Source organism: Mustela nigripes, chromosome 3 (genome assembly GCF_022355385.1).
Source record: "Mustela nigripes isolate SB6536 chromosome 3, MUSNIG.SB6536, whole genome shotgun sequence".
Taxonomy (NCBI): Eukaryota; Metazoa; Chordata; class Mammalia; order Carnivora; family Mustelidae; genus Mustela; species Mustela nigripes.
The window spans coordinates 54,159,962-54,304,140 of NC_081559.1; the positions used below are offsets into that span (position 1 = coordinate 54,159,962).

Sequence of the window (144,179 nt, forward strand, 5' to 3'; positions counted from 1 at the left end):
GTCTGGTTAAAGTCCAAACATTGCCCCCTGCAAACAAGGAGGAACTCTGGGGAGGACTGACCTGTGGAAAGAGCAGCCAAAACACAGCAGCAGAGGGTACACAGAGTATAGCAGAAACACTTCCTGAAGAACCAGGCCCTGAACAGTGTAGGACACCTTGTTAATATAGTATTACTCTCAAGAGCAGGAAACATAACATGTTTTCATGATATGCAAAAGATAAAAACCTAGGGTAAATGACAGGATTGATGAATTCTCCCAAAAGAAAAGCCAAGAAGAAATCACAGCCAGGTATAAGCAATATATCTGAACAAGAAGTTGAAATAACAGACATAAGAATACTAGCTGGGTTTGAAAGAACCATAGAAGACACCAGAGAAACCTGGCTGGAGAGATTTAAAAAGAACAAAAACAAAACAAAACAAAACCAATACAAACAAACAAACAAAAACAAATAAAAAACAACCTAAAGATTCATTAGACAAAAAAATGCTATAACTTAGATGCACAACTGATTGGATGTAATCATGATGAGGATGGAAGAAGCAGAAGATTGAATAGGTTATATAGAAGATAAAATTATGGAAAATAATGAAGCTGAAAATAAGAGAGGAAAAAAGCTATTAGATCAGAAATATAGAATTAGGGAACTCAGTGATTCCACAAAGTGCAGTTATATCTGTATCGTTGAAGACCCCGAAAAAGAGTGGGAAAAGGGGGCAGAAGTTTTATTTGAACAAATAGCTGAGACGTTACCTAATCTGGGGAAGGAAACAGGCATTTAAGTCCAAGAGGCCCAGAGAATTCCCCTCACATTCAACAGAACAGGTCAACACCAAGACATATCATAGTGAAACTTGAAAAATACAAAGATAAAGAGAGAATTCTGACAGCAGTTAGGGACAAAAAGTCCTTAACCTACAAGGGTAGACACATAAGGTTATAAGTAGACCAGTCCACAAAAACTTGACAGGCCAGAAAACAGTGACATGATATACTCAACAGGCTAAATGGGAAAACTATGCAGCCAAGAATATTTTTTCCAGCAGACTGTCATTCAGAATAGAAGGAGAGATAGTTCCATGACAAGCAAAAACTAAAGGAATTCATGAACACCAAACCAGCTCTGAAAGAAATACTAACTGGGACACTCTAAGCAGGAAAGAGAGACCAAAAGCAACAAAGACTGAAAAGGAACAGAGACAATCAACAAGAATAATGACTCTGGGGGAGGAGCAAGATGGTGGAGGAATAGATCTAAGTATCATTGGGTACCAAGAGTTCAGCTAGATAGTTATCAAACAATTCTGAACACCTACAAACTCAATAAGAGATAGAAGAGAAGAAGAGCAGCAATTCTAGGAACAGAAAAATGACACTTTCTGGAAGTTAGTGCAGAGAAGTGAATCCAAGGCGATATAGGGGAAAACAGACTGCAGAGGGAGGGGCTGGCTCCCAGCAAGAAAGAGTAGTGGAGTGCAAAATCAGAACTTTTAGAAGTCTGCTCCACTGAGGGATGTCACTTTGGAGTCCAAGTGGAGGGGTGGAGCCCTTGTGGGGACAGTGTGGTCTCAGGACCCATAGGGTTACAAAAAGACCAGGGGTGTCTTGAGTGTGGCAGAGCTCCCAGACACTGGAGCGGGGAAGCCGGATACAGAGATGGAGCTGAGGTGAGGGCTCTCAGCTCAGAGTTACCTTAAATCATGGTCCAAAGCACAGTGCTCTTTGAGCAGGGACCCCACAAGCAGCAGATCTGGGGAAACACCATCCTTCCTTATCCAGAAGGAGTGGCACAGGAGTGTGTTGCAGGAATCTGCTGGGTTTAGAGACTCCAAACAGGGCTGTGCACCAGAGATAGAAATGCTTGGTCACAGGCTGGGTGAGCACAGAATGTGGTAGGAAACCAGGGACACGGGAGGGATTGACTGCTTTTCTTTGAGGGTGCACTGAGGAGTGGAGGCCCCGAGCGCTCCGCTCCTCCAGGCCAGAGACTGAGAGGCTGTCATTTTCATTCCTGTCCTCCAAGGTTCTACAAAAAGCATTCAGGAAACAAAAGCTACTGAGAGCAAAACTAAGCAGATTGCTTAGCCCGGCCCCTGGCAAGAGTTGTGCAGTTATGCCAGGGGCAAAAACATTTACGAATCACAGCAACAGGCCCCTCCCCCAGAAGATTAGCAAGAACATCCAGCCAAGACCACGTTTATCAATCAATGAGAACTGCAGAACTCCAGAACTAGGAGAATGCAACACATACATAGAATTCATGGCATTTTCCCCGTGATTCTTTAGTCTTTCAATGTTAAATATTTTCAATTTTATTTTTTTCTTATTCTATTTTAAAATTTTTTTCTGCTTTCTTACTTTAACATTTTTCAACTATTTTAACATATTGATGCCTTTTTAAAAATATTTTTAAATTTTCATTGTTATATTCTATCCCTTCATTGTATATAACCTTATTTTTTGTATACATATAGGTTTTTCTTTCTTTGAAATTTAGGGATACAATTTCTTATAACAGATCAAAGTATACCCTAAATCTAGCATATGGCTCTGTTCTAGTCTCCAGCCTGATCACATTCTTTCCTCTTTTTTTTTCTTTTTCTTCAACCAACTTCTTATCTTATCAATTCCTTTTTTAGAATCTTTTTAAAATTTTCATCTTTACAGTCATATTCCTTACCTTTATTGTGTTTACTCTTATTTTTGTATAGGTATAAGTTTTCCTTTCTTTAAAATATTTGGAGACTGCTTCTTCTAACAGACCAAAATAGACCCAAAATCAAGAGTGTGGCTCTGTTCTATTCTCCCCCTGGTTTGGGGTCTCTTCCAATTTGGTTATTTTTCTGGAGTTGTTGCTACCCTTTTAGCATTTTGTTCTCTCATTCATCTATTCTTATCTGGAAAAATTAAAAGGCTGAAAACCTCACCTCAAAAAAAAAATTAAATTAAATAACAAGAGGCAGTACTAATGGCTAGGGACCTAATCAATATGGACATTAGTAAGATGTCAGAACTAGAGTTCAGAATGATGATTATCAAGGTGTTAATTGGACTCAAAAAAAGCTTGGAAGATACTAGAGAATCCCTTTCTGGAGAAATAAAAGAACTAAAATCTAACCGAGTTGTAATCTAAAAGATATTAATAAGGTATAATAAAAAATGGAGGCTCTTACTGCTAGGATAAATGAGGCAGAAGAGAGAATTAGTGATATAAAAGACCAAATGATAGAGAATAAAAAAGCTGAGAAAAAGAAAGATAAACAACTACTGGACCACAAGGTGAGAATTTGAGAGATAAGAGATACCATATGATGAAACAATAGAACAATTGGGATTCCAGAAGAAGAAGAAAGAGAGAGAGGGACAGAAGGTATATTGGATTTAACTATAGCAGATAATTTCCCTAATTTGGTGAAGGGAACAAACATCAAACTCCAGGAGCATAGTGAACCCCCCTCAAAATCAATAAAAATAGGTCCACACCCCATCATCTAAGAGTAAAACTTGCAAGTCTCAGTGACAAAGAGAAAATCCTGAAAGCAGCTTGGGACAAGAAGTATGTAACATACAATGGTAGACATATTAAATTGGCAGCAGACCTATCCACAGAGACCTGACAGGCCAGAAAGGACTGGCATTATATATTCAGAGTACTAAATGAGAAAAATATGAAGAATACTATATCCAGGTAGTCTATAATTGAAAATAGAAGGAGAGATAAAAAGCTTCGAGGACAAACAAAAACTAAAAGAATTTGCAAACACCAAACCAGCCCTACAGTAAATATTGAAAAGGGTCCTCTATGCAAAGAGAGAGCCTAAAAGGAACAGACCAGAAAGTAACAAAAACAATATAAAGTAACAGTCGTCTTACAGGCAATACAATGGCACTAAATTCATATCTTTTAATAGTTACCCTGAATGTAAATGGGCTAAATGCCCCAATCAAAAGACAGAGGGTATAAGAATGGATAAAAAAACAAGACCCATCAATATTCTGTCAAGAAACTCATTTTAGACCCAAAGACACTTCCAGATTTAAAGTGAGGGGGTGGATAACAATTTGCCATGCTAATGGACAGCAAAAGAAAGCTGGGGTGGCAATCCTTATATCAGATCAATTAGATTTTAAGCCAAATACTGTAATAAGAGATGAGGAAGGACACTATATCATACTCAAAGTGTCTGTCCAACAAGAAGATATAACAATATTAAATATCTATGCCCCTAACTTGGGAGCAACCAATTATATAAACCAATTAATAACAAAATCAAAGAAACACATCAATAATAATAGTAGGGGACTTTAACAATCCCCCTCACTGAAATGGACAGATCATCTAAGAAAAGATCAACAAGAGAATAAAGGTTTAAAATGACACACTGGACCAGATGGACAGATATATTCAGAACATTCCATCCCAAAACAACAGAATGCACATTCTTCTCTAGTGCAACAGCACCATTCTCCAGAATAGATCACATCCTGGGTGACAAATTAGGTCTTAATGAATACCAAAAGATTGGGATCATCCCCTGCATATTTTCAAACTACAATGCTTTGAAACTAGAACCCAACCACAAGAGGAAAGATAGAAAGAACTCAAATACATGGAGGCTGAAGAGCATCCTACTAAAGAATGAATGGGTCAACCAGGAAATTAAAGAATAATTTTAAAAACTCATGGAAATACATGAAAATTAAAACAGAACTGTTCAAAATCTTTGGGACACAGCAAAGGCAGTCCTGAGAGGAAAATATATAGCAATATGAGATTTTCTCAAGAAACAAGAAAGGTCTCAAGTACACCTAAAGCAGCTGGAGAAAGAACAGCAAAGAAAACATAAACCCAGCAGAAGAAGAAAGATAATGAAGAGCAGAGCAGAAATCAATGAAATAGAAACCAAAAGAACAGTAGAGCAAGTCAACAAAACTAGGAGCTGCTTCTCTGAAAGAATTAATAAGACTCATAAACCCTGGGCTAGACTTATCAAAAAGAAAAGAGAAAGGACCCAAATAAATAAAATCATGAATGAAAGAGGAGAGAGCACAACCAACACCAAAGAAATACAAGCAATTATAAGAACATACTATGAGCAACTGTACACCAGCAAATTTGACAAACTGGAAGAAATGGATGCATTCCTAGAGACATATAAACTACCTAAACTGAACTAGAAAGAAACAAAAAACCTGAACAGACCCATAATCAGTAAGAAGACTGAAGCAGTCATCAAAAACCTCCCAAAAAATAAGAGCCCAGGGCCAGACAGCTTCTCAGGGGAATTCTATCAACATTTTTAAAAAAGATTTTATTTATTTATTTAACAGGGAGAGAGAGAGAGAGATATCACAAGTAGGCAGAGAGGCAGGCAGAGAGAGGGGGAAGTAGGCTTCCCGCTGAGCAGAGAGCCTGATTTGGGGCTCGATCCCAGGACCCTGAGATCATGACCTGAGCTGAAGGCAGAGGCTTAACTCACTGAGCTACCCAGGCACCCCTCTCCCAAACATTTATAGAAGAATTAATACCTAGTATTAACTATCCCAAAAATTAGAAATGGAAGGAAAACTTCCAAACTCATTTTATGAGGCTAGCATTACCTTGATTCCAAAACCAGACAAAGAGCCCATCAAATGAAGAATTACAGACCTATATCCTTGATGAACATGGATGCAAAAATTCTCACCAAAACACTCGCCTGTAGTATCCAATAGTACATTAAAAGGATTATTCACCACAACCAAGTAAGATTCATTCCTGGACTGCAAAGTTGGTTTAACATCTGCAAATCAATCAATGTGATATAATACATTAATAAAAGAGAAACAAGAACCATATGATGCTCTCAATAGATGCTAAAAAAGCATTTAATAAAGTACAGTATGCTTTCTTGATCAAAACTCTTCATAGTGTAGGGATAGAGGGTACGTACCTCAATATCATAAAGCCATCTATGAAAATCCACAGCAAATATTGTTCTCAATGGGGAAAAACTGAAAGCTTTTCCCCTAAGGTCAGGGACACTATCAGGTCAGGGCTGTTCACTATCACCACTGCTATTCAACATAGTACTAAAAGTTCTAACCTCAGCAATCAAACAACAAAAAGAAATAAAAGTCATCTGAATCAGCAAAAAAGAAGTCAAATTCTAACTCCTTGCAGATGATATGATCTTTTATGTGGAAAACCCTAAAGACTCCACTTCAAAACTGCTAGAACTCATACAGGAATTCAGTAAAGTGTCAGGATATAAAACCAATGCACAAAAATCTGTTGCATTTATATACACCAACAGTAAGACAGAAGAAAGAGAAATTAAGGAGTCAATCCCACTTATGATTGTACCCAAAACCATAAGATACCTAGGAATAAACCTAACCAAAGAAGCAAAGAATCTGTACTCAGAAAACTATAAAGTACTCATGAAAAAAATTGAGGAAGATACTAAAAAATGGAAAAACATTCCATGCTCATGGATTAGAAGAACAAATACTGTGAACATGTCTATGTTACTTAAAGCAATCTACACATTTAATGCAATCCCTATCAAAATACCATCTATTTTTTTCAAAGAAATGGAACAAATAATCCCAAAATTTGTATGGTACCAGAAAAGGCCCTGGATATTGAAATGAAGTGTTGAAAAAGAAAACCAAAGTTGGCAGCACCATTACTGTGATATAGAGCAGAAGAATTCCACGTTCATGGATTGGAAGAACAAATATTGTTAAAATGTCTATACTACCCAGAGCAATCTACACATACAAATTTTTTTTTAAGATTTTATTTATTTATTTGACAGACAGAGATTACAAGTAGGCAGAGAGGCAGGCAGAGAGAGAAGGGGAAGCAGGCTCCCCACTGAGCAGAGATCCCAATGTGGGGCTCCATCCCAGGACCCTGGGATCATGACCTGAGCCGAAGGCAGAGGCTTTAACCCATTGAGCCACCCAGGCACCCCATATACAACCAATTTAATCCTGATCAAAATAACACCAGCATTTTTCACAGAACTAGAACAAACAATACTCACTAGCCCTAGGATTAGGCTACTCTAGACCCTACCCTAACAAATATTAAAACAACTAGACTAGACAGAATAAAACTATTATAAATGACTTTTAAGTCAAACTTCAAATCTCCAGGGAAAAAATGAAAATAAAATCCCGACACTCAATAATGCAACCTATACAATGTCCAGCATCTAATAAAAAAAATACTAGACATACAAATAAGGAAAATATTATCCATAAACAAGAGAAAAGGCAATTCAAAAAAGAAAAGAAAAGGCCTAGAGGAAGACAAAGACAAGACTTTATAACAGTATTATAGTACTTAAGGACTAACAGTTGCATGAAAATAATGAGAAGAGATATGATATAACAACGATCTAAATGATGCTTCTAGAGGTGAAAAATATAATATTTGAAATGAAAATTTCGCAAGGATGGTGTATCAGGAGATTGGAAAATGCAAAGAAAAGGAGTAATGACCTTGAAGTCACAAGCAATCAAAACAAATCAAGCTGAAAAACAGAGAGATAGAAAGCAGCAGAAAAAAAAAAAAATAGAAACTCAGTTACCAACAGAGCAATGCCAAGATATCTAATATGCATGTATTTGAAGCTCTCTGTAAAAAAGAAGTCAGTTTGTGGGGTAGGAAACTTCCAAAGAAACTATGGGAGTCAGAAATTTTCCAGATTCAGTGAAAATTGTACACATATAGATCCAAGAAATTCACTGAAACAAAAATAGAATAAAAATAAAGAACTACACCAAAGCCCATCATAATTTGATTGGCAGAGACCTGTGAAAAGAGAAAATCTTAGGACAGCAGTAAAAGGCCACAACACAAAGGGAGAAAAGAATTAGTGCTGACTTTCTTATCAGGAACCATGCAAACAGGGAGATAACAAAACAATGACTTTAAAGCACTGACAAAAAAGACTCAAACAATAAAAGAAATTCTGTTAATTTAGAATTCTATGTCCAGTGAAAATACTCTTCAACAATAAAATGTATTTACGGTTTAACAAAAGCTGAGGAAATCTGATTCCTCCATGTATAAGAAATGTTAAAGGAAAATCTTCTGACTGAAAAACACAATATCAAATTAAAACTCAAATCTAGGAGTACCTGGGTGGCTCAGTCGGTTAAGCAGCTAACTGTAGGTTTCTGCTCAGGTCATGACCTCAGATTTGTGAGATCAAGCCCCAGGCCCAGCTCCGTGTTCAGTGGGGAGTCTACTTCTCCCTTTCCCTCCCTCTGGGCCCCTCCACCCCCCCCAAAATAAATAAATAAAATCTTATAAAACAAAAAAATAAAGTTTATATTTTAATTTATTTAAATTATAATTCACAGTTTGAAGAAAAAAATAATTCAATATATTGTGAAATTATAACATAGAAAAAAATAAGTTCTACAACAACAAAAGCACAAAGGACAAGAGAGAGAAAATGAAAATGTGTTTTGTAAAATTCTTACTTGATATGTATCATGACATGACAGTATTCAAGGTAGATTATGATAAATTAATGATGCCCTAAGCTATATAACGTCGTTGGTGAGCATAGAGAAGGCAGATAGAAGAGTAATGAGAGCAAAAGTTGCACTGCAGTGGATGAAGGAAGTGAAAGGGCAGAAAGGAAATGAGATCATTTCTACTTCTACAAAAGTGTGTTTCAGGAAAGAAAGAAGAAACAAAGAAATAGTCACGTCTATGTTTCCGAATGTCATTTTCCTACCTGAATGTAAATTGGGGGTATTTACTAAGTACTTTGTAGCAAATAGATTCTCAGTAAGAAGTTCATGATGTCACCCATGTATTTCTGGGAAAGGAAAAGCTGACTTAGAGAAAAGTACATTTCATGAACTAGTTCATGTATTATATAAAAGCAAAGATCTTGATTGCGGTATAGAATTGAAATGTGTTTTGCAGTCTTGTTTTTGCTCTGTGCATAACTTGGCTCTATTTCCTGGTTCTGGTTCACTTATATCTCTGTGTCACCTTGTGTTTTACTGTTAAAAAAAAGAAAGAAAGAAAAAGAAAAGAAAAGTCCAACTCAGCAGTTCCTTTTTCTTAAACTGCTTCAGTAACCAGCAGTTGCCACATTAAAAGCTGTAGCTGGAAGATTATAAAAATAGCTTAATGCTTCCTAGCAGGTAACTACTTTTGAACCAGTTCTCCTTTTAGGGATGTAGTGAGGTCAAATCAAACAGCCAAAGAAGGACAGGCTATGAGAGAGAAGAAAACCGGTTGACATTCAAAGGGCAAAAGTGCATTGTGTTTGGAATGTTTTGTGTAAATGTTAAACAGTGCCCACATTTAACCACCTGCTTCTTGTTTAGAAGAGTTCAAACGAACAATTTCAAGCACAATTGAGTAACACTCAAAAGAAAATCAAGTGTAATTTCCTAAGTTGCTGAAGCAAGGGTTCTTCTATGAAATCACCATTAGTATTTCTAAACCCAATTTGATTATATTTGAAATGTACTGCACACAGTTCAGTGGCACCTGGAAATTTTTCATGCGGAGATGGAATTATGAGGAAGAACTTTTCAAATGATTTATTGTGTGTGTGTGTGTGTGTGAGAGAGAGAGAGAGAGAGAGAGATAAAATTCATAGTTGCAATAAAACGAAGTTTATAAGAATGAAATCTTTCATTTCTTTTTTATCTTTCTTGTGAATATAGCCTGATTTTAAGACACATGAAAGAGGAGAAAAAAGCACCATATAAAGACACCTACATCATACCAACTGTACAGCTCATCTTAAAATTCTTCACCTGAGCGCCTGGGTGACTCAGTGGGTTAAGCGACTACCTTCGGCTCAGGTCATGATGCCAGAGTCCTGGGATCAAGTCCCACATTGGGCTCCCAGCTCCATGGGGAGTCCGCTTTTCCCTCTGACCTTCTCCCCTCTCATGCTCTCTTTCACTCTCTCTCTCAAATAAACAAGTAAAATCCTTAGGGGGAAAAAATCTTCATCCATCTGCTATGTCTAAACATCCACCAATTAGGGAGGAAAGGTAATGGAGGAATCTTCAAGTCTCTTTGCTATATTTCCTAAGAAGGTAACTTTTTAAATTCCTTTATTAAATGTAAGTACACCTTTGTTTTATTGTGCTTCACTTTATTGCACTTCTCAGATATTGTGCTTTTTAAAAACTGAAGGTTTGTGGCAACCCTGTGTTAACTGAGTCTATTGGTGCCAGTTCCCTGACAGCATTTGCTCACTTTGTGCTTCTGCGCCATATTTTGATAATTCTTTCAATATCTGAGAGTTCTTCACTATTATTATATGTATTACGGTGATCTGCAGTCATAAACTAGGACTTGCAGAAAGCTCAGATGATGGTTAGCATTTTTTAGCAATAAATTATTTTTCAATTAAGATATTTACATTGTATTTTTTAAGACATAATATTAGTGCACACTCAAAAGCCTCCAGGATAGTGTAAATAAAACTTTCATTTGTACTAGGAAACCAAAAAATTTCTTTGTCTCATTTTATTATGGTATTTGCTTTATTGCAGTGGTCTGAAATCGAACCCGCAGTATTTTGAAGTATGCCTGTCCTAACTTTCCACTACCATTGCAGCTTTAAAATCTCAGTCTCCCTCAAAGGCAAGATCAAGTTTAAATGCTATAATCTAAACCTTATAAAAACCCTCCATTCTACTCCTCTAACTTACTCACTGCCTTGATCATCCCTGTCGTTTTTTCAGACATTTTTCCTACCAGGGACTTCTCTGTTCCACTTACAAAAATCTTTCCCATCCTACAGTATCAACTCCTTAATTTTCTTGAATATTCCAATGTAACTCATACCTCATTTCTATGCCTTTGTGATCACTTCATGTCTGTAACCACACTCAGCCTTCGTAACTTTTTTCCTTATGACATCTTTTCTGTTACTAGCTTCTGAGGTTAGATAGGCTATTTGTGTGCCTGCCTTGTGTTCCTTAAACCAATTATCTTCTGAAATGCAGGAGCATTTCATATTTTTTTCTTAAGAGCACCTACATCAACTGCAATGATACTATGTGCTTGGCAGCAATGTTGGATAAAGATTTGTTGAATAACTTTTGAGAGGGAAAGAATTTGAACCTATCTTAACTATAGGAGTGATTGATGGTAATTACAACTTTGTTACATATAGCATTAACAAAAAGAAAAAAAAAACTTCTCCATAGAAGAGTTTTTCTCATTAAACAGATTTTAAAGAAACTATTCAAAGTTCAAATACTCTATTTAACCACAGCATATGCCCAAAGTCATTGAACATTTCCTTAAAATTGCACCTGCAGAACACCCCGTAAAACAGCCTAGATTTAGTTATCCCCCAAACTCAAAGAATCTATCCTAAGGGAATAAAAGTTGACTATCCACTTTTAAGTTCACTCATTAGGTAAATTATTTCATCATTGTGAATGTTAATCAACTTTTGCTCACATTACTGTTAAAAAATAAAAATGCTGAGCGTTTTTACAAAGTTACAACCAAAAAAACCAACTACTACCAGGCCTGCTGAAACAAAAGTATTTGTCTTATTTCAGGCATGGGTTTCACAATCCAGATTGACAAAGATAATATTTTTGCTTTTCTCTACAACTCCAAGAAAAATCTAATCATGAAGCCAAATGAGAGCCTGATTTAATGATTGTTGGGAAAGAATATTTGAGTGTGAATCTGGTTAGTACCTATTTAATGCAAAGAGGACACATGAATAAGATTGCCCTCAACGTAGAAAAAGAAAACGAAGTGGAAGAACAGAAGAGCTGATACCAAAAGTAAAACCAATGCAGTGTTTTGCCTCTCTACACTAATGCCCGGAAAAAATCCACCTTTGTAGGATTGAATGTATAAACCTCAAAACTAATTTTTTCATGTCTTTCTGCAACAGCCACTATGAATTTGGATAAACTATTCTTGATTGAGTTTATAAGTGTCCTTTAAGGTTTATTAGACATGGGGGAGGAAATGGGTAAATAATGACTGCCACAGAGTGCTTCTTACTGTGCACAATATATAATTCTTAACGTTTTAAAACTAAATCCTCAAGGGGCACTTGGGTGGCTCAGTGGGTTAAGCCTCTGACTTCAGCTTAGGTCATGATCTTAGGGTCCTGGGATCAAGCCCCACATCGGGCTGTCTGCCTGCTTCCTCTCTGCCTGCCTGCCTGCCTACTTGTGATCTCTCTGTCTGCCAAATAAATCCATAAAATCTTTTTTAAAAAATGTTTAAAACTACATTTTCAAACTTAAGTGCAAGGATCCCTAATATCAGAGATCAAGGTATGTGATATAATGCCAGTTAATGTAAAGTACTATAAAGAAAAAGAAAACAGGCTAAATGGACAGTGAGTGATAAAGGGTGCAACTCTAGAAAGCATGGCAAAAAAAAAAAAGCCCATTTGGTGTGATGGTATACTAACAGAGACCTATACTTACAACTATCTGTAGGAAGGACAGTCCAGCCAGAGGGAATAGAATGAATCCCCTGGGACAGGCAGGTATATTGCAAGTTCAAGGAACATCAAGGAGCAGAAGACTGTAGAGCAGTCTGGAGGTGGGGAGATACCAGAAATGAAGGCAGAGAAGTTGTCCGGTTCCATAACCTGAAGGTGCTTATAGACCACATGAGTGTTCAGGATTTTATCTAAATGTAAGGAAGCTATGTTCTGTTTGAGAGTAGGCCTACCCAAAAGTCTTTCAATAAATGCCTAAATAAGTACAAGGAATTGTTACTCTACAGGAAAAATAAGCCAAAAACTATTGTGCTAACTTTCACATAGAGAAATGATTATTGAAGAAGTTATAATGGTTATAAGAAGAAGCAAGTTCCTCTTCCAGGAAGGAAGGAGGGAAGGAAGGAAGGAAGGGAGGAAGAAAAAGTCCATTTGCAAAAAACATTTAAATTTCCAAAACCCCTCCATTTACTGCAGGCAAATATAAAGACAATTTTAAAGTAACAGAACATAGAAACCAAAATATGACACATTTTCTTTTTATTTAAAATAGAGCTCTATATGCTTCAAGAAACAAGTGCAAGGAGTGATTGATTTATTAACTTTGCCACTTTACAAAACAATACATTTCCAGAAATGCATACATAAAAATATAACATTTAGGCAGATAAGTATTTACATTGGAGGCAGCTGAAAGTTATGCAATAATATTTAAAAAGCTTTAAAATAAATACTTTATGACTTACTGTTAGTAAATTTAAACATTTTGGTATGAAGGCTATCACTGAGTTCTTACTAAATTCTAAAATACTATTTGTCTAAAGAAAATAAGTATACATATTACTACAAAATGCATATTTCCATAAACTAGAAGCTAATGAAACATCTGAATATCATTCATTTCTCTTTGGAATTTAGAATTCTCTTCAGCTTCAACAATTAAAATTATAAATACTAAAATCACCATCTGCATTTTTTATACAATTTATTGCCCAATTCTCATTTTAAAACCTAATTTATTTCTTCATATTCCTTATATACATTCATTTGGGCCTGTCTGTTGAAGGGTATTATCTTTTTACATACCTATGAATATCAGCCAGCTTACAATAAGTCTTTACAACAGTGATTCTTTTCACAGTAGTTCAAGAGTTCAAGGCATGTTTTGCAATGTCAAAATGCAATGGTTTTGACATTTGTAATATGTTCTTAGGTATAAGAAAAGTCACACTACCAAAAGAAAAGTATAATTAGTATTAGTACTTTGAAAGTCAATCCAAAAATCTCTTTTTTTTTTTTTTTTGAGATATGAATCTAATTTTCTGTATTTAGGACATTTTAAAGCCTCAAACACAGATCAAGTTTGAATAATATTCACCAGCCTAGGTTCAGAAGAGTACAAGAGCTTGACACTAGTGATTGTGGAAACAAACTAGAATTTAATATTTTGGGTCAAACACACCTTATATAAATAGGAAAAAAAGAGTTGGAATCTGGAAAATATTTAATTACTTGTCTTTAGCCTACTGAAGGAAATGGAGATACTGGTAAATTTCATTTTATACCTGCCTTAGTTACACAGAATTTAGGCATGTAGTTACCTCTTCACAAGCAAAGTCAATGAACAAGTTTGCACACGGAAATAAAACTCAACAGAGATATTAAATGAGGGCCCACATGTCTTGCTTCAGATTATCTGGGTTGAAAAATTAAATCGACAGATTGAACACACAGTCTCTTTCACTCTTTTAGAAATACTAGGATGAAAATCTACAGATTTTTTTCCCCTAGGTTCTGTAGTCAATTTGCAGATGTCAAGAAGCATTTTGGAATATTTAATGATCATTCTCTGAGGTTGTAGAAGCGGGACCCTTTTTCTGAAGATACACAGCATGTAAGATATTTTTCTGAAAAATATAAAAATATTTGAGTTGAGGAGCCAACTGCGGGTTAGATTTTAGCTCCAATCTTTCCTCAAAGGAGAGGACTCATGCAGGACACTACATAGCCTGCTCAATCTGGCCACACTCAGTAGAAGGCCCATTTCCTAATACATTCAGATTCTCAGTGGTACTGTTGACATTCAGGTTCATGTAGCCCATGTACAAATCTTGCAGTTAAAACTGTTAGATCTGCAGAGAAAACTTTCTTGCACAATAACAGGGACCAGCGATAAGAAAATACAGTCATATCAGAATATATTAAAGTCTAAGATGAGACAGTGTGCCTATCCTCCCAAATGTTGTGTTAATCTATATCTGAATTAAGAAGGACAGGAAGCTTTTAATCAAGGGAGTTTAAAATGGGGATGATTAATTTCCATACAATCTTATGTTACAAACCATATGCCATAACAGCTTAATTTAAAAGATGGCCAAAGCAAAACAAAGCGATTGTATGAAGCAGCAGAAATAAATTTAGCAATTCCATTAGGAGACAAAAATTTCACGTTCTCTGTCCAAAGTCATCATCTTTGAAGCGGAATTGGGCATTAAGGCAAAAGTAGACATTCCTTGTATGTTAGCTAAAAGCTAGAATGTAACTTGACTGGTAGTCTTTTTAAACTGTGAAAGAAAATTTTCTCTGCCATTAACAAGTCCTCTCTTCATTGTGCCAAATGAAAAACCACTGGAAAAGGCACAAGACAAAACCTCTCATACGTGGTTATGGCAAATTACAATCTTGCCAGGAAGTTCAATGTGGAGCAAATGTGAACATGGGCTAGAAGAACAGAAATTACAGAGTGACTGGAACTGATGATATCCGGCAAAGATTTTTTAATGTATCTAAAGAAAATGAATAAAGAAAAAGTAATGAGAAACTGAAAAGAGAGAAGATAATATGCTACTAGCCATGGTCTGAGATTGAAAGGCTAATCGTCTCCCGCTCCCATTGCCAGGCATAAAAAGAACAATTGTTACCGAAAAGGGAGAAACAGAGGCATGAAGTGTCTCATCGTTACTTGCTACTTGTGCAAAGAAATACTACGTTCTCCCAATTCCTAAATTTTATTCAGTACTTCAGTGGTTGCCTACCTAGCTTGACAATTACTTTACAACTTTTCCCTGGCCTATTTTAGCTTTTAGCTCTTCTCATTGACCCCACTAGGAGTGAGCAAAATATTTTAGCAGGGGAAAAAAAAGAGAGAGAGAGAGAGAAAATTGAGATTTGATCAACACAATTAAATGATGCATTCTATCAGTGTACATTCAAGGTAGGTTTAGAGGCATGTTAATAATTTTTTAATTAGCAAATGTTGACTGTGGTAGGGTCCTGGTGTGGGAGTCACCACTGAGTTTGCCTATCAATTCTGCTAATAACAAGCAGTCACGTAATCTTTGATCCTTGGTGTCTCTATCTATAAAATATGGAAATTAAATTGTAAAACCTCTTATATTCTTTATAATTTCCAAGTTCTGGTTTTTGTGTTTTTGTCTGTGACACATCTGAAATAACTTAGACCACCAAAGGATTCCCTTTCATGAGAAGGCTAAATATTAGAGTGATTAAGCTAAATGATGTCTAGTTGCTTTTTAAATTAGGGACTAAATATAATTTTGGAAAACAGTAGGGAATATTTTAAAAGGAGGTGAGAAAAATAACAAAACATAAAAGCAAAGCTAGGAGAAAACAAGAGTGTCAAATATTGGAAAATTTGCATTGACATACTTTGAAAAACTGCCTATTATGGAAATTCTATTTAATATTAACATTTTTAATGAAACTTTTGTATTCCAACCAACATCTTTTCTTCTGTTTAGAAGAAGCTGTCAGAAGCAAAGGGATGACTGTCATCACTAAATCGTACCTAAAGTCCCTGTAGGTATTACCTTATGGAGGGAGCTAATACAGAGCAGTGCCAAACACAGCAGAAGCATGTTTCATGAAAGAAGGTATTTAGAATATCTTCAAAAACCATAATGACACCATTTTAAGAAATGAATTCTTAAATATTTTCAAGTGACCTAAAATGCTATATTTGTAAATTTACTTAAAGTGATGCTTATTGAAATAATCACACACCATGAACTTGACTCACTTGTTACTGTTACTTTCTCAATTTCCTGATGGGACATAAAATGTCCATACTTTAAATAAATTTATTGAAACAAAAAACATCTCCCTGGGTGGCTCAGATGGTTAAGCATCTGCCCTTGGCCCAGGTCATGATCTCAAGGTCCTGGGATGGATCCCCCACATTGAGCTCCCTGCTCAGCAAGGAGTCTGATTCTCCCTCTGCCTCTCCCCTCAGCTAGTGCTTTCTCTCTCTCTCAAATGAATAAAATATAAAAAAACAAAAACAAAAACAAAAAACCCTCTATATATATTTTAAATAAGTAATCAAAAAATATTCCCTGCTAAGAAATTTTAAGTTGAATTTGATACAATGGCAAACGTGGGCTTCCTGCTTTCAGATGATGATTTCTCAGTAGGTTCCCTGGTATTTTTGCGTAAACTCTAAGACAGCCCTGAGTTTTCTCTGCCCCAGTAAGTCACATGGTGGCAAATTTCAGCACAGTTAGTAGTTCTGTTTAATAATTCTACTAAAGTAGAAGTATTAAGAATAATAAATTCTTATGGAACTTGTAACCCAATGAATCTATTGTAGATATTCATTTTAAAATAAAAGCTGATTTTGAAGTCTTCAGACACTGCAACCAGGTTACTATTTTCATACAATCATGGAAATTTAAAATGCAAAGTTAATTGAAAGTATAAAGATGAAAAGCAAGTGCTATGCCTAAAATAGTGCACGACACAGTCATGTTTCACTTTCAAGTCAGAACATAAATTAAGAATTCTAGATGTGACATGCCAAATATTTTAGACAGAGAAGAAAGCACACAACATAATTCATACCAATTACACACTTAAACGTGTAGCTTGAAGGCAACAAGTTCATGCTGTAATATTGACAACACATAATGTTTCCCTTATTTTAAAAAGTGATGCTGCATAGAAACCCCATCACCACTTTATACAGTACTGGCATTTCATAAATAGCAATTTCCCAAGCTTTATATTATACCCAAAGTCAAAATATTTGAAAGGAGCAAAGAACACTGACACATTGAGTCTAAGAATATTTTTTGCTTATCACACAATTCAAAAGAAATAAATATTACACAATGACACTCCATCAAAAACAAATAATATGAAGTTTAACAGGAAAGGTATATACAATAAATTTATGCTCTAAACTTTATCCTGTTCTTGTGAGCATTTTCTATTTATAATCATGTTGAGAGTTAAGAAAAATTAGAACTTTCATCTTTTTTTAATCATTTTTGTTAACCTAACTCTTTTCTTAAGAAGTGTGTTTGGTAATTAAGATGTAAGACCAGTCAGTTAGAAATTACAGTAAACTAACATGAAAACAAGAAAAACATCTCAAAATGTACAAATTTCTCTAGAGTAAAAGTTGAACCAATAAGAATATGGAGTTCTATTTGGGCACACCCAAATAAATTATAAAACATAATGTAGAGGAAAATTGAAATGTTAAAACATTCTCTAAACACTGAAATAAGTATATTCACCCAACATAAGTGAATAAAACAAGAAATATTATTCTTATTTATTTGAACAACCATTTAACTATAATACAACCATAGTAAATAAATAATTTCATTTTCATATATTCAAATACAACCTATAAGAAGTCAGATCACCCCTTCCCATAAGCTCTTTTTAAAATCCCTTCCCATATGCATTTTAAAAAACTGATTATATAATTAGATTGTCTGCACTGGCCCAATAAATATAACTTGTAAATGTTTTGCAAATTGAAAATAACTTCCAGAACCCACTGTCGTATGGAACTCAAGACTTCCTACATTGTCAATTTATTTCCTTCCCACAAACCAATACCTACATTGTTGTTCCCATTTCCAAATGAGTCTCTAAAATCCCTGAGGGCAGAACCTATGATGCATCTGTTCTCTACTGAACCCAATATTATGGCAATGAAGATAAGGGGTCCCCTATCTTATTTAATGAATGGATGACCACAGCTGTCAGATATTGGCCCTTGATTATCTCATTCCAATCAAATGAAGGTGGGTTCAGTAACATATTTCCATAGTGAAATGAACTATAATCACTAGATTGTGCTCTGCACGAAAATACATCGCTATATCCTTTTGAACACTGTTACCTAAGCTATGTTTTGTAGAACACTAAAATGTGGGACAGTAAAAAGGTTTTCCCTCCTCTTAACAAAAGGATTCCATGATCAAATAATTTGGGAAATCTAATTAAAAGTAGCTCCCACAACATTTCTTTATTGCTAGATTCCTCAAAGTACAAGATATACTAATGTATCCTATCACTTTTTAAGAATCTATCAAAGAATGCTTTTGGTCTTGGAACGTCTCAACAGAAGAACGTTCTAAGGATCAAAGCTTAGGAATCAGTGCTGTAGAACAACAAAAGATACCATGTTAAATCTCCTTTACCCAAGCAGAATTACAGATTTGAAGGAAAGATTCAGTGTTGCAAGTATTATTCAGAATTCATCACTTCTGTCTCCACAGGAAGTAGAATAAAAGCAAAAGTACCATGAGCCTTCTTTTGCATTTACTTGCTCATTTTGAAAAGGTAGGGAAATAGCTATTTACAGTTACTGAAGAGTTCTCTCATCTTTTCTCAAAATATTTTCTACTTCCTCCTCCCTCTACTTCTGATACATTCTTTCTAAGTGTGTATTCCAAAAGCAGTGGGAACCTCTGAAATAAATCTTAAAGACCCCTCCTAACAATGCATCTTTATACATGATTAATCTCTGGAAGTTTTCAGAAAACGTTAATATTTATCTCACAAATAGTCAGACTATGAAATCTCTATGAGGAAAACGTCAAGGGATATTGTCCTCAGAGTTCATGCAGGCCCATTATGATTGGGCAGAATGACCCACGTGGTCTTCTGTTTAACTAAACCATGAATACCACCATGAAAGCTGTTGTTTCTGCCTAAGGAGAAAAGTACTATATGGGAATTAATGGGAAAGCAGGAAGTTAGCTAAGTCTACAACTGTGAGTTATCACAAGATTTGGACCTAGTGCCAGCTCCACCACTGGTTATGTGACTTTCAGGAAGTCTCAATGTTCAAGCTGTCCGATGTCTCATTTGTAAATGGGAGGAAGTAGCAATCGTAGTGGCTTTCATACTGCTTTGGGGGCTGCTGTGGTGGCGGGTTATGAAGAACAGGATAGCAGGTAGAAAGGACGCCAAGCCAGTGGCCACTGGGACCTCAGTTCTATCTTCCAACTGAGCGGCTCCCCTTTTAAGTGTTTTAGACACTGAAGTTCAGGGCAATATGTAATCTTTTTCAAAGACCCTTCTTAATTTAAAAACAAAAAAAAAAAAAAAAAGAAAAAGAGAAAAAAGAAAAGAAAACCGCAGATTATATAATCTAAGCTTCTGCTGAGACAGAACGTGCTCTAGTTCACACGTTTCATGAAGGTGTTTTCATCTCAGGAAAAAAAAAGCTTTTACATTTCCTTTTCTTCATCCATGTGTTTTTGATTCAAGTAAAATAAAATCTTAATGACTTGTATTAGTTTTATATAGCTTATTTTATATTCTTGCAATATCTCTCTTATTAAATAAAAAGATGAACTGATGTGGTGCGTTTCAAAAGAAAAGTAAAGACAACACAGAGAAGGGATGAAGTCAATTCCTGCCCATGCCTGACTTCAGTTATTTATCTGTACTGCATTATCGTTGAGGTAGAACGACAACCAAAAAAGGCAGAAACATTCACATAAAGAGGGAAAATGAGGGAAAAAAAAAAAGCTGTAAGAGATTTCTTTTTAACAGAATCATCATCATTAGGCTTTGCAGTCTTCTTTGCCACAAAGTTGAGAGATAGTCTTCTTAATACGAAGGGCTGTTAGGCGGGCTGCCCCATTGGCATACCAACATTCCCGCATTATTCTCCCCATGACTCGGAGGGCCTTTAAGAGAGAAAAATATCAAACACTTTAGCTAGTCACACAAACACAGTCCAAGAGAAGCATAACCACAAACCCAGGAATTGATGCTAAGCTCTGACGAAGAAATCGTAAATTTAAAACGATATCAGAAGATCAGGACCAAACGTCTTTAAAAATCCGGTCAACACACACACATTAACCTTATGGAGACTAGCTTTTAATTGAAAATTCAATCACTGATTTCTGGGAATATGGTAGAGTAGCTCTCTTTTAAAATCTTCTGAGAAGGGACATGAAAGACAAAAAGGCATACAGGATGAGTTGCACATTCCTTGATCTGGATGTTAAGTACATACACGCATACTCTTTTTGTTACTCATTGAGCTATAAGCTATAAGACAATCAACAGAGAGCTATTAAGATTTGTGCATTTGAACATTTAATTTATGCCATAATAAAATAATGACCTGGGTGTAAATATCAAAAATTTGAATAAAAAAATAGTATAAGTGAGCTGCTAAATAAATAAGATAAATACTCAGAGTGGAAAACAATCAGAGAACACAGGAATCTGGAGATGGAAGAAATCACTGAAGCAGCGTCCACCCTGGTAACATCTGCTGATCTCACAGTCTAGACTTTCAGAATTGATGAACAACATGGGAAAGACAGGAAACGCCATCAAAACACCCAGGAAGTATCAGGTCAAGATGTTTCCAAAGTCCTGGATATACAGGAGAATCAGTCTTATAAGGAATTTTGTAAAGAATATTATCTAAATCTTGATTCTTGGTAAGAAGAAAAATCAAGCCCAGGCCTTAAAATTTTACAGTAAGCCTAAGCTCAAAACAAAAAGTCACAAGACAGCAGAAAATAAAGTATCATAAGCAAGAATCAATTGAAACAACGAACAGTAAAATCAAATCCATCAAAACATTAGATGCTAGAATTAATGCCCTAGAAGAATTAATGTCCTGGAATGACACATGAAGAGATGCTCAACATCACTACTCATCACTTCTAGGTCCTTCTAAAAAATCAATTTAAATAAAATACATTTAAAGAATGCACATTAAGAAATCAGAAAATGATCTTAGAAGGAAGCTCTAAGGGGCACCTGGGTGGCTCAGTGAGTTAAGCCTCTGCCTTTGGCTCAGGTCATGATCCCACGGTCCAGGGATCGAGCCCCGCTTCGGGCTCTCTGCTCAGTGGGGAGCCTGCTTCCTCCTCTCTCTCTGCCTGCCTCTCCACCTCCTTGTGATCTGTCTGTCAAATAAAAAATTAAATCTTAAAAAAAAAAAAAAGGAGGAAGCTCTGAGAGGCAAAAAGGAACATTGAACAAAGAAAATGATAAATATCTTCTTAAGTTTAAATAAGTAATAGTGGTATAAAATTGCACTATATCTAATACATAGGATTAATACAGAATAAAATAGAACTAAAATATTGGATTAAAATGGACAAAAATTGCTTTTATCAGCAATGTACAAAATTGATCACATAAAAAATGACTATGTTAGTTCTATTCTAGGAATGTATGATTGGTTTAAGAGTGGAAAATTTATAAACGCAATTTATCACATTAAGAGACAAAACTAGAAAGGCTATATCATTACCTCATAGGTAGGAAAAAAGCTTTTATCAAACAAAGTCAGTTTTTATTTAATGTGATTAAAGTTTTGACAAACAAAACCTACAACGAACAGCATGCTCAAAGGAGAAATGTACAAAATTTTAAGTAGTAAAACATGGATATCCATTACCAATTTTTAAGCAACACTATACTGGAAGTCCTAGAAACTCAAGAAGAAGTAAAGAAAAGGCTTAAGAATTTGTTCCAGAACTCTCATTATTTGGAGATATGATCATCTATGTGGACACCCCAAAAGAATCTACAGTTTTATACTCTAAGAAATTTCCCCCCCCACATATGCATATATATATATACACATATATATATAATGTGTATATATATTATAATGTATAATGTATGTGTATATATATACACACATATATGTATATATATCAACATTGTTTAAAAAATATTGAAATCACACATAAGACAATCAACAATAAGAACCCATATAATGGACTACTGCACTGATATGAGCATGAACAGATTATAGCTACATATATAAATCAAAGTGAATAGAAATTAAGAAGACTATCTACAGGTAGTTTCAATAATATGTTTCACAGGGCACCTGAGTGCTCAGTTGGTTAAGTGACTGCCTTTGGCTCAAGTCATGATCTTGGAGTCCTGGGATCAAGTCCTGCATCAGGCTCCCTGTTCAGCAGGGAGTCTGCTTCTCCCTCTGACCTTCCTCCTTCTCATGCTCTCTCTGTCTCTCTCTCTCATTCTCTTTCTCTTTCTCAAATAAATAAATTTTTTTAAAAATCTAAAAAAAATAATGTTTCACAATTACAAAAAAAGTAAACAACATATTTTTAACATGAGTATATATATATTTATATATACATATTTATACATTATATATATATTTTTTCTCCTAAAGAAAAGCAAGGCAATAATAAATAATCACTATTGTAATCTCTCAGAGCAGTATGGGATCTTTGTTCTATTTTTTAAACTTAGTAGTGAATTCACTGACTGCCACTTTATTATTATGCTTAAATTTTATATATGTTACATATTCTTTCATATACATAAAATTATTAACAATAGAAATAATTTAATTTAATTTCAATTTGGTTATAAATATTTCAAATTCTGCTTCTAAAATAAGTATGTAGGTAAGATATCTATACAAAATAGAAACATCAAGACATAATTCCTCCCTTAAATAGAAAAAGAATTGAATGAAACATGAAGGGGAGGGGAAATGAGGAGAAAAACTATTGTATGAAATAACCCTTATGATGAAGTCCAGCTAAAAGATGTCACTATAAAAAGACCTGAAAATTACAATTATGTATGGTAGAATATAACAGTAATAATGGGGTTGAGGGAGAGGAAAGCCATAAAACAGTTGTGGAATTAGTCAGATGGTTTGCAACCTTTCCCTCTTCTTCCCCTCCTTCTCCCTGTGGGAACTAGAAAAGTCTTTCGCTTCACGTAAGGCAGAACAAGCACTGGGATAACCACAATCTATGCCTATGACACGATGCTTACTGGATGCATTGTTGGTGATGAGAGAACAGTGGCCTCTGCCATGAGGAAGCTTTTCTGATTTAAAAACAGAAGCTCAAACTTTGGCAAATGTACGGGCTGCAAAGATGATCGAAAAATTGCAATACTCCTCCTTGCATGGACACTGACGACCAAACCTGTCTGTGCTCCTACAGTTACCAGACTCCTTGCAGGCAGATCGGGCCGTGTGACTGACTCTGGTCTGTGCATCATGAGCGGAAGTGAGGTGAGTCACCTGAAGCCAAAGCATTAAAAGCCATGGGTGACCCTCCAGCTCCTCTCTTTTCCTGACCTAGACACGTCCTGACCTAGACACTGTGTTGAGATAGCAGCATCCCAAGATCAAAGTTACCTGGATCATTGAATCACCACAGAGAGACACTTGCCTGACCCATAGGGGACTGTCCATAGCAAGAAATAGTCTTGTGTAAAGTCACTGGGATGCTTGTTGCTGCCACTTATCTTGGCGTTCTGTGTACATATGGCTGAAGGGAATAAAATCTTTTTGAAGACTGAAACAAGGACATATACTTATACATGTGGAATGAACTGGATGCCTAGATGAAGACAGTAGAACTGTATGGTCTCTGAAAATCTTCCCCGATACTTACCTCAAAATTATAACAGATAAAACATATGTAAGAACATAGCCTGGGGCACCTGGGGTGCAAGGTGGCTCAGTTAAGTGTCCGACTCTTGATTTTGACTCAGGTCATGATCTCAGGGTCAAGACATCAAACCTTGCACTGGGCTCCACAGTGGGCATGGAGCCTGCTTGAGATTCTCTCTGTCCCTCTCCCTCTGCCCCTTTCCTGAAACCCTGCCCCACTCCATTCCCAGCCAAAGAGGAAAACAGACTTACTTCACAGCTTTGCCACTGGTTTGGGATACTTGGCCGAAACTTCTGGTCACAAACAACCTTCCTCATTTCCTCTATTGAAGGATCTGAAGGCACCATGTCATAATAAGGCAACTGGTACTCCTCAACAATTCCTATAAGAAATTTGCATAATAAATTTCCCAGTATGAATAATAAACAAAGATGCTTATTTCAAAAAGAATACCAATTAAGTCCTCTAGGCACAAGTGGCATTCTGAGAAACTGGAAAGTCAGGTTTATGATAATTCTATATCACTATAAAACTAAGGATATAAATAAAGCACTCAGATGAATAATTATTACATATGTTCTAAAATACATATTATGAAAGTTTACATAATCTTGGAAATTATATAAATTTTATATAAAACATAAAATTATATCCATTTTACAAAAATATAATTTATGCAATTACATAAAATCTTACAATTTTGTATAAACAAATTGCATGTATATAATTTTAATAATTATATAAAATATAATTGTATATTATAAAAATTATGTGAATACTGATTTATGTAAAATACCATTGTACAATTCAAAAGTAATGCCTAACTGCAAAATTTACAGCATGGTCCCATTTGGGAATGAAATATGTTTCTCCATTAAATAACCCTTTCAAAACAGGATAGTTTTCGCTTTTTGAAAATTGATAGGCAATCTTTTAAAAGTTGAGTTTCTTACATTTGGATTTTGGAAGTACTGTACCAGAGAATGTGCCAAAGAAGCAGCAAAGGTACTGAAGATGGACAGTTCAACACGAAGGTTCATATTAAAAGAGTTCATATTAAAGAGTCTCAAAAAGAAATATCTGAATTTAATTATCAGAATATTACCTGGACTTGAGAATGTCTTCATAAAATTGTTTAAATTAACAGTCCTTTCAATTTAAAATATTTAATTTTAATTAAATTAATTAAAATACTTAAATTAAACTAATATTATGTTAACTATTTCAACAGTTAAAGAAAATTTAAGGACAATGAACAAAAAGCAGATCGAGAAGAATATTAATATGAAATTTAAAAAGTTTATTACAAACATGTTTCAATCTTGCTATTCACCATGCACTGTCTTAAACTCTTTACATGTTTTAATTATTCCTCAAAAAACACTGACTAAAAGAGGTAGCATATTATCCCTACTTTACAGAATGAGGAAACTGAGGCACAAAGAGTCATCAGTTTGCTCAAGGTCAAAGAGCTAGTAAGTGGCAGATCTGGAACTCGATCCCAGGCTCGAGGATTCCACTACAACTTTATTGCTGCTATAAACCGCTTCATTTTCCTGAATGGTTTACTAACTTATTTGTGAATAAAAAGGGGAAAAGTATGTTTCCTCATTCAAAAGAATTTTACCCTTGTAAGTTTAAAAACATTTTTAACCCATTTTTTTTAAATGAAATTGGTATAAGGGAAAATTATATCAATGAAAAATACAAAAACTGACAGTTGTCTGATAATGACAGCTCTTTTAGTGAACATTTACCCTGTCCTATGCTCTGTACTAATTAATTAATCAAATGAATCTGTTAAATCCTCAAAACCCAAGGGATCAGTTTTATTACTCATTTTACAGATGAGGGAAATGAGACCAGGTAACTTGCCTAAAGTCAGACATTCAGGAATTTGCTAAACCACAGCTTAGTGTTATGTCGGTCTCACTGGAAAGTGAAAACCCTAATCAGTTTTCTACCAGGAGGTAACTTTTCTCCACAGATGCCACAACTTCATAAACTGCATTTGTAGGGTTTCATCCTTTCAAAATCTCCCTCCTCTCATTATTAATCTCTAAACAACTAGGAACAGTAGAGTCAGGAAGTTAGTCTTCCTCTCCACCTCTGCCCTCCACTTTCTCCCTTCCACATTCATTATCATAAGGAAAAAGCAACAACAGTAACAAAAAGCATACAAACAGGGCGCCTGGGTGGCTCAGTGGGTTAAGCCTGCCTTCGCCTCAGGTCATGATCTCAGGGTCCTGGGATTGAGCCCCGCATCGGGCTCTCTGCTCTGCAAGGAGCCTGCTTCCTCCTCTCTCCTCTCTCTCTCTCTCTCTGCTTGCCTCTCTGCCTACTTGTGATCCCTGACAGATAAATAAATAAAATCTTAAAAAGAAAAAAAAAGCATAGAAACAAAAACTGGAAAAACCTGAAAAATAGAAGACATCAAGTCCTGTGGCTTTTGGTAAATCATTTAACATCTTTGGGTTCAATTTCTGGTAGAAAGTAGGGATACAGCTAACTGCATACAAACTCAAGAAAATTTTCAAGTGCTTTGCAAAGTATCATTAAGAAAATCAGAATTATCAGAACTGTCACCCCCACCTGAGCAGTAATCATAATACAAAATCATCATCATATGTAGGGTGCTCCACTCTTGCCACGGGAAAGATAACACCAAAGGGCAGTCTCTTAAATATTAAAAAAATGATTCAATATAATGCTTAGAAAAAATACATAGAAAAAAATATCTTGTATTCACAGCATTGAGAAAAGACAGATACAAAGAGTATCTCCAACATCTTACCTCCAACTGAACACCTTCGGGCTATTTCCCAATAAACCAGACCAAGAGAATAGATGTCAGCTCGTTTGAAAGACTCAAAGATATTCACATTCATTGTATCATCCAGCATTTCAGGAGCCATATACCTTAAAAAAACATGCACATTCCAGATCCTCTGTATGACTTTATAGCAATCCAATAAAATACAACCTTAATAAATCCCCACATAAAATATAAATTAATAGCTTACATCAAATTTAAAAGTAGATTCAAGCCACTGTAATAAATTAAATTTATGTAATATAGCTATTGACTGAACTATAATTTTAAAAACATTTTAAATAAAACTAGAGGTCATCCTACTCAGGGTATCAAAGCAAGGTGCCAGGAGCCAAGTACTTGCAAAGGACAAGCTAGAGGGAAATGCAGTAAGCAAAGCATTCAATAGGAGAGATGGAACTCAACCTCCACCAACAAACATTGCCATGGAAAATTCCTTAGGGCAAAGAGCATTTCTTAATCATCATGGTGGGCCCAGGACTCTAAAACAGTGCTTAGCAGCATTCCATAAACACCTTCTCTGAATGAACAATTCTACTATAAATTGGCTTCCAGAAATATATACACCTTATATAGTGGCTACAAGAAAATGACAGCCTTGTTCAAATAAGACTAAACCAAAGAAATCTACAGCCTATGGGACCTGATGGAGTCTAGCTGTCCTAGGGGAATTCTACAATTTCCCAGAGTATTAAGATGAGGATGCAAAACCCTCCCAAACTCTTAAAAGTTTTAGAACCTCTGAAGGAGTCTAGCATCCAAGGCTTCCTGGGGGGTTGGGAGTGAGGGGTGTCTGTGATGGGCATACATTCCGATGGGCAAGCTGAAGTTTACTTTTTATAGGGGAAAGAAGAGAAGTCCCATAGGGTTGCCCAGCTTGAATAAACTGCCCTGAAGTGTTCCTGGGGTGTCATTAAATTGTCCTAGGGAACCAAGGGAAGGACTCAGAGGTTTGGGCTTGGAATCTTAAACATGGCTTGGAGGTCAACTATACCAGAAATCCCTTATTCCAAAGAGCCTTTGACAACTCCAGGAAAATGTTTTCATGTTTTCTGTCTTCAAGGTCAAGAACCCAGGAATTAATGTCAAAGTAGCATGAGCTTGATATTCGAATAAAAGGAAATGGAAGTACTCTGGCCATATGACCACAGGCTGGCCAGAACAAGAATCCGCCAGAAATCCCATTACTAATGGGCCTGTGGTAATATATATGTCATATGTTCTGTTTCTCTCATATTTGTTCTGAGCCCTCAAAAATTCTGTTCCTTGAATGTGGAACTTGTGTCCAAACTCCTACTATCTCAATATACATCAATTTGGGAGACTTAAGAATAAGCACAATTATAGTAAATACAAAAACTGTTACATATTCTTAAATACAAAGGGAGTACAGTAGCACATGTATGTATTTATGTAGAGTCCCTCACTTAGCTTGCTCAACACATTGACTGTATCTATTGTTTAGAACATTGAACAAATAGAACTAGCCCTGAGTTTCAGTTCCCTTATGAGTATAAAGGCTTTGGGGGAGCTATATACTGATGACATGTTTTTCCCCTCCTAGCCATGGGAAAATGTATTTCCGGAAACTGGCCCACTCAAAATAATGTATCTTCCACCATCCATCTCTATTGGATTCCCCACCCAGATAGCTACTGTCTGTATGACTAAAATGCCAACTGTCCTCGCTTTATAACCATTCTGTTACTGACTTCTCAATGACCCAGAGAAGACTCTTTGCTTTCCTCGGCCTAATGATTTTCCATTTGGACTCCCACCTTCACCCTCAAAACACCCACACACTCATCCCAGGATTTCATGTTTATGGCGTGGTCATTTGTCTGAGTGTGCCACCAGAGTTAGTGATCTTACCTTTTGGTTCCCACTTTAGGATTCTGAGGTATGTCAATTGTGTTCAGTACTGAATCATGCTTCACAGCCAGCCCTAAGTCTGCTATGGCACATGTTTCGCATTTTTTCACTAAGATATTCTTTGATTTTATATCTCGATGAGCAATAGCAGGTTTACCTATGAAGCATAAGAAAAGAATACACATTTTTTTTTCTTTTTTGTTGTTATTGTTGTTACCGAAGGCTGACTCTCCCTAAAAGGAATCACATTGAACACCTGGCTCAAAAGTCACCTCCAAAAACAGGTCTTCCCTGACCACACAGTCCACATCCCCTGTCAGTCTCCACAGAGTACGCCATTTTGCCTTCTTCATAACCCTTATTACTCCCTAAACTATACTGTTCATTCACATGTGTGTTTGATTATCTGTCTCTCCCAGCTAGACTGTAAGCTCCCTAAGGGCAGTGCCTGTGTGTTATTCATCAGCCTTCAGCATGTCATTGATGCTTAGTACACTAGGTGGCACTTAGTAGCCACTAGTACATATTTGTTGAATGAAAAGGGAAAGAATTAGCATTGCTACATCCACATAAGAACACAGCAAATATTCTCTTACAAAAAAGTCTCAAACTTCTACTACCTTAGACTAGCAGTTCTCAGAAGTAACCCCCAAATCCCTGGGAGTGTTTGATACTCTTTTCCAAATACACAGCTGTGGGATATTAACTTTTCTGCACATATTTCAATCAAAACATAAAGGAACAACTGAATGAAGAGCATGCATGAAAATCTATGCATTAAGTCAGACATTAAAGAGATTTGCAAAAATGTAAAAACAAAATCATATTTTCACTATATTGGTTTTGTATTATTAAAAAAATTTTTTTGAAACTTGTTTAATAATTATTAAGTAAATTAATAAATACTTTAACATTTTTTTTCAATTTTAGTTTTTAAAAGAGTAAATATTAACAGATAAAATGAAAATACACCAAAACCTCTGGGGTCCTCAATAATTTTTAAGAGTTTAAGGGATCATAAATGCAAATTTGGTAACCACTGCCCTGACTAACTAATGACTTTCTAGAGCAAATTCACTATTAGCTCAATAAATAGAAAAGACAGTGGGAATCATTTGATCTTTAAGTACTTTACATGTAAATTTTTTTTCAAGATAATATTACCATCTCCAATTATTTTAGCTATCAGAAGTAAACATTTTAAATTAGTTATATTCTCTGAACATAGAGCATTTGCCACCAAAGCATGATCTCCCAGGTGTATGTGCTAAATGACAAAGTTGGAGCCACTAAGTATAAAAATATTACTATGGCTAATATGCAAAAAGTGTGTAGATGAGAGTTGGCTATATTATAATATCCTCAGCTTTATAAAGTATCTTAGTGTTTCTTTACATTTGATAATTGTTTTTAATAAACTAAAATGCAATTAAACACTAAAACACAACTTGGTGTTTCTATCCTCATAAATAAGCAGGAAAAACTTAGAAAGAAAACACGTACCTTGTGTGCCAACGATCTCCATATGTAGGTGGGCCAGGCCACTAGCTATTGAAAGGGCCAGTTTGATCATGCCAGCCACGGTCACTATGTTTCTATTCAAATAGTCATATAAGGAACCCAGTTCATGATATTCGGAGACAAGCCAAAGTTGAGTCCAAGTACCATTATCTAAATGTGAAAAAGTCATTTTATTGCTATAAATATATGTTGAGAAAGAAACCAAAAGCTTTTACCAAATGTCAGTATTTAAAGTAAAGCTGTACGGTTCACAAAGCAAAGTTAATTCCTTTAGTGACGACGCTGATGGTCCAAATGAGCAAAGTAAAATTTCTCACTGTATCTCTGAAAATACTGATATGCTAGAACCTGTTGCATGTATCCACCAGAGCTACAGGAAGCTGTGAGAGTGATTCTGATTAAGTGAACAACTCCTTTCTTACTCTCTTTTTAATACTGATAGCACCACATTATAGGAGAAGCTACTGACAGATGTACTTGGGCTCAGTGTCGTGCTAAAATTACTCTGAGCTTTCAAGAAAGATTGTTCCAGTACAAACCAGAAATGCAACAAATTTACACAAAGTGTTATTAATGTAATAAAGACTCTAAAATTCTAAGAACGTTCAATGTTCTTCACCTTTCAAAATATGAAGTTGATGATTTTCCCCAAAAGTTAAGGTTAAGAGCTAAATACAGTTACTAGACATTTTCAAGTAATTTACTTCATTAACAAAAGCTAATCCAGCTTATAAAATATTTTTAGCAGAACAGAAATTAGCCTATAACTTCTTCAGGTATTAGAGTCCCTGGAGTTAGCTTTAGCTTTTGGAATAATATCTACAGCAGCTCTGAACAGTCCTGATCTGTTCCAACACTCAGAGAAAGGAAGCTATAATGAACATTTGCTATGGACTTTTTCTATTAAATGCTTTATGTACAAGAGCTACTCCTAATCCAAATATTTACTTTTCAAATCCAGTAGTGATAAAATTTCCCTGGAATACAAAAATCAACATAACATGATAAAGTTCAGTAATAAACTAACCATGTATTAAACTAATCCTTATTCTGACTCTGTCCCTGCTCAACACCAGTGGCTATCTTGTCCTCTTATAGCAATGTCTCTGTCAGACTGTTGACTAACCAGTGGAACTATAAATACCACAAAAGATTTAGAAAAGAGGATGAAAGCAATGTTGGAGATCATTTGAAACCATGCACAAAGCCAGATAAGCCAGCGACAGAGGTAGACCAGTTAAACTGAAGGAGAGACAATCAAGGATGATCTCCCTTGGGCCTATTGCTTTATAATCAAATAAACATCATGATGAAATTAGCCTCATCAAGATGATCCTTGTAACTAAAGTCATTACTGCTTTGACAACAATGCTAATTAATCTGATAAGTAGGTACAGCTCAATCTTAGGAAGGAAAAGGAAAAGTTCTTAGTTTACTAAGAAAGGTCTCATTTTCAGTAGTCTGGATATTTTTTCAAAGTACACAGAGTTAAGAATTTGGAAAGAACCTTTTTTGTTTATAGCTCATCTTTATCCACTTTATACCTGGGAAATCAGAAAACACATACCATCTGCAAACATAATTATGGCCAAAATGTACAATAATTCTAAGCCTCTCTTTTGTCATCTAGTTAGTAATAATCAAGCTTATAATAGATAAAAATAACCACAGATTTTCATTTCCATGGGCAATGGTGTATCTCTGATATCCACAGATAATTTTTTTTTTTTTTTTGGTAATTTGTTTTTTAGATAGAGGTTACAGTCTCTACCTCACCAAAGTTCTTCATGAGTATTACTGATTCGAATTTTAAAAAATTGACTGGGTCATGTTTTGCTCGTCATTGTGCCCTGTTTCCCTTTGTTATGGGAACTAATGCACAATTAAGTAAGTAAAAGCCATGCAAAAAGAAGAAAGAACGTGTAAGTAATCCGCAAATTATACCCAGTCCCTGATTACTCAGGGATTTATACAATATTTTATGAAAATTGATTTCAATACCAAAACATTGAAGCTCTGTCTTGCTCCACAAATCTCAAAAAGTCATACTATTTGAGGTTGTTGACGTTCAGTCTCAATATAATTTATACTCAAAGTACATTAATAGAAAATTTCATTGAAATTGATTTGCCTGCTGCCATTCTGGTAATGCTCATAGAGAATTTGAGTCTTGGAATTGAAGCCTATTTATACAGATGAGAAGTACAGTCTTAGCAAAGGTAAATATTCAACTAGCAGTCACTGGTATGCCTGTCCCAGTTAAAATATTGAAATATTTCTGTCCTCATTGGTTAACAGCTGCTATTCAAAATTCCAATGTCATCCCTTTGCCCTAGACACCCAAAGCAACCTCCCCCACCTCCCACTCCACCCCCTGACAAGATGCCTCTCCAACTCTTCACGAACCAGCAAGTAAGCGCTAAAAACTAGCACGGCACGCACGGTTCCCCCAGGACTCTGGACCAGCTGAAGCTTCTGTTCTGATTGGATGGTTCCTGTGCCATACCAGTCACCAAATATTTTAAGTGTCAGCCCAGCTATGGCATCATCATGATTTCATGTCACTAATTTGCCCTGTCTTTATTGTATGGTTCTGTACATTTATCTGTGGAGAAGAGGAAAAGCATCTTCCATCCTCAATAAAGAAATTAGACTTTTATGTATTTTATTAAAACAAAGAAATTATTTATGGTGATCTGACGACGGACATGACATGTTTACTTGCTGAACCCAATTAGATAGAAAATACCTTTGTTGTCAGCAGCAATGAAACCAAGTATGTTTTCATGACGCAGCATAACCGTCTGATAAATTTCTGCTTCCCGAAACCAAGATCTTTCATCTCTGGAGGAGAAGATTTTTACAGCCACATCTTCCCCACACCATCTTCCATGCCAGACCTCACCAAATCTACCTTTTCCCACTATCTCTTGAAGTACGATCGTCCTTGCAATTGTTCTTTGAACCAACAGAGGTAGACCTAACCAAAGAAAAGATGGAATTGATGAGTACAAACAAGGAAGTGTCAGGAAAGAGCTATCATAATGATTATTATTTTCACACAAAAAGGCAAACATTGAAGCACTTTCATAATTTTACCGATTTTGAAGAAATAAGGACCATTGTATCAAACTTTTAGATCAAACCTTTCTCAAAAAAAGAAAAAAAACAAAACACTCCAAATTCTTCATATGAATTTCTCTTCTCACATTCCCAAATAAAGATTTCTTGAACATAGCCTGCTGCTACAGATATCTGATTTTCAGAATTGCTGGAAATTTCCCTGATTTGCCCACGAAAGCCAGTCAGGTTACTAAATACACAAAAGTTTAAAAAAAAAAAAAAAAGCCATCAGCCTCTAAAACAAAATGCATTGTTTCTAGTACAACTGGGGAAGCAGAAGAATTCCTTGTGAATTTTTTCAAAAACCAAATTAAAGGGCCACCTGGGTGGCTCAGTGGGTTGAGGCCTCTGCCTTTGGCTTGGGTCATGATCCTGGAGTCCTGGGATGGAGCCCCGAGTCGGGCTCTCTGCTCCACGGGGAGCCTGCTTCCTCTTCTTTCTCTCAGCCTGCCTGTCTGCCTACTTATGACCTCTGTCTGTCAAATTAATAAATAAAATCTTAAAAAAAAATTAAAATGGCAAAGTGAAGAATCAGATTCAATAATCAAGTGAGATAATTATGTTACACTAAAAAAAGCAAGGCATCATCATAGAAAACACCAAATGGACATTCTTTGTGAAATAAAAAAAAATTCAAAGAAAATATATTCCAAGTGTATGTTAAAAGTTTAGATTCTTTGAACCAATAACCCCACCTCTAGAATTCTATCCTAAATATTTAATGCAAAATGCAGAAACATGTCAAAATATTTAATACCTTAATATTTACAGGAAATAGAAGGAAAACAGAAAAATTGTTAAACATAGTACTGTGATTAAGAGAAAAGATAAATTTAAAGACCTCATTTCCAATTTCAGCTGTGCTACATGGTAACCACGGGCAAGTATCGGAACTTCTCTGAGCTTCAACTTCCTCATCTAAAAAATAGGGGATATTAACAGTACTTATCTCATAGGGGTAACACAAGAATGAATTAGCATGTTAAGCATCTGGGACAGTATCTGGTATATTACATGCTCAGTAATGGTCAGCCCTTAATATTCTATCTTAGAACAGATTACTTAGAGCAAATGATAATAATGCTGTTTATGAGGAGGTATTTCTTAATGACATGGGAAAATACTTTTGCTATAATGTAAAATGAAAATAACACAGTAAATTCAACTCATCTAAATAAATATACCTAGCTATTCAAAATATGCACAGGAAAAAGCCTGTAAAGGAAATTTGCCCAATGTTATCATTGGTTCTGCCTATTTAGTGGAATCAGGATGAACTGTGATATTCTTCTTTCTAATACACATTTTCTTAATTTCCACAATAGGTACCTACCACTTTTAAAATTAGAGGAAAGTAGGTAAAGAGGTTACAGTCTAAGTTTACTCTGGGAGGTCATGTTTAGTTATTTTCCATGTACTCAGATGGCTTGGAAACTCTCATTGCTATAACCCTCTAAGCTCTGCAGGGTTCGGCCTCTGCTCCTGAAATGAGCCACGGTTTATTCAGATGTTCTCCTCTTCCTAAGAACCACCCACTGTGGCTAAATAAGAACAGACTATAAGGTTGCTATTATGGATCTCAACAATTAGTCATAGAGCCCCATAGCCAGGAAGTTCTGAGATAGTCTAGTTCAACTTTATCATTTTAGGGATGAGAAAATCGGGGCCCTGCAATAATCGAAGACTGGCCCAGAAATAGGCTCTAGTGGGAGGCCAACCTACAGCTGAAATGCTGGTGTTCAGTCCAAACTCTTGCTCTCCCTCAAGGAAGACAAAACATAAGGGACTCAATCTCACAAAACAAACTGAGGGTTGCTGGGGGACGTGGGGGTAGGGAGAGGGTGGCTGGGTTACAGACACTGGGGAGGGTATGTGCTCTGGTGAATGCTGAGAAATGTGTAAGCCTGATGATTCACAGACCTGTATCCCTGGAGGAAATAATACATTATATGTTAATGAAAATAATTTAAAACAAAACAAAAAAACTCTTGTTCTCACCATTCAGTGGATATGCCCACAGTCTTCCCCTGTTGGGAAGACTTCCAGCAGCAAACTCTAAGGGCCATTTCTTCAGGCTTATGGCCAAGTTTACTACTTGACCATGCAGTAAAAGTTGTACTAACAATTATCAGGCCAAATTGCAATCTCAATCTCCCTCCTCCCTCCCCAATCTTGCACGCACACACTCACCAGAACACCACCATCAACAGCCACTACCACCAGTAACTGACTAGAGAACTTGATTAGCCTCTGTTTTCAAACTGCAAATTGATCAAACACAGGACCAATGCCACAGACCAGGGACAGAGGAACACAACATCAATAAAGGTACTGAGCACAGCAATTAAGCTGAGACACTAAAATTCAGGGAAAGTTGCTTCGGTATCTTTCAAGGCAACCACTCCAAAAAATCTAGTTCTTGTTTATACACTTAGAGATTTCATTTGAATATACATAGACTTTGCTTCTCCCTGTAGGTTCATTTCACTTTAAAAATTTTTCTTTAATTTTTTTTTTTTTTATTTTTTACCAGTAGTTGTAGAAGCAGATGCCTGTCTGATGGGAAGGCATCTTTCAGTAATGTCACCACCCATCAGAAGTGTTATATTGGGACAGGAAAGCAGCCATCCACCCAGTTTCTCAGAAACCACCTGAAACACAAGCCATTCTCAGAAATAATCCAGCAGCAGATATGTTCACTTGCCTTTTTTGCAGATATTTTATCTCTTTGAAATGACCTGGTCAGGAATAAGCCTCACAATTTTTTTCAACACCTAACAAAATTGCCTTTGCCTAAATTTTGCTGGCCAATTAAGAGAACCAAAGGGGAAGCGGAAGCACCTGATTTCCTCCCAATGAACGAGCTTTCATGATGGAAAACTTGTTGCAGCTAGACCCATTCTCTCTGATTACCAAAGGCACTGTTGTCATCAGGTATTTTTAGCCAGTGCTCACTGCTAAATGGATATAGTTGACTCTAAGAAAAAGTCTAAAACTCTTTCAAACTGGTCATTAAAATCATCTGTGCTTGAGTACATGTATGGCTTTCTTTTTAAGAAAGATCTTAGAATAATCTAAAGATGAGAGTTCAGCAGTCAATAAACCCAGATTTAGGTTTAAAGATGCACAAAAACACCAAAATATCTTAAGGTTAATTTTTAAAATTTCATGTCTTGGCTCATGACTACTTTCTTAAACTAAATATCCATTCTCCAGTTATAAAGTCTCTATTATTTTTATTTGAGAAGGAAATTCTTAGTCATATTAAATATATTCAAGGAGGAGCTACTTAACGTCTTCAGATAAACTGAAATGCTTGGGGGGAATATTAAATAGTTATTTAATCACTTGAAATTTATCAAGAAATTATATGAGGTTTCAAGGAATTGGGCACAAATCAGAGCACTCTCTGCTCATATTTTGTGCCTAGAATGCCACCAGTGTCCAGGAAATTAGCAACCAGTGAGTCCCAGGATGTAACAGTCAAGGAAGGATGAGTACTGAATCTGAACAGCTTTACGTTTAAAGGAAGAACATCAGTTTTCTATGCAATAATTTAATTTGGATTTTAGTTCTATAAACTTTGCAGTCTGGAGACCATCTTTTCTGGGATGCCTCCTTTGAAAACATGCCACCTAATTTGTGCAGTGATGGCAAACACATTGAGACCTTGGTCCATGACACAGCAGGGGAACTTGCCCCCCAAAACAACAAACTCTCTGGACTCTGTGGATGGCCTGATTAGGCCTCTCTTTCCTGGACTCTTAGGGGACTCTAAAGCTACTTCCTGTTAAATACAGACACTCATACAGATGCTACTGTCCCTCCGGCATCTGCCCTTGTTCATTGTGCCTGCCTGGATGCACCTAAAGGCCGTGAGCTGGGGAGTTTCTCGAAGTATCTTTGAGGTAATCATCCTAAATGATCCTTCCAAAGCAAGAGGGGTCCCAGGGGCTCCTAAAGTGACCCACGTAGGCTTACCCTAGTTCAGCTTTCAGTACTGCATGCAGGCAGGATTTCTGGACATATACATTAGGAAAGGTCATTTTAGAAAGTTTATTATTACAGAGAAATCTGTTTGGTGGCCAGAAACCCAAAATGGCCTCATATGGTTTGTGCGATGAAAAAGGCTCATTTAGGCCATAAAACAGCCTGGTCTTTTGAATTGCTTCACCAGGGGTTGGAAAGTTCCATTAAAGAAGAATAGACTTACCATACTACCTTAGCAAAAGTCAGCACAGGAGGGCTGCGCTAATCCCTATCATCTCTGTTTCTGTGCTTTAAGAATACATTCTTGATTTTAATTTTAGGTCAGCTCCCCGTTGACTTCACACACACACACCTCCTCGGGGGTGCTTCGGATTCTAAAGACTTCCATTACCACAAGCAAAGACACTCTCTAAGAATACCACTTCACTCAACTAAAATCCTCCTCAGAACTCAGCTCCTCAAATACAGTAACTTTTGTGCCCATGAAACATTATAAAGAGAGCAACAATGATTATTACTAACCATAATGGTGGGGGGCGGAGGGAGAGAAGAGAAACTCTTTATCGATTCAGAAGTACACTCTGAAAGAATGTAAAAATGAGAATCTGAATACCTAAGGACAGAAAACGCAACTGAGAGGACTTAATTCTTTCGGCCACAGCTGTTGGCTCTCTTCATCAAATCCAAAACCAAGTTTTAATATCAGAACTTACCCGTACCACATCAAGCATTCTAAATGACCCAGTTCAAAATATTGGGGCCCTTTTTGTTAGAAATTGTTTTTTATTTCTTTTTTAAATAAGAGTTTTCTTACTACAAAATGGACAACAGGCACATACCAGAGCCAGATCCAGAGGCAGTCACATCATAAATCAGATCTTTGAGAGTTTTTCCAGCATTTACCAGATTGCACTCGGAGAGCGGTTCCTCCACATTCTGTCTCTTTTTCTTCCTGTTTGTGCACGGTCGACCTTGGCATGCCCAGATGGTCAGAACTGTGGCCAAGGACAGGAGGCAGACTGGCACAGTAATGACAACGGTCAACTCCATGGGTCCAAGTTTGGGGGCATTTGGAGATGCTTCAGTTAAAAAAAAAAAAAAAAAAAAAAAAAACCATGACCATACTACAACAACCCATTTAAGGTACTCTGGAAATTGGAAATGTGATCACCAAAATCTCACATCTTTGATGTGGAGCTACACCCTATGCACGTAGGTGAGTTGGTAAAGATTCTCTGGAGCATAAGCAAAGATGGGGAAAGGGAGTTGAGGTCAGGATGCACCCAGCATAATTATGCCAGGTGAAGATGGGAGCCAGAATGAACATCATGGAAAGCACTAGTGGGAGGGATCCTTTTTAAATCCTCCAAGGTATTTGACACTTTCCTACTATCTTCTTCCCATTTTTCAGCAGTCCATCCTGAGAGCACATTCATTCATTCACGCCACAAATAATTACTGAGCTCTGGCAATATGTCGCCACTATTCCAGGTGCTGGAGATACAGTGGTGATGACAGCCAAATCCTTGCTCTCGTGGTGCTTATGTTCTCATACACCCACTAAACAGATGGATATGCAATATCCAAGCAGGAGGCCCTCAGCATTATGATGAAGCAGAGGGGAAAGTCCATGATGCCGGGGTGCCCCTTAAGACAGAGTGCTCCCAAAGGCTACTCTGGGAAGGGGCAGGGAGAACAGCAGGAAGAGCCCAAGAAGGTGCTCTGGGCAACATGAAAACAAGTGTACACCCCAAGATGAGGCCCACTCGGGTTGCTCAGGAACAACCCCTGCCTAGAGTGCAGTAAGCGAGGAGAAAGGCAGAAGACAGTAGGAGGCAATCAAGGGAAAGAGCATGTGAGGTATGGTAGGCTAAGTGAAGGACTCTGTATTCTATTCCAAGCAGATGCTGTCTCAGGACTTGGAGCAGGCAGACTAACTACATGATCTCACTTCCATTCTGCAGGGCTGCAGAGGGGCGCAGGAGTAAAAGTGAAGAGATACATGAGATCATCCAGGCAGAAGGGGACAGGATGGTCTTGGCTGAACTCAATCTGAAATAGGAACACTTCCTTCTCAGTCCCCATTCATTCTCTACACCCTTTTACTGTTTTGTTTTCATTCCTGGGTTGTATCACTGTCTGACACATCATATATTCATGTATTTGTTTATCTATTATTGGATTCCCTCCAAAGAAGGTGTGCTTGGTGAGAGAAAGAACTTTGTCTGTTGTTCACAAATATATCCCCAGTGTTTACAAATGGAGATGATTAATAGTTCTCGAATAGCAGAACCACTAAAAATTCTACTAGTTTTGTTCTTAATCGGTAAGGGATAAGATTTTTAATTTTGGAAAAATAAACCTAATAATTGAAACCAAGTAACATAAGGATATAATTTGTGACTCTAATATTAAAACACAGATAGCAACTTTTTCCAAAGCTCTCCTTGCACCTAAGAAATCTTTTTAATTTAGGGAAAATAGTGTTCCATGAAAAATCTACGATGGCAGATATTTTCTGTATTTTTCAAAGAAATTATTTTGACACTTGAAATGAGCACATAGTTCATTTTTCCTTCATTCATTAGACATCATCAGCATCAATTTAATTTTATCCCCATATCCTATCATTAGGGATCATGATTTTTGCTTTTAATAAACCCTAGGAAGTATTTGATAGGATATAGGAACAGAACTCTGGCGTCTCAGCTTCTCAGACATCAAGGAGAAATAGAAGAATGCAGGCTTTGGAGAAAGAGAAGCAAAAGTAAGCAGACAGTTTCTCCATTTGTGGCTCTAATGCCTTGAGCAAACTACACCCTTCCTGAGCTAACGAGGCATACCCAGAGAGAGGGTTGCAGACATGCATGGAAAGCACAGCACAACAACTGCCCCTTAGAATCTAAACAAATGACGGTGATAATGGACCTTGTGAATTAAGCCATTCGTCAGACTTCCTTCTTTGCAATGACAATCCTGAAGAGTTCCTTATATTAAATGCATTTATATTTTACTTACAATATGTCAACCGGAATATATAAGCATAAAGGCAAAACAATTATTTAATTCTCAAGGAAAAGGAATCAAATTCTTCAAAAACGTGTTCATACGAGTATCACTATGATCCTAAAAATAGCTGTTTTTTTTTCAAACCGATAAATAAAATAATTAAAACTGTTAAGAGTACCCTGGAAACAAACATTATCCTTGCTCTTCTACTTTGCCCTGAGAATTCTGGCAGATCACCAACTTTCCTTCTCCAGAGTGTTTCAGGATTCCGCTGAAGTCATTAGGAGGTGTCCAGGTGCATATGAGAAGAACTTGGCCTTGAATGTTCTCATGACAAGGTGCTAAAAGAGTTCTCTGACTTGACTTCGCTTTAGAAATCATTAACCATAGTACTTGCAACTTCTAACCATTTGCTATCATAAAAGGGTTTTATTATTCATTTCACAATGATCTTTTAAACATACATTTCAAGTTGTATCTGTATCTCTAGGTCCTCACGATGGTATTCTAGGAATTCTATGAAAGCCACAGAAAGCACTTAATCTTTTGCAACCTACATAAACATCCCACTTAAATATGTTTTTAAAACAAAAATAAAATTTAAAAAATAAAATTCCACTATTAGATCCACTTATATGCCTATATCTTATTTCAATATATGTTATCAGGAGCTACCAAGATAAACATTAGAGTTAAAAAGCTTATTGATTGTCTTCATTTTAGTAGCTCTATTAAGCAGAGCTCAGATCATCACTATGGCAACCAATAAAGAGGCGAAAGGTCAGTAACCCTGAAAATAGAATATTCTCTATAAAATTGTACTGCTCTAGTGAAGGTTACTGCTCTCAGAGATATTTATTACAGATGAGCAATTTTTCTACTTTTGTGAACAAATTTACTGATGGGAGTTAGTAATAAAAAAAGATTACTCCCCTAGAAAAAGGCTAGCAACAACATCCAGAAAGAGCTCCTTAAACACTGAGCAATTTTTAAAGCAAACATTTGTAAAACTATCTTCCTAACCAAATGTTGATTGTAATCTCTATAGGAGATAAACGAAGAAAAACTGTAGTCTCCACCCAATGAGTCATAGCAAAGGAGATAGCAGTGCAGCTAAGAATACATTTTATTAAGTTACCTGTGATGAGTGTATTATTTTTTCTAGCAGGTTTTACATTCTCGATCATAGAACTCTCATTATTCAGTAATTTCCAATCTGAGATTGCCTGTGCCAAATGAAATGCCCGCTCCATATTATAAGCAGCTCCACGGGAGAGTGTGTTAATCCCCAAAGTGAGGTCTGGGGAATGCTGCATTGTTCATTCGTGTAATTTCACTCTCCAGCAATTAAACAGAATAGATGGGGGGAGGGGGCAGAGAAAAGCTCTAAGTGAGAGCCTAGGTCACAAAGATCTCCCCTATATAAATTCTATAATACACTGAACCAAACAACACAAGGAAGGAAGTATTAATGAGGTAGGGAGAAGGGCACATTGACCCAAATGGGGTGGAAGATTCTGGACAGCTAAAGAGAGTCATGTGAAAGGCAGACAAATGTAAGAAAGTAAGACAAGACAAAACAATAAGAACCAAAAAGGAAAAAAGAAAGGAAGGAAGAAGGGAGGGAGGGAGAAAGGAGCAAATTAAAAAACAAACAAACAAACGTTTTGTGTGTGTGTGTAAACTTTGCAACTTCCACTGGAGACCTGAGTAGAACTGTTGATGGTGAAAGTCAATGATCATTGCCACTGCTCAAATTTCAGAACTATTTTCAATGCCTCAACTTCTTCTAGGACAGCGCCTCCTTGCCACTCCCTACTTTCAGCTTTAGGGAAGCATTCTTCAAGATGAAAAGAAAAAGGTAATACGGCCATGACCCCCATGTCCCCTCCCCTGCTGACCTCTTCTCTTTCCTTATTAAAAATCATTTTTATAATTACTGATGTTTGCAAGATGTATATGACCTTTAAATTAACTAATTTTTATCTCCTTAGTTTATGCTATTAGTAGGATGACAGAACTAAGTGGAGCTCTGGACTAGATCAATAGCTTCAAATAGCCCATATTGATTATTGGTATGGAAATCTTGAAAATGTCTATGTTCCATGTAAAGACACATTTCATTATATTTAAGCACCTTTCAACTGATTACAAACTAAGACATTACAATGGAGTGAGGAATAGAAACTCTGAGAAGGGACATCTGGGTGGCTCAGTCGGTTAAACATCCAATTCTTAATTTCAGCTCAGGTCATGGTCTCAGAGTTGGGAGATGGACTCCCCTGTTGGGCTCTGTGCTGGGTATGGAGCCTGCTTAAGATTCTTTCTCTCCCTCTCCCTCTGCCCCTTCTTCCCCTCTCTCTCTTAAAAAAAAGAAAAGAAAAGAAAAGAAAAAAGAAACTCTTTGAGCAGAGAATGACTAAAGACATACGCACTGGTCAAACAGTTGGTGAAAAACAAATCCAAAGAAAACAGAGGTCTCTGTCCAAAATGATTTTTTACAAAACTTTGCAGGGTTAGTGCTTCCTTCCCAAAGCTGTTATAGGAAACAACCTATAGAAATTGAAGAGGATCCAAAACACCCTTAAAGAAACCACAGACTAATTTAATATTAAAACCACTTGTGTTCCTTTTATTAAAAGTTTTGCCCCAAGGGAAAAGATACCACTTTGCAAGACTGTAACCATGAATGTATAAATATCAAGTCTTCAACTGCCTCCCCTCCCCTTCTCAGCATAAGAGGAAGCATTTCTTTTTCCAGTTTGGAGCATGTTCTCAGGTAGTAAGCCAACGAAAACAGACAATGCTGTTTGAGATGCCTTCTGAAGGGTGTGCTTCTGCCCTGGCATGTGGAAGAAATGCCACCAGGGTCAAATGAATGCTGTGATCCGTCCACCTTCCCTATAAACCCTCTATGACACAGGCTGTGACATTAATGAAAGGGTCTTTGTTTAGTTTAGTTCATAGGGGTCTGGGGGACATCATGGAAGTAATATCTGCAGCTGAAACAAGAGAATACATTGCCCTAAGATGTTCAAAGCTATCTTGTTAATTAGCTCAACAGGAATAATATCTTTTGCCAAAAAGAGAAAGACATGTAAAGCACTTAGAAGTCTCCCAAGTCTTCACGATGAACCTCTTTGAATCTGCCATTTCAAATCATCCTTAAATGTGGATACCATCATTTCGAACATCTGCTTGATGGTAATGAAAAGACATTTTGAATTGGTTTCTTGCTGCTCTACTGAAAGACTGGATCCAAATGGATTGCTTTGTGTGACGCCGCACTGAGAACAACTCTCTAGGGCAGATGCCCGAAAATGAGGCACAGTCCACATCTTATGGAACTTAAATTCTACTAAGGAATATATGATCCGCCTAGGGAAAAATTCCAAAGCAATTACTACAGTAAAAATATGAAGACAACTTTACATAAGAGCAAGACAAGTGGGAGATAAGAGAAAGATCATGATGAAGAATTCCATTCATGATCAGTCCAATATAAAACCACATGGAACTGCACTTACATGTGGGCAGGGAATGGGTCTCTGTTGCTAAGTCAAAGATACTGGCTTTATTTGTCTAATACTCTTACATTATTCCACATTCATGAATTGCAGGCAGCTCCCCACTCTCTGAAGCTTTTCATAGCTTCCTACTTCTTCACAGTGACCCTTATGAATGTCATCAGGAATAATCCAATGAGAAGTGAATTCAGTTAGATCCCTCCAACATACTCCAATACAAGGAACAGCAAATGGCCACCCTTCTCCATGGAGTAAGAATAATCATGTTAAACAGGTTATTTCTGATCAGGAACCTCAAGGACAGAACAAGGGGAGAATATCATCTAATCTAGAGATTCAGCAGAGCAATGAAGGTGACAGAAATAACGTGAGAAGTATTTTCTGCCTTTTAACTGAATCCAATGAGCTATCGATGAGGCCATTCCATTGTTCAGTGCTCAGTCTACGTATGGCTGTTTCCATCCACCATCTTCCCCTGGAATTATTTCATGATTTTATGGCGTGCTGATCGCACCACACATAAACGTATTTCCTGGCAGTTCTCCTTGTGTTGCTGGGCTTCCGGGAATATGTGAGGAACACTGGGTATCTTCAAATCTTCTCTTGTCCACTTTTGTCTGAATTTAGAATAAAATTGTTTTAATATGTTAAGGAATTAGGAATGTGAGGTTGAAGAATATCAACTTTGGCATGGGGTCTGTGGAACTTCAACTTCAGGGGAGATAAGATTAATAAAATGTAAGAAGGACGGGCTCCTGGGTGGCTCAGTGGGATAAGCCTCTGCCTTCGGCTCAGGTCATGATCTCAGGGTCCTGGGATCAAGCCCCGCAACTAATAAAATGTAAGAAGGAGGATTTAAATCAGCTCCATAGTTGTTCTTTATTTCAGTGCATGCACCCAGAGATTAGTTTATTATCTGTCATCAAAACACATATGATATGATACAATACATATTTGTATAGAAATTAGGTAGTAATTACTCAAAAACTATTTCAGTGTTGTTGCTTTTTTTTTCCTTAAGCCAACCTTTTACATGGAAAAAATGAAAGACCCTTGGAAGCAGCACCTGTCTCTCCTATCCCTGTTTCTCCTCTCATAACAAAACCTTGTTCAGGGAAGCCATTTAAAAACATTGACCACGGAGTGCCTGGGTGGCTCAGTTGGTTAAGCCACTGCCTTCCTCTTGGGTCATGATCCCTGGGTCCCGGGATTGAGTCCCACATCGGGATCCTTGCTCAGCAGGGACCCTACTTCTCCCTCTGCCTCTGCCTGCCACTCTGCCTGCTTGTGCTCTCTCTCTCTCTGACAAATAAATTTAAAAACAAATAAACAAACAAAAACACCAAAACATTGACCAAGAGAAAGAATTTACACTTCTCTGTACTGAAATTCCTGCTACTATAAATTCTCCCACAGCAAACATACTCACACAAAGCAGTTTTTTCACTTGGAAAAAAGACTGATGCGATATCATCCTATTTTGACCCAACCCAATGTCCCATACAGGATAATCACCCAAAAAGTATTCCAGCAAACAGGTAATAGTATTTACATAACTGAGAGAGTAGAGGCTCACATTGTGTGAAATCCTCAATTTAGAATTGGTTATAAATTTTACTTCCAATTTCCCATTACATCCCTCTGAACAAAATTCCATAATTGAAATCAGTGTACTTCTTTACCGAGATAGGAAATGCTTCCTATATTAGACTTTAAGGCACGTGTTTGACTTCTTTGTATGCTTATATTTCATAGCATTTTCTCAAATATAAAAATCATAGCACCTTGCAGTTTACGGAGGGGAAAAAAAAAGAGCCCTGTCTGGCACACCTGTCAGGTGTGCACTGAATCCTCAGAGGATAGGCTATAAATGGATTTGCTCCTGTGATGGCAGAACAATTCCACAAGGGGTCCCGTGAGTATTTCTCAGCAGGTAGATGTCACCTTACACGGATTTGAGCAATGAATTGGTTTAAAATAGAAAACCATAAGAAAGTTTGAAAACAACAATGAATTTTTTAAAGAATTGCAGATCACAAGACGTTTAAAGTCCCAAAAGAATAATACGATCAGAGTCTGCAATTTTTATAATTATAGCATCCTTTGAAATTATTAATTTTTGATAAATCTAATTGTAATGTTTTGGCAGTTTATCTTCCTTCAGATGTAATCCTTCAGTTGGTTTAAATGAAAGTCTAATTTAGACATGTACCTAATCAATATGCATTGTTTACCTACCCTGACTGATATAAATAATCACTTTCCCTTTTTCTCTTTACACAACTGAGAACAGAACAGAAAGGTGGAAATTGTACTGAGGTTAATAAAGCACCCAATATTTTCATGTTGTGCATGTCTTTTCTTTACTAAAACCAATTATTTGGAAAGCAAAAAATATAATAGCATTATTAAAATAGCGTATGAAATCTGAAAGGGAATTATTAGTACATTTACCTTTTCAAGCGCTGTATGTTTTGGTAGCAAAATAGGAACAAAGATACCTGGAACTTGGATGCTTTCGTTGAATAGCCGATTTCCATATGAAAGGTGGTAATTAGTGCAAGCCTGAACTAAATAGCAATTCCTATCAAAATTAACCCAGTAGGGATGCCTGGGTGGCTCAGGTGGCTAAGCTTCTGCCTTTGGCTCAAGTCATGGTCTTGGGGTCCTGAGATCAAGCCCTGCACCCAGTCCCAAAACCAGTCCAAAGGGCTCTGTACTCAGTGGGGATTCTGCTCGTCCCTCTCCCTCTGCTCCTCCCTCTGTTCCTCCCCCCATTCATTTTCTCTCTCTCTCAAATAGATAAATAAATAAATAAAATATTTAAAGGAAAAAAAAAAAAAAAAGCTCGCTAGATGCTGCCTGAATGAATAAACAGGGAAAGCCTGTGTCCACTAAGGAAGAATGAATTACTTCTCAGCTTCCACCAAAAGATAAATGAAGAAGACATTAAGGGTGCCATCCCTGATTTTTCAAAACAAGCCAGATATGGAGAAGTTTCATATGAAGACTCTGAATTTTTAACAATGTAAAGAAATTCCTGTTTCTTTCCTTTTCCAGAAACCATAGGTCAAACAAAACCTGTGAACCAGATATAACCCATAAGCAGGTAGAACTCTGTAATTAGATTTGGGTTTAGCTACAAATAACAGAGGAAACCGGACAGAAGTTTCCTCAGTCATGGAAACGACACTTGGAAGATGAGTTGTCCAATGTGAGCAGGTGAGTCCATGAAGTTTTCAGTGAGGCTCCTGTCAGTTCCGTATCGCCACCCCCATGGTGCCTCCTCACAGTCCAAAGGCAGCCACTAAAACCACCTTCACATCCAGGCATCAGGATGGATGTGCCAGTTCTAATGGACTTCAAAACACTCACATTCATCTCATTTGCCAGAACCTAGTCACATGGCCACACTTACCTATAAGGGTAGCTGAAAACATTGTCTGTTAGGGGGACAGCTATCTTAACAGCAAAAGTCTAGGTCCTGCTACAAAGTTGGTTTTGGAGGAAACAATATGTCTTTGAAACACTTATTTATAGGCATAATAAACTTTGATCTATTAGATTTTCTCGTTAGAAAAAGAACACATGTGCGAAGAAATAAATCAGACAGTACTGTATGAGAATTGATAAGGAGTTACCTAATGTCCTCAGCTGTTCAGCACTCCAACACCAACTCAGATGTTCATAGAATGTGTAACCTCAACCCAAACATTACCCTGAAACTTGATGTTTTGTTCTTCTTTTGTTGTGAAATATAGTGAATATACAGAAAAGCACACAGATTATATAGGTTGAGTACAAAAAGAATGATAAACTTCCATGCATCTCCTCTCCCTGTCCCCCTTCCCCCCTACTCTGAGACACCCCCAAATGGTCACAACCTAATTTCTTAACCAAGGGTAACACTTATCCTGATTTGAGGAACAATGATTTCCTTACCCTTGTACTGTGGTTCCCAGAATCCCTTTTCTTATATGGTTCCAGGTTCAAGTTGGCATATTTGCATACATGTTCATAAATATGAGTGGCTTGTAATTTCCTTTTCTCATACTATCTTTGTTGGGTTTTGGTATTAAGAGTATGTATAGGGGCGCCTGGGTGGCTCAGTGGGTTAAGCCGCTGCCTTCGGCTCAGGTCATGATCTCAGGGTCCTGGGATCGAGTCCCACATCTGGCTCTCTGCTCAGCGGGAAGCCTGCTTCTCTCTCTCTCTCTCTCTCTCTCTGCCTGCCTCTCTGCCTACTTGTGATCTCTCTCTGTCAAATAAATAAATCAAATCTTAAAAAAAAAAAAAAATTTTTAAAAAAAGAGTATGTATAAAATGAGTGAAGGAGTGTTTCCTCTTTGTCTGCATTTTGGCAGAGATTTGTGTGAGATTTATTTGTTCCTGGAAGTTTATCAAAATTTTCTGATAGCCCTCATGGGCTTTGAAATTTTCTTTCTGGATATACTTTTCCTACCTTTTTCAAACTACTAATTCAGACTCTTTATTATCATAATACTACTCAGATTTAGTAAATTACAATCTTCTAAAAAATTAGATTGTTTGTAAGCCATCTGGTTTCAACCTTATACAGTCTCACTAATTATTTATCCACTTGTTCTATCAATTACCAAGACTGTGGGATACTAAAATCTCCCCCCTGAGATTGTGGACTTCTGTATTTCTCCTTACAGATCTCAAATATTTTCTTTATTTTTGAGTCCCATTCTTAAGTACACAGGAATTTAAATGTATTAAGAATTCCTAAAAAAAAAAAAAAAAAAAAAAAAAAAAAAAAAAAAATTCCTGGTAAATTGAAACTTTAATCATTATAAAATGACCCTTCTTAACTCTAGGAATTTTTTTGTCTCAAAGTTAATTTTGTCTGCTCTTAATATAAACTTATTTGTTTTGTTTTGTTTCAAAATATGTATGGTTGTGGTGCCTGGGTGGCTCAGAGGGTTAAGCCTCTACCTTTGGCTCAGGTCATGGTCTCAGTGTCCTGGGATTGAGTACTGCATCGGGCTCTCTGCTTGGCAGGGAGCCTGCTTCCTCCTCTCTCTCTGCCTGCCTCTCTGCGTACTAGCAATCTCTCTCTGTCAAATAAATAAATAAAATCTTTAAAAAAATAAAATAAAATATGTATGGTATATCTTTTCCATCAAAAACCACTTCAAGATTTCTCTAAACTTTCATTTTTAAGACATTTTTAAAACAACATTTAATTGGATTTGTTTTCTCCAATCTGGTAATCTTTGTTTAGTCTATTTACATTAAATTATTTTTGTTTAATTATTACTGACATTTGGATATTTTCTTTTTGTCACACCTGTTGTTTGCTTCTTTTGCCTCTCTCTCACTCTCTCTCTCTTTTTCTTTTCTTTTTTTACTTTTTTTTGATAGTTTTTATTGTTCTATTTTTCCAACTGTAGATGAGAAGGAACATAGTCACCACTCTTTTAGAAGTAATTCAGATATGACAACAGGGACACTTGAAAGCATAAGGATTAACAATATGTTTATCCTCCTAGACAAAACAAGGCCCCTAGAAAAGTTTAATTCCATTTATGTCTCTCTTGACATGTATAGTATGCTATTTTTATACTGAATGACCATTTTATCTTTTTTTAACCCCATAAGACATTGCTGTTGTTGTAGATTAATATTCTTTAGATTTAGTCACATATTTCTCTCTCTCTCTCTCTCTTTTCATTTTTTCTTTTTCTTTTCATTCCTCCTTGCATGCCAGAACTTTGGTATAGTTTTTTGTGGTTTTTTGCTTGTTTGTTTTGCCTGAAGTACATCTTTAGAATTACTTTTATGAAAGACTTTGATAATGTGAAACTCCCTTATTTGTGTTACTTTGACAATGTCTTTTACTTAACTTCATTTTTTTTTTTTTAAGATTTTATTTATTTATTTGACAGAGATCACAAGTAGGCAGAGAGGCAGGCAGAGAGAGGAAGGGAAGCGGGCTCGATCCCAGGACCCTGAGATCATGACCTGAGCCGAAGGCAGCGGCTTAACCCACTGAGCCACCCAGGCGCCCCAACCTCATTCTTTAAAGGTATTTTTGCTGGGTAGAATTCTGGGTTACCAGTTAATTCCTTTTAGAATATTGAAGATGTAATTCCACCTTTTCTCTTTTTGCTTTTTGTTATTGAAAAGACAATGTCAGTTGTTGTGTAATTCCTTTGAATTTCATTTACCCTTTTGTCTGTCAGCTTTTAGTGTTTCACTTTGTTTTTGGTGTTCTGCAATTTTACAGTGCTATGTAAAGGTTTAGATATCTTTTTACTTCTCCTCTTGATATTGACTGAATTTCTTAGATTTATAGATGGGTGTTCATCAATTCTGGAAAATTCTGAGCTATTACTTCTGCAGAGACTGCTTTGGCCCAAATCTTTCTCTCCTCTCCTATGGACCACTGTGTAAAAGCACATATTAAACCTTTTTATGTGTCATCTATTTGTCATCCTCTCTTCTGTATTTTCCATTACGTATTCTCTGTCTTTCTCCACACAAAATAACTTCTGACCTGTATTTCAGATCCCTAATTCTCTCCTTATACTAATTGCTATTAAACCTATCTGCTAAGTTTTCGATTTTTGTTATTATATTTTTAATTTTTAAAAAGTTTTATTCTGTTACTGTTCAAGTCTGGTAGGTCACTTTTTCATAATATCTTCTTTAAAAGTATTTCCAGACATCTCTGCAAAGAAGACATCCAAATAGCCAACAGATCCATGAAAAAGTGCTCCCTATCACTTGGCATCAGGGAAATATGAATCAAAACCTCAATGAGATACCACCTCACACGTCAGAATGGCTAAAATTAACAAGTCAGGAAAGGACAGGTGTTGGCGAGGATGCAGAGAAAGGGGAACCCTCTTACACTGTTGGTGGGAATGCATGCTGGTGCAGCCACTCTGGAAAATAGCATGGAGGTTCCTCAAAAAGTTGAAAATAGAGCTACCCTACAACCCAGCAATCGCACTACTGGGTATTTACACTAAAGATACAAATGTCGTGATCCGAAGGGGCACGTGTACCCAAATGTTTATAGCAGCAATGTCCACAATAGCAAACTATGGAAAGAACCTAGATGTCCATCAACAGATGAATGGATAAAGGAAATGTGGTAGATATACATATATAATGGAATACTATGAAGCCATCAAAAACCCAAAATCTTGCCATTTGCAACAACATCTATGGAACTAGAGAGTACTATGTTAAGTGAACTAAGTCAATCAGAGGAAGATAATTATCATATGATCTCATTGATATGAGGAATTTGAGAAACAAGACAGAAGATTATAGAGGAAGGGAGGGAAAAATGAAACAAGATAAAACCAGAGAGGGAGAGAAACCATAAGAGACTCTCAATCTCAGGAAACAAACTGAGGGCTGCTGGAGAGGAAGGGAGTGAAAGGTATGGGGTGGTTGGGTGAGGACATGGAAGAGGATATGTGCTATGGTGAGTGCTGTAAATTGTATAAGACTGATGAATCACAAATTGTACTTCTGAAATTATACATTATACATTAATAAGAACAAAGTTTTTCCAAATTTGCCTTATTTTTTTTAAACTTAGGATAGTTGGTCTACAATTATTTTCTGATAATTCCGATATACGAAACCTTTGTGCTCTATTCTGCTGGCTCTTGCATGCTGCCCTGCACCCCCCGTGTGCTTGGGAGCTTATTCTTCACTATGTACTGCTCACGTCCTTGAATAAGCATCTGATTTATCTGCTTGAGACCTAACATTAACGTCCCTTCCTCTAGAGAGCTGGTACTTTCTTCTGGCAGACTTGGGGGCACTAACAGTCTGGGACTACTTTAAAGAACGTTTGTTCCCTGGAGAGTCCTTAAACCACTCAGACAATGGGAACATAGGCCTGTCCGGGCTATATTCGTAGCTTCTCAGGGACAGGTTTTTTGTTTGTTTTTCATTTTCCCTCTCTGCTTAGTGAGAAGGCCAAACCTCCTCCTTGGGGTTAAAAGGAGATGGGTTTGTATCTTGTTTAAGCTTGCGATATGCAAAGAGACCTTTGATATCTCTGCTCAATACGGTGCCTTCTATTAGACAATCCAATTTGAGCAAATCATGTTTCTTGACCTTTGTCATCCTTCAACCTTGAGATCCCTGATAATAAAACCCAACATTTTCCATATTAGAAAAAGCAGACACACGTGAAGAAAAGAGTCTTAGCTAAAAGTACCAGAAAGTTACATAATAATATCTTAATAATAAGGGTGTTTACCGATTCATGTAATGAGAATTCTGGAAATAGCCTGGCGATATTATTGAGTCTCTTTGTTAATAAATCATGGAACGAATCTACTTCCAGATTCCTAATCATGTTGAGTTAGTGAATTCCCTTATTAAGACATTATTATCTAAGTTTCTGATACTTTTATTTGAAACTATCTTGACCTATACATCACTCTTCTAACTTATGCAAAGCTAATGGGTGGAAAAGAAAAATGGTGGTTGTAATTCGCATTCCTCCGCTATTAGTGATATTTATCATCTTTTCAATACTCTGGCCACATAGAATATTCTCTTCCGGGTGCCTGGGTAGCTCAGTCAGTGAAGCATCTGCCTTTGGCTCAGGTCATGATCTCAGGGGCCTGGGACTGAATCCTACATCAGGCTTCCTGCTCGGCAGGGAGTCTGCTTCTCCCTCTCTCTCTCTCTGCCCCTTCCCCTGCTTGTGCTCTCTCTTTCAAAAATGAATAAATTTAAAAAAGAATATTCTCTTCTTTAAAATTCCTATTTGTGTCTCCTGCCCACTTGTTCACTGAGCATCCCCTCTCCTCCTCTTTCCATTCTCTTGCCATGCACATGTACGTACATGCAGCATACACACGCAAGATGCTCCTTACCTTCTCAGAGTTAACTTTTCTCTAGTCACACATGCTGCAAATATTTCTATCCCATATTTAACTTATCTTTGGTTTTATTTATGTTATCTTTCATTACTCATTTTTATTTTAGTTTGCATGCAATTATATCTCTTTTCCTTTTATAACAGTTGGATTTCCTGTCTTATTTAAAAACAGCTTCCATACTATAAAGTCATAAAAATCTTTTTTTCTAAATTTTCCTCTGACATTTAAATTGTTTTATATTTCACAATTAGATATTTAATCAAGCTGTAATTTATTTTTGTATATGGTATGACACTGTGGTACAGCCCTGTTTTCTTCCAGATGGATAGATAATTATGCCAGCATCATTTCAAAAATAAACTATCCTGGAATTTCCATTTCTGCCAAGTTACAATTTAGATGTCCACAGAAGCCCTTCTTGGTACAGCACATGCAAAAATGCTGAATAAAATATAAATGAAAAACTTTTTTTTTAATTACATGATTAAGCTGGTGGGAAAAGAAATGAATTGCTTGGAGCCATAAATAAAGTGAAAATCCAGAGAGGTGCTTGTGCACTGGGGCTGCTATTTACCCTGGAGGCATCTGCCAGCTCCTGGTGGTTACACACTTAGCTTACCAGACCTCAGCACAAAATCAGGAGATAAAATATGGTTCCTAAGACAATGCAAGGCCAGATCAGAGACCCTCATCTAAATCAGGCAACTATGAGTGAAATTACACTGAAAATAAAACAGAAAATGTTCTGTAGAGAGAGACAGGGTATATACTTGTCTATTTGTCTGTCTCAACCTTGACTTTTATATAGCAAAAAAAAAAAAAAAATCCTCAAGACTTGCTCACCCCAGTGTATTCAGGCTTAGAGCCTGAATTCGTATTATATGTTGTCCCAAATAAAGCTAATCAAAACACTGAATGGTTTCAGATACTTAGCAGATACTTAGCAGAAGCTAAAGTAAATCTTCTCTGAAGGAACATATTTTAAATACTGGTCTCAAAAGTGCCCTCCAGATACGGTTCCCAAAAACATGAGCTCACATTCAAAAATTACAAAACACAAGGTAATTAGCCCCAAAAATATGAGTCAGCAAAATAAAAAAACAGCAAATTCAAACTTAAATAAACTGTAGATATTAATATTATCAGAGATTCAAACATTAGAAAATATGAAGGAAAGATTTTAAGAGATATAGAGAATAGACGCCAAAGGCCCAGCTTGCACAAACTCAGTGAAGGCATTGTGAGAACCAACAAGAACCTATTAGAAGGCTCACAGACAAGTTGAAATGGATAAAAGACCTCAATATGAGGCAGGAATCTACCAAAATCCTAGAAGAGAACATAGACAGTAACCTCTTCAACATCAGCCACAGCAACTTCTTTCAAGACGTGTTTCCAAAGGCCAAGGAAACAAAAGTGAAAATGAAATTTTGGGACTTCATCAAGATAAAAATCTTCTGCACAGCAAAGGAAACAGTCAACAAAACAAAGAGGCAACCCACGGAATGGGAGAAGACATTCACAAATGACACTACAGACAAACAGCTGATATCTAAGATCTATAAAGAATTCCTCAAACTCAACACCCAAAAAACATGATACTTCCACAAATGGGCAGAAGACATGAAGAGGCACTTCTCCAAAGAAGGCATACAAATGGCTAATAGACACATGAAAAAATGTTCATCATTAGCCATCAGGGAGATTCAAATCAAAACCACATTGAGATACCACTTAGAATGGCCAAAATTAACAAGATAAGAAACAAGTAGTGTTGGAGAGGATGTGTAGAAATGAGAACCCTCTTATACTGTTGGTGTGGATTCAAGTTGGTGCGGCCATTTTAAAAAACAGTGTGGATATTCCTTAAGAAATTAAAAATAGAGCTACCCTATGATCCTGCAATTGCACTACTGGGTATTCACCCCAAAGATACAGATGCAGTGAAAATAAGGGCCATATGGACCCCAGTGTTAATAGCAGCAATGGCCACAATCACCAAACTGTGGAAAGAGCCAAGATGCCCTTCAACGGATGAATGGTTAAAGAAGAAATGGTTCATATATACAATGGAATATTATGCCTCCATCGGAAAGGAAGAATACCCAACTTTTGTATCAACATGGACAGGACTGGAGGAGATTATGCTGAGTGATATAAGTCAAGCACAGAAAGTCAATTATCATATGGTTTCGCTTACTTGTGGAACATAAGGAATAATAAGGAGGACTTTAGGAGAAGGAAAGGAAAAGTGAACTGGGGAAAATCAGAGGGGGAGACAAACTACGAGAGACTGTGGACTTTGAGAAACAAACTGAGGGTTCTGAAAGAGAGGGAGTGGGGGGATGGGCAAGTCTGGTGGCGAGTATTAAGGAGGGCACGTACTGCATGGAGCACTGGGTATGGTGCATAAACAATGAATATTGGAACACTGAAAAAATTAAATTAAATTAAAAAAAAAAGAAAGAAAGAAAGCTCACGGACAGAACCCGTCATAGAGACATATCTAAATACTTCCCAATGTGAAGATCTATTATTATTTGTTAACCCTACCTGATCCCCGAGTCCCCCACCAAGTGCACACCAATTTGTGCAAGTAAGTCTTTTCTTTTTGAAATGGAAATATTCTTCAAGAGCTAAGAATTAATCATTTACTTTTAAAGGTAAATTTTTCCTACCCAGTGGCTTCTTTCATAAATTCAAAGAAAGCTGAGAGTGGGCAATCTGCAGGAGTTACTGCACAGGAAGTTTCCTTAAGCCTGGGAGTACTAAAGTCAGAACTGGAATCTGACTGGAGTCAGAGCAAGAAAAGTAGCACCCAGAAAGGTAGGCAGATATGTTTGGAATTGAGGATCTAAAAATAAAGAGGAAGAATAGATTAGACAGGGTACACTACATACAGTATATGTTTATCTTGTTTAACTGATTTGCATTGTCTATATTCAATTTTTAGATATTCAGTACTACACTTGTTGTATGAAAATAATAACATATTTGCTGTTGGAAGAAATGTGAACTCAAAGTACTAGTCAAATAAATGGCTGTTATTGGAAATGGATATTGCCTTTCAAGTTTTACATAAGAAAAATAAACTTCTAAATATTTGTGATAATACTTGAACTTGGAAGGTCATTCTAGTGACAACAAAGATACCAACTTTAATAAGCTTCAGGGGAGGAAGCAAGTTTTCTAATATTATATCTCTATCAAACTATAAAATTGCTTCTATCCGAAAAATTATTAATTCCTAAAAATTAAACTCATGTGCAATGTCAAAGAAGAAAGTATGTTAAGGGCAAATTACTGAATTTAATGTGATCTAAATCAAATCTTGCTTACAAATATCTGAACTAATTCAACTTAAATCTAAGGCAATTTAATATTAAAACTGAATGGGTAAAAGGTTTTAAAGTTCATTTAGAAAGAAAACATTTCAGATTAAAATGGTAACTAGATTCTTACCAGAGTTTTGTGCAGTAAATTAAAATAATAAGTGTCCTTGCTCCATTTTAAATTACCACATTTTAAATATCAACTAAAGTAGGGTTTCTCAAACTGTGAACAACCTATTAATGGGGTCTAATCAGCATTCCTAATTAAGGAAAATTCATATGGTGCCTCGCACATTTAAAGGGTATGAATATTTTGTAAAAATTCAATTATTTCAGTTGTGCATGCATGCAGGTTGAGGGATATTGTATAAAATGTACTTCTTCTGTGTGTCTCAGTGGAAATCTGTATAAAAGCCACTAGTCTAAGTCTTTAGGAATTACAGCCAAACACTTAAAAGAATTTATAGGAGGGAAAGAGGGAGGGCCTACAGTTTCCAACTGCTGAGTTACAATCGCACTAGCAGAGAGAGGAAGGGAGAGAAAAAGTCCCAAGCTGTACTCAAGGTAGGAATTTTGTCACAAAGAAACAAAGCAAGAGCCCAATCATTACACGTAGGACTTATGAACCAAAGAGGGTCAGCTAACACATCCTAAGCCTTGGTTACTCCACTTCCATCAAGTCACTACCCAGACATGGCCCCACAGTCTGGGGTGGTGGGTGAAAAAGCCAAAGAGCCAAGGGTCTACTTGGCTTTCAGAGGAACCAAAAGGGGAAGTCCGGATTTTCTCCAGTCTCTTCTGGTGACTTTCCTCCCTTTTTCTTCTCTATTCTGCCCATCATTGTGATTGCAGAGCATTAACACTGTAGACATGTCACACTGCTTACTCAGCAGAGTGCTTTTATAGATTTCATATATATATGTAACCACACTTGAAATGAATAAATCTCCTCTAGGCAGAGCAGAGAATGGATAGCGATCACACTCACTGATGCCACAAAAACAGTGGAGTTCTTGGCACCGACTGTGTCAGTGTTCAGCCTGGAAGTTCCTTCCCAAACAGCTGCTCTTCCAAATACAGCTAATAACCATTAAGCGCTGCCTCACAGACAGAACAACCCGACACAAAATGACTACACATGCAATCCTGTTCAATTTCATGTCAGCTGACCACACAATGTCACTAAAGGACAAAAATTCTTAGTTCAAGTAAAGACATTTGAATTCAATGTCCCATAGCATTTTTTGCAGACATACTAATTACTGATGAGACAATACATATCTTCCCTGTTATAAGTAATATTTGGAAACCAATGTCTGTAATCTATCATATCAATAGACTGAAGAAGAAAAAGCATTCTATAATCTCAATACATTCATGAAAATACTTAAAAAATTTAATATTCATATAGGATTAAAAAAAAAAACCCTCCCCCCCCACTAGGAATAAAAGCAAATCTCATCAATTGATACCAGGAATCTACAAAAAACTAGAGTTAAAATCATACTTAATGGTAAAAGAGGGAGTGCATTCACTCACTCCTTGGACCAGGAAAAAGGCAAGGATCTTCACTCTTACCACTCCTACTCATCATCGTATTAGCAATCCCAGCCAGTGCAAAAAGCAAGAAGAAGAAATAAAACACATACAGACCAGAATAGAAGACGTAAAATAGCCTGTATTCACATATATATAGAAAATGACAAATTTTAAAAGAGCTACCAGAACTAATAAATTCATTTTGGCAAGCTTGTAGGAAATAAGGTCACTATACAAAATTGATTTTATTTTCATATACTAACAATTAATGTTGACCAATTAAAAATACCATTCACAATACCCCAAACAGGTAATATTTAGAGAAACATTCCAGGAAATATATATGAAACCTGTTCTCTCACAACTACAAAACATTGCTAAGAGTAACTGAAGAAAAATAAGTGGGAAAACATGCTATATTCTACACTAAAATGTTAAAATGACGATTTTCTTCAAATAGTTTATATATTCAACTCAATCTAATAAAAATCTCAAAAAAATCTCAGGTTTTTGTAAAAACTGCTGAACTAATTCTAGAATTTAAATAAAAATGCAAAGGCCTCACAATAATCAAAACAATTTTAAAAAAGAACACAGTTGGAGAGGTCACACGACCTGATTTTAATACTTACTATAAAGCTACAATAATAAAGAAAGTTGGATAGTGACATTAATATAGACATACAGAACACTTGAAAAGAATTATGAGGTCAGAAATATGCACACACATATTTTTGGTCACTTTGCGTTCAATCAAAGTGGTAAGATAATTGAAAGGATAGATTTTTCAACAAATGATGTTGAAACAACTTCAGATCCATATACAAAATAAAATTTCTCCTAAACCTCACATAGTAACAAAAATTAAGTTTAAACTGAATATAGGTCTAAATGGAAATGCTGAAATGTAAAATTTCTGGGAGAAAATATAAAAGAATATTTATGGCCTTTGTAGATAAAGACTTCCTCAGTTAAGACAGGACACATGGGAAAAACATAATAAAAATACATACTTCACAAATTTTAATGTACTCTGCAAAAGACACATTCAAGAAAACAAAATGGTAATCCACAGAGAGGGAGAAATTATAATACACATGCCTGATAAGGGACTTGTCTTCAGATTACATAAAGAAGTTTTAAATTCAACTTTTTTAATGTGAAAAGATTTGACACTTTACAAAGCAAGACACACCACTGTCCAATATGCACATAAAAATAAATGGACATCATTAATCATCAAGGAAACGCAAACTAAAACCATAATGAAATACCATTACACAATCACTTGAACGGCTACAATTAAAAAAAAAACTGATTATACCAGGTGACTATAAAAGTATGGACAAACTGGGACTATCATACATTTCTGTTGGGGATATAAAACAGTACAGTTTGAAAATTACTTGGGAGATTATATTTATAAAACAAATAGGTACTTAACATATGATCCTATAATTCCACTCTTGGGTATTTTTCTTACACACACACACACACACACACACACAAACATATATCCAAAAACTTGTACATAGACAGTCATAGCACCTTTGTTAAGAGCCCCCACATAGAAACAAGGTGAGGACTCATCAGTGGGTGAATGGGTACCAGCAACAGCTGTAGTATATCCATATAATGGATACTACCATTATATGGATACTACCATTATATGGATATGCTACTACCATACCCACAACATGCATAAATCTCAAAAAACCCTGACTGGAAGAAGTCAAATGTAAAATAACATCTTCCATAAGAACTCCATGGTGTGAAAGTAAATCTAGTCCACAGTAACAGAAAAATAGATCGGTTGAGCCCTGGTCAAACTGGGGATAGATTGAGGAGAACATTATGAGGCAATGGAAAAGTGGTGGTGGTTGTACCGAGTATGTGTGTGCCAAAAATTATCAAACCATATACTCAAAATGTGTGCATTTTATTATAGCTAAATTACATCTCAATAAAATTGATTTTAAAAAAAGACTGGTTCCTACGTGGACTTCAGGGTAGAATATAAGCTTCTCAGAGTGTATAGTTAGGCTGGAAAGGACCCACCATCTAGCTGCACTAAGTATCTTTAATTTGCCCAACTGTAAATGAACCATTTTGCCCTCCAAGACGTTTTGTTGCTGTCAAAGTACTATCTTGTGTCTATACTGACTGGCAGCATGTGGGAAACCACCTCAAAGATGTCATGGCCACAGGCTAAGGCAGACTTATGTACCCCTCCTTAATTTTTGGATCTTGGTCATGGGAAGACCAATATCAGATACAGAGAGGCTTCACTTCAGGGTATCTCGGATAACCATGGGAGAAAATACAGTATCCAGAATAAATGCCAGATCAGCACCAAACCAAGGAAGCCTATGGAATCTGAGACACAGAGTCTAAGTATGGTCTAACATCCATAACTGCAAGTAACCTTGGGGGATGAAATATGCCAGATATGACTTCTGAGTTTGCAGTGGGTAGTTTAATGTCCCAAAGATTGGGACAAGTCTCAGTGGTGACACATAAAATGATTTTAAGTGTTCCTGAGATGATTTAGAATGGTCAACAAACATGATTTAAATAACATTGAATTACATAATAATTATTTTTCTAATTCTCTTAGTTTCTCTGATAACCAAAAAGCCTTATTTTCTGCTAGTATGTCTTAAACATCACATTCTTCTGTCTTTTAAACAAAAAGAAAATATAAAATACTTAACTGGAATGCAGTAGCTATGTTTGTTTAAGCACACAGTCATCTTCTACTTACGGTAAGTAAACTGGTTTTTCATTTGTGGTAGTGATGCCCAGTTTCTGCATAAAATAAATGTTCTTCAGAAAAAAGGGGGACAGTGAATTTACAGAAAAGATAATAGGTTAAAAAGTACTATAGTAGAATATTGATATGGTGATAGGGGAGCAGCTGAGATGATAACACTAACTTAAAATGTTACTTTGTAAGGAAGACTATGTATCAGTGTGCAGATAGTAACATAGCAATAAGCACTGAATTATTACTAAATTAATACACATTAAAGAAAATTCACTACAGAATGTTTCCTGTCATAAATCAGCTTGTGATTTAATTACTTGCCCCTTAACATCCCCCCAAGTTTCAGATTCCAAATTACCGATAAAAAAATGAGATTAAGCTTTTCAGTGTCTTGTAAATTAGGATAAAACACCATGATATTGGGGGCAAGGCAGGAATTTATCTGCACAATAATGAAGAGTTACACCCCATTTTCCATCTTTCTGCTCCTGAGGGCTTGCACAGGGAGGCAAAGAAGTTATCCAGAAGGTGCCCATGAAAAAAAGATTTTGTCTCCATAAAAGTGGCAATCTACTATTTTTAGTTCTGCTCTTTAGTCTCTTCCCCCCACCCTTGGTATACATTTCAATTTCTTTCCTTTACAAGAATCCATACAAATTGGCATTTTACTCTGGGTCCATTAATCACTTCAAAAAATACAATTCACATGGACAAATGTCTTCACAATTATTATCCGGTTGTCAATGTTTTGACAATCCTGTGCGATTAAAACAAAAAATCAGCCTCACCGAGGCTCTAGAGAATGCCACCAGTCAAAAAACGGAGAGAACTGTAAAATGGATTTTCCTATGTACAGTAACAACCAACACCTTGATTTCTAGCATGCTTATATAATTTCCCCCTAGCACAATTAAATGTGGAATGAACAAAGAGGAATGCCTTACCCATTGGAAGGTGCAGTGTTATGTTGTTGCAAAAGTCTGTGAAGCAGCATTCGGTTTTGGTAACATTGTTGGAACTATGGCAGAAGACTTGAGCATTCAGTTCTGGGAGAGAGACACAGGACTTGATCACCTGCTCTTTTCCATTGGCCAACATAACTGAAGCCCAGCATGCTCCTTCAGTTTGGCAGGTAAAGTTTGAAGAGTCACACAGAAGACATACACACTTCAATCCTGGAACGTGTAAGGCGGAAAGCTTTAAGACATAGATATATAGATATAGATATATAGATATACAGATGGTAAGATATCATGCAAATTCATTTCCTAATACTTGAATAGCAGAATTCAATCTTAATGAAAATTGAGGAAGGGTTTAAATGAACAGCACTGGATAAATATATGCTCCTGCTCTCTGTTACCCCTCAGTCACCGGTTTTATTAAATCGGTGGCCCAATCTTCATTTATTATTGCTTGTATTTTTGTGCATTTATTCAGTTGCTACTGTATTTTAAAACAATGTTCTTAGCTGTGGTCTAAGTCCCACCTTTTTAAACTCAACTGGCCTATTCCTAAATCAACAGCTCCCGGTGAAATGCTGGGACCTAGTAACACAATGACCAAGGGGCACTGTCCAACATAAGCATAACAAAGAAATGCATCCCTTTCTACCTGTGGAGTGAGTTGAGTGCTCACCTTCTTTTAACAGACCAGTTTAGAACCTAGATAGTCACACAGCAGGGTGGCATCTGGCGATGGTCTAAATAAGGACCTCAGGAAAAGAAGGTCTCAGTCCTACCTCTGTCACTAACTTGCTCATTGACTTTAGAGAAGACATTTAACCTTACAGGGGCTCTGTGGCTTCTTCTGGAAATGGGAAATAAACCAGGGTCAGGTCAGTGGATCCCCAAATCCTGAAACCTCATAGAGTGCCACCATTTAATAGTCTATGATTTTATAACTCATGGAAATTTACAATTACAAAATATAGAAAGCCTTTGACATTGAAGAAACGTAATCCACTGTGGTTATTCTTTACCCTCATATTTTAAGGGGCTGAAGTTGGGAAGAATAAGTCTTCTGACACACAGTCTCAAACCAGTTGTTACTAGACTCCTCATCAAAGTCTCCATAAATTTTCTATTTCCAAGAGAAGCTAGCTTAGAAATCAAGGCAACTAACTATGGAATATGGGTCCACTGAAGGAAGACAAGCATAAAGCACTCAACAGTTAAACATATGTTAGTTTCATGTATATTTATCATTACTTATGTATAATTCCCAGTGCCAGTGTGGGAGTTAGGTGTCCCTATCTCCGTTCTATAGATAATGAAATAATGCTCAAAAAAAAAAAAAAATCAAGTGACTGAATTAATGTAGAAGCTAAAAGACTACTCAAGCAATGTTGTTTCTACCCTACCAAAACTTATATATATATATATATATACATATATATTATATTATTTTTTAAAAGACAAGTCCATAAAACATTTTCCTATCTCACCAGTTTCCAGCAATTGAATAAAATATAATTCTAATACAGCAGAAATAAGTTAATAATTGACAATTGACAATTGAGATTTTGATCTGTATTATCCTAATTATCTTTCAAAACACAGTTGATATTTTTAAAAACCTACTTATTTTCTGAGAAGACAGGTAGTTAAATAAAAGTAAATTACCATGTGTGTGCATCTACGTAAATAACCTTACCTTTCAGGTTGTCTAAGTTGTGTATTAAGTGTGAACCTCTAAGTGTCTAACCTGATACCTTTTCTTGGAAATATTACTAGCTCCTTATAAAAATGACTACATAATTAATAGCTCTTACCAAGGAATAATGTGGATACTCACTGAATGTTTAATAAGCTATAAAGATTTCCTTCAGTTTTAAGTAAAAGATACAAATCAGAAGATTAATTCAGACCGAGGTGACATAGTTAAGGCACAGTAAATGCCACCTTGCTTTGCATGGTACACAATGGAAAACAGTGACAAAACTGAGAATGTGTTGATAATAGCTTCAAACATCTGCTAAATGTTCCCATTTATTCCAGGTCAACTGTCAGTACTATAGCCCTGCTGGAGAACAAACAGCAAACTAAAAGGAACCTAAGATGTATATCTAACATGCAACATATTCAGTCTTGCATTTTTCACTTCCCATCAAACCACTATATGGTCACATTTGGTATATAATTAAATTATATTTATATCAACCACCCTCAACATAGAACCCTTGTGCTGCCAATTAAAACATAAGTTGCCCTTAGTGATTAGACTTATGCTTTCATATTTTGTTTTTTAAAAGACTGATGTTAATTGAGTCAATTATACTAGAATATTCCATGACAGGATAAATCTGGCTGTTAGCAGACAGTAGTCCAGCCTTATGTTTCTTTATTTTGTACTTTCCCGTTATAATGTACTTGAGTCATATGGAAAGGGATAGCAAATGAAGTTGAAGAAGGAGGTAATTACCCAGAATAAGGAGGTCTATTAGAGTTTCCCCACAAGAAAGATTGCACTTTTCTTGTATCTCCTCCCACCCTTTTAATTAGCCCCTTTTCCCCCTTTTTGCCAATTAGTGTGTAAAAGCCAAGACATCTGTTACTCATAAGACATCTGTTACCCACATGAAACCAAAGGATGTGCACATTCTTAATCAACCAGAAAATAAATTTTCATCCATATTTTCATGTGATGGCAAGCAAACCCTGGTGTCCAGAAATGTAAAATCCATCAGACAGCAGAAAAATAACCAAGTTTATTAATTTGTATTTATGTGCTAACAAGAGTTAAAAAGCCAACCATTTGCTTGGGAAATATTAGTTGTTTTGAATTAGATACTACTTGCAATAAATCAGTCGCCTACATTTTATATGCTAAAATATCGATTGACCAGTGTCTTACACAAATTTCTGACACACTACTTTTCCTCTTCTCCAGACATCAGTTGATTCAATTTCCCTAATTTTAGAGCAGGCTATTGAACAGTTTTTTTTTTTTTTTAATTCAGAAAACTGTCTCCAATTTGACCTGCTGAATATATAATCTTTTCATCATTTGCAGACTTCTGAGTTAACAAAGGAACAATTCAAGCTCATCCATGTGCTGAATATAAAAAGAACACCAGGACAACTAGCACTAGTGTGTGTAAAGGAAAGCCAGAGAGAGGTCAAAAGAAATCAGGCAAAGACCTAGCTTCCCTTCTATTCCTTTTCAACATTTGATTTTCTTGTCATGGGGTCATTTCAAATCATTTCTCTTCCTTCATGTTAGGGAAAAATATGATAGAAAAAGAAAGCAGAATTACTAAAATAGGGACAAAATAAAGGTAAACTTTTTGGCCAAAGGAGTTTTCAAAAGAGATACAACTTTTAGAAATTCTATTTACCAGGCTGATCCAAGGACATTCAGAAAGGAACCACTCTCACGGGAGGGATTCCATCCAAGAGAATTGTTTTCACTTCCAGCTGCAGGGCTCAAATTACAAAGAGTCCAGCACATTTTGAATAATAGGACTAGCCATTTTGAATGCCCTCATGCCACAGGCAACACTAGATGAAACCAGACGTGTCAGCCCATCTCCACCGCAAACCACCCACCACTACAATGTCTCTGCATTATAGATGCCTCACCTGAAATATAAGGTCAGGAAGCAGATAAAAAGATTTTTAAAGACCCCAGTTTTATAGTCTTTTCCTCCTCTGAGCCCATGTCCCAATACTCAGTACAACTAACTACAGGGGTTATCTTAGGTATGATAAATAAAAAGAGAGAGCACCCAAAGGATAGGTTTATACCCCCAAATTCCCAAAATGATATTTTAGTGGATGGATGGCTCCTACTAGTTTATAATCCAACAAAATTTCTCCAGTTAACATTGAAGATTATTAACCATATCCTGTATCATATGAGAATCTAAAGCTTTTTCCAATATTGGAACAATATTTTTAGGGAGAGAGGGGAAGTTCATCACCTCTCTGAATTGGGCCAGACACTTAAAGAAAGTCTTGCCTAATGCTTCAATCATAGATATATACACCAACACAGAAATGGCACATGAGACCAAAAGCTATTCAAGAGTACCACAACATAGAAAAATCTGACTCTACTAAATAGAAGTGAAAACATTTCCCAATAATGTTTAAATGGCTGACAAAAAGAGTAAAGTTTAAAGCTGGCCAGGATTAAGTTATTTCTTTACTTATAGCCTCAAAATGGGGACCAGATACAGAAAGGACATGTCCTATGGCATAATCTCAAAAAAACTATTTGTGCAATTCAAAAACTTAACAGAGAAAAATGATCAGTTTAACATTTTCACTTCTCCACATAGTAACTGAAAAGTTCATTTGTCAAAGAAGGGCTTTTCCAAAATTACCACTAATAACATTAGCCCCTAAGCTCATGCAGTAGGATACAAAACTAAGATGACACATAAAGGTTATCTAATCTAAATTAATCTAATCTAAAAAACTAATCTAAACTAATCTAAAAAGGGGGGATGATGGTATTATTTGTGCGGATTCTCTTAAAATATCCCTGTGACAGCATGAAAATGCAGAAGAATTCTGAGCTGGGGAGAGGACAGCCTTGTCCTTTCTGCCTCTGGAAGTCAAGGCAGTCGTTGGCAACAGGCTGGTAGGGGTGGCAGTTTCATGATGACTGCTTTGGAGACTAGCGTGACATCTCTTAAAGTATATGTTTGTTTCCTTAGGGAGGGCACACTTCCTGCAGCTCCCTGGCCAGCTTTAGACTTGGTAGCCATGGACAGAAGAAAAGGACCTCACTTGGGATCTCTCATATCAAAACATCATGTCGAAGAAGAAGGTGTTCCTAATCACGAGACACATTTCCTCTGTCACCTTCCATGTCATTCTCCTTTAATTTAAGAAGTTCTATTCTTGGGCTGCCAGCCTAAATGGCTTCTCATCAAACTGTTCTCTCAGTCTTGGGATTTTTTTTTATTTGTCTTCTAGTTAAGAAGAGAGCTATATTCAATGGAATCTAAGTACATCTGGAATAAAACAAATCCATGGCCATTATTTGTGACCTCATAAGCTAGTCACTCCAACTTGGGTCCTTCCCACTTCTTTTTTTTTTAATTAACCTTTTTTTAAAATTAATTTATTTATTTTAGGCATAACAGTATTCATTATTTTTTCACCACACTCAGTGCTCCATGCAATCCGTGCCCTCTATAATACCCACCACCTGGTACACCGACCTCCCACCCCCCGCCCCTTCAAAACCCTCAGATTGTTTTTCAGAGTCCATAATCTCTCATGGTTCACCTCCCCTTCCAGTTTCCCCCAACTCCCTTCTCCTCTCTATCTCCCCATGTCCTCCGTGTTATTTGTTATGCTCCACAAATAAGTGAAACCATATGATAATTGACTCTCTCTGCTTGACTTATTTCACTCAGCATAATCTCTTCCAGTCCCATCCATGTTGCTACAAAAGTTGGGTATTCATCCTTTCTGATGAAGGCATAATACTCCATAGTGTATATGGACCACATCTTCCTTATCCATTCGTCCGTTGAAGGGCATCTTGGTTCTTTCCATAGTTTGGTGACTGTGGCCATTGCCACAGTCCAATATAAACATTGGGGTACAGATGGCCCTTCTTTTCACTACATCTGTATCTTTGGCGTAAATACCCAGGAGTGCAATTGCAGGGTCATAGGGAAGTTCTATTTTTAATTTCTTGAGGAATCTCCACACTGTTCTCCAAAGAGGCTGCACCAACTTGCATTCCCACCAACAGTGGAAGAGGGTTCCCCTTTCTCCACATCCCCTTCAACACATGTTGTTTCCTGTCTTGTTAATTTTGGCCATTCTAACTGGTGTAAGGTGATATCTCAATGTGGTTTTAATTTGAATCTCCCTGAGGGCTAGTGATGATGAACATTTTTTCATGTGTCTGATAGCCATTTGTATGTCTTGATTGGAGAAGTGTCTGTTCATATCTTCTGCCCATTTTTTTTTTTATATGATTGCCTGTTTTGTGTGTGTTGAGTTTGAGGAGTTCATTATAGATCCTGGATATCAACCTTTTGTCTGTACTGTCATTTGCAAATATCTTCTCCCATTCCGTGGGTTGCCTCTTTGTTTTTTTGACTCTTTCCTTTGCTGTGCAGAAGCTTTTGATTTTGATGACTCCACCCCCAAACTACTAGAACTCATACAGCAGTTCAGCAACAGGGCAGGATACAAAGTCAATGTGCAGAAATCAGTGGCTTTCTTATACACTAACAATGAAAATACAGAAAGGGAAATTAGAGAATCAATTCCATTTACTATAGCACTAAGAACCATAAGATACCTGGGAATAAACCTAACCAAAGAGGTAAAGGATCTGTACTTGAGGAACTACAGAACACTCATGAAAGAAATTGAAGAAGACACAAAAAGATGGAAGACCATTCCATGTTCTTGGATTGGAAGAATAAACATTGTTAAAATGTCTATACTGCCTAGAGCAATCTATACTTTTAATGCCATTCCATTCAAAATTCCACCAGTATTCTTCAAAGAGCTAGAGCAAATAATCCAAAAATTGTATGGAATCAGAAGAGACCCCGAATCGCTAACGAAATTTTGAAAAACAAAAATAAAACTGGGGGCATCACGTTACCTGATTTAAAGCTTTATTACAAAGCTGTGATCACCAAGAAAGCATGGTACTGTCATAAAAACAGACACATAAGCCAGTGGAACAGAGTTGAGAGTCCAGATATGGACCCTCAACTCTATGGTCAAATAATCTTTGACAAAACAAGAAAAAATATACAGTGGAAAAAAGACAGTCTCTTCAATAAATGGTGCTGGGAAAACTGGACAGCTATATGTAGAAGACCATTCTCTTATACCGTACACAAAGATAAACTCAAAATGGATAAAAGACCTCAATGTAAGACAGGAATCCATCAGAATCATAGAGGAGAACATAGGCAGTAATCTCTTCGATATCAGCCACAGCAACTTCTTTCAAGATATGTCTCCAAAGGCAAAGGAAACAAAAGTGAAAATAAACTTTTGGGACTTCATCAAAATCAAAAGCTTCTGCACAGCAAAGGAAACAGTCAAAACAACAAAGAGGCAACCCATGGAATGGGAGAAGATATTTGCAAATGACAGTACGGACAAAAGGTTGATATCCAGGATCTATAATGAACTCCTCAAACTCCTTCACACTTCTCAAACCTCATTTCTTATCACACAGCCCTCCAGACATACTGACTGGTCTCCTTTTCAGAGCTCTAGATAACAAGTTTTTTCCCACCTAACGGTTTTTTCTTTTCTCCCCCCACCCCGACCCCCCTGGCTGCTCCCTTTGTCTGGAGTGTGCTTCCTCTCCTTCTAATTTTTGGGCCTTAGCTCAAATGTCACCACTGCAGGGAAATCTTCAGACTCCTCACCATAAGTGATCTTCTCCCCATCCTTTCCACTATATACTGCTATCTGCAGTTAGCTAATTTATTGTATCAGTTCCACTAGAATGAAAAGTACATGAAGGCAGGGACGCTTTCTGCCTCATCTATCATCACATCCCAAATACCTACAATAGGGTATGGCAGATAATTAAAAAACCAAGAAACGTGTATTAAATTAAAACATATTAAAAAAAAAAAAACTATATGGGGGCACCGAGGTGGCTCAGTCTTTAAGCATCTGCCTTTGGCTCAGGTCATGATCCCAGGGTCCTGGGAATGAGCCACACATCAGGATCCCTGCCCAGCGGGGAGTCTGCTTCTCCCTCTCCCACTCCCCCTGCTTGTGTTCCCTCTCTTGCTCACACTCTTTGTCAAATAAATAAATAAAATCTTTTAAAACACTATATGGAAGAATGGAAAATGATCAAACACATGAAAAGACTCACAACCCTGTAACTATTCTTACTGTGGTGTATTATCTTCCAGTCTTTTTTTCTATATAGGTTTCTACCTATAAACACAACTTTATGTTCTTCCTTTTATGTTGTCAGTATTATATCATGAGCTTTTATAATCACCTGTTTATAGTCACTTAATGGCATTTATAGACCCTCTATTAGTGTAAATGAATGACATCCAGCATTTACTTGTTTTTAGGCATTTCTCTTGCTTCCATTTTTTTAAGTAGAATTTGAAAAATGTTTATTGGATAAATGACTAAATAAATGGGTAAATTATCAGTCATAAGTACAATGAGAATCTTTTATAGAGTTTATGGTTCCTGATTCACTCAGTATAAATCTTTTTTTTTTTTTTTAAGCTCATCTTGAAGTATATTTGCTATAGAACATTTAGGTATGGCAAGCTTTTTAAAAGTTTCCAATTTTTGCAATTAAATAACACTGTGTTGAATATTTCTGTGGATTAATCTTTAACCAAATTTAGTTTCCTAGGCTAGAGTCCCAGAAGTGGAATCACAACACCAGACTTTCTCGATAGACACTGTCAAATAGTTTTCCAGAAAAGTTGTACCAATTAAGATTTCCATTGGCCCTATATGAAAGAATCCATTTATCAGCATTAGATATTCTCACTAAAATCTTAATAAAATGATGGATGGGTGTTGCACCTATTTTAATTTGCACTTCCCTACAACTGGGGTTGAATTTTTCTTTTTCAAATATTTCCTCTGGATTTCCTCTTGGGTGAATTTTTTGTCCATGCCATTTAGCTCTTTGATAAGTATTAAATTTCTTCTCAAAGAGCTCATTATAAAGAACAGAAATCCTTTGCCATACAGTTACATAAAATTTTTCCCAGTTTCACATTTATTTGCTTCTTCCTAATGTACCATCTTCATTGTTTTTGGAAAAAAAAAAAAAAAAAAACTTGGCCCTTGTCAAAAGAAGTCAAGTAATACATGTAATATAAAAAAGCAAAATAAAATTAATTACTCCTAATCCCATATCACCAAAATGACTAATGTTAACATCCTCTCTAAATATCTTTCTATGGAGCTTTACTCTAGCTATCAAAAAAACTAATGTGACAGATGGAAATAGTATCAATCAATCAATCTTTTCCTTGGTACCTTCTTCCTTTGCTTTCAAGCTTAGGAAATCCCCCATCCAGTTTATGACTTTTTAATACACTTAATCCCTAAACTTATGTGGATTTGATGGTGGTGTTAAATAATAAATAATTCTAATAATAAATCTCGTTGGCAGGTGATACATGAATTACTCTATGGTAAGTTTCTGGATGTTAAAAATTTCCTTAAATTATTATTTAAAGAATATTGTATTAGCCATGGTTCTCCAGAGAAAATAGAACCAGTAGGATATATATGTATATATTCCTGCACATACACACACACACACACACACACACACACACACACACACGGGAAGAGAGAGAGAGAAACACTGAGAATTTATTTTAAGGAACTGGCTTACTGGACCGAGGAGTCTGACAATTCAAAAATTTCCAGGGTAGAGTTGATATCGCAGTTCAAGTCTGAAGACTGGAGGCAGAATTCTCTCTTCTTCTGGGAACCTCAGTTTGTTTTCTCTTAAAGCTTTCAACTGATTTGATGAGGCCCACGCAACTATGGAGGGTAATCTGCTTCACTGAAAGTCTACTGCTTTAAATATTAAACTCATCTAAAAAATACCTTCACAACAACATCCAAATATTTGACCAAATATGCAGGTACTATCGCCTAACCAAGTTGACATATAAAATTCATCTTCACAAATATTTTTACTGTATGTCAAATATATGGTAAGAGCTAAGGAAAGAAAAGAAAAAAAGACCATTCCTTAAAGGAATTATAGAGTTAAAGCACATTATGATAGCATGATAAGACAGTCAGTGTTGTGTGCACAATGTGTTAGGGAACAAAGGTTGAGAACTGCTTAATCCAACCTGGGGGAAAGGGGGCAGGAGCACGCAGGGAATTTTCTTTGAGGTGAGTCCTGAGGAACACAGTTGCTCTTCACTATCCCCAACCCATTCTCCTCCTCCGTAGTCCCATCCCACCCTCTCAGCAGTCATCAAAGATCCTCCAGCCCCCACCAGCCTGGATAAACTGAGGCAGCCTTCAACCAATATATGGCGGGAAATGTCTCCTGTGGTGGCACTGAAATGTAGAGGATTTAACCTGTTCCCACTTTGCCAATGTGTTCTTGTTAAACACACCCCCACGTGAAATTCCATCCACAGTCCAAAAGGCATCAGTATTCCAGGAACAGCCTCATAGGGCCACTGGACTCAGCTGCTGTTTGGAAAAGCCCAGCCTTCCCTAGAGTTGCAGGATAAGGCTCAGAGTCCTCCCCAAAAGAGGGCCACAGAGCTTCTGCTTCCTTTTCATCTGACCTGTTTGCCAATCCCTGCTGGGGTTACCAGGGATCCTCAGGCTTTCAGCCAAGCACTGGCATGAATGCATTCTAGACCTAGGTCCTGGCCATATAGTTGTTGATATTCACACAAAACCATATTTAATAGTGGTAACCAGATTTGGGGATTTCACCAACCAGTTAAATTTCAAAAATAGTTTCAGGACGCAACCAGGGTTGCATTAAATTTTTGTCTTCCCCAAGGGAGAGCACTGGGGACCAGGGGAAGCAATTTCTATCATCATCATTTCAAAAAAGAAAGGTTATAATAATACCAACCAAGTAAGGAAGAACATAAAGGAACTAGAGGCTGACTTTGCCAAGATCATAGATACCTTTTAAATTTTCAAATGTTGAAAAATATAATTACTTCATATAATGTTACATTTCTTTTGTCTTTTTCCAAAACAAATTGTTAATCTGGAGTGCCCAACCTATTCCTGTACTTTGTTTTGTTCACAGTCAACGGCCACAACCCATATAGGAATGTTCTCTAGAATGGAAAAGGCAATATTCTATAGTGCTATTTTTATTCAGTATGGATATTCTGGAAAACTGAAAAAGATGAATAACAGCCTCCCATCCCAAGCTACCAAGAAACCTAAGATCTGTCCAGATCCCAGATCCGTGGTCTAGCTAATAAGGGTCTTGTTTAGTGAAGGGGCTACCGGATCTTTTGGCCTCAATTCAGCGAGTTCACTCTAGGCAATGCCTCCGTCAGTAGTGGGGCACAGAGCTTAGCACTATATTTAATCAGCCTACACATTAGGGTCTATTTTACAAGACTTGGAGGATGACATATAATTTTTGAATCATTACAGACCTGTGTTCAATATATTGCTTGTCAAATCTATGATTTACTTCATTGTAACTCTTGATCAGGAGTATACCATTTTTAGTATGGTTCTCATGAGAAATTGTGACTAATTACAACCAAATCTGTGGGAGGCCACAATAAGGCTTGAGACAAGGACCAAACCAGGCCCTGACTTGTGCCTCCTTTAAAGTCCAAATAACCTAACAAAAGGTTTAGGACAGGAAAAGTTGAGTAGCACTGAGAAAGGGTCTGTGCTATGTGTTGTGCGCTCACCTACGTGACTTCCCACACGCTTGCTAAACAAATGAGAACAATTCGGTTGGGGTCAAAAGTTCGTTGCTGGTCCTTGCTGCCCTAATACTGCTCATAAATTACTTTCAGGTTTGCTGTATCAATACAGAACAATTGTACTAGCATCAGCCATTTGGTGTCAGGAGGTCTGCTTATAGCTAAATGTGAAACTTATTATGGGAACTTGTGGTTGTTTAACTGGACAGAGGTGTATTGTTTCTCCTATCACTATATATATGGCCTTAATGCTTTGAATAAACTTAGCACTGTTGGACCCTCCTCAGTGCTCCTCTTGCCCCCATCTCTTTGCCTCTTAACTTCTTTTCTTCATCCTCTTAACCTCACGTTCCTGGTCGATTTGTCGCGTCAGCCGCGACCCAAATCTCATAAAATACAATTTTCAGCAACACCTTGTACTGATATGCAAAAATTCCTATCATTTTGCATGGAGAAATGAACCTGGGTAAAGAGAAGAACAGTGCAGTAGTTCTAATCCCGTCTAGTGCATTTGCAGTCCAAGTTAGAAGACCTGAAGTTCTAATCCTGATTCTATTAATGTGGCCTTTGGGACTTTTATGTCCTCAACTGATCTGTCCAATTAATTTGATGATCACCAATTGTTCTAAAGTTGTATGATCCAAAGAAATGAATACATCAAGGGCTGCCATGTAGTATCAGAAAGAGCGATATGAGCGTTTGATACCCAGGGAACAAAGAAGTTGTCCTGGAATCAGAGATCACAAAGAAAATAGTTCAGGAAAATACTGTTTCATTCTGATAAGGACTGAAGTCAATAATCTTGAGTTCCTACGTTGGGGGTCCATTAATTTATAGAAATCTAGCTTTGTGTTTCCAATCTCCATGAGGTAGAAAAGACAGAAAACAAATGGGAGAGAACCACAAAGAACTTAGTGATGTAAGGAAAACAGGAGCACATGACATGGTCAATCTATTTTGGAGAGATGAAATAAAACACAAAAAGTTAATGGTAAAAACAGAAGTTTTTAAAGCTAAGGAAGCTCTGACTTGATTAAGGGAGGCAATTAGGTAATCAGTAAAGAAACAAGTAATCAATAGGTAATAGTCGAACTATAGGGCTAAAAGAACATGCAGAGTGAAAAAGAGACAAAACTATCTGAAGTTTAGAACGAAAGTAGAAAAGAAAATTAAAAAGTTAAAGTCCTTGAGTTCTCAGGGGTTCACTTGTCAGAAATTTTTATCATGATCTACAGTTATTCATTTATATGATCAGATATGGTAAGGAATAGATAATTCTCAATCTAGAAATAAAAGGAAACTATCCAAAGTAAGATGATCTAACTAAAAATAGATTGGTAAGTGAAGAGTTGAAAGGGGAAAAGGAGGGCAAGTAATTTAGAAGGAAAGCTTTTTTTTTTTTTTTAAAGGCTGATCTTAATTGGTCCTCTTTCTGACACTGACCCTAAAACTCAAAGGATTGGCATAGATAGTAAGAAAACTTGTATTATACAAGCATAAGTAAGACAGGTAGACAGGCAGCATCGCCTGCCCCTCTATCCATAGAAGGTACTTGGGAGGAAGAGCTGAGCAATGGGAAAAGAAATTTTTAAATCTGTAATTAAAAAATATATACCTAAATTTCAGACTTCTTGGGATTATCATAGCTGGTTTAGAAGGTCAGTCATACAGCTTTCTCTGGAATTACATTTTCTTTTGTTTATCAAAGCATTATTAAATAAAATAACTGTTTTCATTGCAGCTATACTAATATATTTCAAGACATAAAAGTGAAGCAATAGAAAAAGAAATTAGAGGACCTCAGAGAAGTCTCAAAGAACTCATAGTAGCCAGAACAAAAGAGAAGTCTAAGGCACATTGTTTTGCCTCAATTTTGCTGCTTCTCTTATGTTAAACAAGTATAAAACAATACAACAACATAAAACTACAGGAAAGAAACAACAAAAAAAAAACCTGTATCTTTGTAGTTCTGTTCATTTGAGTTTATTGTTTAAGACTTCAGCAAGGTGTTGGAAAAGGATCCTGTGTATCCAAGGACTCTCCGCCTGTAGCTGAAATCTAGAGTCCCCACTGGTCCAGCCTCAGGGCCTGCAGAGTTGTAACACCTCTCCAAACAGGACTACACACTACTGAAACATGGATAATAATCCCTATCTCACAGGGTTTTATGTGATTAAGAGATATTTTAGATAAAACATTTCATGCACAGCAAATGTTTAAAAACAAAAACGAAAAATTAAGCTCCTGCTATTACAAATTATAAGCTATATGGACAGCTCAACATTCAAGGCCCAAACCACACTCCCTAAAACCAACTCTCAGTGTTCTGACAGACGTTCCTGGTTTTAACCTTCCCTTTGGTAGCAACATTGCCACTTCAAGGTGATAACATTGGCAGCTCCAAAACAAATAGAAAACTTTTCTTTAAAAAAAAAAAAACAAACAAGCCTTTAGCATCTGGGCATGATCAAAGAGTGGAAGTATCTAGAATGTTAATTCTCATATTGGTTACTATGTTGTCCGTGGAAAAATGAACAGAGTAAATGGTAATACATTATTTCCATTTGCCAAATAAGAAATGATTTCATAAATTACAACACCCAGAATTGGCAAGGGGTTATCAGTGAAATTTCATCTTTATTCATAGTTGGTAGAACATTATTTGGTACAAACTTTTGGGAATACAATCTGAAATGCTTGTCTTAGGAGTCCTAAAAATATATTATTTGTGGTTGTATTTCCACTTCCTCTTTATAAAATAAAAGGAAAATAAAATTTATTTTAAATTTCCATTGCAGTTATTATTCACAAAAATAAAAATTGGAAATAATCAAAATATCCCTAAATCAAAACGGGTGAGTAAATTTTGACAAAACATATGATGGCATAATGTCCTGTTTTTAATAATAATTAAAGGGAATGGAAATGGCTCACTGTGGCTATTAAATGAAAAGTAGAATTATATAGGATATGATTTCAATTCACATATATATGTGCACAGAAAGTAAGATTAGAAGGAAATACAACGAAATATTAATAGTAGTTTCCTCTGAACTAAAAACTAAAGATGATTTTTATAATTTTCAATGCTTTTCTCTAATCTCCTACAAAGAACACATATTAATACTATGATACTAAAGTCATCATATTTTTTTACAATTTAAAGATTTTATTTATTTATTTGCTAGAGATCACAAGTAGGCAGAGAGGCAGGCAGAGAGAGTGAGAGAGAAAAAGAGAGGAGGAAGCAGGCTCCCTGCTGAGCAGAGAGCCTAATGCAGGGCTTGATCCCAGGACCCTGGGATCATGATGTGAGCAGAAGGCAGTGGCTTTAACCCACTGAGCCACCCAGGGGCCCCAAGTCATCATATTTTGTTAAAATCATGTCTTAATCACAGAGATTTGTTTTGGGAATCACAGTGATATTTTCAGACAGCAATTCTGTATAGGTCTTTAAAAGAACACTGATGCTGGAGTCTGGTGAACACCCACATTCCCGCTGCCATGTTACCCCACAGCTTACAGCAACTCTATTTTCCAGACCAAAAATTGGAATTTGTGATCTGAAAATAGGCTAGCATATTTGAAAGCATCATTGTCCCTGAAAATTCAGGTGCATGAGTATTATACAATGACTCTTATTCAACCCTGGAAATTTACCTGATCCTGAAATGGAAACCAATGAACTCGCTAGCCTGATGATCCTTCCCTAATCTTAACCTCTCATCTTTAAATCTGTCTTGGAAGAGGGTCAAAACACCCATGGTGACTTTCCCTAACTGTGTAGAGAACAATCAAGAAATGCTGACTGCCCACTGTGTGCATGAGACTGTACTGAACGAGGGTTACCTCTAATTTAGCTCAGCAAAATGAGGTTTGTTAATGCATTAATAAGCCCGTGTATAGACTGCTGGTGCAAGCAAAATTCTCCATAAGCAAGTTTAAGGCTCTAGGAAACCAACAAAAAGAGCCCAAGCAGCCAGTAAGTGCTCCCTCGTAGGTGATAAATGACCTTTCAAGTCGAACCAAATGCTTTCACCTAAAAGAGCAGGTGAGGAATGCTGCATTTACAATGGGCTTTATCTACATATGGATGATGTACCTTAGTTGCAGTTTCCTTTGCCCAGAGAGGAAATCACTACTACTCCAGGTTAATGAATTAAACACAGTCTAATTTATCCTAATTTCATTTCATTTCTTTCTACTTTATGCCATCAGACTGAAGATTATACACACAAAAAAACATTTTAACAGAAATCCCTTATTTGTATAGGGAAGACAAGTCAATTATTTGTAATTTTAAAATAGTTTAAAATAGTTTTTGTTTTTACAACCAACCCTATCAGTGCATATGGTTAAAAAAAAAAAAATTCGTATAGGAAGAATTAAAAGAAAGAATCTATCCCACTTCTTTTCACTCCTCCCCAGTCTCACTTCACAAAGGCACTTTTAACGATTTTTGTTGTTTTTCTCTAGGACATTATCATAGGACATTAACTCTAAAAATACACTGCTGTTCTTAATTAACCAATTTGAAACATTATTGGCTAACTTCTTGATTTATACAAGATTCGTTAGTTCTCATATATACTCTCCAATCTGGGGAGGAGGATCAGGCTTATTAAGATTGAATTTATATATAGTAACATTCATTCTTATGAGTATAGAGTTTTATGGGTTTTGACAACTGAGTTCAATTACCCCTCTTCCCAGATATTCTCAGGCTCTCTTAGACAACTCCTCCTGCCACTCCCGTCCCTGGCAAGCAGTGACACTTTGTGTTCCTGATGTTTGCCTTCTTCAGAATGTCAAAATGAATGCAGCCTTTTGATTCTGGTTTCTTTCATTCACTTCTTAGGGCCTTCATTCATGTTGTTGCATACATCAGTGTTCATTAAATGGACATAAAACAGTTTGTTTATCCATTCACAAGTTAAAAGCCATGTGGGTTTTTTCCCCCAGTTTTTGCCGATTAGGAATAAGCTTGCAATAAACATTAACATACAGATCTTTGCTGGACATCAGTTTTATTTCTCTTTGCTAACTGTCTAGAGTGAAATTATTATATTTTATATTAAATGTATGTTTAACTCTATATAAAATTGCCAAAGTGTTTTGTCTAAACTGGCTATCCTACTGAATATTCACTGGTAATGGATGAGAATTCTGATTACTTAGGATTCCTACCAACACTGGTATTGTCATCTTTGTTTCCTTGAGCTTTTTTGGTTGTTGTTTGTTTTAGTCATGCAAATAGATATGCAGTGGAAAGTTGCCTGTGGTTTAAGAAGGATTTCCTCAATGACTAATGACACTGGGCAGTTTTGGTGTGTTTATTTCCATTCATATATGTTCTTTATACCTATTCAACTCTTTTGCCCACTTCTTATTGGATTGTTTTCTTGTTATTGAGTTTTGAGAATTCTTTACATAGGCTGATGCAAGTGTTTTATTAAATATGTGTCATGCAAACACTATCTTCCAGGCTGTGGCTTGTCTTTTCAATTCTCTTAACAGCATCTTTGAAAAAAATGTTAAGTGTTCAATTTTGATGAAACCCAATTTATCAATATTTTCCTTTATGGATTGTGTTTTTGGTGGTCACATTTAAGAAATATTGCTCAACCCAAGACCAAAAGATTTTCTTCTATGTTTTCTTTAAGAAGTTTTTTTTTATAGTTTTAGCTTTTATTTTCAGGTCTATGATCTAGGTCTATGATTTATTTTAATACTTGCACACAGGCAAAGCATTTTTTGAGGTACTTTTCTTTCTTTCTTTTTTTTTTTTGAGTATCAATGTCTAATCACTGCATCATCGTTTGCTGAAAAGACTAAAAAGACTACCATTTCACTATAGCATTGTCTTTGTACCTTAGTTAGAAAAAAAAAAAATTGGCAATATATGTACTGGTCTATTTCTGCTCTCTCTATTCTATTCCATTAGTCAACGTGCATCTCCTTTTACCAATAACACAATCTTAATTTTGGAGATTTATAAGACTTCAAATTTAAGTTACTGTAAATATGACAACTTTGATCTTTTTTTTCAAAATTGATTTGGTTTTTCTAGTTCCTTTACCTTTCCACATAAATCTGAAAAAACAGCTTGGTGAATTCTGCAAAAATCCCTGCTGGAATTTTAACTGGAACATTGATTGGTATCACACTAACTCTATAAACTAAATTGGGGGATAACTGCCATATTAACAACATTGTGACTTTGATACTGTGAATATATTATACTGTTCCATTAATTCAGGTCTTGTCTAAACTTTTTCAATTGTGTTTTAGAGCTTTCAATACATCCTTCCTTTCAATACAGACCTTCCATACATCCTGTTAGATTTTTCACCTTCATATTTCATGGGTTTTAGGTGTTATTGTAAATGGCTCCCTTTTTCCCTAATTTCTAATTTTTTGTTGCTAGTATATATAAAAATACAATCGATTTTGTGTATTAATGTGTATCTTGCAACCTTGAATTTGAACTAGAATTTCAGTTCTAATTCCTTTTTTGGAAATTCTTTGGCATTTTCTCTACATAAAACCAAATAATCTGTGAATAGAGAAAATTCTTATTCTTATCCAATCCATATACATTTATCTTAATGCATTGGCTAGGACTTTCAATGCAGCACTGATAACAATTGGTAAGAACAGATAACTTGCCTTGTTTTCACCTGTAGTGAAAAACACCCACTTTCATAGGTAAGTGTAGTGTTAGCTGTAAGTTCTCTGAAGAATCTCTTTATCATGCTAAAGAAGTTCACTTCCATTCTTAGTTTAGTGAATTTTTATCAAAGATATTAAGTACTGACATCTGGTTTTTATGTATCTATTGATACTATCATATGTCTTTTTTTCTTCTTTAGTCTGCTGAAATGGTAAGTTGGAATATTAGATTTTTGAATGTTGAGCCAGTCTCGCATTCCCCAAAATAAACTCCACTTGATCACAATGTATAATCCTATAATATCCTGTTTATACTCTTAGATTTGATTTGATATTATTTTATTAAAGGTTTTTGCATCTTCATGAAAAATATTAGTCTGTAGTTTTCTTTCACTAAGATGCCTTTTTCTAGTTTTTGTCTCAGGGTAATGCTGATCTTATAAAATGAGATGATAAGTATCTCCTCCAGTTCCATATTCTGAAAGAGTTTGTGTAGACTAAATATTATTTCCTCCTAATTTTTTTAAAGTAATCTATATGCCAATGTGGGACTTGAATTTATGACCCTGAGATTAGGAGACACCTGCTCTACTAGCTGTACCATCCAGGTGCCCCTCTTTCTAAATTTTTTGACCGAATTCATCAGTAAAGCCATCTGGGATTGGATTCTTCTTTAACAGAAATTTTCCATGTTATTTATTACTTCTTGAGGAGCCTTTGGTGGTTTATACTTTTCAAGGAATTTGTTCATTTCCTAAGTTTTCTCACTGTGGGCATAAAGATGTTTTGAAAGGTTTCCTAATTTTTAATTTTTGTATATATAGTATGTGCAATGACATCCCCTCTTTGACTGTTGACATTGTTATTTCAGGTTGTTCCTCTTTTCCTTGGTAAATCTAGCTAAAGGTGAGTCAATTTTATTGATCTTAAGAAAACATCTTGGTATTCTTTAATGTTTTCCTATTTTCAACTTCACTGACTTCTCTTTTTAACTTTATTATTTAACTCCATCTATTTGCTTTGACTTCATTTGCTATTCTTATAAATTTCATTCTAATTACTGATTTCAATGTATTCCACAATTTTTGTTATGTTGTAGTTTCATTTTCCTTTCATTAAAAGTAATATATACTTCTACTTTAATCCAAGTGTATTTAGACATTTGTTGCTTAATTTTGAAATATCTGGTGATTTTCCAGATAAGTTCCTGCTGATTTCTACTTTATTTCCAATATGTTCAGAGAAAATACACTGTGTACATTAAATTTTTGTATATGTATTAGGTTTGTTCTATGACCCACATTATGGTTTATCTTAACATACTACATGTGCTTTAAAATAATGTATATACTGTTGTAGTTGGAATGTTACATAAATGTCAATTAAGTCAAGTTGATTTAAAGTGTTTCTCATATCTTATATATCCTTACTAATTTTGGGCCCACTTATTCTATCAGTTATGAAAGAGTAGTGTCGAAGACTCAAAATATAATATATACTTGTGTGTTTGCCCTTCTAGTTCTATCAATCGTTGTTTCATGCAGTTGAAGCTCTATGATCAAGTACCTGAACATTTAAGATTATCATATCTTCTTGGTGAAGTGAGCCTTGTAACATTATGGAATATCCTCGGCAACATTCTATTTTCTGAAGTCTACTTTATCTGTTATTAATCTAGTCACTCCAGGTTTCTTATGATCAGTAACTTTTTCTCTTATCTTTAGTTTTAGTCTATTTGTGCCTTTATAGTTAAAGTGTATATCTTATATTGCAAGTGTGTTTCTTAGAGCCAGCATATAGTTAGAGCTATAATCTCAGTTTTTAAATTAGTATATTTAAATGACTCACATTTAATGTAATTATTGATATGGCTGAATTAAAATCTGCCATTTTACTGGTTTCTTTCTATTTGCTTCACCTCTGTTTGGTATTTGTTTGCTATTTGTTTTTAAAGATTTTATTTATTTATTTGACAAAGAGAGATACAGTGAGAGAGGGAACACAGGCAGGGGAAGTGGGAGAGGAAGAAGCAGCCTTCCTACTGAGCAGGGAGCCCGATGTGGGGCTCCATCCCAAGACCCTGGGATCATGACCCTACCAAAGGCAGACATTTAATGACTGAGCCACCCAGGTGCCCCACACCTTTGTTATTTTATCATGTTTTTGGATTCAAAATGTTTATTTCATTTCATGTACTTTATTATATTCTTATTTATGCATTTATAACTTAATAGTTCAAGGGTTGTTCTTGGTTGTACATTATACATCTTTAATCATAATATAACTTCAAGTAATACTATAATCCTTCACATAAAATATAAAAAACTAAACAATTGTATATTCTCAATTTCTCCTTCTTATTCTTTGTGCTAAGGCTGTCATATATTTTATCTATATCTATGCTATACATTCAAAGAGCACTGTTAGTATTTTTGCTTAAGAAAGTCAATGATAGGGGTGCCTGGGTGGCTCAGTGGGTTAGGGCCTCTGCCTTTGGCTCAGGTCATGATCCCAGGGTCCTGGGATCAAGCTGCACATCGGGCTCTCTGCTCAGCAGGGAGCCTGCTTCTCCATCTCCCTCTGCTTGCCTCTCTGTCTACTTGTGATCTCTGTCTGTCAAATTAAATAAATAAAATCTTAAAAAGAAAAAAGAAAGTCGATGATATTTCAGGGTGATTAAAACTAAGGAAAATATATTTTATATTTATCTTCATTTTAGCCATTTTCAGAGATATTTCTCTGTGTGTATTCAAGTCTATGATACTGTACACTTTCTGTCTGAAAACATTCCTTTAATATTTTTTGCTGTACAGGTCAAGAAGTAATGAATTCTCAGTTTTTATGTATTTAAAATGTCATTAACCCCTTTATTTTAAAAGATAACTTCAGGGGTGCCTGGGTGGCTCAATCAGTTAAATGTCTGCCTTTACCTTAGGTTATGATCTCAAGGTCCTAAGATTGAGCCCCACATCTGACTCCCTGCAAAGCAAGGAGTCTGCTTCTCCCTCTCCCTCTGCCTCTCCCCCACTTGTGCACTCTCTCTCAGTATATAAATAAATAAATAAAATCTTTATAAAAAATAAAAGATAATTTCATGTAGTATAGAACACTTGGTTGCTTTCCACTTCTGCTCTTTAAAGTGGTCACCTTACTGTTTTCTTGTTTGCACAGTTTCTGATAAGAAGTCTGCTGTAATTCTTAACTTTATTCCTCTGTAAAAGGTCTATTTTATTTGGACTGCCCTCAAGATTTACTCTTTTACTTCTGAATTTTATCAGTTCATATATGATGTGTCTAACAGTGTGGGGTTTGGGAAAAGAAATATTTATCCTGCTTGGGCTTCTCTGAGCCTCTATGATTTGTGATTTGATGTCTTTCATTGTATTTGGAAAATGATTAACCAATATATCTCTTAAAATATTTCTTCTGGGGGTGCCTGGGTGGCTGAGTCATTAAGCCTCTGCCTTCAGCTCAGGTCATGATCCCAGGGTCCTGGAATTGAGCCCTGCATCAGGCTCCTGCTCTACAGGAAGCCTGCTTCTCCCTCTCCACTCCCCCTGCATGTGTTCCCCCTCTTGCTGTGTCTCTGTCTCTGTCAAATAAATAAATAAAAATCTTTTAAAAAGCATCTATTCTATCCCATTCTGTCCCTTTTCTATATAGAATTCCCTTTACACATATGTTATACCACTTTATATTTTCTCTCACCTCTTGGATGCTCTGTTTTGGGCCTTTTCACTCTTTTTCTTTTTATCTCCTGACACCTCCCATTTTATTTTAATCATCTTGTAATACCATAATTACATAATTACAAGGTAATTTCTGTTTGTCTATTTTCAAGTACATGATTTCTTTCTTTGGCTGTGCTGAGTCTACTGATGAGCATATCAAGAGTATTCTTCATCTCATGCTTTCATATCTAGAATTTCCATTTGACATGTTCTAATATTCCCTTTATGCTAAAATGCCACATATGTTCATGTGTATTTCCCACCTTTTCTACTACAGTTTTTAATCACAATTATTTTAAATTCCTATATGATAGTTCCAATATCTGCATCATAGCTAAATCATGAGTGCCCTGTCTCTTATGAGCAAGGTATTTCCTTGATTATTTGAATGCCTCATTATGTTTGGTTGATGTCAATATAATTACAAAACTTTTAAATGTAGTCATAGAATTATAAAGGTCTTTACACTGAAGGTGTAAAGGAGGTGTCATGGGATAAAAAGGGAAGTGAAGTTGGCAAAATAAAGCATTAAGTGTAAAGAGTGATATATGATATAGTACAATATTGACTCGAAAGGAACATTAAATTAAGAAAAAATACATGTTAGCTTAGAAAAACTACTAAAAAAAATAATTAAAAGAGGGACGCCTGGGTGGCTCAGTGGGTTAAAGCCTCTGCCGTCAGCTCAGATCATGATACCAGGATCCTGGGATTGAGCCCAGCATCATGCTCTTCGCTCAGCAGGGAACTTGCTTCCTCCTGCTTCTCTGTCTACTTGTGATATCTATCTGTCAAATAAACAAAATCTTTCCAAAACAAACAAATAATTAATTAATTAAAAGAGAGTGTCAAGAAATCAATAAAGAAAATGAAATGGAATACTCAAAAAAAGTGACTAGCCCCCCCAAAAAGGCAAAAAAAGGAGACAGAAAAAAATAAAAAGAGAGACAAGTAGCAACAGGGTAGGCATGAATCCATACCAATAATTATACTAAATGTTAATGATCTAAACACTTGAATTAAAGGCAGATATTGTAATATAGTTAAAGGATAAAAATCAAGAACCAGCTATACGCCATGTACAAAAGTTGCACAACCAAGATAAAGACACAGATGGGGTGTAAGTAAAAGTATGGGAAAAACAAACATGCAAATATGAAACATAAAAATGTTGGCATAGTTATATATAATTTTGCAAAGAGTAGATATGAAGACAAAAGTATTAGTGAGATGAAGTGGGATATTTAATAATAATTGGTCATTGCTTCAGGAAGACATGACAACTGTAAATGTATGTACCTAATAAGAGAGTTTCAAAATATATGCAATAAAAACTAACAGAACTAAAGGGAGAGAAAGCTAAATCCACAAGTATAGTTGGAGATTTTCAATACCCCTCTCAGTAAAAATATAGATGATGTGAACAATATTATCAATGAACTGTACCTAATTGGCATTTACAAAGCAATACACTCAACAGTTAAAACTAATCTATGCTGGATAAAATACAAACTCAGGAAAGACTGGGTGGAAACAAGAGGAAACTTATTGTGATGGTGTTTATTATTAACATCTTGAAAAGATTAAGGGAATGAAATTCTCAAACACCATGACTGCACACATAAGCTTTGTGAATGTTATTATATGTAATATATGTAAATGTTTCATGAAAAGAGAAAAATGTTAGCAAGTATTGTACTTGTATAAATGCATAATGAAGTATTTAGAGGGTAGTGTAATGATATTTGTAACTTATTTAGAAATACATAAAAATAATACGTATTTGATGAATAGAGGAATAGATAAACAGATATATATGTGATAAAGCAAGCATAATGGTATGATCTAGTTGATGGATATATGAATCGATGAACTAAATTTCTTTCAATTCCAGTTAATAAAAAGTTTCTTTTTCATTATTATTATTAGTTTCAGGGATAGGATTTAGTGATTCATCAGTTGCATATAATACCCAGGACTCACTACATCAAGTATACTACTTAGCCCATTACTCAGTCCCAGTCCCAGTCCCCCAACCACTTCCTCTCCAGCAACCCTATTTGTTTCCTATAGTTAAGAGTCTCTTATGGTTTGCCTCCCTCTCTATTTTCAGCTTATTTTATTTTTTCTTCTCTTTCCTTATGTTCATCTGTTTTTTTTTTCTTAAATTCCACATATGAGTGAAATCATATGCTATTTGTCTTTCTCTGACTAATGTGGTTTGCTTAGTATAGTACCCTCTAGTTCCATCCTCATCATTACAAATGGCATGATTTCATTATTTTTGATAGCTGAGTAATAGTCCATTGTTAATATATACCTCACTTTCTTTATACATTCATCTCTTGATAGACATCTGGGCTCTTTCCATTATTTGGCTATTGTGGACATTGCTGCTTTGAACATTGGTGTGTGGTTGCCATTTCAAATCACTATGTTTGTATCCTTTGGATAAATACCTTGTAGTGCAATTGCTGGCTCATAGGATAGTTCTATTTTTACCCTTTGAGGAAACTCCATACTGTTTTCCAGAGTGGCTGTACCAGTTTTCATTCTCACCAGCAGTGTAAGATGGTTCTCCTTTCTCCACATCCTTGCCAACATCTACTGTTTCCTGAGTTAATTTTAGCCATTCTAACTGGTGTGAGATAGTCAATTGATGAGAAGTTTAACTAAGTGATGAGGAAAAGGAAAATGAAATAAATCTTTTCCAGAAAATAAAATTCATTGTCAGAAGAAATGTTCTTCAGGTTAAAGGAAAAAGACACCAGATGTAAATTCACTTCTACACAGAATAATGGAAAACAATGAGCAGAAATGATAAATACGTGGGTTAATGCAAAATCCTACATTCATTTTTTAATTCATATAAAAATAACTAAGTATTTAAGCCAAAATAAGAACTATTTTTTTCAAGGTCTATAAAATATTTAGAAGTAAAACATGTGAGATTAATTACACAAGGGACAAGAAGAAAAAAATGAAAGAATATGAGAATAAGGTTCTTAGATTAAACTATGATAATTTAATGATGGATATTATAAAACTTGGAACAATCACTAAAAATAGACAAAGAGATGTAGCTTATAAACCAATAGTGGAAATAATACAGAATAGTAACATTTTGTCAATTAAACCAAACTAAGGCAAAAAGTAGAAAGAAATAAAGGGAGAGACATAAAAACAATAAGGTGACAGATTTAAACACAACCATATTGATAAATACATTAAATGTGCATGTTCTAAATTCTCCAGTTAAAAGACAAGTATGTAAGCCTGAATAAAAAAGCAGGACCTTTCCATATGCTCTCTACTAGAAGCCCAATTTAAATATATATATATATATATATTTGTGTGTGTGTGTGTATACATGTATACATACATAGATACAATAAAAGTTTAGAATAAGAGAAATCTATGATATGCAGGCAATCAGTAAAAGAAAGCAGGAGTAGCTATATAAAAAGAGATACAAAAAGATTAACCATGAAAAAGCTGGGATGGCTATATTAATATTAACAGAGTAAACTTTAAAGCAAAGATTACAAGTGATAAAGAGAGACATGGCATAAGAATAAATAACACCAGGGTAAAGTGGGAGATTTCCTAATGATAAATATGCATTAAGAGAACATAACAATTTTAAGGTATATGTACATATTAACAAAATTTTCAAACACATGAAGCAAAAATCAGAAAAACTAAAAAGAGGAGCAGACAAATTCACATGTATGTAGGAGATATCAACAATCCTCTCTTGGTAATTGAAAAACAAGCAGGTAGAAAATCAATAAAGATATAGAAGCCTTGAATAACTCTGAGAAACAACTTGACCAAATAGCATCTATAGAACACTCCACCCAACAACAGCAGAATATACGTTATTTTCAAGAACATGTAATACATTTACCAGGTCAGATACAGGTTAGGCTCTAAAACAGATCAATAAAATTCAGAAAAATTAAAATTATACAGATTATGTTCTTTCACTCCCAGTGTATTTAAATCAGAACTCAATAACAAAAAACAACCTGAAAATTCCCAAAATATTTAGAAATTAAACAAAGGACATCTAAAAAACCCACAAGTCCCAGAGAATCATAAAGAAAACCAGAAAATACTCTGAACTCACTGAAAGTTAAAATACAACATAGCACAATTTATGAATGAGCTGAAACAGTTGCCAAGGAGGAAATGTGAAACTTTAAATGCCTGTATTAGAAAAGAAGAAAGGTCTTAAATGAATGATTTAATAAAAGGTCATCAAACTATGGCCCATTGGCTGTCCCATTTGTAAATAAAGCAACACCTATTTGTTTATGCATTGTCTATGGTTGATTTTACATGAAAATGGCTGAATCAAGTAATTGTAACACAGACTGTTTGGCCCACAAGCCTAAAATATGTATTATCTGATCCTTTAAGAAGAAGTTTGCCTGCTGTTGATCTAAAGTACCAACTTAAGAAGCTAGAATAAAGAAGAATAAATTAAACTCAAAGTAAGTAGAGGAAGGAAATATTAAGAGTAGAAAACAACTAAAGGAAAAAAAAAACCTGAAAATCAATAAAGCCAAAGTTATTTATTTGAAAGAATTTAATAAAATTGATAAATTCGCACCGATCAAGGGAAAAAGAAAGAAAATTCAAATTCCCAATTCAGAAATATAAGAGAGACAGCACTATAAACCCTATAGATATTAGAAACATAATAAAGGAATTTAGGAAAACTTTATGATAATGACAATATATAAAGCAGAGTTCAGTAAAAGCAATTCTAAAAGAGCATCTTCATCTTGATTTGACACAATAAATCTCATTCTTTAAAGTCCATTTGTCTTAATGAAATTAATTTTCTCCTCTGTGCAAAAAGTAATACTTTTTAATATAGTTAATATACAGCTAGAGAACAGCTGTAAGGAAAAAATTAAAAAATAAAGAGAGATCCATTTAATTACACATTTATTATCCTGTAAGAAATGTTCTACTACGGGCGCCTGGGTGGCTCAGTCTGTTAAGTGTCTGCCTTCAGCTCAGGTTATGATCCCAGGGTCTTGGGATCCAGCCCCGCATCTGGCTTCCTGCTCAGTGGAAGCCTGCTTCTCCCTCTCCCACTCCCTCTGCTTGTATTCCCTCTATCCCTGTGTCTCTCGCACTCAAATAAATAAATAAATAAATAAATAAATAAATAAATCTTTTTTTTTTAAAAAGAAAGAAAGAAACGTTCTGCTAATCATATATTTATTCTTTATTTAGAGTTTCAAATTTACAATGGATTATCTTTTTCTGAGAAATATACACTACAGGTAATAGGTAGAATTTGAGTGAGAACAAAGTCTCACTTTGATTATTAGAGCAGACAAATATTCACAGAGCAGATTTTTATATTCTTGAAGAGCAATAATGGGGATGGAGAAAAGAAATAAACACACTTTTAGGGGAGCAGTCCAGAAAAATGTCATCAGATAAAATTATGAGATGTGATGTATTAATACTCTTCAATATATTTTGGCTCTGTTTTAAAACAATCTGGTTCCTTAAAGCTGTGGTAATCTGGATTACCACCCTTTGAGTTAACATCTCTTGGATAAGCATGCCTTTATGAAACTAAACATTTCGCATTAAAATGCTCATTGTCTGGACCATAATGGGTTAGATTTATTTCTCATCTTGTTTTTGACCAAGTCAATCATGGTGTTAAACAAAATATTTAAAAAGAACTCAATCCACATACAGAGATACGGTGCTTTTCTCAATCATTGTACCTTACCATGAGATAGGGATGATAAAACAAATTAGAAGAAAATATACGTGTCTCGCTTCCAAAACTAAAGTATCCTAATCATTTTCTCGGTGTGAAAAGTTTAATGAAAAAGTAGATAGATCTAATTTGGGATCCTTAAGTCACTGGCAAATTTAAATTGTTTTAAAAAATAATAAGCCAAGCTCTTGAGTCATACTGAATGATTCACCCATGAATTCTTGAGGGGATTAATTTAAAACAGTTCCAAAGAAACATAAGTATATGCACATACTCTAAAACACAGCAGAGAACAACAGAAAAGGGAAATTACTCTGGAGGACAAAAAGCAAAAAAATGAGGACAGAGTAGAACCTTATGATTCTCGTTGGCCAATCAGAGCAAGTGAATGCAAGAGCCATGTGGTAAAGCAACGAGCAACCCCTCCCAATTAGGAGCGCTGGCTTCTATGGAAATGAAGTCTCCTCCTGCCTGCTTCACACTCCTACTCACCTCCTCCCTCCCTTTTACTTTTTACTGGATTCCTAAATGTGAGGAGTAGTGGTTTTCCTGTCCCCATTCGGGGGAACCAAGAGGCCCATGTGTTTAGGGATGTAGCTTCCAAAGAATGTGAAAGGCACCAGGTTCATGACCACAGTCCTGTCTTCTACAGAGGTAACAAATGTGGGAAGGGCAGGACCTGCTTCTTGGTAGAAGAGAACCAGCCATCTCTCTCCACAAACTCTCCACCTTTTCCTGCCTGAGCAGTAGCCCCTGACATTATTGCCTGAAACTTGTCCGCTACCAAGAAGGCTGGGGACTAATGTGAGGTATTGGAGAAAGAGGTCCCCACTCCGCCGTCCTGCTTCACTTGGCAGGCATCCTGCAGCCTTTCAGTCAGTGTCAGGATCCAGGATTCTGAGGTATCACAGCCTCCTCCCCTTTATCCTTAGGCTGTTTAACTGTTACAAAGTTTGAAAAGAGGAGTAGGTTAGAGTTCTGCCATGCAATTAGGGGACAAAGTACCAGGTAACCAAAAGAACAGTTACTTTGCTTTATTTTGCCTCTCTTTTCTGGATATCACCCTGAATGACCCCTCTTAGACTGAAGAAGCACAGCTGCGACAGGACAGTATTGGGTATTCCGATTTCTCCTAGGAAACGGGGAAAATCTGTACCACTTACAAATATATCCCTTTATTATCCCAGTTTCGTAAATAATGTAAGGATAAAACTTGAGATCGGAGAATTGGCTATGAAAATTTAAAATAGAGACAGCCAAAACAATGAAAAACGCAGAGGTGGCCTCACAGATAAGTGATAAGGAACAATATAGAGGACACACTTGGTGCTTAGAATTTTCCCTCTTTTTCCCCGTTTAGTTCTGTTTTCCATTTATATTTAGAAATTAGCTCTCTCATTTTATTAAAATAAACCCTTGATATACATGCGAACATATCCGTTTAAGCTTGTTAATGATCCATGCATAGAGTTGTTCATTTAAAAGGCCACCGTCCTCTACACATCTCAAAATGAAGCCCATACTAATCATTTGGTAGCTGGCCAAGACTTAGGTCAGAGCAAGAATTAAAAAGTCCATAGTTGAAATCAATGTATCCCTGTCCATTCCCCAAAGGATGAGCAGTTAACTCTCTTAGGCACCTGCTCTTAAACCTCAATCTGCCTTCGATGAACAGGTCCTGTGAGGGTACCCCCTCCCCTGCTCTGACTCTGCCCATTCTCCACTCCCCTTATCCGTCTCTTATTTACAGTAAGAGATACAAGTACTGCCAAGAAAAATACAATGAACTGCATCTTGGCTACTGCCTGGAAGCAGTTCTCCTAAAAGAGAAACCTAGGAATGCTTATTCAAAAGGCAAATACTCTAAAAATGCATTTGAAAATAACAATCACATTCAAGAAAATAGTTGGGCAAAACTACCTGCTTTCACCCACCAGGGAGTCTAGGCAGCTCTAACTTTCTCACCACCTTTTCAGGTCAAGAACCCAAGTAAGGTTAAGAGAGGCTGTCTCTCCGTTCACTGAAAACAGTAGAGCCAGGCAACGCATGACCGCAAGTGCTAGAGGTGAGCATTCAGAGACACATACAGGGGCGGTGGCAGAGCTAGAATACAAGTGGTAAGAGAAAGAGCTAGAAAAGAGGTCTGTGCTTCTCTTTCTAACCTAAGATCCCAGCATACCCGAAACAAGAGCAGCTTAGCTCACCGCAATTATCTCTTTCATGTAGGACAGCCAGGTAAAAGTACAGAACACTCAGTTAAATTGGAATCAAAGACCAATTATTTTGACTCTTGATTTTTTACCGTTAGTCTAGACTTGTGCCTGGAACCCCAGGCCCTAAACAACCAACTGCCTACTTGGTATCTCCACTTTGGTGTGTACTAGGCATTTTAAGCTCTCCATGCCGAAACTTAGTTCCAGCTGTGGGCCACCATTCCCACCCCCACCTGGGGCCCGATCTGCTCCTCCTGAGGTTGCCAACCTGACCCCACATCATGGTACTACTCCTCCACTGCTCGAATCAAAAATTTGGAATCATCCCCATTCCTCCCTTACACTTACATTTATTTGAGGAACTCTGTTTGATAACTTGAGGCTAGATAACAAGTTGAGGTACTACAGTTAATGAAGAAATATGCTGCCAAGGACTTCTGCACAGAGTTTCTCCTGGGCCAGAGAAGTCTCTTCCTTAAGAACCATCTGTGTCACATGTGTGTCAACCAACCAATAAATGACCCTGCTTAAAGAAGGGCAAAGGTGGCAACTTCTTCTGCATTTGTACCCTCATCCAGCCCAAGGCTTTCACTTTCACTTCCAGCACACCTTAAAATGGGCAGCGGAAACATCTCCCCATCTGAAACCCCTATCCTGTTTATTAAATGAAAAGTTATCTTCTCACTCTTAGAGCAACTGCATCTAGCTTTCCAGTCTCTTTATTTTATTATTTTGTTTAAGATTTTATTTATTTATTTGAGAGAGATCACAAGCAGGGAGAACTGTAGAGGGAGATGGCGAAGCAGGCTCTCCACTCAGGAGCAGGCCCAGCCCTGGGCAGGGGAGGGGAGAGGGGGTCCTGGATCCTGGGTCCTGGAATTATAACCTGAGCTGAAGGCAGACACTTAACTGACTAACCCAACTATGTAGCCCCTGAACTTTTACTCACTTACTAACTTATTTATTTATTGTAGCTTTCCAGACTCTTAATAATCCATTCCCAACCAGGAGACCAAGGAATTTCATAAAATTAGTAGAGAATGCACCATGTGTAAATCCATATAATATCCCAATCACAGCTTCAAACTCCAGAACTCCAAGATATTTCGTGCTGACTTTTTGTTTAGTATACCTGATAAATGTGAGATCATCTGAAGTCTTTCTTACCAAACAACAAGGAACCCAGACACTAGATAATTAGTGTAACTCAGAGAAGCCTAATTTTTTAGCCAGCCCAGCCCAATAAATATTTTCTCATTTTTTTTTTCCATCAATGGTTACCCTCTGAGAGTCTCATCAAGGAACAATTGTTTCTACTCTACTGCTAATGCATGGCATGGTTTAGGTGACAGAGATGCTGGGGAATAACAGCCAAGCAGAAAGAGTTTATTGGTTTATCGATGTCTTCAGGTATTTAAAGTCATAAGCCTGGTGCTCAGCAGAGTCAGATTGGAAAGTGGTGCTTTCTGCCACCCAGCCATGATATAGTGTCAGGAGTGACTTCTACATTTTCAAAATTGACCATTATGACAAACTATGTAATTTATAAAAGTAACTAGATTAAAAAACCATACAGGTAACCACATGAGAAAAACAATTTAAAAGATGAAGTTTTTAAAAAACTACTTTGACCTCCTCTGCCAAATAATCAAAGATGGGTATAAAAGTAAAATTCAAGAAAGTAGACAGCAATAGACATTGTTTCTGCAGGACACAAAGAGAGATAAAGTTCTTACAAGAGATTTGACATAGAAAAGTTTATTATAAAAGTTTAATTTTGGTAAGTACTTCTTTACTATACTGACACATTATCTCCATATCGGTCATTTTTCTTAGCCTTCATATTTTGAGGGAAAAAATTTTTGAATGGATGGTCTATTTTTTTTCTTTTTCATACATTTCAATGTCAAAAGTTTCCATGCCTTTTAAAGAACATAGCTTTGCATATTTATCAATACTGCTATGCCCAGGGTCTCTAAAATTTTCTGAAGATTCTGACATATAACAAAATATATGTTAGATAAAAAAATAATTATCTTTTTTAAATGTCTGTGGCAAATTTATTAGCTCCCTAAAATAAAAAGTGTTGTACAGGCAATCTGTGGAGGTAATTTTACAGGTACCTCGTCAAAACTGTGATACCTAGAAGGCTATTTAATTCTTCTTCTTCTTCTTTTTTTTTTTTTTTTTAAGTCTGTTAAATTCATCAAGAGTACTTTGAGTGTTCCAAGTTAGTGGAGTTTCTGCTCATTTCTCATAAAGACTTTCCCATTGTCAGTTTTCTTCCCACTGATGAATTTACTAACTCTGAATGCAAATGTTTCACTTTATCCCATCATTCTCTGGACAGTCTCTGAGTAGTAGCTTTCCTAAAAGCCTGTGCTTTTCCAAAGATAACTAAAATGCTTTAATCCTCATATTGTATTAATCACTTCCAATAATCAATTTTCATTTGAATATTGTATGAAGTGATTCTCTCAGGCCATCTGAAACATCAAATCTGCACTTGACAGAAATCATACTATTCAAAACATTCCCCTGCACATGTCACTAAAAGGAAAACTACCCACCCTGGAGTATAGCTATTAATGTCAAACAGATTGTCATCTGGGAAAACAAAAATGCATAAAAATCAGCTTCGGACAAAGTACAGCTCTATGGAAAAACACCAGGTTTTTGTGTGCAAATGTCTTAAATGTCTGATTGAAATGTTTAAAGAACGAGTTAGCAAGGAATCTGCCGCTGTTCTCCATAGCCCAAGATAATGTTATAACGAAAACAGTTTTAGAGCTAAAGGGTTTTTCTTCATAGCACACTATGATTTTACCGAAGATGCATTTGCCCCAGTTTCTAGTAAACGTTATAAGAAATGTTTGGTTTCCAGCTTGGGCCGAGGGCTCTATTTAGCCTATCAAGGCACAGACCTGTTAAAAACGCTGGGGCGCTTGCCAGAATTTTTTCTCCTGCAACTCTTGGTAAAGATCGTACCTCGAAAGCGATGTGCGTTGCAAACCACGCAGATCTAAGCTCCCTCTCCCGCCTACAGAGCTTGGCACCCGCGGCTTCTGAGAGATCCTTTGCCTCCTAAAACTCAGACCGAATCGCCACCACCATTCCCCACCACCTTTCCACCACCACCGCGCCACAATCTTTGCTCAGCTCTCCGGAGCCCAGTACAGAGCATGCCCGAAGCCCCTGCAGCGTGAACTCCTGGTGCCACTCAACTCCCCAGCCCAACGCACACCCACAAACACACTCCCTCCGCTGCAAACTGCCCCCAAATTTGTCACCCACCTCACCCCTACTACCCCCACGTCCCTGTCGTTTTTTCGCTCCTCCTGGTGGCTCCGTCCCCAGCACACCTGTCTAATCCTATGGCTACCAGACGTCAGGTGCCCACGCTGCGCCCTATCCCGCGCCCTCTCGATCCAACTGGCGCTTCCCACTCCGCCCAGTGGAAAGTCAGTGTACTCGCAGCACCTTCTACTCCACCCGCGTGCCCACCCGCAGACCTCCCCCTACTCCCACCCTCTCTTGCGCTGCAGAAGGAGCGCCCGTCGTACCTGTCGAGATCGCGGCGGCGGTGGCGAGCAACAGGAAAGCCTGGCGGAGCGTCGCGCACTGCGCTCGGGTCATGGCCACCCGGCGGCCGCGCCGGGGCTGCGAGGTCCCAGAGCGGAGCTAGGCGGTCCGAGCCGCCCGGGCCGCTTTGAAGTTCCCGGGGCGCGGGCGGGATGGAAGCACAGTCCCGTCACCTTTTTGAAGAGCGCGGTTGGCTCTAATCCATGCGGGCGCCCCGCTCTCCTGCCTCCCCCATCCCTTGCCCCCCGCGGCTGGCAGTGCGCGACGCTCCTGCCACCGGCCTCAGCAGCCCGCTGAAAGGGCGGGGGGCGGGGGGGACAGAGCCCGCCCCCGCCGCGCCTCCGCCCCCTGCGCCCTCTTCCAGCAGCCCCGGGCCTGCGTTGCGGGCCAGGCGGGCAAAGGGAGCCCAAAGGCCGGGCAGTGAGACTGCCCAGAGCTGGGGACAAGAGAGGGGATTGGGTAGCGCGGAACCCACAGGACCGGAAAGCTGGGGAAAGGGTCAGGACGCGAGGAAGAGCCCCACCGAGGCTTTAGGGAAACTTAAACCCTGCCGCAATTCCTTCCTGGTGGTCGCTCTACAGCCTCTTACAGAAGAGCCACTCGTCCAGATCTCTTGACATTTGTTTGTAGTCCCGTGGGCTAAAGGTTTTCTAAGTAGACTGAGCCTTGAGACAGCCTCAGGTTTCCCGCGGGGCTCGTCCCACCACCTTTTCCAGGCTGTGCGCGCGTCTGTAGAAGGGCGCCCTCTCTGTTCAGCCCTGGAAATAACCAATCCCTACTGCCTTGGCTACCCATAGTTTGGGCTTAATAAACTTTCTTACTCGATGTATTCCGATGACCACCCCCCCGCCCCAATGGACCAAAGCTGGACCACCAGCGCCAGGCCATGTAGTTATCTGACACATTTGGAGGCAAAATACCCGTCTTCCTATGCGCTATGGAAGGTCTCTTGCAACAATTTCAGCAATGAAAATATGGGCCGGAAGAGGGGAATCGTACACAAGGATAAAGGCAAGGTGAAGCGTCATTTAAAATAATGTGTTGGAAACTTGTTTGAATTTAATTCCTGGAGCCCCCTCATCAAACGGGCGAGCTTCCCATGCGGGTTGTGATTGAAAATTTAAGGGCATAGTTGCCAATTATCAGAAATCAGCCCAAATTTAATTCATATATGTAGCCTATACGTTAAAGTGAATGGGATTATTTTAGCCTGAACCACACACAAAGCCCAAAAGCCGACATTGGTATTATTGCCACTGTTAGGGGGCGCCTTGAAAATCGATTGTCATATATATTAATTGCTTGAGAGCAAGAGGTATTACTTGCTTCCTCACCCCCTCAGCTCTAAATAGAGTGTTCTTTCTGAGGTTTATGAAAGTCTTCTGGTGAAATAATGTATGTAATTGATTTCACCACCAAAAGATCACAGTAATGGGGGTGGGATGTTTGTTGGATTTGGTGACAGTCCTCAAGATCTCACCCCCACCATCACCACCTTGGATGAATCAAAACATTCCTAAGGGTAAAAAGACTTTGTTCTAATTTTATTCTGGATCCAAGCAAAAAAAAAAAAAAAAAAAAAAAAAAGTGGAGATGTGGGACAAGACTGAGCCCTTCCAGACACCCACAAAACAGATGCTTAAAAAAAAAAAAAAAGACAAGAAAATGCTAGGACACATTATATTTTGGCTGACTGGGCTGGCTCATTATTTGGTAACTGAACCCTAGATTGTGATCTACCATTGGATCATGAGATTTGGAGCTGAAAGAGCAGGATTTAGTGTCTGTGCCTGCTTCCTCAAGAGTAAATGGAACTTCATCCCTCCCTATTTCTCGAAACCATGACTGGGATTTAAAAGAGGAGTGACCGTGAAAGCCTGTTAAGCCATCAGGCATTATACTAATGTCAGGTATTTACTTTCAATATTTATTTTGTCTCTTGAATCCAGGAAGCAACATCCCTGCATGTCAGAAAGCTCTTATCTTCTTAAAAAAAAAAAAAAAAAGCAAGGTTATTACGCAAGAAGTCTAATATTGAATAACTTTAATATTCTAAACAAACCCAACACTGTCTCTGCATCTAATGGTGCCCTGTCCACTACAGAATCCACTGGACACATGCTATGGTACCACTAGCCACGTGTAGGTAGTGAGCACTTGAAATGTGTCTAATCGGAACTGACATGCTCTAAGTATCAAATACATGCTGGATCTCAAAGACTTAATATAAAAACAGAAGGTAAAATATATCATTAATAGCTTCTCTATTGTTTATGTTAAAATGATAATATTTTTAAAGTATTGGGCTAAATAGATTTCTAAAGTTAATTTTACCTATTTCTTTTTACTTTTTAACATGCCTACTAAAAATTTTAAAATACATATGGCTTGTATTATGTGTTTATTGGGCAGTGCTGGTCTAGTGAATCCTCATCAATGGCAAGGTCTTAAGCAGAGTACTGAAAAAAAAAAAAAAAATAGAGTTGTTGGGTGCCTTGCCAGTCAACATATGGCCAGCCAATAAAGGAATCAGGATCTTTTGCATTTTGGCACAAAGTTCTGTGACATACACACACAAAAAAAGGTTAGTATGTCAAAAGCTAAGCACGTAATTTGTAGAAGTATTTTTAACTTCATCTTCAAACACCATTTCCCTCTGTACTCTGGTGCATGTTCTCCTTCCAACACCAATACTATAGAGGTTTTGAAGTAAGGAGTTAGTCATTCTAAATGTATTGAAGCCCAATAGCTGGCAAAGTATTCTCTTAGATAATTATAAATATTTCTGATATGCTTGTGTTCTTAACACCACCTTCGTGGCAACCAAGAAAAGAATTTAATCATCATAATGTGTCCCAATTTTAATTTAGAAGAGTATATTTTATTCACACACATACACATCCCTATAGAAATTAATCCAATCTTAATCCAATACCTTTTTGTGTGAACTATTATTTTTTTAAAAGATTTTATTTATTTATTTGACAGACAGAGATCACAAGTAGGCAGAGAGGCAGACAGGGGAGCAGGGGAAGCAGGCTCCCCGCTGAGCAGAGAAACCGATGCGGGGCTTGATCCCAGACCCTAGGATCATGACCTGAGCTAAAGTCAGAGGCCTTACCCCACTGAGCCACCCAGGCACCCCTTGTGTGAACTATTATTAAGAAAATATTCTTTGGAGAATAGTGAGTGACTCCTGTCATTGAATATAAGCAACACAATGCATTGTTGAATATATGATATGATATAACACATCTTTTATATTTTTTGTACGTAACAGAAAAAATTCACGTGTGACTTTTTTTTTTTAACTCACTGGAAAGAATTTATATGCAAATGTGTTTCTCAGGACTTAACCTCCCCCCCCCACCCTTAATCATCTATTTGTACATATTCATTACCATAGCAACATTACATCATGACTCCTGGATCCTCATAATCAAAAGAAAACAACAGCAATAATCAAGGGGTTCATAACCCACCAGTGAAATAGACTTTGGTTGAATGAATCTTACATAACCAAGAAAAACAAGTATAGGAATTTTAAATTGGAATGACTCGACACATTTGCAAACTAACTTTCTGAATTAATAAGGCAAACAAATGTGTATAATAATTGAACTTTGAAAATGACTACTTGTTGGGTATGGTTGTTTGGGATTTTTTTTTATCATACATTTTTCTTTTTTTGTTATCCTTTCTAGAATCTCCCATGCCATGCATCTTAATTTTTCATTTCATCTTGGAACATGAACTTATCATGGAATGAGCATATGGTGAGGAGGCATACTACAATAATTTGCTATATACTATCAAGGTCTAGTCTGTTCTCATTTTACTGCATTTTTCCTTCCCTAAACTCATATTCTCCCTAAAGGAGCCTATGATAAACTCATTTCTACTCTTCTCATCTTGTAATCCCAGAAATCTTTCTATTAAGGAACTCGGGTTCACTCCTATTCTCCTCTTTCTCCTTTTGATTGGTCATTTCATTCCATGAAAATAGTCATGTGTTTTAGGACCTTTATTAAGGTTCTATAGTATGTACCTTTAATCCATCTACCTCAAGGACAGTTCAAGTCTCATAAAGAAGAAAAATAATGGCATCTCTGTGGACATGATAGTGGGACATCAAACAGTTTCTTTCTTCCACTGCCACTGCTAAAAGCTTAAAGTCTTTAAGTACTTACATTATGTTTTCACCACCTTCCAAAATGGCTGCATCCCTTCCCTGAGTTTTCATGTCCCTATTACTATTACTATTACTATCCCTAACACTATTAATATGGTCTTTCCAAATAACTCAAACTTTGTCTCAGTTTTCCCTCCTACTGATTAATGTCAGTGTGCTGGGCTTATTAGCTGCATTCAGTACAGGCTCTGTAAAATGCAGGTCAAAGATTCAGTTCCAAGTAAGCAGACCACTACTACCTGGAGCATTTCCTTAGAAAGGACCTCTAATTATACTCTACCAGAGTGAGGTGACAAGGAGGTGAGAGAGTTATAGGACTCAGTACAAATCCATCCCTTCCTGAGTAAATAACTAAAAACAAAACAAAACAAACAAACAAACAAAAACACAGTTACTTCAATCCCAGCCAAATCAACACTGGTGTTCTGATGACCTTGACTCAAGCAAAAGAGTAATCTAAAGCTGCTCTGTTGAGGGCAGCAGCCACTAACCACCTGTGGCTCTTGAGTACGTGAAATATGACTAGTCTGATCTCATAGGTACTGTGAGTGTCAGATATACAAAAGACTTCAAAGACTTAGTACCCCCTAAAGTCTCAATAATTTTTAAAGTTAATTACATGTTGACATGATAGTATTTTGTATACTGGGTTAAATGAAATATATTATTAAAATTAATTTCACCCCTTTTGCCTGTAAATGCTAGTAGGAAATCTAGAATTATGTGTATGGCTTCCATCCTAGTTTTATTAGACAGTTTTTACCTCAAGAATCTTCATCAGATGTCAAGGAACTGTCAATTTTCCTGCACTTAAAATGGTAGGAGAAACAAGACCTTTCTTCCAGACACGTCGTTACAACACCAGCTCTCTTTTACTAATTTTATTCTTCAGTCATGATCCACATGCAGTCATAATAAAATCACATTTATTTTCCTTTTGTGTTGTCCTTGTCATTCACAGTTATTTCCGAAGTTCAAGCCCCTAACATCTTCATTACCTGAGTTGTAATTACCAACTAAATCACCTCCATTGCTTCATGTTATCCCCATCAAAATGTTTCCTCAAAACAGCCATCAGAATAGCTTTTTATTAACATGACTCTGATTATGTTTTCCCCTGCCCTCAAATCTTTAGTGATCACCCTTGCATACAGAATCAAGGCTAAATTCTGTAGCCTACTGGTTCTTAGACATTTTGATTATTATGATCCCTTTACACTTTAAAAATTCTGAGGACCCCAGAGAGCTTATATTTAAGTGGGCTCTAACTATCAACATTTATCATATTATAAATTTAAATTGAGAAAATTTTAAAACACAGGCATACACAAGCACACATTCCATTAGCTTCCAAATCATTAACATCATACATATCTTGTGGCTTCTGGAAAATACCATTGTATCTTTGTGTCAGAATGTACTGGAAAAGACAAATTACATCTTAGCATGACTCATAGACAAAATTTTTACCTTATAGACCCTCCAGCATGGTCTTGAATACCCACAGGTCTCCCTGAACCATACCTTGAGACCTGTGGAATAGCTCATTTCTCTATACTCTCCCTTGGTGATCTAATCCTTTCCCATGACTTCAATGTTTATTTCTGGTTTTTTGTGCTCAAGACTCCCAAGTCCTTGTCTCTAGCCTTGACCTTGCCCATGAACTCCAGATTTGTATATGCTACTGTCATTTCTACCTATATAGTGCAAAGGTGGTCAAATCCGACATGTGTAAAACAGAACCTGCTCCCAAATCTACTCTTTCTGTCTTACTTATCTTGGTAATTGTCACCACTCACGTCAGATACCTTGGTTTTTTCCCTTATCTCTCCTCTCTCTCTCTCCTCCTTCACATCAAATTAATCAGTAGTTTCTATGGATTCTAACTCTTCTAAATATCTCTCAATTTTTTTTTTTTTTACTTCTTCCCACTTCACTGCCACCATCCTACCTCAGATCAACCATCTTCTTTTACTTGAAATGTCAAAAAGCCTTCTAACTGATCTCCCTTCCTTGAGGTTCACTCTTCTCCAATCTATTCCCACTACCCTTCAGCCAGAGGAATCTTTTTATAGCACAGATGTGATCATAACACTGAAAGCTATCTAAGACACGTTGCCATTTCTAACACCAGAAATTCTAACACTGGCATTCGAAATCAGCTTAGCTCATAATAAGTACTCAATAAATACTTTTTGAATGAATAAATGACATTTAAGATCCTCAACTGTATTGTCCCAAACCTGCTTTTCCAAGAGTATGTGCATCTTCCCCTCTGCTCCCCTCATACTGACACTATGTTCGTTGAATAAATGAGTTAGTTGAACAACAGCAGCATTTCTATAATGAAAGATTTGCTCCCTTGACATTCACATTGCCAAACCAGAGACAGTGATTTGGGTAAAGTACAGGTAATGTGAATGAATGCCAAAGCTGAAAGTGAGTAAACATTAAAAAGGACAAAAGAGTGCTCATCTGGCTTGTGGTCTAAGTCATCCCAACAAAAGAAACTTGAGCTGCATATTGGTCAAAGCTTTTAGTTGCAAACAGAGAAACCTATCTTAATAAGTTTAAGCAGAAATTAAGCTTATTAAAGAATATTAAATAGCTCATACCTTCTCTAGAGAAGTCCATGTAGGAGACCTGGGTGGCTCAGTCGGTTAAGTCTCTGCATTTGGCTCAGGTCATGATCTCCAGGTCCTGGGATTGAGCCCTGTGATAGATTCCCTGATAAGCAGGGAGTCTTCTGGCTTCTCTCTCTCCCTCTACCCCCCGCCCCACTACTTGTGTGTGTGTGTGTGTGTGTGTGTGTGTGTGTGTGTGTTTCTCTCTCTCTCTCCTCTCTCTCTCAAATAAATACACAAAATCTTAAGAAGAGGAAAAAAAGAAAGAGAGAAAGAGGAAGGAGGGAAGGAGGGAGGAAGGAAGAAGACAAAAGAGAAGAAGAGGGAAGGAAAGAAAGGAAAAGAGAAGGAAAGGAAAGGAAAGAAAAGAAAAAGAAAAAGAAAAAGAAAAAGAAAAAGAAAAAAGAAAGGAAGAGGCTTGGAAATCACAGGGCCAGGGACAACATACCCATCCCACCATAGACCTGGCCTCAGAGATGCTCTTCCCCCCTTCTTTCACAAAGCACAGACAGGACATCTTGCACCATTAACACCCTGAGGCTGGACAGTGCATGATTCAGCTGAAGCATTTCCAACCGCTACTTCTGGACACTAGCCAGTTTTCTTCACCCTAACTGGAGTTTCAAATGAGGTTTGGGACCCAAGCATCAGGCTTTTATTGAGTAAAGATTCATAAAGTCAGGAATTCCCCCCAAACTGGATCAATACTAGAAGGTGCTGGTGGTCCAAAAGGAATGAATGACAAGCTAGAATCCTGAAATCCAGTTCTAGTCTCAGTTTTCTAGAATTTAGGCTCGTTACCTAAGCTTTCCAAAGTTACAGTCAGATATTGAGGTTTTTCCTGTAAGCTTTATGTAGCGACAGCTTTACAACATTTTATACTCTTCTAGAATACGGGAAAAGTACCTCCAAGGTTTATTTAGACTACTATGCAAGTATAAAGTGGTAATAATATCATTTTCACAAAATAGGGATAATATTTTCCCCTGCATAGAACTGTTGATAATGAGATAAGATCATGTGGAGTCTTTTTGAATTTCCGAAGAAGTTGGACAAACACAGGCAACAGATTTTTAATCACTTGCGTTAGAAAGAAAAGAGTAGAATACTTAAATGCAGTTCTAAAAATTGCAAGTTACATTGTTGCTAAAATTCTTTGAAAAATACTGGATCTTTTTCTACCATTACTGTTTTGATGGTAAATGAAGTTTATGTACAAATATTGGTTGGCATGAGTGACCTGTTTCCAAATTAAAGGGACCGGAATGGAATATTTAAATAAATTCCACTTAAAGCTCAGATATAATAAAAAGGGAAACAAACCAGATAAAAACAAAACCATACAACTAGGCAACATAATTCACAAAATATCATTTGCTCATATTTTATCCTGTAGTCTCTAGAAAGGCCTTCCTCCCTCATCCTACAGTTCCAGGCTCCTTTTCCTGTGGCCTATTTGGCAGGGGCCATCTTTAACAAGATGGAGGTTGACCCCAGAGAGCAACCGGTATTTCCTCTTGCACTTTTAAGCCCACCGTCTCAATGTTCATTCTTTTCCACAAATCCTCCTCTTCGCCACATCATTGACCCCAGGAAAATCCAACTCGTTAAAGTGAAAATACACTCTCCTCCCACCCACGTAGGCATGGCTTTATCACTTCACAGAATAACCATATCAGAATCCAAAGCAAAAAAGCACCAAAGAGACACATGCATGAGTGCAATACACACACACACACACACACACACACACACACACACAGATACACACACAGTAGCAAGGGTCTCAATTCTCTGCAGCACCAGATTTAACTCTATGGGGATGACTGGCAGTCAAGTTTGAAATCAAAAACACCAAAGATAAGTTTCCCTGAAGAGAGTGGCCAGTTCTGTTGCCCTGTTGCAGCTGTCTCTTAAGAAAACAAGCCAAGAAAATAAGATAGGGACAGGGAAGTGGACAACCAGTTGTCATCTGCCTCTTCAAGGTCCTGAAACATGTCGTCCTATGACACATATAGCAAGCTCTGATGGAATTAGGATAATTGAAATGGAGAACAAGAATGTTTGTAGATGCCTTCATAAACCTCAGAGGTCAAAGTTTCTGATAACATATGGCAAAGAAGCAGATAGAAAACTTGCTGTTTTCTATCTTAGTTTGATTAAGATTACTTCCACAAAGCCCCCAAGTTTTAAGTTCTAAGTTTTCTGAACCATTAATACATCTTTAGTGTATATATCAAAGCACTACTGCTAATAGCTGTCTTTTCCACAGTCTTTCAGAATTGGAGTGATCATTATGTCACTCCATTATGGAAATGGTTTCTTGACACAGAAGTCAAACAGACTTAGAGTCCAGCCACTCCTTTTATTAATAAAAGTCTAAGTAAATCAACATAGCTGTCTAAAAATACTACTGAACACCTACAATGTGGGAGATGCTAATCCTTGTGTATCTATAAAACACAAGAAGATAAAGTTGATCTGTCGGAGGTAGCAAGGAAAGTTTGTAGTACAAAATATGTCGACCAGGGCTGGAAAGTAGAACAGAAATTAGCTAGATGTTGTTTGTGTATGAGTGTGATCTTAAGGACTCAGGCAAGAAGGCATGTCGTTTTAAAGGGACCTGAATAAGGCCAATGTGACAAGATGGAAAAGTACTAGATGAGTCAGAAGAAATATTTCGATCAGGTGGATGGGTGTCTTTTAGGCCACATTAAGAATTTGGGTCCCAATTTTTAAGGTAATGGGAAGTCACTGAAAAACTCCAAGAAAGAGAATGCCATAGTCTGAAATATTAAAATATCGCTTACAGATACTAGTATGGAGAATGGGTTGTGCCTAGGCACAAGTTAAATCTCAGTCACTAGTTGGGAGGATTATTCAATCATGTGGGTGATAAAGGATTTTTGTCAAGAACCCACTTGGGCAGGGGAAATGGAAAAAAGGATTATTTGTTGAGGAAGGAGTAGGCAGGAAAAGAGAAATGTTCTAGGCATGCCCCAAGGTTCTGATCTCTGCACTGAGTGAACAAAAATTCCATTCACTAAAAAAGGGAACACTGTGAAGATTCAGGTTGTATATGTATGAATTCCACTAAGGACTTTGAGTTTGGAATGAATGTGAGACACCCAAGTGGAGCTGAGGAGGCAGTAATTAGAAAAAATAGCTTTAGGGTTCAGAATATTGGTCTTGGTTAGAAGCAAAACTTTGAGAGTTCTCCTGGTATGCAAGAGGTAATTAAAACCAAGGCTGTGGATAAGATTTTCTGGATACATGTTTTTAAATGAGACATCCAGTGAAAGTGTCTAGAGTTTTTTCCTGATTTTTTATAGACTCCCAAAGTTCAGTTGGTTCATCCTGACTTAAAATGTTTTCAAGAGCTATGCTCTATGGCACCAAGGTATGGACTCTCAACCAATTGCTGCAACTACTTAAGAAAACCCAAAATTTTTCCTTGAGAAAAATGTTGACTCTGTGCATAGATACCACTATATTGGCCAATACCTGTGTAGGTGTGTTGATCTTTTGACTGGGATAGACTTCACATTTGTGTACTCAAGTGTACACAACTGAAAGAGAACTTTGTCCCCTTTGAATCTAGGGTTTAAAGCATATGGCCTTCACTTGATTCACAGTGCAAAATACATACAATAGAGCTAATTCTTGGAAAATTCAATCATGGATGAAAGTCTTTTTTGTTTGAGAGAAGTACTTATAGGAGAAGAGGGAAAAAAGATCTAATCCTCTATTAGATTTATCAGTAAGAAAGCTTTTGCCATTGAAGGTATTGGTATTATTTTAATCTGCTATGTTTTCCTAAGTGAGGATCATTTTCATGTGTCTGTGAAAGTTAAGATATTAAAGAACAACGTTCTGCAAGATTTCAAAGCTCTGCCTCTTCTTAGGCATAGAGTAATAGAAAAGGCAAAAGTAACAAAAGTTAAATTTTTGATTTATATTTCTCTGTGTTCCATGAAGAATTTGAGATGTCTTACAATAACATATGAAATCTATATATTCAAAACATGAAAAAATAGAAATTGGAGCAGATGGTTATTACTGAGGAAAAAGGTAAAATGCAAATGTATAGGACAAAGACCCCTGTACAAGTACTTCAGATTTGAGTCTGAAATTTTGGCTTTTGAATAAAAGGATATGTCATTACATTCTTTATTATACACAAGAAAGATATTTTCTTTCTTCCAAAAGTATTGCTTGAGGTTTTCTTTAAAGGGCTCCAAAAGATATATTTAAAAATATGTTCAAACATATCTCTAGAATAAAATGCAATAGTAGATTTTGTACCACTATTTCTAGTAGTATGCTTCAATTCAAGATTAGGACCTAATTCCAAAACCAAACCCATAACAGTAATTCTGCGAAATGAGAAAGTAGAGGGGAGATGACCCATGTGCCCCAAATACGTGCCTCTGTGACGGCCTAACTTAATCCATAGCTAAACTCTAGCATAGCTGGATGACTAACTTTTAACTGTTTAGATGAGCTATCCTAAGGGAATCTGATTCAAACTATGGATCTCCAGCAAAACAAATATTGCAAACACGTGTGTGTGCACACACACAAACACAGTAGCACATAAATTCAAAAGATTCACTAATCTTTCCAAACCTAGGTTGTAATACAGGATTTTAAGTACCTGAAAAAAATTACATAAATAATTAGAGGTAATATGAGAAACTGCTTAAGAGTATATGCTCTGGGATCAAACAGAACTCAGTTTAATTCCAGGTTCTGCCCCTTCTGGCTGGAGAGCTTTGAGCAAGCTGTGTAACTTCCCTAAGCCTCTGTTTTCCCATCTATAAAATGAGGCTGATAATATATTTTATTTCATAGGGTCAAGGTAAGGATTAAATGAGATTATGCATATAGAGGGCTTAGCATCATGTCTCTAACACAGTAAGGACTTAATTAATAGTAGCTATTAGTTATCATTAGTTTAATCAATCAATTTAATCAATGAATTGAAGCTATCATTTTTAGTTACACTGTTCCCATTTCCCCATAAGACCAAGAACATCTGATGAGTACCTGGATGCCTTAGTCAGTTGAGCGTCCAACTCTTGATTTTGACTCAGGTCATGATCTCAGGGTCATGACATGGAGTCCCCAGTCGGGCTAAGGGGGGGGAGTCTCTCCTTTTCCTCTCCCTCTGCCTCTTCCCCTGCTCATACTCTCTCTCTCTCTCAAACAATTTAATTAATAAATCTTTAAAAAAAAAAAAAAGACCCCGAACATTAGAGAAGTGGTAATCAATCTACAAAACACTATGCTTATATGTAAATGAAAACTATTTCTTAGGAAGGGTATATAGAATCATTTTTCAGATTTTCAATAAGGTCCATGAATGAAAAATGTGGAGACTACTGCAAAAAGGCAAACATGAGTTGGCTCGGTTCTTTATGAAGGTACTGACTCACAATCACTCTTCCCCAGTCTCCATTTCAACAGGACATTCATGAGCTCTGAGAATATATTTATCTTATAAGCTGTTTCTCTAAAAAATAATAGTGGCCTCATGGCTCACTAACTGTCACTAAGCTCCTTTATTGATCTGATTCGATTTCTGGACACTCTGTCATTGACCTGAGTATGCCTAGCCCACCCCACAGCCCCTTGGATAGTCAAGGATGCATTAACATAAGAAATGACAGAAAACTTCCAGGTAAGTTACCGAGCAGTACAAAATTACTTTAAAACCTCTCCAAAATTGCCAGCAATCGTCACTGCTTCTCTTGTTCAGAACAACTTTCTCCCATTCCCTGAGTAATTTCACCCTGTGCCTTTACTGCCCTTTTATTTATTTTCTTTCCTAACCCAGACTTCCTTTTTGTCCTTTTAAAAGCTAGCATTTGTAATAAGAATATCCTTTCTGTTGACTAAACAACAAATCAGGGTAAATCTAGAAATCTCAACTCATCTCTGCAGTTCATTGCATCATGCTCAAAGATTCTTTTGTTGTTGTTGTTGCTAAGCATACAACGTGGCTTGTTTTATTTTTTTCCCAATTCAGAACTATTTTGAATGCTTGACAGAGTCTTCTTCCATACAACCAAGAATGTACTGTATAGGAATGAACATTTTAAAGCTTTAAGATTTGGAACACTTCCAAAAGCCTTGCAAAATTAGGGTTAAAGATGAAGCATGAGGTTCTAGGGTCAGTGAGCTTTGTTTTCTGAGACCTTTGACTTGCTGATGTGTTTATACATTATGTGTCTCAAATAAAAGCCTTCTCCAGCTCATGTCATTGCTATGGTTATCTTTATTTTAGTATCCCAATTTCTGTTCTTAACAGTTACAAATTTTGCAATTTGCAAATATTGCAGCCATGAATCTCTTAGCTCAAATAATTGCTTAATAGACCATATCTTCACCTCAAATGAAGCAGGTCCTTTATGAATACCCACAATAAATAACAGATATTTATGGTATTTACTATACGCTAGGGGTGCGCTGATGCTGTCATACATTCTTTGCCACACTGGTGAGAGGACAGCTACCCTTCCCACTTTATTGGTGGATAAATTAAGGCTCAGAAGGTTTTAAGTGACTTGCCCTAGCTCAATGAGTCTAATTCTAAGGTTTTTGTTTGTTTTTTAAAGATTTTATTTATTTGACAGAGATCACAGGAGGCAGAGAGGCAGGCGGGGGGGGGGACTGGGTGGGGGGAGCAGGCTCCCTACTGAGCAGAGAGCCCCATGTGGGGCTCGATCCCAGGACCCTGAGACCATGAGAACATGACCTGAGCCGAAGGCAGAGGCTTAAACCACTGAGGCACCCAAGCGCCCCGTGTCTAAGATTTTGATTTTTAACTCAAGTATGTCTGATTCTAAAGCCCTTCTTTTTCGGCTAATAAAGAGAGATCCAATTGAATTCAGAACCTATAAAGGAACTTTATAAAATTGTGAATTTTTGAGCTCCCAAATCTTCTAATTCAGGAGATCTAGGTGGAACGTGGAAAACTGGTAAGGACTGGATTAATGGTATCTATTGTTAGTTGTTAGTTATGCTGCTTCAGTTTTTTAAATAGGATCAAGAAGAACATTAGAGAAGGGGTTATTAATATTCAAAACATTACATGAATATGCAAATGTGAATCTCTGGGAAATGTTCCATAATCTTGTTCAGATTCTCAATGAGGCCCTCAAACCAAGAAAGTTAAAAAACCACTGGATAGAGGCAAACACAAGTAGGCTTGTTTCATTTTTTTTTTTTTTAACAAAGGTTTCTACTCACACTTAACTACATTTTATTCACCCTTTAAGAATACTAATATGCTCAGAACAGGCATGTTTATTTTATATATTGTCACTTTAAACTCTGTAGGTCACACAATGTCTACAAATATCTTTGTTGTTCAAATCACAAATACCTTGGACCGATCCACTTTTCACACTAATGCTCTTCATTTATCCCATAGACCCTTAGAATTTCTAAAGCCCAGGTAATTCAGATTCATAGCCAGTTTGGGTTACAACTAGTGATTACTAACCCTTTTGGTATAACATTAATCTTATTTATTAACTAAAACCTCTTTATTAAGTAGCACCAGTTAGTGGCCCTAAAATAACAAAAGTTTTCCTAAATATACCACAATATGCATAGATACTAGAGCAGTCTTTAGATAGATTAGTGTACATTTTATTACCACAACAAAATTCATAATAATTATTGCTTTTGCATACCTTTTTTCCTCCAAGCTGTTTATGAACATGAATGCCTGATTGTTAGGAATGACAGCCTTGGTGTGAGATAATGTTCTTTATTGTAGCACTGGGGTCTGTTCTTTGAATTAATTTCTATGTGTGATACAGCACCCAATGATGGACACTTTCTCAACACTCATTATCCCCTTCTTTCCGATTTGTTTCAATGTGTCCAGCCCCAAGGGTGAATTATCATTGGCCCAAGTCTCTATTTGCCAATGATTAGTCTAGTGATAGGCATATAGCCCAGTTCTTATTCATTAATAAGGAAATTGAAGATAGGCAGTCTTGATGTTCATTTGGTAGATCACATTTTCATCAAAAACCAAAGTTCCGGGCACCTGGGTGGCTCAGTGGGTTAAGGCTCTGCCTTTGGCTCAGGTCATGATCTCAGGGTCCTGGGATCAAGTCCCGCATCAGGCTCTCTGCTCAGCAGGGTCCTGCTTCCCTTCCTCTCTCTCTGCCTGCCTCTCCGCCTACTTGTGATCTCTCTCTGTCAAATAAATAAATAAAATCTTAAAAAAAAAAAAAAAAGAACCAAAGTTCCATGTCAGTTTCAACTCTGCACAAATGACATATGCCCTTTAAAGGAAAAAAAAGATTTAGATTCCTGCCATACATTGATCTAAATCTATAATTAAGCATTATTTTTTGCAGTAAAAACAGAATAACTTCTGTCAGCTTCAAAGCTGGAATTATCTCAAGATATTTGACAGCTATTAAAACTGATTAATTTAAAAATAATATGTATTAAAAATTGACTAATTTGATCATATATGATATGCATCATATATTGGTTTATACACATATGATCAAATTAATCAGTTTCCAATGAGTATAGCTAATAGGAAATTATGTCTAGGAGCCTAGATGGAGAATTTCATAAGCAAGACAAAGTAATTGATGCCAGAAACTTCATCAAACAGAACATCCTGTATGAAGCTGACGAGATAAACAATTGGTTGCCCACTGCAATGATACAAAATTCTTTGGTTTCTTCAGATTAATGAGAATCTTGAACAGTAGATTTAAAAACAAGAACTTCAACAATTTGAAGTGCTACAGACAATGTTTAGAAGAATAATTTATTTTCACTATTTACAATGATTAGGATTTAAGTACTTGTCATGATTTTAGCAAGGACTTGTATATGCTAGACATTTTATAAGCACAACATTATTGAGAGGACACAGATATGTTTCTCAACATTTCACAGTGGATGACTTTTAAAAAATCATAAGCAAACTTGATTCAAATGTATTTAGTAGCTTATGTCAATGCTTTACATAATACATTATATGTGAGGAAAGGAATTTGTTGATTCACTCAGTCCCGATTGTTTTATTGGTCTCATTTTGTGTTTGGTAGAGAACATTTTCCCAGTACCTAGAAGTTACTTGTCAAAGTAAAAAGCCCTAGCAAAAATCCCTCATCTGAGAAAACATGCTGGGTATTAGGCACTTGGGGGCAAGCCAATGCCAGAATTAGGGAACATCTAGTCTGCCATAGAAGAGAATCAATCAAATGGTTTGTTTGTTTGTTTGTTTGTGGGTATTTTCTTTTTCATTTTTTTATTATGTTATGTTAGTCACCATATAGTATATCATTGGTTTTTGATGTAGTATTCCATGATTCATTGTTTGCTTAAAACACCCAGTGCTCCATACAATACATGCCCTCCTTAATACCCATGACCGGGTTCACCTATACTCCCACCCCCCTCCCCTCCAAACCCTCAGATTGTTTCCTGGAGTCCATAGTCTTTCATGGTTTGTCTCCCCCTTTGATTCCCTCCCCCTTCATTTTTCCCTTCCTTCTCTTAATGTCCTCCATGCTATTCCTTATGTTCCACAAATAAGTGAAACCATACGATAATTATCTTTCTCTGCTTGACTTAGTTCACTTAGCATAATCCCCAGTTCCATCCATGTTGACGCAAACGTTGGATGGCTGAGTAATAGTCCTTTCTGACAGCTGAGTAATATTCCATTGTATATATGGACCACATCTTCTTTATCCATCTGTTGAAGGGCATCTTGGCTCTTCCATAGTTTGGCTGCCATGGTCATTGCTGCTATGAACATTGGGGTGCATGTGCCCTTTCTTTTCACTACATCTGTACCTTTGGGGTAAATACCCAGCAATGCAATTTCTGGGCCATAGGTAGCTCATTTTTAACTTTTTGAGGAATATCCACACTGTTTTCCAGAGTGGGTGCACCACCTTGCATTCCCACCAACAGTGTAAGAGGGTCCCCCTTTCCCCGCAACCTCTCCAACATTTGTTGTTTCTTGCCTTGTCAATTTTTGCCATTCTAGCCAGTGTAAGGTGATATCTCAATTTGGTTTTGATTTGAATTTCCTTGATAACTAATGATATTGAACATTTTTCATGTGTCTGTAAGCCATTTCTGTATCTTCTTTGGAGAAGTGTCTGCTCATATCTTCTGCCCATTTTTTGACTTGATTATTTGATTTTAGGGTATTGAGTTTGAGAAGTTCTTTATAGATCTTGGATACCAACCCCTTATCTGTAGTGTCATTTGCAAATATCTTCTCCCATTCTGTAGGGATTCTTTGTTTTGTTGACTGTTTCCTTTGTTGTGTAGAAGCTCTTAATCTTGATGAAGTCCAAAAAGTTCATTTTCTCTTTTGTTTCTCTTTCCTTTGGAGATGTGTCTTAAAAGAAGTTGCCGTGGCTGATGTCAAAGAGGTTACTGTCCATGTTCTCCTCTAGGATTTTGATGGATTGTTGTCTCACGTTGAGGTCATTCATCCATTTTGAGTTTATCTTTGTGTATGGTGTAAGAGAATGATCCAGTTTCATTCTCCTGTGTATAGCTGTCCAATTTTCCCAGCACCATTTATTGAAGAGACTGTCATTTTTCCACTGTATATTTTTTTCTGTTTTGTCGATGATTAGTTGATGATAGAGTTGAAGGTCGATATCTGGGCTCTCTATTCTGTTCCATTGACCTATGTGTCTGTTTTTGTACCACTGCCATGCTGTCTTGGTGATCATGGCGTTGTAATAAAGCTTGAAATCAATCAATGTGATGCCCCCCGCTTTGTCTTTCTTTTTCAACATTTCATTGGCAATTTGGGGTCTTTTCTGGTTCCATACAAATTTCAGGATTGTTTGTTCCAGCACTTTGAAAAATGTCATTGGTATTTTGATAGGGATGGTGTTGAAAGTATAGATTTCTCTGGGGAGCATAAACATTTTAACAATGTTTATTATTCTGATCCATGAGCATGGAATGTTTTTCCATCTTTTTGTGTCTTCTTCAATTTCTTTCATAAGTGTTATGTAGTTTCTAGAGTATAGATCCTTTACCACTTTGGTTAGGTTTATTCCAAGACATCTTATGGGTTTTGGTGCTATTGTAAATAGAATCAATTCCCCAATTTTTCTTTCTACAGTAACATTGTTAGTATATAATAAAGCAACTGATTTCTGTTCATTGATTTTATATCCTGCCACATTACTAAATTGCTGTATGAGTTCTAGTAGGTTGAGGGTGGAGTCTTTTGGGTTTTCCACATAAAAATTCATGTCATCTATGAAGAGAGAATGTTTGACTTCTTCTTTGGCAATTTGAATACATTTTATTTCTTTTTGTTGTCTGATTGTTGTTGCTAGGATTTCTAGTTCTATGTTGAACAATAGTGGTGAAAGTGAGCATCCTTGTCATGTTCCTGATCTTAAGGGGAATGCTCTCAGCTTTTTCCCACTGAGAATGATATTCACTGTGGGCTTTTCCTAGATTTTTTTAAATAAAATTGAGGAATATTCCCTCTATCCTTACACTCTGAAGAGTTTTAATCAGGAAAAGATGCTGTATTTTTGTTAAATGCTTTTTCTGCACCAGTTGAGAGGACTATATGGTTCTTGTCACTTCTCTTAATAATATATTCTATCACACTGATTGATTTAGGAATGCTGAAGCACCCTTGAATCCCAGGGATACATCCCACCTGGTCGTGATAAACCTTTTAATGTACTGTTAGATCCTTTTAGCTAGGCTTTGGTTGAGAATTTTGGCATTCATATTCACCAGGGACATTGGGCAGTAATTCTCCTTTTTTATAGGGTTTTTGCCTGGTTTGGGGATCAAGGTAATGCTGGTCTCATAGAAGGAGTTTGGAAGTTTTCCTTCTGTTTCTATTTTTTTAAACAGCTTCAGGAGAATAGATATTATTTCTTCTTTGAATGTTTTGTAGAATTCCCCCAGGGGATCCATCAGGCCCTGGACTCTTTTTTTGGTGGTGGTGGTGGGGGTGTTTGATCACTGCTTTAATCTCATTATGGGTGATTGGTCTATTCAAGTTGTTAGTTTCTTCCTGTTTAAGACTTGGTAGTTTATAGGTTTCCAGGAAAGCATCCATTTCTTCCAGGTTGCTTCATCTATTGGCATATAGTTGTTGATAATATTCTTTAATAATTGTTTCTATTTCCTTAGAATTAGTAGTGATTTCTCCCCTTTTATTCATAATTTTATTAATTTGGATCCTTTCTCTTTTCTTTTGGAGAAGTCTGGCCTGTGGTTTATCGATCTTATTAATTCTTTCAAAGAAACAGCTTCCAGTTTCATTAATTTGCTCTATTTTATTTCTGGTTTCTAATTCATTGATCTCTGCTATAATCTTAGTTATTTCTCTTCTCATGCATGGTTTAGGCTTTAGGCTTTATTGGTTGTTCTTTCTTCAGTTCTTTAAGATACAAAATTAATTTGTTATATATTATATATATTACATAATATATTTTATATATATATATATACATATACATATAAATGATATAAAGTTAATTTTTTTTTGAGGCTTGGCTGACTATGTATTTCCCCCTTAGGGCCACCTTTGCTGATTCCCATAGGTTTTGGACCATGTGTTTTCATTCTCATTGGTTTCCAAGAATTGTCTAAGTTCGTTGATTTCTTGGTTGACCCAAACATTCTTAAGCAGGATGGTCTTCAGCTTCCAAGTATTTGAATTTCTTCCAAATTTTTTCTTGTGATTGAGTTCCAGTTTCAAAGCACTGTGGTCTGAAAACATGCAATCTCAATCTTTTGGTATCAGTTGAGACCTGATTTGTGATCCAGTATGTAATCTATTCTGGAGAGAGTTCCATGTTCATTTAAGAGGATTGAGTGTTCTGTTGTTTTAGGGCGGAATGTTCTGTATAGGTATATGAGGTCCGTCTGGTCCAGTGTATCATTCAAAGCTCTTGTTTCTTTGTTTATTTCCTGCTTAGATGATTTGTCTATTGCTGAGAGTGGAGTGTTGAGGTCTCCTACTATTAAGGTCTTATTATCAATATGTCTCTTTATTTTGGTAAACAGTTGGCTTATGTAGTTGGTTGTTCCCATGTTGGGGCACAGATATTTACAATTGTTAGACCCTCTTGTAGGATAGACCCTTTAAGAATGATATAGTGTCCTTCTATATCTCTAACTAGAGTCTTTAGCATAAAATCTAATTTGTCTGATAGGACCCTTTAAGAATGATATAGTGTCCTTCTGTATCTCTAACTAGAGTCTTTAGCATAAAATCTAATTTGTCTGATATGAGAATTGCTACCCCAGCTTTCTTTTGAGGTCCACTGGTATGAAAAATGGTTCTCCATCCCTTTACTTACAGTCCAGATGTATCTTTAGGTTCAGAATGATCTCTCATAGACAGCATATGGATGGGCGATGGCTTTTTATCCAATCTGCGACTCTGTTATTTTATGGGAGCATATTGAAGTTATGATTTTATTGTCATCATGTTGCCTGTGAAGTCCTTGTTTCTACAGATTTTCTCTGTAAATTTCTCTGTAAACCTCTGTTCTATATCACTCTTGGGATCTTTCTCCTTTTATAGAAGCTCCCTTCATATTTCTTGCAGGGCCGGCTTTGTGGTCACATATTCTTTCAGTTTCTGCTGGTCTTGGAAAGTGTCTCTCCGTCCATTATGATTGACAGCCTTGCTGAATAAAGTATCTTTGGCTGCACGTTCCTCTCATTTAGTACTCTGAATATGTTTTGCCAGCCCTTTCTGGTTTGCCAGTTCTCTGCGGACAGGTCTGACATTATTCTGATATTCCTCCCTCTGTACATAAGAAATCTCTTCCCCGGGGTGCCTGGGTGGCTCAGTGGGTTAAGCCTACACTTTCAGCTCAGATCATGATCAGGGTCCTGGGATCTAGCCCTGTATCAGGCTCTCTGTTTGGCAGGAAGCCTGCTTCCACCCCTCTCTCTCTGCCTGCCTCTCTGCCTACTTGTGATCTCTGTCGTCAAATAAATAAATAAATAAAATCTTAAAAAAAAAAAAAAAACATCTCTTCTCATCACTTTCAAGGTTGTTTCCTTGTATATAAGATTTGCAAGTTCTATTTTTATGTCATGATGTCAGTCTGTCCTCATTGATCTTGATCTTGAGGGGGTCTTATCTGCTTCTTGGATATGAACGCTTGTTTCCTTCCCCAGATTAGCAGTTGTCAGCTACAATTTGCTCAAATATATCTTCTAGACCTCTCCTTCACACCACCCTCTCAGGGATGCCAACAATTCTGATATTAGAATGTTTCATTGAGTGACTAATCTCTCTCAGTTTGATTCCTTGGGTTTTAATTGTTTTTCCCATGTTGCTTCAGTTTCCTTCTTTTCTATCATCTTATCCTCTAGCTCACTATTCATTCTTTTGTCTTGCTTATTTTGGCAGTCAGAGTATCCAGTTTAGACTGCATTTCATTCATAGCATTTTTAAGTTTGACCTGATTAGGTCTCATTTCTGTCCTTAGAGATTCTATATTGTCATTAATATTTTTCTCAAACCTAGATTTTGCCTTGATAATTATTACTCTAAAGCCTATTTCTGACATCTTGGTTATATCCATATCCATCCATTTGTTCTGTGGCAGAGGTCACATTCTCTCATTCTTTCTTTTGTTGGGGGTTCCTCCTCTTAGTCATTCTGTTGAGGGGTGGTTGAGGAAATGTGCAGAGCCCAAATTATTGACCACAACCCAAGCAAGATGCACCTGTTTTATAGGGACCTTAGGGTTGTCAGCCTATTGTTCTTCCAGTCTGTCTTCTGGGGGAAGAGACTGTCATGCTGTTACTTAGGTAACCCTATTTGGGCAGAGTTGCCCTGCCCCCTGTGGGAGGGGGATGGGCTCAGTGAAAACCGGTTTTGTGGGGGCTCTTCTCTCTGGCAGCTTTCTCTGGCAGCTTTCTGCATCTCTTCCAAGAGTCAGAGCAGAAGTGGCCATATCCAAATCTCTGTCTCAGAACAGAGAGATCACAGTCTGCTCTTCACTGAGCTCTCCAGGCCACACTGCCTTTGTTTCTGTCTGTGCTGCTAAAAGCCACAGCATCCTGGGGTGTGCACCTCACAGCAACATTCCCAGGGCCAGGCAGGTCTCTGCCCTTTGTGCTTCTCAAACTGCAAGCTGCCCCAATTCGCACACCTGCCCCCCCACTAGCTCCAGGGTTTAGTCTAGGGGGCTGCCCTAAAGTCCTTTCCCTACTGCTACTGGTCTGCGAGTCTGTACCTGGTCTCCAGCCTGGGTGGTTTTTGCACTGACATGGGGCAGAATCCTGGAGACTTCCTCCCACTTCTGTTAATCTTCCAATATGTGCCCTCAGTATCACAGCTCCCTGCTCCATACCTCGAGACCAACTGTTGGAGATATTTTCTATTGAGATCCACTCCAGGACAAGATGATGGTTTCCTCTTCTGTACTCCTTTTCTGCTGAGGACACCACTCCTCCTCACCAGACCTGATAAGCTGGGCTCACACCACCCAGGAATGCAACCCCCAGGCCTCTCCCCACACAGACCTGGACAGTGCCTAGGTGCAGAGGGCATGCTCAAAAGCTTCCCAAAGACACACACATTGCTCAAGCCCTCACGGCCAGCAGAGGGGCTTCTGGCCAAGCTCCCACCCCCTGCAGCCTTGCAGGGAGTGATGAGCGAGCATGCTGTGGGCAGTGTGCAGGCTAGGATTCCTGAGCTGAAGGTGTCCTTTCCCGGTCCAGTCCTCTGCCCCGACTTAGCAATAGTTCCCTGTGCATCCAGGGGAATGTCAAACTCTGCCCTGTGAGGGGATCCAGTATGTTGTCTGGCTGGAGCCCTGCTCAGTGGGACAAACCTGCGGGAGGGCCCCCGGGAACAGGATCCAATCAAACTGTTAAAAATAGCAAACTGGGTTCTCCTTCTGGCTCTTTCACTAAGACTATTATTTTGAGGGTAAATGACTTAACTTATTATGACAACTAACATTTATTTAATCTTTGCAACATGATAAGAGTTTTATCAAGCCCTGAAAGTAGGTTTTCTCATTGAACCAACATATTATCCCTATAAGGTAGCTAGTATTATTGGCCTCATATTCACATCAGAATCTGAAGCTTAGACTTTATATCTAAGTGTACATGGCTAGGAAGTGGCAGAGTCAGAATTTGAACCCAGACAGTCTGATTCCTGAAACCTCTTAGACATAATTACATGAAAAACATATTGTTAAGATAATTTCTAAGGGACTTTTATGCTTTAACTTTTTTTGAACATCTGTATTTCCAGATACCTTGTCCTTAAACAAAATATAATTCAGCAATAAGTGTCTTCAATGCAAATATATATACTACAGGGCTGTACATATAATACAAACTGCAAAGTTCAATTTAATAAGTATTAATTGAGCACTGCAAATGTGCCATATGTAGTTTAGATATACAATCGATAATACTCTGTGAAGTCACACATGTATAAGGAAGATATTCAAGATGGGAAAGCTTCCAGGTTAGGGAGGAAATGGCAAGTGTAAACTGATCTTTTTTTACTTTTCTTTCTTTCTTTTTTTTTTTAAGATTTTATTTATTTATTTATTTGACAGAGATCACAAGTAGGCAGAGAGGCAGGCAGAGAGAGAGAGGAAGGGAAGCAGACTCGCCACTGAGCAGAGAGCCCAATGCGGGGCTCGACCCCAGGACCCTGAGATCATGACCTGAGCCGAAGGCAGAGGCTTTAACCCACTGAGCAACCCAGGTACTCCAAAACTGATCATTTTAATAATATGAGGCACATACTATGATGGAGATAGTCTTAGGATGCTTTTACGAAGAAGCACAAGACACTTAATCCATTCTGAAATGAAAGAAGAGATCAGAAAAATCCACCTCTGGAAGGTAGATGTCCAAGCTAAGCCCGAAACAAAGAACAGGAGTCAGCCAGCAAGGGAAAGGTGGGTGAGGGAACCCACAAAAGCAAAGCCACAGGGAAGTAAAAGTACGTTGCTGGAAGCTCACGTAAGAGGCAGGGTATAATGGATAATGAAACTAGAGACGAGAAGAAGAAGAATTCCTCATCAGGGAGGAATTTAAATATTTTAGAAACCGTAACTCCTACCCCATGGGTCATGGTCAGCAAAGAATTTGCACATGTTCTCATTTCCCTCCCCCTATGCCCAAAGGAGGCATCACTGAAAGATCACCAATCCTTTCCCACTGCATCTGGTCACAATGTGGCAGTACTCCTCCAATCCCTGCCCTAAACCGTGCACCATTAAAGGATTGGATTTGCATTCATTATGGGTCCCATCTGCCATTCCAGTTATGGCTGATAAGCCACTAGTCAGAAGGTCTCACTGGGCTAGCTGTCTACAGAAGACAAGGGAACTTGTTAAAAACATAGTTTTAAATCTAGTACAAGGAGTGAGGCCTGCTATCAGTATTTTTTATTTGTAACTTCTGCAGGTAATCCTTACCCACTGCCTTGTTTGGAAACCTGTGATGCAGCACATTCAGAACACGGAACAACATATATCCAAAATCGCAGAGTGGCAGCCCATATGCTAAATTTGGCTTTCCTGTGTCTTATGGCTAAATGGTTTTTATATGTTATGTCTTATATTTCTATTTTTTACTTCTCAATATTTAAAAATTGGTAAAAATCACATATCATCAGGATTTTTTTTTTCTTTGACAATGAGAACATCTGCAGCTCTGGATTTCTATTCCAAAAGGGCAACTATCAGTGGGAGCGGACTGGAGCTGCCCCCCTGGGATGGGGCACACATACACTTACTATTCGGAACCAGTCCTCCTCTTGCCTTGACGCTTCCTGCTGCTGCCGAGAAACACCGCTGTTTACCGCCGTGTTTTCACTTTTATTTTGCTTCTATAGCTAGTGTGTACAGAGAAGAGGAAAGTGAAATATTTTTTGGACTCCAGTCTTAGTCAAAAGCAGGAAAACAAATGACAGACCAAAGAGGTCAGTCGTAGAGGCAGAACACTGAAGGATATTAGGGCATCAATCTCTTTCTCATGAAATTTCAAGAAAGATTAACGACGTCCTTGTGCAACGACTTTGCCAAACAACTGTTTGAAGTCCCTTTCACAATTTTAATAATACCAGGGAAGTTTCGTTCTGCACTGTTTTTCTCATATGTTAAAGAGCAAAAGTTCAGTAGAGCGCAGCAGAGGAGAAAGGTCCATCCCAGCGTGTCACACTCTTTGCTGCAGTACGACATTCAGTGTGACGGGGCTCGATGCGGTGTGTCCGCAAAACCACCTCGACCCAACTGACTCGCTCTAATGAGGCGCTCGACATTCACTTAAAATATATACTGTGCCGAAGCCAGTCCTGAATTTAGTGCTTTATGAATCACCCTGCTACACGTCCCGATTATTTGTGATCTTGTATTTGAATTTCCAATTGTATTGTGAAAATATAAATTACCTAGGGTAAATTTTTGGAAGTTCTCATTCTGGTAAACTTCATAGCAAGCAGGACTATCTAAGGATAACTTTGATTTGGGTTTTTTTGTTTGTTTGTTTTTGTTTTTGTTTTTGTTATATAAGTACAAGTGAATATATTCTAGTCATAACCCATTTAAATAGAGAAGGGGGCTCCTGGGTGGTTGAGTCCGCTGAGCACCTGATTCTTGGTTTCCACTGGGGTTGTGATTTCCTGGGGTGGTGGAATCCAGCCTACCATATGGGGCTCCGTGCTCAGCAGGGAGTCCACTGGAGGATTCTTTCCCTCTGCCCCTCCCCCAACTCATACAGTTCTCTCTCTCAAATAAATAAATAAATCTTTAAAAAATAATAAACAAGAGAGAGGTGTAGAGAATAAAAGTGTAACTCTCTCTTACTTTCTTACCTCCCCACTGCTCCCCCCACCATGGACCCCACTCTCATTATCAGAAGCACTCCCTTACCTTTTAGGTGTGCTTTTTTTCCAGACATTTTTCTATATAGTTAGATATATGATATACTTTTGTCTGAAGGATTTCTTATCATTTATGGAATTATACTATGCATTTTATTCTGCAACTTGCTTATAATATTGTTAAATATTATATATATTATTATTATATAATAACATGTTTGAGAAACCTTTCATCGGTACTTAACCACACGATGTTTAACTATTCTATAATGCTCCATATCAACCATTCTTCTATCTATAAATATTTAGATTATTTCTACTTTTTCTTTCTGATGTGGTAATTTTAATTCTCTTAATCATATGTCTTAGTGCACCTATGTATGTAAAAAAGATATCCAGAAGTGACATTTGTCTGTTCAAGGTGTATCTACAGTATAATTTTTTCGGTACTCCCAAATTACATTTCTACGTGGAATGTACCCATCCTCTTGACCTATAAATATTCTAAGGGTTTGTCTTTCTGAAAGGCAAAAATATGGCTCCGTTTGAACTTGCATTTGAACATTTTTAACATGTTTATTAACCATTTATACTTTATAAGATTTGTATTAGGTTGTTTTTTTCCTTCTTAATTTGCAAGAAACCTTAGATACTAAGGCTGATATCTTTTTGTGTATACATGTAGCAAAAATTTTTGTCAGGTTGACAATTGTTTTTTAACTCTGCTTTTGATGTCTATTGAACAAAAATTCTCCACTTTTAAATATATAAATCAGTTGATGAATTCCTTCCTAATTTATGAATTTTGTGAATCCCCAGGAAGGTTTTACCCTCTGGAGGGTCATAAATATACTCTCCTTTATTTTCCTATATATATTACTCACCAGACCTACTGACCTGGGTTTGAATCTCATAATTAGGAAAATGTGGCAAGACACTGAGCATAATCAAGACTCTTCAGGGCCCAGGTGGCAATGTGCAATTAGAAACAGGCCCTTTCCCTCCGTTTTAACATAATCCAGCACCAAAATCTTGTAAATCTGGGAGCATGGCATGTCCATGCTCAGACAGACTCTGAGATAATACCATTCCCACTTTATATACCTTTGTCATCACTCTGGCTCCTTTCCAGACCAGCAAGGGCAGCTATCTCGATGGAACTGTATCTAACAAACTGCTTTATTTTTTTTTTTTAAGATTTTATGTATTTATTTGACAGAGAGAGGTCACAAGTAGAAGGAGAGAGAGAGAGAGAGAGAGAGAGAGAAGCAGGCTCCCTGCTGAGCAGAGAGCCCGATGTGGGACTCGATCCTAGGACCCTGAGACCATGACCTGAGCCAAAGGCAGTGGCTTTAACCCACTGAGCCACCCAGGCGCCCTAACAAATTGCTTTTAATGATCATAATATCAATAACAACAAAATCATTAATTATTAACTACATTAATAGCGATGATGATGATTTTCATGCTTAACATTGCCAAGCACTTACGATGTAGCAGGGATGACATTTGTCATCTCTTTTAATGCTCTCAGAGACCTTATGATGTAGGCATTACTGCTACTTATGACCATTAGAATCTACTCACATTTTCTGAAAGTGCCACAGCTTGTAACTATAAGAGCCAGAATTTAAATGAATCTGTCTAACTCCAGAAGCTCTGATTATAGCCAAGGAATTATCCTGCCTCATACTTAGATGATTCATGAAATGTGCCTTTAAGTATATCCAAAAGACAATTGAGGGAGACTAATGAAGTGGCTGAGGTCCTCAAACCTAGGAAGTAGGGGTTTGTGTCATCTAAGTTGAGTATTCAATCTATGAAAGTGGAATGAAGAGTTGATAGAGAAAAAGAAAATAGAATAATTTCCAGATGGATATAAGATTTAATGTGATAAAAAATTAATTCATAGAACTACTAAAAAAAGATCAAGTGATTTTTCAAATAATTTGGAAGAGGAAATAAATGTCCTAAATATCAAACAAAGCTCAGAAACCACTAAAAATAGATGTTGGATTCTCCTATGTAAAAATAAGAACTTTCTGCGTTGCAAAAATGACCAAAACTCAAATGACAAATGATAACTTTGGGGAAAGAGGGGGTAGGAATTTGCAACCAATGTCACTAATAAAAGAACAAAAGCCTTACACTTATGTAACTCAGTAAGAAAAGTCCAAGAACCAAACTGAAAAAAAACAGAAGTCAAACATTAATAGAAAATATTTTTTAAAAATTAGTTCTTAGACACACGAACTATTGTTTTGTCTCATTGATAATTTTTTTTTAATTTTTTATTTTTTATAAACATATATTTTTATCCCCAGGGGTACAGGTATGTGAAACACCAGGTTTACACAGTTCACAGCACTCACCAAAGCACATACCCTCCCCAATGTCCATAATCCCACCCCCTTCTCCCAAACCACCTCCCCCCAGCAACCCTCAGTTTGTTTTGTGAGATTAAGAGTCACTTATGGTTTGTCTCCCTCCCAATCCCATCTTGTTTCATTTATTCTTCTCCTACCCACTTAAGCCCCCATGTTGCATCACCACTTCCTCATATCAGGGAGATCATATGATAGTTGTCTTTCTCTGCTTGACTTATTTCGCTAAGCATGATATGCTCTAGTTCCATCCATGTTGTCACAAATGGCAAGATTTCATTTCTTTTGATGGCTGCATAATATTCCATTGTGTATATATACCACATCGTCTTGATCCATTTATCTGTTGATGGGCATCTAGGTTCTTTCCATAGTTTGGCTATTGTGGACATTGCTGCTATAAACATTCGGGTGCATGTGCCCCTTTGGATCACTACGTTTGTATCTTTAGGGTAAATACCCAATAGTGCAATTGCTGGGTCATAGGGCAGTTCTATTTTCAACATTTTGAGGAACCTCCATGCTGTTTTCCAGAGTGGCTGCACCAGCTTGCATTCCCACCAACAGTGTATAGGAGGGTTCCCCTTTCTCCGCATCCTCGCCAGCATCTGTCATTTCCTGACTTGTTGATTTTAGCCATTCTGACTGGTGTGAGGTGATAGCCGCATGCAGAAAAATGAAATTGGACCATTTCCTTACACCACACACAAAAATAGACTCAAAATGGATCAAGGACCTCAATGTGCGAAAGGAATCCATCAAAATCCTTGAGGAGAACACAGGCAGCAACCTCTTCAACCTCAGCCGCAGCAACATCTTCCTAGGAACAACTCATTGATAATTTTTAAAAGGAGTAAACAGAATTATGATGAGGTTTCATTTCCATTTACCAGTTTGGCCATGATAAGAGAGAGAGAGAAGGGGGGCATTATGTTCAGCAGAACTGAAGGGAAAATGCATTAAGTAAAATAAATTATGAAAATGTGTATTTCTTACACATTGTTGGTTGAAAACTATATTAGTATATCACTCTACAGAAGAAGCTTAAAACTTTTAATTTTCCAAAAATAAAATTGCACATACTCCTTGATCCAACAATTCCACACTTAAGTCTGGTGCTACAGATACATGATCACCTATAAAATGGTATGCATATAAAGATATTCACCACATTGTAATAGCGAAGATGGAAAACAACTTAATAACAGACTATTTAATATTTAAAGGATGAATAAATTGTGCTATATCCATATAAGGAAATACTTCAGAATCAGTAAAAAAGAAATAAGCAGCTTAAACAGACAACTCTATTATTAAATTAAAAACCAAAATACAGAGGAGTATATAGATTATGGTAATATTTGGGGGGGGAAACTTTGTATACATTTCCCCCTTTCCTGACACACAGACACGTAAACACACACACACACACACACACACACACACACACACACACAGAAAATCTCTGGCAGGATTCAGAGGAACAGGAAGAAAACTGAATGTTTGGGAAATAGAGGAGCTAGAGTGAAAATTCTTTTTCACCATATGCTCGTGTGCATCTTTTGAATTTTGAATCAAGTATAAATGATATCTATTAAGATTTAAATGATGAATGTTATTGGGAAATTCACAAGGTTGTTTTCATCAGGAAGCATTTTTTACAGAAAAAAAGATATCGAAGATGACCTTGATATCTATCAACAAGAAAATAATTTTATAAGTGGTACATGGAATAGTGTGCAGCTGTGAAAACATTAATTTAGTCTTTATAAATGTTTACTTTTAATATTAAAAAACACACACAATCAGTGTAATCTGATCTCAATATTTATAAGACAAAAACCAGGCATATGTATGTATATACACACATCTAGGTGTGTTTGTGAAAGAGGGTCTAGGTTTTTACATTTTTTAAATACCTGGAAAATAAGGGGTGGCAGTGGGTAATTGCTCTAATTTTGTATTCACTTCTGTGTTGTTTGAATTGTACAAAGCCATGTGTTCCATTTATTGTTAATCTTACAAATCAAGTCTTTGAGAGCTTATTTGTAAAAGAAGGATAGATAAGTCAAGGACCTGGTGGTTATATGATACTAAGTTATTTTATCATTTTCCTCTGAGTTTTCTAGACACGCAGTTTCTACTTTATCTACTTGATATACTCAAATATTGAGAAATACATATAAATGAGAAATATGTGCTTGTTTATAATTTGTTAAGGTTTATATGCTGAAATTAACCTATAGTCAACATCTGAGAGCTCAATAAAAAGATGTGTTTGGTATTGTGTAAGACTGAAGAATCACAGAACTGTGCCTTAATACAAATAATATATTATGTGTTAATTTTAAAAAAAGAAGTATTTGATAAAAAGCTAGAAAGTTACTTGATTGGGTTAAAAAAAAATAAACAGAAAGTAAGGTTTCAAATTAAGTAAAGAAAACAACCTCAATTTTAACTCCAAATTTCTTATTATGTATTTATTCTTTTGAAGCCCTGTGTCAGGCCAATTTACAGATGGTCTGGTAAGCCACAGGAAAATAGCCTCACTTAGCTCATGAATCATAAGCAGTTACTCTAAATAGTTGTTAATGCAACTTCTCAAGGCTTCTGCCTTACCTCAAGGGAACGTTTTACCCATAAGTTTGAATCTTGCTCAAAGTAAAATGGGTAGATTGATGCCCTGCTTATAAGTGAAGTTACCTCCTAATGAAGTCCTTTGGGTACTTTATAATCTAAATTTCCCATCACAAAGGATTAAAATGAATTCAATTTCATACAGAAGTTCTGTTCTGTAATTAACAAAGTTTATAAGAAGGCCCATGTTAAACAGACTTCACAATTAAAACCACTGGCACTCTAAAACGCTGGAAGACCTTCACTTTCAGATTTTTTTTTAGAATGCCAGCTATTAATGCACAGAAAGCACATTTTCCACATGTTCTTTAGTGTACGTGAATCTTTAGCTGTATTTAACAGATATTAACCAACAATGAGTTTTCCATTTTCAAAAAAATGGAAAGAACTAGTCCTGGCTGGGAATTAAACCTTCCAAGGACTCAACGAGGCAAATCAAGTTCTGTCCAGAGTTTCTCAAGTACTGTTCCTCTTTGTTCCAGGGATGTGGGTATTTAACTTAATTGTTTTAGATAGGAAGAATGCATACTATATATGTTTTTGCTACATAGCTCAACATGACTGGGTTATAAATGACAGTAAAGAAAATGGGTGTAGGGGCGCCTTGGTGGCTCAGCCAGTTAAGCAAGCAACTTTTGGTTTCAGCTCAGGTCATGATCTCAGGGTTGTGAGATGAGCCCCATATCAGTCTCCATGCTCAACACAGAGTCTGCTTGAGGTTCTCTCTGTCCCTTTCCCTCTGCCCCTCCTCCCTCCATTGTCTCTCTCTGTCTCTCATTTTTTTTTCTCTCTCTCAAATAAACAAATAAGAATTTTTTCTTTAAGAAAAAAATTTAAGAATACTGGACTTATACTAAAAGTTTAAGAATACTGGACTATATTCTGCATGATTAAGTACGCTATTAAGTACGCTGGTGACAAAAAGGCTTTCCTAAGAGGCAAAAAGATCAATGATATTCTATGCCATACATGAAATATCCAGGACTTCATTGTAAGCAATGAATGTAAAAATACTCCCAGCCTAAGTCTCCATCCCTAGCAAATATTTTGTTTATAGAAGAATGAAGAGTTTCAGTTTCTTTCTTTTTATCCTATGAAATGGACATTCTGGTAAAGATTATACTACCGAGAAAACAGGAGAAAATTTTAATATTAGAAAGAGCACAGTACTAGAAATCAGGGAATGTGAGTGCTAGTCAAATCTCTCTCAAGAATAGGATGAGCAGGGGTGCCTGGGTGGCTCAATGGGTTAAGCCGCTGCCTTCGGCTCAGGTCATGATCTCAGGGTCCTGGGATCGAGCCCCACGTCAAGCTCTCTGCTCAGTGGGGAGCCTGCTTCCTCCTTTCTCTCTGCTTGCCTCTCTGCCTGCTTGTAATCTCTATCAAATAAATAATAAAATCTTTAAGAAAAAAAAAAAAAGAATAGGCTGAGCACCAAAGGAAAGTCAGTTCCTCTCTATGGTCCTTAGTTTCCTTATTTTGCAAAATAAAGGGTTAACATTAAACCTTCCCTAAGGTCTCACCAAGTCTAAGGCAATATAGAATAATGTTTAAAAGACTGTCCTCAGTGATATATACGGGTTGTGAAGTCTGAGCAAATTATTAACTTTTTGTGCTTCAGTTCCTTATCTGGAAAACAAGGATAATAATGTACACCACATTGGATTATTGGTAGTTATCCATGAGTTAATATGTGTCAAGAACCAAATCCACTCCCAATAATTGTGATGGCAATGATGAAGATGAGAATGGTGGTGGTGCTGCTGGTGATGGTGAGGATACTATGGACTGAGCATTAAGAGAGAAGGTAAGGTACAAATATCCGACCAGCTACAAGTTTTATAAAATCCCAGAAAATACAAAATATGATGATGTATATTAGTCAGGGGAGTTCAGTTGAGAAACTTTGTTATATAAGTATCATATATATTCATCATTTTTTAAGGCAACTTATGCCTTAGATACTTAATCATTGGGTAGATAAATCCCCAATTATACTAATTTCTTCAAATATCAAACTACATTAAACCTAAATATTTGATTTCAAGTATAGGGACTCAAAAACAGTCCAATGTAAGTTTCCTATTAGACATAGAGACTCACTGAGAGTGACCCAAGTCTAGTATTCCTTGTCTTGTTCTCATCCAGTGGTATCCATTAGACCATGCTTCTCTCAACATCTTTGTCAAGAGATGTTCGTTTCTCAGTCATTTGGTCACGAGATGTTAATCTGTGCAGAATGGCCAACTCATCCAAATAAGTTAGAAAAACGTGAGACTAGCATGCAGAACATGTGCATGCAAAACAAGAGATCCACAGTGTCTTTCTTGTTCTTTCCATTTGGTCTTGCTCTGTCAAGATTCTGAATTGTTTGGTGTCCACAGATGACATTTTTAGAAGTTATAAGAGCACAATACATCCTTTTTCTACATCATTCAAAGTAAAACAAAAATGTATACCTGACACTTCATCTTTAGATTCTAAGATCTACTTTTTCTTAGGTAACTAACATATTATAGTTCTTTGAAATGTGAAAAGGAAGTGTTCCTGATAGCCTTTTCCATTTCCTTTTTTTTTCTCTCTTAAGAACAGAGTCACCATTCCAAGCCACCAGCCTTTTATAAAGCCACTCTCAGAAACATTTAGTGCCATACGGCTACAGAAAAAGACTCTTGACACGTGAATAAATTAATCCGTGTACCACCTGGAAATGGAAATTCTTAATACCTAAATCCATAATCCTTCTGCCCGGATGGCTAGCGGTTTCACTCCTGAATTTAGCTGGTCCATTGTTCTCTTCTGATTCATGGGGGCTCATTTCTTATCGGTGCAGCCATTCCCTGGAGAAGCCTAGTCTAGTGACTGACAACATGCAGCAACTTAGGCAGGCCTCTGGGAAGTTCTGCTTTGCCAAAAGATGGTGAAACTAGCTTGATGTTTTCTACCTCCAGTCCATGTCCCCGTGAAACTGCGGGTGAGGCAGGGGTTGTAAGGTTGAAAACCACTCTCTTTTGGTTTACAGAAACACTGTAGTTAGCAACTGACTGGAGTTATTAGCAATGTCCTAGAGCCACGTCAGTGGCCCCCAACCAGTGAGAGATGACAGATAGAGCAACATGGTTAAGGACGGGGTTATTTTCAAGAAAAGGTACAGTGGTTTTAAAAACAAATTATTAAAGTCAATCACACTCAGTGGGAAAGTCCAACCAAGTGTGTTTGTGTTGTTTAAATACATTTTCTATAGTATCTCCCAGTTCAGGGGGACAAAATCAGCCCTCAGCAAAATTATAATAAGCTTTTGGGGGGTAATCTAATCTCTTCTTTTGTCCTTCCAATGCCCAAGGATATACAAGTTTCTTTTTAAATTTACTGTAAACTGCAAACATATCCAATCATGTTAAAATTTTGTACAAGATTAGAGGAAATTGGCTCAAAGTGAGGGCCTGAATTGTTTTCCCGCAAATAAAGTACATGAGCTTAGTAAATAGACTCAGTGACTTCTATTTTGGGTACTTAGAGGTTCATTTTTACTTACTGATGGATGTTATTTTTCTAAATTTGATATTCTTAGATTAGTGAGCTGGTGTCCCTAATGAGAACATGTATCATTGCCTTAGAGTCACTTAGTCATCTCCATGTTGATTATTTCTGTCATGAAATAGAAACACTGAAAGAGCAAAGGCTCTGCCGAAGCCACTCCACACAGGTCTTACTAGGCATGGGCCATATAGCAAGTATAGCCCTAATGCCAAGTAAAAGCAATAAAAAGAGATTTACAAAACAACAGCAACTCAAACTGGTAATGAACAATGAAATCCTTATCTTCCAGCTTGGCATAGAGCCTGATAAGGTTAAAAATAGTGACTCATTTACCTTTTTACCCCTGACACTGAGTCCAGTGTCTGGCAGGTTATGTAGTAGTTGCCTTCATCATTACTTGTTCGAAATGAACGGATAAAGGAGGTCTTTTTAACAGACACATAACACAACGCAGCATGGCGTCATGTTCAGAATATCTACCCATAGTGAGTCTCTTTTCTCATCTATAAATTGAGTCTTATATGATAATCAAGAGGGTAATTGCAGGACCCATGCTGGCCTAGAGCGGGTACTATTTGCTGAACTGGAATCTTAGATACTTTAAAATAAGTTAATAGGCAAAGAGTGAGGATGCATTCACCCATTCAGAGAGTTCGTTTAGATCAGAACAACTTGTTACAAGAAGGGAAGGTAGACTTCCCCTCAATGTGGGGAACATTTGTAGGTAGTCTCCATTCCCTATTTATGAACACTGTATTTAGTAACAGCAAAGGATTTGGTAAGAACAACTTGTGACAGACCAGAATCCTAAGTCTGTATAATTGTTCCCTGAGCTACGGGGCACAGAGTCATTCAGAAGTACTAAGGGCACAATTGAAATTTTGATCTGTAAGCCCCCTTGGGCAAACGACCCCAACCCAGCTCAGCTAAGAGATGACTTTGATGAATCTGTACAACCAGATTCATTTTTAAGGGCTTAAATATCCATTTCAGAGTATCCATGTCTCTCTTGTTTCTCTTTTTTTCTATTAGGCACAATTTTGATTTTAACTGACTCATTTGCAATAGCATCAAGAAAATGGTAAGGTCAGATAAAGAAAATTATATCAAAATCCATCATACTTATTATTTAATAGCTATAGTAATGGGTTTAGTGTGGGCAGGAAAAGGAGACATCAAAACAGGGGTTTCTTTTTTTTTTTTTTTTTTTTTTTTTTTTTTTAAGGTTTTATTCATTTATTTGACAGAGAGAGAGATCACAAGTAGGCAGAGAGGCAGGTAGAGAGAGAGAGAGGAGGAAGCAGGCTCCCTGCTGAGCAGAGAGCCCGATGCGGGACTCGATCCCAGGATCCTGAGATCATGACCTGAGCTGAAGGCAGCGGCTTAACCCACTGAGCCACCCAGGCTCCCAAAACAGTGGTTTCTAAAGCAACTCTGTCCCCTATTATGGTGGTGAATTGAAAGTGGCTAGGACTACTTTATTCAGGTTTCACAAAAGTCAAAGTATGCTTTTATCCAATTAATAAACCAATAAATTTAGAGTGTATACCCCTCCTTTATAAAGGACTCTAGCCCAAGGTGAGTGAAACAAACATCTTAGCGAAGGAACAACAACAAAAACAGAGAAACCAACTTTTTATATGTTTCTCACTGTGACAAAAGGTTACGGTGATAAAGCTGATGATATTGATTAAATTTCCCAGGATAACACACTGGAGCCACTCATTTATCACAACAAGAGAGCACTCTGTGTCCTCCAGATTTTATTTTGGATTGTTGGGGAGGGTAAACACCTCTGCTGCCCTAAAGAGGAACACCATGTGCTGTTGGAGACATTCATTGTTTCCCTACCTAAATAATTTCCAAAATATTCTACAGGTCTTACTGGTATCCACATAGAAGCACTCTTTGATAGTAATCAACTTTTTTATGTGTTGGAACAGTCTCTATCATGCTGTCCCACTGTTCAGTATGATTCTTACCGGGTTCCAGGAATTGTGCCCAGTGTGATGTCTCAAGAGCAATAGAAAAATAGCCTTGTTTTGCATGACTCTTTTTTGTTTGTTTGTTTCCATTTTATGGCCACTAAAACAAATAGCTACTTTTTTTTTTTTTTTTTTTTTTTTTGCCAAACGTCTCTCCATCAAAGTAATTTGAACCAACTGCAGCCATCGGTGGAAATAAATCAGAAACAGTGAGGAGGACAAAGAGAGACTGGGTATTTTTGTTATTTCAACCAATGAACCACTGAGGCATGCAATAAAACAGCAACTGCTTTTGACCAGAATCACTAATCCCCCAAGCCACTCTAAGATTCAAAACCTACTCTCATATGATCTCCCTGATATGAGGAAGTGGTGATGCAACATGGGGGCTTAAGTGGGTAGGAGAAGAATAAATGAAACAAGATGGGATTGGGAGGGAGACAAACCATAAATGACTCTTAATCTCACAAAACAAACTGAGGGTTGCTGGGGGTGGGGGATTGGGAGAAGGGGGGTGGGGTTATGGACATTGGGGAAGGTATGTGCTTTGGTGAGTGCTGTGAAGTGTGTAAACCTGGCGATTCACAGACCTGTACCCCTGGGGATAAAAATATATTATATGTTTATAGGGCGCCTGGGTGGCTCAGTGGGTTAAGCCACTGCCTTCAGCTCAGGTCATGATCTCAGGGTCCTGGGATCGAGTCCCGCATCGGGCTCTCTGCTAGGCAGTGAGCCTGCTTCCTCCTCTCTCTCTCTCTCTCTGCCTGCCTGCCTCTCTGCCTACTTGTGATCTCTCTGTGTCAAATAAATAAATAAAATCTTTAAAAAAATATATTATATGTTTATAAAAAATAAAAAAATTAAAAATTAAAAAAACAAAAAAAACCTACTCAGTCAAACTATTAGCTGCCTAATGGTATCATTTGAGGAGTACTTGGAGTCTCTCTGGTTCCTACATATTAACCTTGTTAATTTCTTTAGTCCTTAGATTCCATTGTTAAGGTTTTATTCCTTGGGATTAAGATCTTTGGTTTGTTAGCATAGTAATACTCTTGAAACCCATACAAAGTAGCTCACCAACCAAACTTTCTAGGTCTAGGGTTGGGCCCAGGATTTTCTGTATTTATAATACATCCCTGGACACAGTTACGCTGACCTGTAGACCCCACTTGGAGTAGCAAGTTCCTAGACTTTTCTCAAGGTCTCCTAGATTGGGACATAAGACCAGGGGTCAGCAATACTTTATTGTAAAGGGACTGATAGTAAATATTTTAGGTTCTGTGGACTACAGGCTCTTCACAGCAACCATTCAACTTGGCCATTATAATAAGAAAGTATTCATAGCCTGTATGTAAGTAAGTAGGCATGGCTATTAATGAAGTATTTGAAAAACACCTTATTTACAAAAACAGGCAGCAGGATAGATTTGACCCACAGGTCATGGTTTGTGGACCCCTGCTCTACCCATGCCTAATCAAGGCAAAGGAAAAAAAAATTCAGAATGAGAACAAGAGAGCAACCAGGAAACAAAACCGTGTGTTTTAATATCCTCATAGAAAACTTGGAATCACCTTCAGAAGCCTAGCCTAGTGCTCTAAACAGAGAGGACATGAGAAATGGAGATACAAGTGTACCAAACCACTTACCAGTTCACAAGTTAACGTGTAACTTGCTTCATGCTCATTTCGGGTTTTCCCTAGCAGAATAAGAGACTTAAGAGTGGGAAAGAGACAAAGTAATCTTATACCCTGTGAGCTCATACCCCTACTACCAGCCTTTTGTCGATAAGGGTAAAATCACATTTTAAAAAATCGTTTTTGGCAGCCAGGAGGAGAAAAGATATTCCCAATATGCTGTAAGTTCACTGTACAAGCAACACAGATGGCCCTCTGCTTTGTCTTGCTGACTCTTGTACTTACCCACTCCACACCTGAAAACCTAGATGTGTTGATACTCTAGTAGGCATGCTCATATGCCCAAATTCATTCACTCTTCAAACATTAACAGAGCATCAGTTTTGTAACTGGAATAACAGTAATCCTGAAGAAAACGTGGACAAGGAAGGCCTAACACTTACCCTCAGTGTTAATGGTGTAGTGGTAGCTTCAGACAAATATATATGTAATTAAGCTTCACTGGGATGAGAACTATGAGGGCAGGAATTCTGGTGCTGTGAGCAATAATAAGACAGACATATAGTTAAACTGTGACCTGAAGAATGAGCAGCTGTTAGCAAGAGTTGAAAGAAGATACAAGGAGTCTCAGGAGGAGAGTAGTGTATGGAAGCAAAAGAAACCATATATGTCAGAAGAAATGAAAGGCATTTAGTAAGACAAACAGAGTATAAATAGGAGGTAGTAAGAGATAAGATGAAAAAGCATGCAAAACCCAAATAATAAAAAAGTCTTATAAGCAGGGTGACCTTATAATCTATCAATCAAAGCAGAACACATTTGTGAGTGAAAGGAAGCACTGTGAATTATATTGAAATAACAAACATAAACTGACACTATTCCAGGAAAGTGGATATATGGTCAGCTTACTTATCAACCATATGAAGGAAAAAATAAAATAAAAATAAATAAACCATATGAAGGAGATAGGTTTGTATCCAAGTGCAATAGGAAACTGTTAAATATTTAGGACAAATGGTGATATGGCCATAATGGTGTTTCAAAAGAATTATTCCAGCCTCATTATACCAAAATGGGAAGCAGGACAATCATGAGGCAACCACTACAATATTCATGTGAGGGATAATGATATCCTCAACTAGAGTCATGATATCAGAAAGAAGTGAATGGAGGGAAGAGCTACGGGGGACTGAGAATCTGCAGGACTCAAAATTGATTAGTTTGGCCACTGGGGGAGGTAGCAAGGAGAAGAGGAAAGGGGGAGTCAAGGATGAACTCTTGGTCTCCACTGTATGCAAATATATTCACAGTAGTAACATTCAACATGGGAAGCATAGAAGTCATTATAGACCTGGGGGATAATTATTTTTTTTAAAGATTCTATTTATTTATTTGACAGAGAGATAGACAGAGAACAGAAGTAGGCAGAACAGAAGGCAGTAGGAGAGGGAGAACCAGACTCCCTGGTGAGCAGGGAGCCCGACACGGGTCTTGATCTCAGGACCCTGGGATCATGACCTGAGCCAAAGGCATCTATTTAACTGACTGAGCCACACAGGCACCCCTGGTGGGATAATTATGAATGACATTTTTGTATATACTAAGCTTGAGAGGTTGTGGACTATCCTAATGGAAATGTCCAGTAGGCAATTGGCTACTTATATGGATATGAAACACATGAGAAAAGATCAGGCTGGAGATATCACTAGATGGTCATCACCTTGTAAGTAGCATTTGAAATAATAAATTTCCATGTAGAATTTGCAGTATGAGAAAAGAAAGGCCTAAGACTGAGCAGATACAAATTTTATAGGCCCTAAATTAAAGCATGAAAAAACATTAACTTCCTTAATTTGGGGAAACATTGTATTACATTTTATTCCCACTGAGATAAGCAACCTTGGTTGAGTAAATTCCTTTATAAATAGTTACCATTTGTTAAGTGCATGTTCTACAAAAGGCATTGGCCTAGCCGGGCACTTAGCAGTCTTCTTGTTGTATCTCATGCCTGCAGACACCAGACCAGGTATGATTCTTAGCAATGGACCCAACCACACTCAACCTAGAACTTCTACTAACAGAGATAGTGATAAAATGGTCATTTTTACAGAAATGAGTGTGACCTCTGAGATTGTCAGGACAAAATTAGGAACTTTTCTCCCTCTTAACAGTCTGTATTGGAGATCCCCCTCTTATCTATTTCCAGAACACAAATGCAATTCCATTCCAGCACTTGCCACTCTGTACTGCATCATGTATTTCCTTGCCATTTTCTCCATGAACTGGAAGTCTTCAATGGCAGGAACTGCAACTCATTCACTCCTGTGGCCAAGGCCAAGTATAGTGCCTGATAGGTAATAAGATTTCTTCAATATTTGTTACACAAAGGGAGAATGGTGAACAGAAGGATGTTTATGTTATCTTCTTCTTTATTGTTCTTCCTGTTATGTTTTTGCTAACGTTGTCCTTGTACTTGTAGGAAAGAACAATTTTGCTAAATTAAAGAAACCTTTGGTTTCAGAGTGTTGTGCCAATCCCTGACATTGTCATAGCATATGGTATCAGGATGGACATCATATGATTGGATAGGAAAAAAAACAACTATGTAGAAGAGAAACCCAGTGGACACTAAATATTAAATGTTGCTGAGAAAAATATACCTCAAACAACAAAATTGTCCCTGTGAATCTCAGAAGCAGGGACTTGCAGGCTCATTTCTAGCTTGTGACCTTGACAAGCTGAATATCATATCAGTGTTTCAATTTCCTTAATTGTAAAATGAAGGATGGAGAAAAAAGAGAGAGGGAAGCATAACCATAAGACATTCTTAACTATAGAGAACAAACTAAGGATTGATAGAGGGAGGTAGTCAGGGGATGGGCTAAATGGGTGATAAGGATTAACGAGAGCACTTGTTGTGATGAGCACTGGGTATTATATGTAAATGATGAATCACAAACTCTAAACCTGAAACCAATTTTACCATACATGTTAACTAACAAGAATTTAAGCTAAAAAACTGATATAAAAAATTAAAAATATCTTCAAGCTGAACATTTAAGAGCTGTGTATTTTGCTATATGTTAATTAGACCTCAATTTTTTTAGAAAAAGAATTGTTCTTGGTTGTCAGAGAAAGCATTTGGTGGGAGAAATAAAAAGTTTAAATTACATTTTATTGACAAAATAAGCAAATCTCATCACCCATGATAGCCCATGTGCCCCTACCCCCCCCACACACACACACTCATGTCTCACACCTGATTAACCAGAAGCCTAAAGTTACAAGAATCTGGAAATTGATCACATCTGAAAAAATAAAGTCTGAATAATGATATTAATACAGTTTAGTTCTTGGTCTTCAAAAAAACAATAGTGCTAGTTAACATTTACTGACTGCTTACCATGTGGTGAGGAATATAGGACTTATCATGCATTAAGTCATTTAATCTTCACAATAACCCTGGAATATAGGTACTATTATTATTCCATATTACAGATGAAAAAAATTGAGCCACAGTACCTTGTCTAAGATATAGTCTATCTAGGTAGATTGGCTCGAGCACTGTGCTTTTTTTACCACTTTAATATATAGTCTCTCAACAAAAATGGCCATTTCCAAAGAAATCCAAATTTACTTAAGAACTATAATATTGTTTTTTTATTGAAAAACATTGGATTTGCTTCTTCCACACTCAGGTCTTCATTTGCTCTCCAGATTGTACTTCCTAAATATGCAGACAGTATTTGGCAATTTAACTAAAGCACCTGCAGGACATGACACCAAAAGCACAAGCAACAAAAGCAAAAATAGACAAGTGGGACTACATGAAACTAAAAAACTCTTGTACAGCAAAGGAAATAGTCAGCAGAAAGAAAAATAACATACAGAATGGGAGAAAGTATTTGCAAATCATATTTTGGATAAGGAATTAATGTCCAAAATATATAAGGCAGTCCTAAAACTCAATAGCAAAAGAACAACAGCAGCAACAACAAAAATATCCTTATCAAAAAATGGGCAAAGGACTTGAATAGACATTTCTCCAAAGAAGACATACATATGACTAACAGGAAGACATACATATGACTAACAGGAATATGAAAAGATACTCAGCATTACTAATCAATGGGGAAATGTTATTATTAAATAAATTAATAAGCATTAGTGATGATGTCGAGATATTGAAAGCCTTGCACACATTGGTGGGAAAGGAAAATAGCTCAGCTGCTAAGGAAAACAGTATGAAGGTTTCTCAAGTTAAAAATAGAACTATTAGACAACCCAGCAGTTCCATTTCTGGATATATATTTAAAAGAATTGAATTCTGCACTTCCATGTTCATTGTACCATTATTCACAATATCCAGGCTACGGAAACAACTTAAATAAATGTTTATTGATGAATGAATAGATAAAGAAAATGTGGTATATCCATACAATAGAATACTATCCAGCCTATAAAAAGAAGACAATCTGCCATATGCAATAGCATGGATGAACCTAGAGGACATTATACTAAGTGAAATAAGTCAGTCACCAAAAGACAACTATTGCATGATTCCATTTATATGAGGTACTAAAATAGTTAAACTCATTGAACCAGAGAGTAGAATAGTGTTGTCAGGATCTGCAGGGGGAGGGAAAGGAAGAGTTGCCGTACAGAGGGATAAAGGTTGAGTTACGCAAAATGAGTAATTTCTAGAGATCTGCTGTTCAACTCTGTGTTTATAGTTTACAAAGTGTGTATTGTACACTTAAAATGTGTTAAAAGAATAGATTTCATGTTCAATGTTCTTACCACAATAATAAAAAAAGAGAAAGAAGCTGTCATCACACAACATATAATTAGATAATTCCATTTACTCAAAGCTTTGTCTCATCCTTTGATGTTCAGTAATTTGCTAAACTACAATAAGCAAATTCTCTTTTTTATCCCATTCTTCCTTTGTTTAACTTCTCATCATACTTTTATCTATAAAGAAGCTCAGAATTAAAGCAATTATGAAAAAATAATGTTAAAGCCCACAGGTGACTTGGGAGAAATTATGGAACCAACAGCATTTAGTCAATTCTTAAAAGCCTGTCTCAAATGTCACTTCCTTTACAAAGTATTCCCTAAATCCCAAAGCTGGATGAATTTCTGCTTCCTCTATTCTTACAGTTCTGTAGTTATAAGGGTTATAAGTTATGTTAGCATTTATTACACTGAAATATTATATTTCTAAGCCTACATAAGGGAAAATGTGTCATAACTAGCCTTGTATCCCGTAGCTTAGCATACCTGGCATACAGTAGGTGCTAAATACATATTTAATTGCTGAAGGAATGAAAACACTTTTAGAGGTGCTTGGAAATTTTGTGTTATTTTGTATATAAAGTAGCATCCTTAAGTTGATTGTGTAGAAACTGAAATTGACAAGTACATCAAGATTAGGCAATGACTGGTTGCTAAGAAGCAGTCTGCTATAATAGCCCTTGAATTTGTCTGGTTACCAAGCACAAATTCTTTTAGAAAAACAAGTGATTTTTTTAAGTTGTTGACATAATTTTTTCACTATAACCCTCCATAGGTTCTTGCAAACCCCAGTCCCATGAATAATCTTGAGGAATCTATTAATATGTTTCTCATTTTAATTTCTACAGTACTTGACAGATTAAATATTTTATAATTCTGATTTCCTATTCCATGTAGCTATCCAAATATTTTTAGTGCTTTTTAAAAGTCTGTTTTTTAAATTCTAACATAATCACCCTATAGTGTCATATTTGTTTCAGGTGTACAATGTGGTGATTCAACAATTCTATCCATTTCTCAGTGCTCATCACAATAAGTGTGCTCTTAATCCCTTCCATCCATTTCACCCATCACTCCATCCACCTCCCCTCTAGTAATCACCAGTTTGTTCTCCATATTTAAGAGTCTGTTTTGTTGTTGTTGTTGTTGTTGTTGTTTGTCTCTATTTTTCTTTGTCCATTTGTTTCTTAAATTCCACACATGAGGGAAATCATACGGTATCTTTCTTTCTCTGACTGATTTATTTCACTTAACATTACACCCTGTAGGTCCATTCATGTTGCAAATGGCAAGGTTTCATTATTTTATGACTAATGTTCCATTGTATATATATACCATATCTTCTGTATCCGTTCATCTATGGATGGACACGGGTAGCTTCCATATCTTGTCTTTTGTAAATAACGTTGCAATTTGAGTTCTAGGTGTTTCCTTAGAGCATTCTACCAAATGTCTTTGAGGGAATTATTAGGGCTGTACTTCCCCTACTATACTCAGTCCCTGGCAGATCTTTTGAACTAATTATAGCTCTCTTCCCTGAACTTTCTGAGACTTCAATACATTCTCAGGATAGTTGTTACTAAACAACCAGATGAGCCTAAGCAGCATTTTTTTTTTTTTGAAAGATTTTATTTATTTATTTGAGAGAGAGGCAGAGTGAGAGAGAGCATGAGATGGTAGGTCAGAGGGAAAGCAGACTCGCCAGGCAGTCACTTAACCAAGCCACCCAGGAACCCTTAATCAGCATTTCTAATGAACAGGATTTAATCGCCCATTGGTCTGCCTTCCAAGCTGTTTTCCCAGTCATTGCCCCACTCACTCATACAAACCTGAACCACCTAATGAATCTGAATCTGAAAAGCTACAATGGTTGTCAAGGTCTTCCTTGGCCCCAGGCCTTAAAGTTTCCCCTGCCCTTTGAGTTCTTGTACATCTCAAAGTCTCGGTCTTTAGCCTGAACTCTGAGCCACTTGAATTCCTCTCTTCATGAGTATTTTTTCTTCTCATGACATGGTATTCAGAATATGTGATTCTTCACCTCAAGCTACCAAGGTCTTACCATTGCACTTCAGTAAGCACAATTAGCTGTGCTTCTGAATGTTCAGGCCAAAAAAAAAAAAAAAAAAAAAAAAAAAAGAGTCTAAATGCTCATGCTGTGAAGCATGAACAAAAAAATCCCAGAAAGAATTCTGAGTTTCTACTGAATATACTGTTCACCCCTTTCATTACAATTTTATCCTTGTGAGTGCCAAATTTTTTAATGGTCACAACAGGGGCTGGGTCCCAAAGGAATAACATATCTCAAGAGTGGGTTCTTTGATGATGGTAAATACCTAAAAGATGTGAAAATTCTTATCTAAGATGCATACTATCCCCAATTGCAACATCCATTCTTTCACTCACGTCTAGTAGTGCAAATCCAACTTATTAAATACAACCTGAAATTCAAGAAACAGCCACATTTGTTTATTGGCATAAATTAATACAAAATGAGTCATTTCAGGTCTGTAACAACACTTCCTGACTCTTCCTTCCCAGGGCACCATTTCACTGAAAAACTGTTCTGCCTTTAGCCCATGTTTAATCACATGAGTGATTAAAGTGAGATTCTCAAAACGGTCAAGTGGTCTAAGGCACCAGACTCAAGCCCTGCTTCCCATGTGATTAAGACGCAGCCAGTCACCCTCTGTTCCTCATGACCTGTCCACAAAGTAAGAACATGAAGTCCTTCCCAGACACATCTTATGTCTAGGTACTCATAATGAAGGTTCTCTAATTTGTAATAGAAAGCTGTGCCAGCCACAGGAGACCCAAGTTAATGACTATAACTCCTACAGAAAGAGATAAATGCCTGATGACATTATCTGAGCTTTCTAAATCCATGCATACCTGATCCATTCTATCCCTGACATTGTCAGTCACATTAGTCAATAGAAAGTTTTGGGGGTTTTTTTGCTTAAAATAGTTTCAGATGGATTTTTGTGACCAGAAGGAACTTATAATATCCTTAAAATTTGAGAAACTCAAATTTTATACATTAAAATATATATTTTATTAAAATATATTTCATAAAAATTATTTATATAAAATATTTCTATAAATATAAATATATCATCTATAATATATAATATATAAAATATATATTATATAAATATAAAAATATTTATATAAAATTATTTTATATAAATATATTAAAATATGCTCATTGGAGCTGCCACTATCTTCCAACTTGCTGTATCTAAACTACTCGCCTGGATTTCTACTACCTAAGACCTAAGCATAAGCTAAGAAACAAAAAAGCAAGAACCATCTTAATTAATTCCTTCTCTGCTCTGGTGTCTTCACCTGCCTCTTGAATTAAGTTTTCGTATCTCTGTTACATTACTCCTGAAACCACTAACATCCCTACCATTACATGGCATGTAGTCTCCTACTTCACATTTGTATGTAATGTCTTTCTCTTTGACTAAATTGTAAGATTCTTAAGGACAAAGACTCCGTTTCACACTACTTTGAGTCCCCCAGAGAAACTCAGGGATGAAGGTCTGTCTCAAAATTGTTTTCTTGGGATTTTTTAAATTGTCACATAAAGTATTAATTTTCCATAGAAAATTGCTTTAGTTATTTATTGTGATTCTGAAAGTTTCATTAAAAGCAGCAACTGCAAAGTGATTACTAAAACAGAATCTGAGTGAAAAATAGTTTGGTGCTATTGATGTGGGCTCAAGTTTACAATTCTGTAGACTCAGCTTCTTCCAACTAAGCACACTCCTTAGTTAAATATTCTGGGCAATTGTCCATTTATTTTCTTCTGTGCCATAAAGCTAGAATAACTTTGCAGAATCAAACATTCTGATGAATGACTTACAGTCAGCCTGAAATCTCTTCATGCTCCACTCTCATCATTAAAACTTTTCTGAACTGTCTACAGGTCCACCTTATGAAGATAGAACATAATTTTTATCTGAAAGAAAATACTGTGGTGTCAAGGTTATCACTTGGAATATCAATTCTCTTTTCATTTAGAAAAAAAGTATAGAGTGTGGGTCCACGTCTCTATAAGAATGTTTATTTTTATTTTAACTAAATTCCTGATAGGGTTGTTATATTTAAATTTGTTTATCTTACCTAGAAGCTAAGTGTAGAGAAAAACAATCAAATCGATTGAAGGATTTGCAGATCTACTATACTCTGGATGGAGTACAAATTCATGAATGAGGTCTCATTTCATATACTGTACTAAGTGTACAGCCTCTTATAATGTCTCAGTAAGCCAGAGTTGATACATGAAACACAAATTCTATTGTGCTACAAATACGTTGTGAAGACATAAATTTTCCAAGATATAATGAACAATAGAATTGCCTCTAGAATTAATTTGCACAAAGTTTCTATTTGTTATGGTGGGAGGAAAAGTAGACTTTCAGGGATACATTTACTTTCCTTGAGAAAGAGATTTGGAAAAGAATACCATAAAGATAACAGGAGAGGAGAGTCCACCCACAAATTTGTAGAAGGTGGAAAACATATGGATGACCTAGTGGACCCAAGAAGCTGTCTTAAACTGGTAGTGAGGAGAGCAGAGAAGTAACTTGTTTCAAACTGCAGAATCCCCAAAGACTCAGGGACTATCCACTAGGTACTTCTAGAGGTAGTGTGCAGGTGGGGTTAAAATCAGAATGGTTGGTTCCTGTTCTGTTCAAGAAATAATTTACTTCCAAGATCCCCTCTCCCTGTTGGCAGAAGATAAGAGTTTATTCTCTGGAGAAGGTTAAAGAGGAAGTCTAGCTAGGGGACTCTGAACACAGTTGAAAATGGGTGTCTTAACCTGAAAACAGAAAAAAACAGATGTGTAAAAGATTGCATATTAAATGTTGTGACTCTTAGCCTTTTGTACCATTTGGATTCCTGAGTATTGGCAGCCTGTCATAACCACTTCAGGTCAAAGATTACAAGAGTTTTCTCTAAGGAATCTGACCAACCAGAAAGAAAAGTCATCAAGATAATAACATTGGAAGCTGTTTAATTAAATGGCTCACCCCATACACAGAGAACTTTCAATTGGTTTCTCAGAGTTCTACTCTTACATATAATCAGCAAACACCTGGAAAACAACTCTAATATGAATATAGAGGTCAAAACTAACAAGAAAAAGTAAAACATAGAGAAAACAAGGGACTCATTTTCATGAAAAGAAAACAATACATGAGCTGTAATTAATATCTAGAGGATTCAAAGACAAATGCTGCGACCATTGAATATGAATGGGAACGTGTGTGCGCACATGTGTGTATATGTGTATGTGCATATACATATGCATATATATATTCAGAAACAACAATTCAAGTTCTTTGGAAACTTAACTGACAGAAGAAATTAAAAAGTTCAAAGAGTCAAAAGGTAGAGTTAAGAAATTTTCTCCAAAAGTCAAGCATTATGACATAATATGGAAAAAGGGAGAAAACAAGATTTCAGGGAGAGGCCATATGGTCCAAAATCTGATTAACAGGTGTTCCAGAAAGGGAATACAAAACAAACAAGCCATAAAAAAAAGAGAAGAGATAACTATGAAAAAATAATTTGAGGAACATTTCCAAAACTGAACAACATAATTTTCCAGACTAAATGGGCTCATGAAAAACTCAGCATGATGGAAGCAAAAAGACCTACACTCTATCAGACATCTCTTAGGTAATACATCAAATCTTCCTGGTCTCCCTTGTCTTTTATTTCAGTCACTGCTATAACAGCAAGATTCTTCCAGGCTCCCACAAGCTTCACATATGTTTCACCTCAAGCCAGCACTGCATGCTTCTTGACTCCTATCCTGAGGCTTTCCACTGGCACTAAAGAGTGAGATGCCCCAAACTCTACTTGACATGCACACATATACTTATTTTGAAGCTCAGAGCAAGCCTTTCACCAGTAAAAAATGGGACCTCATGGAAAACTTTTTTCCTTTCCCTTACCTGAAATGGATGGTCCTGAGATGCATTCAATCCAAGAGGATAGTTCCATGATATTAAACCATTGGTAGTTTATTCTCATATTGGCCATATTTCTTTTCTCCTTCACTCCTCTGATCTCTCACAATGATTTCTAGACTTGTACTACCAGTAAAATAACTGTAAATAAGCATTTGCTTCAAGTTCACTTTCTGGGAAACCAATATAAGACATACTAAGATATATCATCATGAAATTTTAGAACTCTAGAAATAAAAAAAGTCCTAAGGACTTCTGAAAAGAAAAAAAAATAGGTCATATGCAAAGGATCAATATAACAACAAAAACAGAAGAAAGCTAGAAGAAAGTGAGGCAAAGCTTTCCAAGTTCTGAGAAAACAATTTTCCAATATTTAAATCTATAAACAGAGGCCAAAAGTCATTTGATTAAATTCAACATCCATTTATGAAAAAAACTTAGCAATCAAGGAAAGAAGGAAATATTATTAACCAAATAAAAATATTTATAAAAATAGGGGCACTTGGGTGGCTCAATCAGTTAAGCATCTGCCTTCAGCATAGGTCATGATCCCAGGGTCCTGAAATCCAGCCCTACATCTGCCTGTCTCTCTGTCCCTGTTTGTGCTC

General features: G+C 36.9%; 1 protein-coding gene across 1 annotated transcript; it reads right to left on the reverse strand.

Moving 5' to 3' along the window:
* Window positions 1-19,904: 19,904 nt before the first annotated feature.
* Window positions 19,905-95,179, reverse strand: ACVR1C (activin A receptor type 1C). Its single transcript, XM_059393999.1, has 9 exons — window positions 94,896-95,179; window positions 61,515-61,745; window positions 38,351-38,590; window positions 33,148-33,378; window positions 30,381-30,548; window positions 28,878-29,034; window positions 26,967-27,091; window positions 24,424-24,554; window positions 19,905-20,431 (listed from the first exon to the last, which is right to left on the reverse strand). Exons 1-9 carry the CDS (start codon window positions 94,966-94,968, stop codon window positions 20,306-20,308), a joined length of 1,482 nt encoding a protein of 493 aa, XP_059249982.1. The 5' UTR covers window positions 94,969-95,179; the 3' UTR covers window positions 19,905-20,305.
* Between the last annotated feature and the right edge of the window lie 49,000 nt (window positions 95,180-144,179).

What these genes read in the sequence shown, in the direction of transcription:
- ACVR1C (XM_059393999.1), bottom strand. Translation starts at nt 94,968, where the DNA reads ATGACCCGAGCGCAGTGCGCGACGCTCCGCCAGGCTTTCCTGTTGCTC. An exon ending in AACACTGCACCTTCCAATGG is followed by an intron (nt 38,591 to 61,514) that starts GTAAGGCATTCC and finishes TTTTAACTGAAG; the next exon opens with CATCTCCAAATGCCCCCAAA. An exon ending in TGCCTCTGGATCTGGCTCTG is followed by an intron (nt 33,379 to 38,350) that starts GTATGTGCCTGT and finishes TTCTTTGGTTAG; the next exon opens with GTCTACCTCTGTTGGTTCAA.